Below are 144,179 nucleotides of genomic sequence, written 5' to 3' on the forward strand. Positions count from 1 at the left end.
AATCAGGGCATGCGCTGTGGTAGGAACATCAGAGCCCAGTAGGGCAGCAGAATGCATTCCTAGATGGCCACCTGGAAAGAACTGAATAGCAAGTGATGGAAGGTTGATCTGGGGTTAATGACTTACTATGGGCCCAGATCTGAGGAGCAGATGTGCTCAGACTGGGACCCGAGCTTTCTGTGCAGCTCTCAATTTACAGGAAGTGCATACTGGGCATAAATATAAATACTATTCTTAAGACCTGGAGTGATTGGACATGGGAGGAGGGGAAGGCAGGGATGTAGTCAGAATTAAGCTTGTGGAATCAGAAAATGGAAACTTTTCCAGTGCAGTAGAATTCTCTTCTTGCTTCAGCTGCCAAAAAATTTACAGCCAAGATTATTGCTGGATTGTTGTGTTCTATGCCAAGGACAGAGCTGGAAGTACCTGTCTACCCCCAGCCAGGTAGACCTTCTTTTACTCTTAATGAACCTATTATGCTTATGCCCTGAGTCACCTTGTGTTCTTTTGGAATTGGGTGGGACATGGTTCTTATATAAACAATGTCAGCAGTTCTGAGAAAACAAAAATCAAATTATTTAAGAGACCATTGAAGAAAAATTAAATGTTTATTATATGAAAAAAAGGAAAATAACATCATATGCAGAATATAATTGATTATTTTTAAAGCAATACTAACGATAACCAGTATAATTTCATAGAAGTGATTGAAAGATATCTAGGTCTAGTGGATATTGAATGCCTACTATGTGCCAGGATACTGTGTGGAGAGACTTAAAAATCACTTTTATTACCACAATGAATGGTTACTATTATCATCATTATCATTTTATTTTTACTCTGACATGTGAGAGGCAAAATGTCCAAATAACAAAACAACTATAATAATAAATAACAACTACTATTTAATGTTTCTTAAGCTTATAAATCTTGGCTTTGGAAGAAATGAAAACAAAATGCATTTATTATTATAATTTTCTTATGTGACCACTTATATATTTGACCAAAATCAGAAGGAAACTACTGATAATTCCTTCTCTTTCTTGTCTTATATCTAAATACTTATATAATATTAAGTACAGAAATAGTGGGCTGTGTCATGTAGCAATCAAAGTAGATTAAATGGCAAAAATTCTTTTTTAAACATTTTTATTTAAATCCAATTAATTAACATAAAGTGTATTATTAATTTCAGAGGTAGAGTTCAGTGATTCATCAATTGTATATAATCCTTTGTGCTCATTTTATCACATATGGCAAAAATTCTTATGCATTTACAGACTCATACATTTTATTTACTAAAATAATGTTCTACTGATTTTCCTGTTTTAGTCAGTAATAACTATACCCTCCTCAAATGCTCAGATTGGCTATTTTGATAGCAGTTATGAATGAATGAATTAGGTAGCAGTCACTCTATACAACAGTTGACAAGAACAATAGCAAGAACCTCATCATTAGGCATCATAGCAAAGCACTGAATGTTTACTTCAGTTGGTAGCTCAAAACTATGTGTTATTAGAAAAAGGATGAGGTCCAATGGCCCATGCTTTACGACACCATTTTACTAATGACAAAGTGAAATTTGCTAGCTGAATCAAGGAGTACAGAAAATTGGTGCTCAATACAAGATAGAAGTTAAGATTTGGCTGACTACATAGCAACTTCTTTTTTCTCCTAAGATACTGTAACTCTGGGTTCTTTCATGTAAACAACAGAAATTCAACTCATGGTTATTTAACTACAAAAGGGCTATAAAAATCTGAGTTGTTGAGGCACTTGGGTGGCTCAGCTGGTTAAGGGTTTGACTTGATTTTGGCTCAGGTCATGATCTCAGAGCTGTGATATTGAGCCCCGAGTCAGGCTCCTGTCTCTGCATGGAGTCTACTGGAGATTCCCTCCCTCACCCTCCCTCATCTCCCCCACTTGCTCACGTTCTCTGAAGTAAATAAATAAAATTTTAAAAAATCTGAATTGACTTTCATGGACCATTTCAGATATTTGGAAATGAAAAAAAACTTTGGTAAAGCTATTACATGTCTCATAATTATTAAAAGGGCAAGAGGAAAAATGTTAGCTGGGCTTTGAGAATTTTTCCCAAAATCTAAAGACTGTCCAAAATGAGTGAACCAACTACACACACTTTACAATCTTGAATAGCAGAAAACCACCAGTGAGATTGGTGATTTCAAAACATATCATTAGACTCCTGATGCCAATCAACATGGCATAAGCTAATCACAACCTATCTTTCCCATTGATTACAATTAAAATCCCTAGACAATAGGAGATTGGGAGATTTGAAAGGTAAATAAAGAATAAATTCAGCAGATCCTAGATGTGACCTAGGAGCTCAACATCTTCTGAAACTGATTTGAAACTGAAGTGAAATATGTAAAATACTGGAATATAGTGGAACACATTAGAAACAACATATGTAAACTCCCTCTTTCCTTTCTTTTAAAAATGTTAATAATGTTAACCTAGTGATTGTAAATTCCAACTTCTATTCTCTTCACACACACACACACAAAGCTTGCTCTAGATTCATCTAATCAGGTATCTGAGAAAGACTGCATCCCTTGATCAATCCACATGTAGATTTGATTTTCGTTCTTATTGTTGATGGTGGCTGTAGGATCTGTGTTTGTTTTGTTTCTTGCCCTACATTGAATTTAAGACATTTTCAGCAGAATAAAGAAGCCTTCATGGATAAAAAGACCTATGAGAACCAGAAAAGACTCAGAAGAAGGAAGTTTTATTTAAAAATAGTGTTAGGGCAGCCCGGGTGGCTCAGTGGTTTAGCACTGCCTTCAGCCCAGGGGGATCGGGATCGAGTCCTGCATCAGGCTCCCTGCATGGAGCCTGCTTCTCCCTCTGCCTGTCTCGGCCTCTCTCTCCCTGTGTCTCTCATGAATTAATAAATAAAATCTTAAAAAAATAAAAAATAAAAATAGGATTAGATGGAGTGCCTGGGTGGCTTAGTAGGTTGTGTCTGCTTTCGGCTCAGGTCATCAACCCAGGGTCGTGAGATCAAGTCCCACATGGGGCTCTCTGCTCAGTGGGGAGCCTGTTTTTCTCTCTCCCTCTGCCTGCTGCTCTGCCTGCTTTTGCTCACTCTCTCTCCCTTTGTAAAATACATACATACATACATACACACACATACATACATACATACATAAAATATTTAAGAAATAATTAAAAAAATAAAAATAGGCTTAGAAAAAGAGAGGAGTGCTATGATCAGAAACATTCGTAAGTTCAAAAGTTTCTGTTGAACAGGTCAACAAAAATGTACTGAGTGATAATTTCATACGATTTGTAAAAACTCTTTCATATATTTTTGAACAAGTAATTATACATAATATATATATACACTCTCTCTCTCTCTCCATATATATATATATATATATATGTCCATTATTTCTTTCTCTATTCTATCCATCTATCTGTCCATCCATCCTCACAGTGATGAGTACTTAGAAATTACAGATGAGAACAATTTGTGTGATAACATAGATATTAAGATTAATTGGAATAACTGATCAGCACCATTGGACAAGTTATCCAAGTTGGATCAAAGCAAGAACAGCAAATATTGCTCTTTACTCTCTTTGAACTTAACTACACCTTTTAAAGTGTTACGCATTGGGAGAGATGAGCTACTAAAAGGAGCCTATCTTATAAACAATAGAGATGGAATTACTACCACATAGCATATATTTAAGTAGGTTCGGTAAGTTAAAGGGGTTAAATATTAATTCATTTGTTAGTACTTGAGTTTTATTGTATAAAGTATGTCCATTTTGTTTCCATATAAATATTACTAAAAGTAAGGCTATCAATAAAATTCTGTTCTTAGAAAAGAAAAGCTTAACGTATTTCAATTAACAATCTCCTAGATAATTACCATTATACTAAAATAAATACTAATTAACATGCTAATTTTGGCAATTAATTGATATCCAATCAACTCACTATAGTTGTTTTATTAAACACCAGTTAATTGTTCAAATTCTTTGCGAGTTTAATGTATAAATTTGGGCAATAAAGCACATTTAATGTTTTCCTTGTTGAGACAATTATATGGCAACTAAATTAACTTACTCTTACTCATTTAAGTTTATTACAATATCATGTATTTAGTGTACAATAAATGTGTAAACTAATTTAAATACTGAGTAAGTGCTAAGGTTTATGTAGTTCTTGACTATTTAAGCACAGTTCCATAAACCTTTCCTAGGAAGAATGATATAAACTGTTTTTTGTGGGTCTTATTCATTCTTTGATTATTTAAATTATAGTTATGAATGTGTGTATATTTATATATAGATATTTACAATAAATAAATTTAATGCTCTGGCCTTTGAAATTACTCAGAACTGTCTTATTCATAAAAGTAAGAATATTTGTCCTTCTAATATATGGTAATAATTTTAGAAAACTATCATCTATTAAGTAGATACCTTCAAATTATTCATTACAGTCTTTTATTTATCAGAAATTATTCAGAAGCAAATCTGAGTAAGCAATATATCTTTCTGGGATTGTTAACCACGAAAAGCTTAATGCAGTTAAAAATTACTTAGGAATCAAATGGAAACACAAACATGCTAAAAGTATTTTTTTCTTTTAATTTCTAAACTTTCACAACCTAAATTTAAAATAACTAATAAAGCCTTTTGCTGTTAGGTTTTTTTCCCTGATTAGTCATGTAGACATCTGCCTCTTATTCATATTACAAATACTTTAGGAAAAATTAAGATTTATTATACAAAGTATACATATTAGCCATCTATTTTTTCTGAAATCAGTGAAAATAGTAATATTCACTTTGATAATACAAGTTATTGGCTTCCATCCAGCCCAGCCTCTGCCTCTAATTTGACCTACCTAAAGCCCTTCCCTTCTAGGATGTGTCAGATGAGTAGTCAGCAATCTTGGGGAGATTGAATATATTTGCCTTACAAACATTTGGGCTTTTTCATTTTTATTTTGGGTCAGTTGTGTAAAGCCTATTTCACAAGTTCTTTATGTGTGTGTGTGTGTGTGAATAAAACTGCCTTTTATTTATTTCATAATAATGTAGACCTGCACTGATGCCCTTTTCTGTTATATAGTATATGCCCTGTTGGCATTCCACTTAATATTGGTTTGAGCTTTGTAATAAAAATAAAGAACCGACTCTTCTCACTCAATTTTTTTCCTCACAATCTCAGAGTTTTCTCTATGGGCAGAGGGCGTCATTCCTCAGTGTCAAAGTATTCAGCCAGAAACATTTGTTGAATGTATCCACATGAATGAACTAAGCGCGGCTGATGCAGAATTCAGGGATGTAGGTACCACTCAATCCTCAGCTTCTGGTCAGTTCCTAGGAATAAGTAAGGTCCCAAACACATAATTAATAGTGTGATATGGCCCCTGTGTGTTGTCAGGAAGAATCTAAAATATTATCAGGAAAGAGCATAAGAAGCCCCCCCTCCCTGATATGCAAAGTTTAAGCAAAGTCAAAGAAAGGAATTATTTTTCCAAGTTTCATGGTGAGCTCAGGAATAATACTGATTTTGACAGGCAGACAATGAAAATTTCAATGAAAACAGAGTCATATTGAAGCATAGTGATTTTGATTCTTAGAATTACAACATAGAAACTGGTTTTGTGTGAAATACAATGACTTTTGTTTTATAATGCTATCACAATCATGGAGGATAACTTGGAATGATCCTAAAGGCAAGCTATTATAAACATTTTCCATTTGCAGAAATGTAACTGCAAGGAGAAAAAATATATATATTTAGAGTGGAATATGAAAAATGAAATTATGGTAAGTCTATAAGATGTTTACATAAAAGTAGATTTTTTTCTATTGCATGGTATCTTAGGGTTCTCTAGAAAAATAAAACCAGTAGGAGACAGAGAGAAAGGGGGAAGCAAAGAGAGAAGAAGAAAGAGAAAGATTTATTATGAGGAATTGGCTTACATGTTTATGGAGGCTGAGAAGTCCTACAATCTGTCATCTGGAAACGTAGGAAAGCCAGTGTTGTCCTTTCAGTCCAAGTCTAAAAGCCTGAGAACCGGAAGAGCCAATGATGTAAATCCCAGTCCCAGGGCAGGTGAAGACCTCTGTCTCAGCTCTAGCAAACAGGATGGAAGTCAAAGGAATGAATTCCTCCTTTCTTTATGTTTTTGTTCTATTTAAGCCCTAAACAGATTGGATAATTTACTCAGATTGGGGAGGAAAATCTGCTTTACCATGTCCGCTTCTTCAAATGTTAATCTCATCTGGCTACATCTTCACAGACATAACCACAAATATAAGGAACCCCTCAGCTCAATCAAGTTGACACAGAAAACAATCTTCACACAAGGTAGTTACAGACTATTAGTGACCAATAAAAGCAAATTATAAATAGTATATATCATATGGTCACAGGTTTATATTGTGTATAAATGTCTTTGTATTCAAAGCCATACCTGTATTTATTTATGTCTTGAAGACATATATAAATTTTTAATAGTTTTGTCTCTATATATTGGGATTATAAATAATGTATTTTTTCTTCTCAGAATTTGTACAATTAACAAATATACATTATTTTTGTAATTCTTTGTAGTTACCTGTTGCTTTTATGTGTTTATCTTTCTCTACTCAGAAAGAAAAATTAAGCACAAATGTATTTTTTTTTTTTTTTTTGTAAGTAGAACATAGAGCCCAATGCAGGGCTTGAACTCACAACTCTGAGATCAAGACCTGAGCTGACATCAAGAGTTGGATGCTTAATGGACAGAACAACCCAGGTACCCCACAAATGTACATTTTTAAATTACTTTTACAAAAGGCATCTCCAATTGAATCAAGAGTAAAAGAAATCTTGTCCATAGAAAAGAGGAGAGTGCCTTCTACATTGTGGATATTCAATGCATGTATATTTATATGAAATAAGATTTCTTATCACTCACTAAATTCCTTAGCCTGTTCTGGTGTATTTATTTACAGAGAAATTATTATTTCATAGTTAGCAACACTTTTGACAGTCCATAATTTACAAAAACATTTCACTTGACAATCTGTAAGTTATAGGAATCACAATACAGATTACTGAAAACAATAATAAATAAATAAATATTCAATAGATTGACATATATATTTCTCATGAATTGCTAATTTCATTCATCCTTAAACTCTGTTATACATCATTTGGAGGAAGTCTATGTATGAAGTTAAAGGGGCACATTTTCTTTTTCTTGATTAATCTTATTTTCCATCATTTATGTCAGGTGATGGCCATAACTCCCATGTAAAATTAAACTACTCCCAGGTTATAGTCATGCCTCTAACCAGAGGCTAAGAATTACACACAGAGACACACACATAGGTGCAGGTAGATATACACAGCTAATATTGTACCCAGATATACTTCATCAATTCTTTGTCAGGTTTAATTTCCATTTCTTTTTCCATAGTTCTTTCTACTTCTTCATAGTTTTTCTCACTTTGCTTATTAGTACTAAGAAATGTGACTGCAGACTGCCTCAAAGTGACACAGATAAGTAGCAGGTCTAAGCCAGTAGAGGATTCCAGATTCTATTCTGTACAATGACAGAGGTGAGAGTATAATTAGCTTTTAAAAAATTTTATTGATTATCCATGCTAAAACAAGATGAGTTATTTTCTGAATAACTTTGGCCTTTCATTTTATACTTTAAGCTTTATGCTGTAACAGTGGTTCTACACAACTGTATGTTTAAGTCATTCTGTTCCTACTATAAGACATATAGATACTTGAACAAAGGCATACAATATATGGTACATTAAAAATATATAAGTGAAAATAATGTTTCCAATTACCTTGTGGATGCACCTTTGGTGCAAAAGAGGTCATTCATCATATGCTTAACACTTGAGAGACAAGAAAAACAAAAATATGTCATTGACTAACCCTGATTTTCCTTGCCCAAACCCAAATCAATTAACATTATGTTATTTTTAATTGGAGTCTTTAAATATGCATTTAGATAAGGAAAAACTTATATCACTGTAAGAGAGAAATCCAATAAAATTGTTTTATATTGTAATATTTGAGCAAACCTATAGTGGCCACATCCGAGGCAACTTCCTCTCTAATACATAGAATGGTGCTATTTTAGAGCTGCAGAAGACTTGAAGATTTTTTTTTAATATCATCATTATAAAAGGAAAGAAAGGAAACAATTCTATGAGAATTACCTGTTTTATCCTAAAGTTTTAAATGTGTTGGCCTTAGAATTGGAACTAAAACTCAGACTTCCTGACTCAATGTACATTAGATAAATCTTTTATGTAGCACATAAATACTTGAACATAAAATTTCAGAATTATGTGTCATCTTAAACATAGACTTCCAAAATTACATATGTTGATACATTTAAAAACTAAATCACACTTTCCCAAAAGTTACAGCTATTTTTGACAGTGAGATAAAATCTGGGCAGTTATGAAACTATAATAAAGTATCACCTCTACTATGAGACAGTAAATAAATAAATGTGTTGTATAAAACAATAAATAAGAGAAACCAACTGTTAATCTAAACTGACCAGTTGTTTATCTGAACTAGTGATGTTTTTAGATTAATATTTTAAAATAATTCTAAAAGAATTTATAAAACCCCAAAGGAGGTAATGCAGTGGGGAAGCAATGAGAAAGGCATTTATTAACTTGTCATTCTAATAAATCTATGTAAACTGTGTAGTCAAACAATTTTTAATAAACTCTTATGTCTATAGACAACTTAAAATTATAAAGATAATATACTTTTATTTATCATTTTCTTTCTTGTTTGAAATATTGGTGCATTTAAACAATAAACCTCCTCCCCCCAAAAGAAAAGAAAATGAAACAAATAAAAAGAAAAAAAATAATGACATGTATCTTTTGGTCCATGGGAAACGATCTTATTTTACTTCTCTTGTATTTCTCAACACAAGGCAAGTAAATAGGATGGCAAATATCATTATATTCTGAAAATTACACCTGGAATACAAATATAAATCATGTCAATATGATGCCACACATACTTGGGCTCAATTTTGTCTTCTAAATATCATCCTTCTCTTCATACTTTAAATGATATGAAAAACATCAGGTTATATTAAAATTTTTTAATAGTTTCTGCTTGGAACTAGGACAAACAAATGAATATAGAGAAGGTGGGCAATGAGTTGAATGAATACTAAAAATCCTAAAAGTAAATTTATGAAGCATGATGCACACATTCATTTGTTGACATCCACTCTATGTCATGTAGCCCAAAAGATAGTGATAACAAAATAGCATGAACAAAATACACTCCCTTACCATAAGAAGATACACACTGATAAGGGAGGCAGGCAAATGAGCAAGATATTACATATTGATGATGACTACAATCATAGAGGTATGTATCAGGTGCTGTGTGAGGCTGGAATGAGGACACTAATCACAGAAGAGGACAAAAGTAACAGTTACAGTCAGCCACTTCAAGAAAGGTGGTGATTTAGCTGAATTTTCAATAATAGTCACAGACAAGAAGAGAGGATACATCCTTCAAAGGAAGCAAGGGGAAAAAAGAAGCAGGAATGTGCAAAGACTGAAAGAGATCTGGGACGATATTTTCAAGGTCACCTAGAGGTCAAAACTGAGGGCCCAAATTAAATGTGTAAATAATGGGACAGAACCTGTCAGTATAGAAAAGTGTACTGTCTAGGGCTTATAAGCTTAAATTTTTATGTCTTCTATACTTGCCTTCAAATTCCTTTCATCTAGGGATGCCTGGGTGGTTCAGCGGTTGAGCGTCTGCCTTTGGCTCAGGGATCGAGTCCCACATCCGGCTCCTTGCAGGGAGCCTGCTTCTCCCTCTGCCTCTCTCTGTGTGTGTCTCTCATTAGTAAATAAATTAAATCTTTTTAAAAAAGCAAATTCTTTTAATCTAAATACTAGCTTTTTACAATAAGCAAGTAACAACTTTTTTCAGTGTTCTCAACTGCAAAATGGAGTGAACACTATATATAACTTGCATGTTGTTGAAAACTTCCATGGTAATGTTTTTATTTTTTTTTCATGGTAATGTTTTTAAAGCCCCAACTCTCCAACTAACCAAATCTGTTCATTGTAACCATGATATATGCATTCCCAAATACAAAGGATAGCATTTATATTATCCTCAATCTCTCAATAGCATTGCAATATTTCACACTCCTTCTTTCTGGAAGGCAATGTAGAGAACTACAATTCCACTTTCTGTTCCTCAAACTTTTCTGACATCTTACACTTAACATGTCTTTTTGTTGGGTCATGTTAATTTTGAAATTTGTCTTTTTGCGTTCTCCTCATTTATAATTCTATATTTTTAGTTTTTTTTTATATTTTTAGTTTTATGAATTTCTTTTATTCCCACAATCTCAAAAGCCATATACGTCTTACAAATATATATTCAAGAGCTTAGTTACCTTATCTGAGCTCTAGTCTACATGTCTAAATGTTCACTGAGTATCCCCACTTGGTATCTTGCTAGTATCTCAATCATGGTAAAATAAAAATTATGATATTGACTGCAAAAATACATTAATTTCCTTTGTCCTTTATTCTAGTAAGGACAGTTACTATTCAACCAGTTAAATTCTCAATTCTGAACGCTGGAAGCCAATATTGACAGCTTCATCTTCTTTCTTTCTATTCATTGTCAAATCTTGCTCATCCTGAACACAGTATATGAATTAGATTCCTCAATTTGTAACCATCTCAGCTTTCATAACCCTGTATTAGACTATTATTCAAATAGTCTTTGAACTAATCTCTTTCCCAACTCTTCTCCAATCCTGGCCACCATGTCAAACCATTCCTTAAGTATCGAATAAAATACACAACATCAAGTTTTTCAAATGCTCAATTATTTAGTGACTTTTCTCCACCTGGATAAGATCCTAAATTTTTTTAGCCAAGATTATAAAGCCTTATAACTCTACCTGAAAATATGCCTCCTGACCATTTTTTCCTAGCTAATATCTACAGCTCTGTTAATTACTGTTTCTACAAAGAGGCATTAAGTAACCCAATCAAATTTGACCCTTCCCCCTTACTCTTCATAATGTCTATTGCAGTCTTGAATGTTACATGTATTTGTATACTTTATATTTATCCCCACCACTAGCTTATGAGCTTCAAGAGGTCACGGATTTTGTATGTGACAAAAGCACATAGTAGGTGCTCAAAACAGTCATTGAATATATGTGTGAATGAACAAATTAGTTATCTCTTGTAGGTATGAGTCAGCATGATCACAAGCATGAAATAGCTAGGATATATGAAAAGTTACTCTTTTTTCTTTTTTGCAACAAAGCAAATAAATTGTAAGCTAAATCCTGTGCCCAAGAGTTTTGGTTAGACTATGCTATATAAACAGTAAAATTTTTAAATGAGTTCCTTTTCTGTCCAGGAGAAAAACAAAACAAAACAAAACAAAACAAAACAAAACAGCAACAACTACATCATCAATTTGAGCATTGTTTCTTTATAGACAAAGTAATAGTATAAGAAGTAATTTTCCTCAGTTCTTCACCTTCAACCACTACTATGTAAAGTTAAAAACAATGTCATCCTATCTTTCAATTTTTGTAATCTAAGAAACCAATGTTGCTAGAAGTTTACTTTTCATCAGCAAGAGCTTGAGATATTGCTCATATAATATCAAATTGAAAGTGACAAGTTGCTGTTGTTAAGACTTCTGGTCTTTGTAGGTTTTCTAGTCTCAATGCAGATTTCTGACATCGGATCAAAAATAACCTGTTTTGTCAAGATAATAATAAAGAAAAGATGGTCGTGGAACTGGTTTATTAAGGTACTTAATCAGATTTTCTCCATAAAAACAAAATAGTTCTATTAAATCTCTTTGGCTTATTTTTAACAGAAAAAAATTAATGTAGTATATGATAGCTAAATAACTTGTTACAGTAAATATTTTTTATTTTTTCTCAGACAATAATAATTAGATACAAAATCTAATGTGATCTATGCTACATAAATGTCTCAAATTTACCTATGAGTACATAGTTTCTTAAATGTATGTTGAAGAACCAAAGATGCCTAAGAGAGAGATGGGAAGCTTTCTTGAACTTGCAGAAAAAGTACTGTCAGACAGATGTTTATGTCTGTGTCTATAACCATTTTTACACCTATATCTATATTTAGATCTATATGTTTTTTCCCCTTCAGACACTTCTCAAACCTGGAAAATGGAAGGACCTTTTAGGTGATGACAGCCACAGGGAAGTCTTAGTATTATGCATGAAGGGGTTTCAAAAGGAAGGCATGAATTTTTTATGAAGTGTGAATGAAGGCAACAGAAGATAGTGAATAGAGCCCAGGTCTTTTCTAGTCATAATTGTAGTGAGTCCAAAGAGGTACAGAAAACCAAGTAGAAGGGAAACAGGCAAAATTTGTCTCTATATTTTTGTGTATTATCATTGAACTAATTTGTCTTTTTTTTTCACCTGAGGAAATCAAAGAAAACAACAAAACAATGAAGGATTTGTGCTGATATCAGATTTTTTAAACTAATTCTTCTTTTATTTTTTACTTCAGTTTTTTCTGAATTCTTGCTTGTATAAATATTTTCAGTTGCTAATTAGAAAGTAACACATAATATTTGTTAAAATTGGCTTATCAAAATGAAATATACATTTAAAAGGATCACAATATAATACTATTTTCAAATAGATCTAGAAGTATATACCCTTAAGCATAATCGATTCACTTTTCATCATTTGTGTGTATATGTATGTTATCCCTAGTATGTACCAAAACCCTATCTTGTGGCTATAAAATGTACAAAAGTGAACACTACATAATCAAAATCAACTCACTGTATTGGCACTGCCACATCCCTGGAAGTATTCTGGAAATGTCACTGGTGAATATTTATTAGCTACATTCAATTGATTTTTAATTATAATACTTGAATCTTATCTGTCATTTGTGACTGTTTCTCCTCCTTAAAATTCTCTGTTTTGTCTCATTCCTCTTCTATATTTATGGCAGCTGATTCCCAAATTTCTGCTAGAAGTTGAAGAGAAATGGAAACTTTTATCTCAGGAATGTGAGAGTTTATGCTCCTATCCTAAAAGTAGTCTTAAATGCCTGCACCACAAAGAGTAAGGATTGGGGAGTGGCCAAAGAGTAGGTCCCGATGCTAGCACAGCGGCTAACACATATAGAAGTTCAATAAATTGGGATGCCTGGGTGGCTCAGTGGTTGAGCATCTGCCTTTGGCTCAGGGCATGATCCTGGAGACCTGGGATCAACTCCCACATCGGGGCTGCATGGAGCCTGCTTCTCCTCTCTCTGCCTGTGTCTCTGCCTTTCTCTCTGTGTCTCTCATGAATAAATAAATAAAATCTTAAAAAAAAAAAAGAAGTTCAATAAATTATAATCTCTCTCTCTCCCTCTCTGTTTTTTTCATACACGAATTATTTTATTGGGCTTTTTGCTTCAATTTTTTGTGTCTTCCTATTCTCCATAAGACAATGTTTCAAGATCTAAGTAAGTCATGAAAGATCCTACATTACTTCACTCATGAAGAGATTTCCTTCTTTATATCTGACTTCACCTACCTTTTCTGTTCTATGCAACAGTGGTGCTCTCTCTCTCTCTCTCTCTCTCTCTCTTTTTTGATACATTATCTTATTTTATTCAAATACCAGTCTGATCACATATGGTCCAAGAACACTCAAATAATAAGCCACATAGAAAGATATGTTAAAGATTGGTCTTCAAACATTATAGCCAATGATGCCAATTGGACAGCCCTGTCCAATATGAAGTTCTGAGATGATAGAAATGCTCCACATCTGCATGATCCAATATGGTAACCCCTCATATTTGTAATTATAGATCCTCTGAGTACTTGTGGCTAGTGCAACTGAGGAACTGAATCTTTAATTTACATTTTTAAAAAGTTGTATTTATTTAAATAATCTGAACACCCAACATGGGGCTCAAATTCACAACCCTGAGATCAAGACTCTCATGTCTTCTGAGTGAGCCAACAGGTGCCCCTGAATTTTTTATTTAAATTTAAATAGCTACACGTGGCTACTAACTATCATATTGAACTGCACAGATCTGGAACTTTTATTTACTAGAGGGTTGAGAATTGCAAATGCATTGGACAGGTGTGCTAAAGGATTCATGATTTGTATAGTAAGTATTTTTCCTTAGATTTTATGTTTATTTATGTCACAGAAGGCAGAGATGATTACAATTATAGGTAAATTAAAACTTTCCTCCATGCTGTTACTAAAACTCCCCCAATTTATATTCCAGGTATAAAATACTGCCTGCAGTTCCCTGAATTCACTATGCTGTTTCACACCTCAAAGACTTTGCTATTGCATATCCTCTAGAATGCCATTCCACCCTTGGCTGCCTGGTGAACACATATTTATCTATCAAAACACAGCTCATTGTCACTTTTTTTTTCATTGTCATTTTTTAAACATAGGTTTTCCAGAAACATCTAAAATATTTGAGATTCTCTCTAGAATTCCCTATTGCCCTTCATCCCACCATAACAACCTTATATTTCTTTCCTATTTCCATTCTATAGTTTCCTATAATTCTGTCAAGCAGATTTTCTTGGTGACTTAATGTTTTTAGGGAATATGATGACAGTCCAGATGTTACAAATGCTGATTTCTTAATGGCCACATGAAATGCATGCAATAGCTACTTCAATGAATGCAATAATAAAAAATAAGCAATACACAACTTCAGATAGAGTTCCATTAAAGTAGTTTTTTATTACACTATTTTCATTCAATTTGTTTTAATTTTTTGCATGACATTTCAGTCCTTTTTAAAACTTACCCAGAAAACTCGAAATGGTGGTAACGTTTTACATTTGCTATGTGTTCTATTACATAAGTTTTATAATAGAAGATATGAAATTTATTTCATCCAATATTTGTTGTTGTTGTTTTGTTTTGTAAGCATCGGTTGTCCTCTTTTCTTGTTTGAAAAGGGCTTACACTGAAGGAGGGCACTATATTACTTGGATTTATCTCTCTCCTTTTGCTAGCAAAACCTTTACTCTTTTATCTTCATCTTTTAAATCTGACAGTTTGAATTTAATTTTTATCAGTTTTGTCATTCCCATTTTTTAGCTACATGGGAGCTTGAATATCTCTCTACGGTGTATTGATTTTTGTCCTCATTTAAATATTGTAAAAATTACTATCGATTGTCTCAAGATGATCCTGATGCGCTTCCTCCCCACCCCAACAGTCTCCTTCATTACCAGTATCTTCATGCTAATGGTGTGAGGGTGACTTTGACTGGGAAAGAGCTAAATTAAACCAGGGTCGTGCTTACTGCTATGTCCTTGGAATACTTTCCTTTGGCAGCAGCACTTCCTTTCTTCCTCCCCCTGCTCTTCCTGCAGTTTTGTACAACAACTTGTTCAGATATGCAAGTATAGTACTGAGTCCAGCTTTGGTATCCATGGCAGCAATTTCTGCCCTAGTTTTATCTGACTTTTCATTTAATTCTTCTGAAAGGGCATTCATCCCTTTGTGGAGGAAGCTAATGAGGCGCTGGTACCAGAGCCCTGGTTCCTATGTGCCAAAAACAGCATCTTGCAAAGCTGCAAGACACATGACCTTGGGGAGTAAGTCTCGTTGAGTAAATTTTGCATTTCAAATATCTTCAAACATTGTCCTACAATATTAAACTTTTTCAAGTATCAGAAATAGAAGTGGATGAATAGATTTTTCACTGAAAATTTTTTTCACTATTAGGGGAAAAAAGCTCTTTTTCCCTCTCTACCCACATTTGTTGAGTTTTATCCACTTTTTGAGAAATACAGAATATTCCACTTCCACTGGATACAGTGCTCCAATGAAAATTTGATAGCTATGGTCAAGAAAACTTCTTGTGCTATTTTATAAATTACAATGGGATTTCATGGTTCATAGAACATTTAAACTCTATTGATACTTTGAAAGATCAACTCTGAAAAAGCCAATACTTGAGAAAAGTATAATACAAAATAGCAATTCATGTAGTAAAGTTATTAAACTTTACCAAATAATACATAAGCAGAAGTGATTAAAAAAATGGATCAATAGTAGTAATGTCTTTGCCATTGTCCATCTCCTTTTGTGCTAGTTAGCTCAGCTTTACATATTTGTGGCAGAAACAGTGGCTTTAGCTTCAGTTATACTCTTTTATTTATACTTTATGTAAATTAGTAAAGCTAAGCTAAATAAAGTAGCTTTTTGCCTCTGGATCAGAAATTCCAGGCAGTGTATTTTAAAAGTAATATTAATCTTATACTAATACAGAAAATCACCAAAATTGCTTACAGAAAAAATTACAAAATATTATGCACTTAGGATAAGCATAAATGTCAGTTTTTCATAAAAAAATAAAAAACAGTGACTATGTATCTAAAACGCAAATCTTATTGTCTTTGTTTTATTTATGGTATTTTTATTAGCATTTCTTACTATTTTCCGAAAATGCCACTATTTTTAACATACACTGATCTTATCATTCTAACATATAATTGTAAATAGTACATATGTTGTATGATATGCTTAGAGATACAAAAACTATTCAATAATATTTTCTTATTAGCACTTGGTATCCTGTATATTTAGAATTTTGAGAAATCCGGTATCATTGCCATAGCAATATAATTATATAGGGCCTTAATTTTCTTAAAATGTCTTCCTGAAAATTAAAAACATATGTATAAAATATACATATCTATTTTAAGAGCAGTTTTCACTTAGAATGCATAATACTATGCATAATAATGTTTGTTCTTTATTTAAGCAATAAAAACAACATTAAAACCAAGAACTCTTTTGTTGAATAGTAACCCAGGGTAATATGAGATAAGAAAGTGTCACTAAATTAATCTCTTAAAAAAAATTTAGATTTTAATGACAAGAGAACATACTTTGTTTCCTTTGAATAATATTTTAAGAATCATAATCTCATCTTTTGTATCAGAGACCATAAAGGAGGCAGGACTTGTGTGCTTAATAGTGAGATTTGTCTCCAATTTAATGGGTGGGTAATATTTTAGGTAGAATAAATTTAAAGGGTATTTTTAAACTAATTATTCATTGATGCAGTAATGCTAACTAGCAACCAGAAAAGGAAAAAAAATAGTAATGAGAAAAAAGTACATTCTGACTGAAAAAGTATAAAGGATTAGGTTTCAAGGAAAGGCAGTTGTCACAGTCTGAAAGAAAATATCTTAGAAAACTCTAGACAAGATAGGTAAAAATTACAGCTTTCAAGGTAAGTCATAAAAACTGCAATTGTTATATAAGATAATTTTTTGCAGAATGCATGTGACATGACAGAAGCCATCCTGCATGGTATGTGTCTCTATTCATACTGTCAGATGGTAAGCCCGTATAACTTGGTAAACATACTTCACTTAAGTTTTTACCCATTAAATTAATTTCCAACTGAAAATGCTTGCCTTTACCTCTCATTTTTCAATCATAGGTAACTCACTAAATTTCACTTGTCCTTCTCTCAGGTTTATCAAAGCCTTTCCAGAGATGCATCACTCGACACCACTAACCCGGTTAACTTGAGATTGTAACACATCTCTGACGTGAAATGGAGCCTCCCTGGTAATCCCCACACTGTCCTTGGGTTTGTGTTATCTCTGCTCCATCATCTTTCTTTCATCTTCTACGTACTAATGTGTTCTATTTGTGTACAAATTAGACTCTTTAAATCTTCTTAAATAACACAATTAAATGTTATTAGGTATTCTGATCACAGTGATCCTTTTTTAAAATAGCTGTTAGTTTAAAATCAACAAACATTTAAAGCACAGTATTTTATTCCCTCTAACTTTCTTCAGATGTTGAATAGAGAGCATGAAAATATGGTTTAGAAAAATAATGTGATTTTTCAACATAATCACCTCTTAATATGTGCACACCTACCAAGTTTTTCCAGACTGGAAATCCCAATTTATATTCAATGCAGTTATATCCCTCTTCATTTTGTTAAAATAATTGATACCTTGCATTAACTTCCTAATCACTCCCTAATATTCTCTATGCCTAATTAGCCCTGAATATTCTCAATGCATGCTTATACAATTTCTAACATCTAGCTAATTTTAAATACTTCCATTAGACATCAGTAGATAGCAACTTTTCTTCTGAAAATTATGTCTGCATTTTCACTGTTTACATTATCGTATATGTGAAAGATTATCTAGGCTGATATTTCTATTTCTGACTTGATAATGAATTGTCTTTGTTTTCGTAGCCCTGCTTCCCTGCTCTTTTTCTCAGAATCTTTGGTAAAATGAAATCATGAAAAATCATGAAAAATCCAGATAAAATATATCAAGTAGAATTCTTAAAAGGACATTTCAAAACTAAAACTCTACAGTGAGTTTACTCGAACAACCTAAGTAGTAGCTAACAAAACACAATGTAAAAGATCAGAAAATTAATAGAAAAATAATCTGAACCTGAAGAACCACATAAAAATATGTCTTGAAGCCCAGAGCAACGAATGTGTATGATGGCATATGATCTAGGATTTTGCTGATTTAAAAATGCTTCATAAATTCTATTTTCTTTGGTTTAATTAAAATAAGTGTTTTGGTAATTATGTGTAATGATCAAAGCATTTTTTCTTAATAAGTACTTTTTTTATTCATCATCATCTCTGTGTTCTCATCACTCTCATTCTGTTCTTTAAATTTTTCATAATAGGATTTATTTTATGACTTATTTTTCTCTTTGGGTGTTCCCTATATGTTTTCCAGACCATCAGTATGTTCTTTATAGAGAACAAGAGAACTGTGCCCCAGCTGTGGTTTAATCCTGCTTTATGATTTAAGTTCATGCCTGTGGTTGTATATCCAACTGTTGAATATTTTATCATTTTATGATAAAATTTGCCTTTTGTCCATAGTTCTTCTCTGGCAATTTTTCTGACATTGTTTTAGATCTGAATGCTTAGTGCCTCTTTTTGGCATTCGTATATGCATGCATCTTAAATAACAATGTGCATAATTACATAATTTAATTATATACATATTGAATGCTGTTCAGCTAGAACACATGATTGCAAATCTAACACAAAAAGGAGGCTGTTTAAAGTTCCAATTTAAAATGTTTGCTTCTCCCTTTACTAATGCATGTGCTAAAGCTGACTTCGTACCCTTTCGCCCATTCTTTTAATCTCTGCAGATTTTATTGAATCTTAAATCTTCAAGCATAGTATTTGCTTTTCCTCTCAATTTTGAATCATCTGCTTCTCAGCACTCTATCCAGATTGTTAATAAATATGTTAAATAGCTATGGGCCTGAAACTAATCCTAGAGGGTCTTACTAGATGCTATTTTTTGAAAGCCCAATATGGTTCTATTAATAATAATACCTATGCATTTTAATATGATTCTCCTTTTGATATCCACCATATTATGTTGTACTGGAATAAATTTTAATAAGATATATTTGATAATAGACTTCACAAATCCTCTATTTTGAAGTTATTATTAAGTTGAAATTGAAAGAATAGTATTCTTCATACCTATACCAAACACAACACGTGTATATAATCCTATTTAAATCCATTTTAAGCAAGTATAATAAATGAAAACATTAAGCCAATGCGGAATCACCCAGGAGGAAACCTCTAGGCAAGACACAGTCAATTACCTAATTTTCTGAACCTTCCTTGGGGTAACCCTGTAAAGCACAACAAGGGCCGTGAGCATTTGAATTGATTATCTTGAGATTTCCTCTTTGGTAACCTGAAAGTGTTGAACTCATATCGAAAGTGACTTCCTTCTTTAAAACCCACAGGGATTAATAAAATCAGCTCCAGAAAGGACACTTTTAGTAAAGACAGTCCCCTTGAAATTAAACCTGCATGTAGCTGAAAATGTTGGCAGTCTTAGAGACCTTAATTGTCAGAAGAAATTCTGTACATTTAAGGACCTGGAATTAAAGTTAACTGTAGCTGCAATAAGCTGCCTACAAAAATCTTATCTGGACCTTTACACAAATTACTCTTTCTTTTAGGGTCGTTTCATGTATATGTTTTTAATGTAAGCATACTTTATTTTTGTCTCATTAGCCTTTTCTTATACTTTGATGTCAAGTCAAATATATGGTTATTTCTTGATTATGCATTATTTGGGGGAAGAAACACAGATAAATAATCTGTGAAAACAGAAAACCCAAGACATTTATGTTGAACTTTAAGAGTGATTTCTTATTTGTATTTGCAATTATGTTTACACTAAATGTTCAGTACATGTACATCATGCCAAGCGATGCAGTCATAGCCAAGTCTAAACTTAAGAACAACCCCAGGATCTCTTTATCTTTATGTCTGAATACTTAACTCTTTGCTCTCCTCTATCATCCAGATAGAGAGAAGCAACATAGCTCAATCATAACGCAAAAGCAAAATAAAACACTACTTTCGCAATTCATATTTACTTTGAGAGAGGCAGGTTGAAGATATTTCGGCCAAAAATCCAGGCCCCTTCTCCCTTCCAAAGGGAAGAGATAACAGCAGGTAAAAGCAAAACTGGATAAATCAAGTTATAAAACTGAAACATGCTGGATGAGATTATACATGTAAAACAATCTCAGACATAAAATATTTCCAGAGCTGGAAAACAGGAAAGCAAGAGCCAGTTGTACCTGAAGGGAAACTGCTGTGAAAAGAAAATGTCTGTAAAATGGCAGATGGGTGCCATTGGTCTGTTCCTGAGCCAAGGAAAAGCATTGTTAATTCTGGTGGGTACATTTGTCACTAGAGAGTGCTTCCTCATTACAGGGCAGAGACTGCATTAGTCCAGAGGAAATACCTTTCAGAGATGCCTACTTTTCGCCTTTGCTCCGTGCAATGTTTGGAATGTTATTTTATCTTCCTTGTTAGTTCAATAGAAAGAGGGTGCCTATGTATGGGAGGTTGGATTAATATATTTCCTTTTCAATTGAGTAGAAAGGCAAATGAACATCCTGGACAATAATGCCCGAAAATTCTGAACTAGTGGACAAACATTACAAGGAATTGCATGATTAACTATGAAAGTTAAGTAGTTTGTGAGCAAATCTCAACAGTACTTACTGTATGATCATACTTGTGTTAAGTATTACAGAGGGCACAAAAAGAACATATGGTTCACTTTAGTTTTATAAGCAAAAATGTATAGGAATTTGTAAGAAAAGGCTGAAATACACAGATGTTTTATAGAGGACAGGGAATTTAAGTTGGACCTTGAAGGATGTTACCACTTGTGCATTTCCAGCATGAGAAATGTTAGAAAGCTCTATCATGAGCTAAGTGTAACCTAATATGGTGATGAAGTACTGCTGCTATTATTCACCATTATTTTCTTTTTAAAGATTTTATTTATTTATTGATGAGAAACATAGAAAGAGAGAGGCAGAGACATAAGCAGAGGGAGAAGCAGCTCCCTAAAAGGAGTCCGATGTGGGACTCGATCCCAGGAACCCAAGATCACACCCTGAGCTGAAGGCAGATGCTCAACCACTGAGCCACTCAGGCGTCCCTCATTCACCATTATAGATGGCATTCTTTCGTGTTTGCATTGTGGTTGGTTGTTACGTAATAAATTAGGATTCAGACTGAGTACTGGGTCTAAACGACTAATGTTGGAATTGAGTGAACTGACACGTCACTCAAGTAAATAATATGGCACTTTGTTATGCCAAACCTAATATCTTTCTAAAAGAAATCTACTAAAACAACCATAGACTTTCTTTGGGTGGGGAAAAAAAAGGAGACCTGGAAATAAATTAATTCATTTTAGTCTAAAAAGAAAATAAGCTAGTGTTGCAATGCCACCTTCCCAGGAAATCCATATTAACTATTTTGTTTAATCACATATACATTTTTTATATATTAGCAATTTTTGTTTCCTCCTAGAATTGATTGTTGAGAGTTAAAAGCATTTATGACTAATTCATTCAAATCTTTGAGAAAAGCTTATGAAGCACTACTGATTTTAAATAATTCATTTACATAGATAACTTCAATTGCTTTACCTTTCCAATATGTTTATATTTCTTTATGTTTGTGTGTGTGTATGATTTTGTTAAATAAATATTATATTTAGCATTCTAAAAGATGCTTAGCTACTCCTAACTACTTTATTAAGGAAAAGTTCATATTTTGCACATTCTCTAAACTTACACAAGTTGTTTGGTGGGCTTTACAACTGTCCGTGTAATATTGGCTTTAACTATATCCAATATATTAACATATATTAAAAATACTAATTTTGTAAATGTTATATTCAGATCATTTATCTTTATCTGTGAATTACTACTCCTCTCTTTATCTCCCATTCCTATTTTAGTTACGTTTTAGCAGAAGTAGCATATAATTATAAAACATAGTGAGGCAACCTAAGTTTGGATTTCTGCTCTAACATTTCACTCTATAGTTCCTAAGAAGTTACTTATTTTGCTCTATCTTTGCTTCTTCATCTGTAAAAATGGATACGAATTTCACCTCTTGGGGTGCCTAGGTGGCTTATTCTGTTAAGTGCTGGATTCTTGTTTTCAGCTCAGGTTGTGATCTCATGGGTTGTGGGATCTGATGGAGCCTCACATTGGGCTCCTTGCTTAGTGAGGAGTCTGCGTGAAAGATTCTCTCCCTCTGCCCCCCGCAATTAAATAAATAAATCTTGAAAAAAAATTTCAACTATCTTGTGGGGGTTTTGTAAAGTCTATTATTTTTTGGGGGGGTGGTTGTAAAGTTTAATAGGATCATTTATTAAAGAGCTTGGCAACTGAGGAGTACTCAATGAATATTACTAAGATTATGCTTCTTGTACTTAGAAATCTTTCCTTCTGTCCAGCATATTTGATTTCAGAACCTCATCATCAATCTGCTAGCATTTTTTTGTGGATTATAACCCATTAGATGGCTGTAGAATCAATTCACTGGATCTAATTGAATTATCTATTAAAATGAAAATAAAATCAAATGAAAAATATCAGATCACATCAAATATAGTAAGATTAATAATTTTTATTATGAGACTTATCTTAGTTATATGTGTGTGCATATAAAAATATTTTTATATTCTAAATCACATTAAAATTCTAAAAATCACTTTCAGTGATCCTGTATCTTTCTCTGAGTGTTTATGGAGTATTTAAAGTATCTCTATAACTTGGCGTATTTGAAGTATCCCTACCTATGGAGTATTTGAAGTATCCCTACCACTCCCAATTCCTATTTTTCTAAAGGCTGCCAGAGTTAATTCCCTGAAAGGTGAATCTTCATAACATAACAATCTATGTTTATTTAAAAATGAAGACAAAACATAAAAATCAGCCAAATTTGGAGCTCCAAATTTAGCATGCATACAGAATTCCTTCATAAATGAATTCCAACCTCTCTCTCCTAGGAATTCTATACTCTTGTCACACTGATTTTTGCTCATAACTTCCTAAATGCCATGCACTTTCACCACTCTGAAATACTTGCCTTTCCAATCGTTTGCTTTTATTCATCCTTAAGTCACAACTCAATTATTTTCTACTCAGGGAAGCCTTGGCTAACTTGAAAGACAAGTGCATGCCTCCCTGGCTATCTGTCAACAGTTTGCTCTTTGGTGTTAATACTGATATGTGATTTTGTCTATTTAAAACAAACAGTAAAGTTAATAGTAATGAAATAAATTTTAGCAGTGAATTTTTTCTATTAAAATATTAAATTTGCCTTATATTCAATAGTTATCAGTAATAACTTTATTACTTTGGAGCTAGAAAATGATGTTATATTTATGACAACATGTTGTATTTTTCTCTCTTGCAAGTCAAATAACTTACACAAATAGACCACTAGGAGAGCCAAATTACTAAATCCCATTATTATATTGATCATTTAATTTACATATCAATACAATATTACAGAAATATGGTCACTCTGACACATCTCTACCACTTGAGAATTTAATATTTTCAAAAGCCCACTTAACTCATTTGTTGTGGCAATCTTTCTATTTCTTTCTATATTTAAATGAGTAACGCGTATTTATTTTTCCATAGTACTTTATATTTTTTATAATTTGGGGATCAAGATTAACATCATTTGAGAACAAGACATGATCTTATTTGTGTTTAGCAGGCACGTCTTTATGTCTGTGCTTGTAAGTTTTGTTTTATTTTTTAAATTTTTTTTGTTTTTTGTTTCAGTTGAAGTTAAAATATGTTTTATGTCACTCCTTTAGTGGTTAAGAGAAAAATGGGAAAAATAACAGACATAGCAATATAAAAGTAGATTGTCATTCTTCCAAGAATAAGTAGAGTTGAATTAAAATAATTCTGAGCCTGAGGACAATACTACACTCATATCCAAGAGGAGGGAAGGATGTAGATAGGACTTGAAAAGAAGGGGTGCCTTCTTATGCTTGACATAAAACATTTAAAAGCCCATATTTTTGTAAGAGGATCTGAGAAATACCTTCCTCACTGAATTTCACAAAGCTTCCAAGTTATTCTGTATCTGGATCCTTGGGGCTACCCCAATTTATAAAAATCAACAACTCAGAATCATATAACCATAAAGGCATTTTTTTTGATTTGAATGAAAAACTACAACCAAGGGAAGATACACTTCTTAGCTTGTATAATATATGCAAGAAAGAAAACTTACGTTGCAACAATGAGGTGGGGAGTGATACTAGTGTATGAAATACAGTATTCATTATTACTAACAAAAAAGTAGTCATAGTATAATATGTTGTCTTTATCATTTTATATATTTGTAAGACTTGTGAATGCACTTCCAATCTCAGTATAGCAACTCTAATGTGTGAGAAAGATTTTTAATTTCTCAATTTTATCATACTATGGGGATTTTTCAGGAAAATAATCCTTGTACAAATTGCGAGGAAGAAGGATATGCAAGATACAACACATAGTATTTATACTCACAGAACTCATAATTATGTGGAAAATAATAACATTTATAATGATGCAACAATTAGATAAAGGTAGCTGCTAACCCAAATGTATGAATATATAATGGATGGTCATTCAGAGCAGTAGAAAAAGACAAGGTTTTCATGGTTGCTTTCAAGGTGATGAAGTTGAGAAATTTCCCTAAACTGATTAAGATTCAAATAAGCAGATATGAATATAAAGTACATATGTAATGTAAGTATTCAAATACCACTAATAAATTCAATATTTTAAAGTTTTGCACCATTAAAATGAAAAGCAATAGATTAACAGATGGCAATTTAATAAAATGCCTTGAGATATTGAATGTAATAATTTAACAACATAGATACAATGTTATAAGAAAATAAATGATTAAGACCAAATGTGTTTATTCATAAACTTTGTCCAGTTGAGAGAGGAATTATTTTGGGTAGAACATGGTAAAAAGTGTATCTTCATAGTTTTATAATTAATTCAGTTATGACTTACAAAGATATAGTGTGATTTGAGCTGTTCCATACAAAGAGAGTAACATAATTCAAATAATTTTAATAATGGTTTATTCAAAGGCATTGACCAGACTAGATTTGTTCATAAGGGTTTGGTTTAGTAGATAGAGGCAGATTGTCGTGGAATGCCAATGCCCATAAATCCAAACTTTGTGATTCACGATACCCATTGGGTTTATTATCATTACTAGTCCTCAAGTGTGTACAACTTTGCAATGTCAAAATGCACTTATCTATTTTATGTCAGTTTGTTGTTGGGGACTCAGTTGGTTAAAAGTCTGTCTTTAGCTCAGGTCATGATCTCAGGTCCTGGGATCGAGCCCTGCGTCTGACTGCCCACTTGGCAGGGAGTCTGCTTCTCCCTCTCCCTCTGCCCCCTCCCCTGCTTGTGCTTCTCTCACTCTCTCTCTCTCTCAATAAATCAATAAAATTTTTAAAAATTATTTCTGCAAACTAAGCCAGAGAAAGGTTAAATATTTGCAAGTTATACATCTAGTAAGTGGAGCCTGGTTTTCTTAAGGATTTGAAGGAATATTTTACAGAAGCACATTTTCCTGAACCTCCCTGGGAAACATGCATATTGTTGATAAAGTAACTAGAAGTGAAATGAAATTACTTTTAGACCAAGAAGACCCATCTCTTGAGTTGGTGGCAGAAAGTTCTCTCATGTCATATATCTCACGTCAGATATCTCATGAGGTAGATAATCTGAATGAAATTAGGTTTTTTTTCAGAAGGAAGAAGGAAGTATATGTGCTGTGTATGACTCAAATTGTCAGTCTTGTTCTGTGGTTTTTCTCTGCAACTATAAACATAATATGGTTACTAAATGATCACATACCAAGTGACTAAACTGATACAATGTGTGTGATCTTCATTTTTTTTTTTGTAGGCGCCATACCTGAATGGAGCCCAAACTCGGGCTTGAACTCATAACCCCGAGATTAAGACATGAGCTAAGATCAAGAGCCAGATACTCAACTGAGCCACCCAAGTGGCCTTGATCTTCTTTAAATTAATGGCATTTCATAATTGGAGGGCATTGGTTTCCTATAGATTCTGTAATAACCCATCACAAATATAGCATCTTAAAATAACACTATTATCCTACAGTTTCATCCTTTAAGTTTTGTAATTTACAAATTACACTAAAATACATACTTAAAATGGTCCGAGAGTTGTTTGACTACACTGGATATTTGATGTGTTATTATGAAAAACATTAAGGTGCCAGCCACAACTGCATTTACTGATGTAGTGCAAAAACATTTGTTTGATAATGGGGATACTTGGATTTTGACTCAAATTATGTCGGGGGAAACTTTTAAACATTCTGCAAGCCAATTCATTCCTGTAGCACTCAGTTGTCTCATGTGGTGATTAGACATTATCATTTATGGACGCTTTCAGCTATACCACCTCTAATTGTCAATCTAAAATTCTGGAAAAAAATCCAAGTCTATAGGTCACCATATTATAATGATCAAACTATATGAATTGACATATTTTTATTAGAAGAATATGAATTTAGAACTGCAGAGACTAATAGTTTCTTATAGTTCCAATTCGAGAGATGTTATTTGTTGCGAAATCATTGACTTACCTTAAGTTTGCTAACACAAATAATTCTGTCTTGAGAATCCATTTTCCAAAATACCTACTGTTGTTTAAGATCATCAAGGCCCTTTAGAAAACAACTTAGCAGGTACCATCACCCACACCTGCTTATTTTGTCTTAGATCAGATTTCAGTGTGAAGAAACAAGTTGAAAACAGGTGAGACACATTTCTTTTTAAGGCAAGAAAATTTATAATCTAAACTTACAAATGGGGGCAGCTGGGTGGCTCAGTGGTTGAGTGTCTGCCTTTGGCTCAGGGTGTGATCCCAGAGTCCTGGGATCGAGTCCCACATCAGGTGCCTTGCAGGGAGGCTGCTTCTCCCTCTACCTCTCTCATGAATAAATAAATAAAAATTTAAAAAAAATAAACAAACTTACAAGTGGGAATGGCAGAAGATGGACAGGGCAGATTTGAAAATGTAGAGAAGATTATTTACAAAGGCAGTTTTTCATGTAAATGCACCCAGACCCACACAGATATGCCTACATGCACTTTTCCAAATTTTTTCTCTGTCACACTAGTCCACAATTCAAAGTTTTAATTATTGCTATATCTTTCTAAATAGAATTTGTTTAATATTCAGTGTAGAATTATCTTTAATTGAAGAATTGTGTAGCCATATGATGAGTGGGTGTTCAGAATTACCAAATTCTATCAGTACCCTAATAATTCAGAAACATATAGGTAAAGGGATTGCTTTGCTTTGGGTCAAAATTGGTTGGAAGACTTAGTGTAGATACATTGGGATCTCTGGAATACAAAGATCAAAACAGAATGAAATTTGAGTATGTTGATTTCTAGGGTAGGGATACATACTATTTTAGATTTGACTACATTAAAAAATGCTCACATCACTAAGTCACCATTTATTTTCTTGCAGTGTGTAGGTACCCTTAGCTTTTATTTTTGAAGTAGCCAGTACACAATAAGCAAAACACAACACCATTAACAAATAAAACATTTCTAAATAGAGATGTTCTAGCTCTATTTCTTTTTCAAAGATTTTATTTTTTTAAATTTTAGACACAGAGTGAGAATGGTGGAGGGAGAAGCAGAGGGGGGGTAAGAGGAGGGGGAAAAAAATCTCAAGTTCACTGGGCTCTGAGCACCAAAGCTGAGGCAGGGCTTGATTCCCCTACCCTTAAATATTGACCTGAGCCATGACCGGAACCAAAACCAAGAGTTGGCAGCTTAAACAACTGAGCCACCCAGGAACTCCATGTTACTGTTCTAGTTTTAAATAACCTCCATGGAGGCAACTGAGTTGCCCAGTTAGTTAAATGTCTGCCTTTGGCTCAAGTCATGATTCCAGAGTCCTGGGATCAAGTCTTACATTGGGTTCCCTACTCAATGGGGAGTCTGCTTCCCCCCTCCTGTACCTTTCCCCCCAGTTCCTGCTCTCTCTCTCACTCTCTCACTTCTTTCTCTCAAATAAATAAAATTTTTAAAATAAATAAATAAATAGATAAATAAATAAATAAATAAATAAATAAATAATAAATAACTTCCATGGAGTTTCTTACTGTGTTGCTTTTTTATTCGGTACTGATTAAACAGTAATGTGAAAAGTTTTATTTCAAAACTGTCATGTGTCTATCAGGTAATCCATCCTAGGTGATATCTTATCTTTGATCAGTTACCTTTTTTTGTTGTTGTTTTGAAGCACAATGCCATAAAAATCTTTTCAAAGGAATAGTACTCTTTTAGATTAACTATTTTGATCCCTCATTATGGCTTTTATTAGCTGGACACATTTTTATTAGAGAAACTATCTTCCAAGAAAGGTAAAATTAAAAAAAAATTTAATGTGCAAGTGAAAATTTATTATTTATGATGAAAATTCAGCAGAAGAATTAGCAAGCAGTTTTCTATCTTTAGACTTTAGTTTTCAAAAGACTTTCCTAGTTTTATGGTCCTTTTACATTTCCTCTGATAGGAAAAAATCCTCCTATCCTTCTAGATCTGACTCTAATTAAAATGAGATTATTTAAACAAGAAATAGCTCTATGTGATGGGTTCTTCAGTTGCTACATTTTATTCACTTCAGATGTTTCCCTTCTCTGTGACAACATACTCAGAAGTTCATATAGAATATTCCTCTCCCTGTGAAAAGTCACAGCTATTAATCCCCACTACAACACCAGCCTGTATTTCAATTATTAGGTTGTATGTCATGTAAAAATCTTTAAAATCTAAATTGTTTCTATTGCATAGAAAATGCTAAATATTGATTAAATGAAGTTATCAGAATTAAAGCAAAAAATTTATGGCAGGTTGAGCACTAGTTAAAAATACTGTAAGATTTCCATTACAATAAAACACAAGTCTTCTAAGCTACTTTAATTGTTGTTCCAGATTTGAGCAGCAATTGCAAATACATACAAGTCATTCTGCATGTTTCTCTGTATGTGAACAATGTAACTTACCTTTTCTGGTATTGTTTTTGAATTGTTTAAATGGCCCTTTAAATTATTGAGAAATTATCTGTGTTAAGAGAAGATGTGAAGGGTTCTTTGATTTGGTTGCACCTTAGATTTAATGTCCAGATAGAAGGTTTAGACAGAAGCAATTTTCAATCACAGTTTACATTTTCTTTCACAAAAAAATTTGTGAAAATGTCTGACATTTATAAAAATAACAATTGACGGAGAGTGTGGTATAACTATTATGATCATTTTTGTGTATTTTATGCTGCCTAAGAAATTGCGTCCAAAATTACAATTCTGTCAGACATTATGCTTTAGGAGGAAATAGAGTTACCAGGATTTGAGGCTGCTTAAACATATTCTCTAAATACATACCATTGGAATAGAACTGAAACGATATATAGCAGAATAAATCCACTCATTGTTTTATATCTGGGCTTTGAATAACTTTAACAAACATTTGTCAGAGGAAAATGTCAGAACTTAAGATTTTTTATTGTGGTCAGCTGTGAGTATTCATTGAAATGATAACAGTCTTTGTTCAATCTAGACTTACCATTATTCGAGAAAGACATTTTAATATCTTTTTTGAAAACTTTTATGTATGTTATGCAGAATCTGTATATTGCTCCATTCATTTAAGTCTACTTCACTAAAAACTGAATTCTTGTTGTATGAAAAGATTTTAAAATGGATCAATTAAGTCTTCCACATTATGAGGATAGGATATCAGTAAAACACAGAGAATTGAACAATGATTTCTCTAAAAGTAAATCATTAAAATAACCATCTGCATTTACAAATAGGAAGCACTGACTGGTATATCAATTATTTGCTGTATCAAAAGAAACTATTATTTTTGAAAATCATCAATTATATTCAAATTATTTAATATTTATTAATCTTATAAGACTGCTGGGGAACAGTAGCTTCACAAGGTTCACATAATTACTGCAGTAGAGGGTAGAAAAGTTGTGAGTTTCCCAACTTAAATTCAAAATGCCATGTGGGCTTCTGGTTTAGTAGTCACTTAATTAGAATAATGTCATTGAAAAGAAGTCTGAACTGAAAGGACACCCTAATTTTAACCAATTTGATGAATAATACACAAATTTGTACAAAATTAAGTCACAGTATTTTAACATTTAAAAAAACTAATTACAAATCCCTTTCCTATAAAACTCTCTAAAACCAGCTTTTCCTTCTTAACTCCAATTTGTTGGTTTCATCCAGTGACCAAAGACAGAATCTTATAATCATTTTTAAGCTCCTTTTGCTTCTACTCTCCTATGTCCCTTTATTCCTTACATCTCAGTAGTAAGTGTAAGAAGGTTATGAAAACAGTAATGTAAAGCACAAGTAAGTCTGATGGAAAGACATCCTGTAAATATCCAGGAAGTGGATATTAAACACTGTGGGGATACTGGTACGATTCAGTTGCAAGACGTGAGAGGCACCCGGCCAGTCACACAGCATACAATGTTCAGTCACGGTGGTGCAGGATATATTTGACAGTCCAGATGGATTCCAGCAGGCAGCTTCAGAGCAGGGAGTACTGAGACCCAAACCAGAAGAGGATTTAGAGACAGTATGCATCAAAAGACATAAGGCAGCAGGTATCAGAGCCCAGATTTTGGGCAGAGAAACAAGGGCAGGAGTCCAGAATCTAATAGGGCTGACAACATTTATCACAGTACTGATGATGAGGTATCCAATACTGATCATGGGGCTCTGAGCAAAGTCTGATTTTTTTGCAGAATTACTCAAGTGTCTGTTCTCAGGATCTTAGTTTGTCTCTAAGGATGAGCTCTGAGTTGTTCCTTTTTGCATTCAAAAGTTATTCAGGATCTTTAAAACTCTTCTTCCTCTGTATCTTCTGTGGAGGAACTCTCTGTTTTACTCCTGTTGTAACAACAACAACAACAAAAACCAAAACACAGTAAAGATTCTGTTTATCCTATTACCTATATTAGTAACCTCTTCAGTGACTACTGTACTTTTACTTCCTTTCTTCTTTAATCCAAAGCAGATAATGTTGCTTGGTTAATCTGCCTGTTAAATTCAGTAACTTTCAATTGCTTGAATTTGTGTACCAAACTGAGTGCAAATTTCTCTTTAGGATATTCAAGATTCTTTACAATAGAAACTCAATTTCCTACTTAAATCTCCTATCTTATTATCTTTAGTGCCATGCTTTACTCAGCCTTTACATGCCAGTTTGCTTCACCTATTTTGAAGAATTAGTATTTACTGGTTAGACATAGATTTTCCAAATGTTTTTCATTCATTCTTTCTGCTGAAAATATAGCCATAAACTCTGTTAAAATTTTCTTTCAATAAAAGTTGAATCTTCCCATAAATTACCACCTACCAAACCAACCTCTCCTTGTGTTCTTTCTTCACCTCCTATTCCAATAAAGAAATATTGTTTTGAACAGTGGAGGTGTGGCAGTAGGGGTTGTGAATTACTTGCAGATCCTTTTCACATATGAAAAAGAAAAATATGAGCTAGCAGAGTGTGGGGAGCATAACAGAACGAATTCAGTCTACATGGCTTCTTCTTAACACTGATTTTTGAAGTTATTTTAATGATGTGGTGATCCAGATAAACCAATGTGACCACCAACAAAAATCTTTATTGATTGATTTTGCTATGGATGCTTTCATTTTTCATCATATATATGTATTTTTTCATAGGTATATACATACATCTCATACATACATTCATATATCCCCATACACATTAAGTTGGGGCTGTGTATTGCTGATTTCTACAGCTTTGGGCCGGATTTGTTTCTAGAATGACATCTGTAGTTAGATTTCTCAAGTTCAGTTGCTTGCCCAGAACTACTTGTTTATTTAATTTCAAATTTATACTCATACAGCTTTATACTTAGATTTCCATATGTTGTGCCATTCTGTCACTGAGTACAGTATGTTGAGTACAAGGTGTCATATATTTATCTCATTTCCATAACTTTTCTTATTCTTTATTAGTCCGGATGCCTAAAATTTAGGATTCTGTATAATTAAAACTCTGCAATAATTTTGGTAAATTAGGAAACATGATTAAGAACTATGAACAAGTGTTATCTACTCCTAATTTTTACAATAGTTAAATATTTCAAAGGAAAAGAATTGCATAAAGATCAGTCAATGGTATCCTAATAGGGCTGTTTTTATTAGTTAATATGTAATTCTCACCAAAAAAAAAAAAAAAGTGAAAATTGAGCATAATCATCTTTATGGAGATCCAAGACCTAAATTCTAATGCATTAGTATGTAGATTTTAGTCAGTATCAAAAAAGGATGGAGAAAAAGGAAAATAAATATTAAAATACACAAAAAATTAATTTTGTTAGTGTTAACTGTCATTAATACATTTTGATTACCTGATATTCTTTATTCCTACCATTGTGTCATTTCTGTGTGAATATTTTAAATATTAATGTATTTTAACATCATTCTTGACCTCCAGTTTAAATTTCAATACAAAGTTCTGTTGTGCAAATATCTCCAAGAACTTCCAAAACAGAAATTCAGAAATAAATTCCTTTTCATCTGAAGGTAAGCAAATCTTAGGGGAAAAAAATTGTTAATATACGTACGACTGTCCTCTTATAAAAACATATAAGGGATTTTATCACAAACAGAACAAAGTATATCAAAACAAAGAAAGTTAGCTAGATGTGGTCAACAAAGAAAGATACTTTAAAAAAAAAAGAAAAGAATCAGCATTTCTGTCAGTGAAATAAAACCTACCAAGAAGATTTTAACCAAGGAAGACATGTTAAAACTTTAAATGCCAATAGGAATATTTATCAAATTAAGTACTTCAAAAACTGTATTTATGTCAGCATTTTTAAATGGTTATTTCCCAACCGTAAATAATAATGTCTTTGAATCACTACAATTCATTTGAATTTGGTTTGCTTATATTTCACAAGAAAGTTTCACTAGTTTTTTCACCGAGCAACTCACCAGACGCCAAGAAAGTGATTTGAGATAACAAAAAATTGCTTTCACAATAAAAATACAGTCAGGACCTGGATTCCTGAATCTGAGGCTGTAAAATGATAAATGTATAACATGAAGAAGAAACATGGGACAACTGAGGTTACCAACAGAGCTTCCTGACCTCACTGGAGTGCTTTTTCATTTACAAAGTGATGCTCACTTAATTCTCCCTGTAACTGAATATCAGGACAAGTTTCCTCAATTGACAAAAGGGGGTAGTTTATACCAACAGCTTCGTGTTCCTTCTTTCTAAATTTATTTCAGAGGTTTAGAGATGCAAAGCACATTGACAAATTAAAAAAAGGACTGTGTAGAGATTCTACCTTTATTCCTTTGCATGAGGATATCCAGGGTCCTGGCATCATTTGATGAAAAAGCTATTATTTCCTCCATTGAATTGTCTTGGCACTTTTGTCAAAAATCAATTGACCATAAATGTGAGGGTTAATTTCTGGATTCTCAATTCTATTCCATTAATCTATATGTTTGTCCTTATGCCAGTACCATACTATCTGGATTTTTGAAGTTAGGAAGTGTGAGCCCTTCAGCTTTGTCCTTTCTTTTCAGGATTGAGTTGGCTGTTCATGGGTCCATATATACTTTCACATAAATTTTAGGATCAGCATCTCAGCTTTTGAAAAAAAAAAATCCAGTGAGGATTTTTATAGGAATTTTGTAGAACCTGTTTATCCGTTTGGGGAGTACTGACATTTTAACAATATTAAGCATTCTGATTCAGGAACTTGATGTGTCTCTCCATTTATTTAGGACTTTTTGAATTTTTTTTCAATAATGTATTGTATACTCTCAATAAATAAGCCTTGTTCTTGTTTTATTAAATTTATTCCTAAGTGTTTATTAATTTTGATGCTTTTATAAGTGAAATTATTTTTTTAAATCCATTTCTGTATGGTTAATTGCTAGTATGTACAAATAAAACTGGTTGCTACTAGCTGCAGCAAGCCTTTTTATGCTTATAAAAAATAAGTGTAATAATTAAGTGGGCATTTTATATACAACCCACTAGAAGTCGAATTCTGTTTGAAGAGAGGAAGAGAAAAAAAATCAATTCTTGATTTATCCAAGCTCTTCAAGTTCTCTTAAAATAGGTTTCTTTTAAAGCCCTATAGAAAATACATAGTCATATGCACATACTAAATTGTTAAAAGAACAAAAATGGTGCAATAAAAATTATTCCAAATAAATTCTTGGTTACTTACTACCTTTGAAAAAATCTGATATATATATTAATTGATAGATTACTTTTCAATATGGCTTTTGTTTCTAAATATATCTGTTCAATGCTAAGTTCAACTACTATAACAAAATCATCAACAATCACTTGCTTAGTTTTCTGTATGTTTAATTTCCTAGGCCTAATGGAATTATTAGACTTTGTTCTCTAAAACTGTTGAACTGTTTTTAATTCATAACAGAGACCAGACATGTTGAGGTTAATTTATAAAGATTTGCAGTTGTACTTGTGGGTGTGTGCCTATGCATGTGTGTGTAAGTTCTTATACATATATAAGAAAATACACACATATATATGCATCTTCATCTCGTTTTTTCAAATGGATACAGAATCCTTGTCCTCATTTGGTAGCTGTTTTTTTTTTTCCTTGGGATTTTTACTTTAAATCTATGTATAATTTTTAATTATAATTTTACCACTCAATGAACCTCACAATGGCAACATTTTAGCATCTATCCACCATGGCAGATGGCAAACTAATGAGGCCTGCTCTACTTGCATACTGATATCTTTTCTACATAACACTTCTCTGATCCATAGGGAGGTCAAAGAGCAATTCTTTTATAATCTTCTTTGTTTCATTTGGTCCTTAAAAATCATAAGGCTGATTATTAAAGAATGTATATTTCAGGCCTCTTAATTACACTCGTTGATGTTTATTTCATGCATTTGATGAATATGATTGAAGAAATCACTGTCAGTGCCGGAAATGTGTTTTCACAATTTGAAATTTTAAATGCAGTGTTGAGTTAACCTCAGTTACTTTCACATTAATTAAGTAGTCCTTCCGAATGCAGAAAATAAAATTATCTGCCAAATATGTGTGTGTGCATAAAAGACATGTACGTATTTGTATACATAGATTTTTAAAATACTAAGTATGTAATTTTTTGGTGGTGGTTTATTTAAAATGTATCTTATTAATAACTTGTAAATGACTAATCTTTTCTCAGGCTTTTTCAAGCTTTCACATTTAAAGACCAATCCATTAACAACCATTTTAGTCTGAAGATAGCCTAAAATTTATCTCCATAGTCAGTGAATACTCTCAGAAGCAAAATCATCATTAACTGAAATGACTTTCATGTGAGGAGGAGCCTTATCTAGCTTGTCCATCACTATCCTTTACACTCCTTGGCATAGGGTAGCTGTTCATTACAAAATGAAATAAAGTAATCTTAATATTCACTTATCTTGATACTTTTTCATCCTTTTCAAATGTTGGTCAAAGGAATAATTTTGTACAAGGAAGGGTCATCATGAAAAGAGTACAATATTAGCTTGAAGTTTCTTACAAGTATTGAAACAACTTACCTTAAGTCAGAATTACAGATTAAAGGTATTTCCAAACAATATGTAATAAAAACAGTAAAATATGCTGATTCATTTACTATTTCATGCCAATATTATACTTTCCCTCTGTTAATAATATATAATAAGTCAGGCAAAGAAAGTATTTCTATTTGTTTATTCACTTAACAAAATCTTTTTCACCCACTTCTTTTAGCATTTATTTGTTGTTCATGTCTGTCTTTTCTCTCCTCTTTACCTCTGAGCTTAGTGAAATAATTGTGTCTATTTTCTCACCTTTCTTTCCTTCTATGAGTCCAAGCACACATTACTTTCACAAGCTGTGCCCTCTAAAGTTACCAAGGGTCTTATTATTTGCCACTAAGTAGTAACATACACTAAACTTATCTTAAATGACCTCCATACTGGATATTATACCTGGCTCTCCAGTATTGTTTCCAATAATCCAGGTTTGTGTGGAGCACAGTCCCACATTCAGATCCTGAAAGGAAGTGTGGTTATGCTAAGCCAACAAAGCTAATGTTACCCACTCAGTACCCAGGCCTGGCCAATTATTGCAAGGCAATGAACTTGCACAATTGATTGTTTCAGAAAAATGACCCAAATCACAAAAATAAGACAGGAGGAGAGATTTGCTGAATGTTCCTGGTAAAGAAATCACCTCATTCCTCACGGAGAGTCAGACTATACATTGCTTCTGGATGTGGTCATGTGCAGATAAGCATTTTGGAACTGCTACAGTCATGAAGGCAGCCATCATTAGGGGAAAAAATTAAACACAGAGAAGAGGATAAACTGAGGGAATGGGCAGACAAACAGCAAGCCATAAGGAGAACAGTGTGCCATTATTTAGGTGAAAGATGAAGAAAGGATACATGGCCATATTTCAGTTGAAGGGTATTTCTTTCTTTTTTTAGAGAGGCAGAGAGAGGGAGGGAGGGGCAGAAGGAGAGAGAGAATCTTAGGCAGGCTCAGCCCACTCCCAGCATGGACCCCAACACTGGGCTTGATCTCACAACCCTGAGATGAATCTGAGCTGAAATCAAGAGTTCAATGTTTAACAGATTGAACCACCTAGGCGCCCTCAGTGAAGAGTATTTAAAACAGAATTAAAAAAATACATTATCCAAACAACATTCAATCCTTTATTATCTTGTCTTGACTCTCACTCAAAATATAACTGATCTTTTACTTCTCAGAGACAACTTTGTGTTACATACAAACCTATGTAATTGCACTAGCCTTTGATCTAGTTATTATATGTTTCTTTTTCCTATTAGAACCTGAACCTTTTAGGATAGAGGTCATGGCTTTTGCATCTGTGTACACCCACCTCATGGAACATAATTGACATTGAATCATTTTTACTGGTGACCCTAATGAATTAAAAAAAAGAAAACAGATCCATGAGAAATTGGTGCATGCTTTCACTAAAATAGCATTCATTCCTTAGGAAATTCAGTTCAATTCAGATTATTTATATATTTATTCATCCATGTATTTTCCAACTCATTTGAAAAAAGATGTGACATGGGTTCAGTCTGTAAATATTATAGATGACTGATATGGTTTCCTTGAGCCACGTTTTGAAAAAAAAAAGCCTCAAACAAAATTATGAATTTGATTTCATTAAAAGTATATTGATGTTTCTCTCCTTAGTAATTGCTAGTTATTTGGTAATGTCAATATTTTAAAAATAATATATTTTTCTCTATCTTAAGGCAAACAGAAGAGAAGGATAATGCTAAAAAAGGTAAAGAAAAATACATGCTATAAATTTAATATAGTGATTTTTCAGATTCTAAAGTCCTTGATATTCTTGCAAACTAAGAAGGTAATTATTTTCAGTGTTTTTTAAAAGCCTAGTGGAACTTTAATTAAATAGTAATGAATCTGTCCATAACACATCTTTTGCATTTTTTCTTTTTTGATGCAATTATATCAACTAGGTATGTTGATACAGAAAGAGAGAAAACAAATTGGTAGATTCATAAATAAGCAAATTCATAAATTATTGAATATTAGTAATAACAAATCCTGTTTCAAATGAAAGAATCAAATGAATAAAGTAGTTATTTGCTAGCAATTATGGAATTGTTACAAATTTTACTTTTTTAAAAGATTGTATTTATTTATTCATGAGAGACATAGAAAGCAAGGCAGAGACAGGCAGAGGGAGAAGCAGGCTCCATGCAGGGAACCTGATATGAGACTTGATCCAAGGACCCCGAGATCATGCCCTGAGCCAGAGAGAATATCAACCACTGAGCCACCCAGGCATCCTGGGAATTGCTACAAATTTTAAAAACATTTTTCAAATAATAGGATCTGTAATGCTTAATTATAGATTCAGGGGAAGTTTTTGGCTAATTTACTTATTAAAATTGTCAGTTCTGTAAAAAATTAGAAGTATGTAATCTGGCAACAGAGATAAAGCAAAAGTGTAAAACAGGTACAATAAAAGAAACATTCATACTTTGTCAGATGTCTTTGGAACTGAGTATTTATCATGTTCACTCCTGATTCTGAAGTAGTTATTTCTGGACATTCTCCACGTCAACAGGAGAAAAACTGACATAAGAATCTATTTCCTATTTCTCTCTGACTAGGTGATTGTGAAGGGAACTCAGGTGACCTAATGTAGTTCAAAGAAAGCTTACATTTGAAATGAAGGGGAACTTCACAGAGAATCCTGGCTGGTCTCCCAGAACACTGCATTACCTTGTTCTGTTCAACACAGTCTAAAATTGGCCCTTAGTTTAAAGGCTAAGAAACCTGCTTTGCCAGCAATTGGCCCTGGAGTACGAATCCGTCTGTGAGGGATGGATTCATGTTAGCTAACCTCACAGAAAGGGGGAATATCTCCTTCAGAGTGAGAAATGCTGCTGACATCAGGGCCAGAAGAATTGAATTTCTGTGACTAAGCTTGGTCATCTTTCCCTGTAGAAATTCTACACAAAAGTCAAATCATGCCTAATATGTAAGCACATTTGCATGTAAAGCACTGTCTTAAGTGCCTTGTCTGCATTACCTAATTTAACCCTCCCAATAATCATGAGGAATCTATTATTGGTAGCCTCATTTCACAGATGAGGAAACTAAAAGTCAGAGAGGTTAAGTGAATCCCAGGAAAATAGCTAGAAAATTGGAAGAGACAGAATTTGAATTCGAGTAGTAATCAGGTTCAAGAATCAGAGTTTTAGTGCAACATGCTATACTACCTTTTTGACAGGAAACATGATTTGACTGTTTTATTTTCACCTGCCTAATCCAGATTGATATTAACTTCTCCATGCGAGAGATACATCTGGAACCAGAAGAGCCCAATATTTGGATCAGAACCCTTTTATCCTTAGGCAATTATTCAGTAAGTACTACAAACTTGTGATGGTAATTCTCCATTTTCTAAATTTCCACCATAGATATGCTATTTTAAGATATTTAAATAAAGATATAGAGGGATATTAAATCAATATATATTCTAGTTTCAATTTTAAAGAGTTAAGATGCAGTATCTGGTGGCCTTGTATATCTTTTCTTTGATCCATTGCACATTGACTTTATAATTTAACTCTCAGAGAGTTCTATTAATTGTAAATTATTAAGAGAAAAAACCTTGTGGAATTCTCCTGATAACTACTAGGTCAAGATCTCTTTAACCGTTTGTATGTTGCAAGGAAAGACGGGGAAGTCATCTTTTATGCTTTATCTGCATTAGGGAGATAGGAAGATGCACAAGAGAATATTTCTTTCTTAGTCAGTTTTCCCCTTCTCCATATTCTATGGTGATAGTTAAACCAATATGATAAGCAACTAGAATTTCAGCCTTATTCATTATTATAACCCCTAAGGGATATTCTGCTTGAGGTCTTTTAATTTTGCAATTAACAAAGAAAAATTTGACCTTGTCTGATATTGTGTCTAATTGCCCAAACTTCTAATTTAAAAGACGTTCTCTAAGGATTTACACAGCTGACCCCCCCACACACGTACACACAATCTCTTACTGCTACTGTGACCTCAGAATTTTATTGTATGTTGTGAGAGATTCGAGGTGAAATCGTAGATCTATATTGGCTCTCCCTTTTACAGATAGTATCTCATTGTTCTTTTTCTTTTCTATAAATAGAAGGCGTTATTCTCAAATTAAGTGCTGAACAACTAAAGAATAGAGCAATGAAAGGATTTAAATAACAAATATACAGTTTTGGGTCTTAAAAATATTAAGTATGTTCTATTCTAATATTTAATTTGGTCTTCTAATTTGACACTAGAGATTTAAATAGGCCAGATGTTATATTCAACTTACAAATGCAAAAACTGAGTTTCAGATATATTGTGATTGATTCAAAGCTATCAATTTCAAAAGTGAGGAATCAGGAATTTTAAACAATATCTTCCTTATTCCCTTCTTTCCCGATTTCCTCTTTCCATTACCTCAAGATCACACATCTGTTCAATGACATAGATAGCATAGTAGTCTTTTCAGAAACAAACAAAAAAAGCCCTGAAATTTCCAACTTGGATACCTAGATCATCTCTTTATTCAAATTTCTCACAAGTCTCAATTATTTTGTGATTATGAAAAAATTTCTTAAACTAATTGTAAAAATGTTGCAGTAATATGCTCCAAAGCTGCAAAATACAAAACTTTAACTGTGTAATATTCAGATGTGAGAGTAAAAGTGCAGATAAAATTCACATGTGTTTCTGGGGATTAAAGGAGCATGCCTTACTATTCACATGATCTACATATTAGGAAAGAATCTACAAACAAGAAAGGTAAAATTCACTTCTGGAAAGCAAAGTGACTCTGGGGCGGGAGAAGGCTTAACAGAATTTGCTTAAAATACTGGATTAGATTTGAAAAGTCTTAAAGTGATAGCACACTGACAGTTAAAAAAAGGTCAGTAATTTATTCTCGACTTAAAAATATATGTATTTTGGTCTGTGTTTACACTAAAACGCCCAGGTTAAAAGTAAGAGCATGTTGGAGGTGACAAAAACTTGATGGAGGATCAAATTCGAAACATACATCTTACTTAAGGCAGTTGTGACTTAAGTTGCTTCCTTACTTTTGATTTTAGTTTTTAAATTAATGACAGGCAGTAAGTAATGTGGGATGCTCTCAACAGCCTTTTCCTTATCTGAATGGTTTTTTTCTCTCTGTTTTTGTCAACTATCATGCAGTCTCATGAGTCATGCCCACTAATCTGACTCCTAGTTTTCTGCACGCAGAAAAGGAAGGCATCCGTGCTCTGCTTCATTTCCCTCAGCAGTATTTGAATTATACCAATATTTTTCCTATGTTAAGCATCATACTAAATATTTTACATAGATTTCTATACACCTATTAAAAAAAGCTGATTTAGGTATAATTGCTATCCTCATTTTATAGATGAGTGAAGTATGCTTTAGGAAGCTGTAGCAACTTCCCTATATTTATTTTGTTGATGGTAAGCATAAGCTTTGGTCTGATAATATAACTTCATATGTGTGTGATGAATTTCTTAGAGTGAGCTTATTTTTATACATTCAGAAGGAATCCGATCTTACTCCAGGAGAGACAGAACTGGAAATAGAAAGGTAACTTGCTTTGAAGCCAGGTACACCTGGGTTCGAATTACATGTTTGTTATTTCAATAATTTCATTTTTATATTTATGAAAGAGAAACATATCCTACCTTGTAGATACTTTTGGTAGGGCACTGAAGGGGAATTGATATATAAAACTTCATGGACAGTAACCGAGACAAAATACACTACAAACTTGGGGCCAAAGGGAGTCAGTTCACCCCGTGCCTATGTTCTTAAAAGCACCTCATTGGTACCTTAACAATTTCATGGAACACAGATACTTTCTCAAGAAACAAGGAAATTAAAATGTCAAAATTAAGTATTATTTTGCTTGGACTACCACAATCTGTTGCATTATACATTCTATTTTAAAATAATAATATTAATTATTTCTAATTATCTGTTCAATTGAGAAAATAAGCCCGACCCCTTCACTATCATAACTCAGTAGAACAATAGCTATATTTCTGATTCATTGTGGAGTAAGATGTTCATATAATAGGGAAATTAGACTAAACTCCTTAAACTGATTGCAGCTTTTTCATCAGCTGCCACAAACTGAGAGACAGAATTGCTATTTACATTCATAAACCTAGAATATACTTCTGGTTTTACACAGAAAAAAAAGAAATATATATATATATATTGGTGATAATGAATAAATTCGTTTGAGCTTTAGGGAAGAAATTCTTCATGCCAATTTTGATTGCTCTATATTTTTATGTTTATATGCATGGTATTTAGGAGATTTTTTAAAATATATCTACTCAACATAAGAGGTTTTTATGAATATGATTAAATACACAGTAATCTATTCATTATCTTAATTATTTGCATGGAATGCAAATTATAGTCTGAAGCTGTTCAATCAATGTATTTTTGGAAAAGTCATGCAGAGAATCAACATTAAACAAGTATTTGCTTTCAATTAGGAATGTGTGACTTTCTTAGAGCCAATCATTTGGAAATATAATTTGCACACTAATTGTAAATTGCAAAGTCATCTTCTAGTTACATTGCTTCTTGGTCCTTATATTTTTATGTGAATTTTAACTTTCATCTCTAGATGGTGCTCTAAGTACCTGCTTTGCGGCCAAGCAGGTTAACAACACTATAAAAGGCAAAAGAAACAAAAGTTTAAAAATAAAAAGTGATCGAAAACCAAATAAATTGACTTAGAAAATTTCTGGAACTTTTGCTTTAGGCCAGAAAAGCATATGTTATCAGGTGATTAAGCCCATGACAAAGATGTCTGAGTACTGGCCTTATAAGAATGACGAAAACAGTGACTGTAGGGAAGTTTTTTACATCTAGTTAGCAAACTCAGAATTGGTATTTCCCCAACTAAATTATATTTCTTTTCTAACATCCACGAATTGTGGTGTTAACCATGTGGTAGAAGAAACTATACCCACATAAATTAACCATAAATCAACTTGTTCAAGTCCTTTAAGATATTTTGGGAGCAAAGCCACAGATTAAATGCATAGATGAAAACAGTTAATCAAAGCTTTATTTAACCACCCACTGGCAAACTAGGGTCTGAAAGCCAAATCCAACCTGCTGCCTGTTCCTGTGGGTCTCATGAGCTAAGAATAGTTTTTACCTGCCTAATATTGTTTTTAAATCAGAAGAGTATGATATTTTGAGACACATAGAAATTGGACCAAGTGTGAGTTTCAGTGCCTATAAGGTTTTATCAGAACAGTGCCATGCCCATTTATTTAAGGGTTGTTTTTACGCTAACAACAGAGTCTAGTACTGGGACAGACACCGTATGGTCGGCAAAGCCTAAAATATTTACTATCTGGCTTTTACAGAAAAAGTCTGCTCAGTTCTGTACTAAATGAAAGCCAGACTGTTGCATGATTTAGTTAGCTGCTGATATTTTTATTGGGAAGATAGCCAAAATAAGCAGATCAACTGAGCTTTAACCTGGCATCTTATATTAACATGACATAGTCAAGCCAATAGGAAATTTTTCATAATTTTAAAATTTGGTGTTTTAGAGGATTTCTCACTAAAGGAAATTCTGAATCTTATATCCTCCCAGGAACAAAATACTATGTTCAGAGATTAAAAGTCCATGTATAGTTATCATTTGGTATTGAAAATTGTCATTTGGTGTCATGTAGCTAAGACAATTCCAATGCAAACCACATAGAATTTTAGTGAATTTAAATAGGCTATGAATCTGCTATCTGGACTGTATATTCTCCTATAATTGTCCCCAGTGTGACACTTGCATATTAATGAGAATTTTGGTCTTCCTAAGTATGTTAGTTTTTATCAATTGTTCCAGCAATGTATATCTCTGGAAAGAATTACAGAAATAATGATTTTTGCTGCTACACTTCAGAGCCTTATCATTCCCCTCTCTTATAACCTCTATGGTCTTCATTCTTATAATTGTGTTATCATTACTTTTGGTTTCAAGTGAGTGAAACACAACTCAAAACTACTTTAAGAGAGGAAAAAAATAATTTGTTAGAAGGACACTCAGTCACTTTACGTAATAGAAATGGAAATGAGTGGAGAGATCAGCCTTATTCCCTGAGTGCCATGTCTCTCTTTGGCATTGCTGCGCTCCCTTTTTGCACTAAGGAATGAAATTTAGGAATGGTTAAAACATTAGAAACTAAGCAGAAAGAGCAACTTTGAAAGAAAAGATACTTTATCCCCAACCTATCTTTTGCAAAATGAGGTCTATGTAGAACAATGAATGGCAAAGCAATTATAGGAATAACTGAGACATTATATTTGCTGTTGTCTCAATTCTCCACTCCATTTTGTTACGACAAATTATTTTACTGGGGTTGGAATTGTCTAAATTATGGAAGCACAAGCTGGAAAATATCACATTAGACATTAAACTACTGAGGAGCCTTTAAATTGTGCATCTCTTCAACATAGAGCACTATCTTTGAGACAGATTTTGGAAGCTGCATCTACTGCATTTAATTTGTAGTAAGATTCTACTAGGGACAGAAATTCTAAGCTTCTTACTAGGAAGTTTTATATTAGAGTAATACATAGAAATTTATTGTAATAAATAGAAATTATTGACTCAGCCCATTTCTAGATAATATAAATAAACAGAACACAAGACTTCTGTTCCAGATATTTCCTTTGGCTAAATGGCCAATTCAGGTTGCCACACAGTCAATGTGATCGACTGGGTAGTAATTAATTGGCAATTAACATGGCCCCTAACATAAACAACCATGAACTAATTTGATGAGTGAGTACAGAAATGACCACAAATCTGAACAACATGTTATTGAGTAGAAATGTATGATTACCCTTTCGTAAGCATTCTATTAATCTATACTCATAAAAAATGTATCCTGTAATATGTCAACACAGTTTTTTCTTGTGCCTTTTACTAAGTAGTTTGGATCCAACCCATCGACATTATGAAAAAAAAGTCCAATTCTTTTTCCTTAAAACAACATTTCTAGTAGTTGAACCAAAGATATTACATTTTCCTGATTTTTCTTTTTCCCAGAGTAAAAACTTCAATTTCTAGGTCAATTTCTATTGTGACGTGATTTTGTTTACTATTGTCTGCTATACAAATTCTAGTTTGTCTATGTCTCTTTTAATATGTAGTGCCTGGTAATTAAAATACAGACAGGTTATCAGCATCTCATTTTAGATACCATAATTCTATTAGTACTATACTTTTGGCAGTTACATTACACCTTGTTCACACAGTAACATAGTAGACTAAATTGCCAAAATATATTTCACACTTGCTTCAATTAAATCCTGACTTCCCCATCCTCATTTCTGCATTATTTTCACTATAAAATTAATTATGTTAAGAAAAGAAAGTGACGTCTCATCAATAGGTTACAGACATTTTGTGTACTCCTTGAACCTACTTCTGTTTGCTTTAATTGTGTAATGCATTGAGCAAAAGCCTTCCTGAAAACATTGTGTGCTTTAACTACAATAACTCCAAACTTTTGTGTTCATCTGAGGTGCAAAACATTGCTAAAAATCCACATGCAGAGAGTGAAATTAGACCCTTATCTGCACCATACATAGAAATCAATTCAAATAGATGAAAGACATAAATGTAACGCCTGAAACTACAAAATCCCTAGAAGAAAACGTAGGGAGGAAGTTTCCTAACATTGGTTTTGTTAATGATTTTTCTTGGATATTATACCAAAGCACAGGCAACAAAACCAAAAATAGACAGGTGGGACTCATTAAACAAAAACTACTGTGCAGCAAAGGAAACAACCAACAGAGTGAAAAGGTAACCTACAGAATGGGAGAAAATATTTTCAAACCATGTATCTATAAGAGGATAATAAGCAAAATATATAAAGGCTTACCTTGGCAATATTGTGGGTTTGGTTCCAGATCACCACAATAAAGCAAAATCACAATAAAGCAAGTCAAATACATATCTTAGCTTCCTAGTGTGTATAAAAATTATGTTTTCATATATCATTATTTATTTATTCAGTTAGTTTTTGTATATTGTAATTTATTAAGGGTACAACAGCATTATGTTTTTAAAAAACAATATACTTGGGGATCCCTGGGTGGCTCAGCGGTGTAGCACCTGCCTTTGGCCCAGGGTGTGATCTTAGAGTCCTGGGATTGAGTCCCACATGAGGCTCCCTGCATGGAGCCTGCTTCTCCCTCTGCCTGTGTCTCTGCTTCTCTCTCTCTCTCTCTCTCTGTATCTTTCATGAATAAATAAATAAACTCTTAAAAAAAAAAACAACAATGTACTTTAACATGAATTAAAAATACATTTTTTGCTTAAAAATCCAAGCCATCATCTGAGCGTTCAATGTGTGTGTCTCAGGAAATAGGGAGGCTCAAGGAGAGGACAAGAGATGGAGGAGTAGCCACTCAGCGAAGCCGTCAGACATACAACATTTATCAAGTTCCTTGTCTTAACATGGGTATGGTTTGTGATACCCAAGAATAATTATAAATGTGACACTAAAGATCATTGATTACAGATCACCAGAACAATCAAAGTTTGAAATACTGAATTACCATAATGTGACACAATCATGATGTGAGCAAATGCTGTTAGAAAAATGGTACCAATAGACTTGCTCAATGCAGGGTTGTTGCAAATCCTCGATTTGTAAAAAACATGACACCTGTGAAGCCCAACAAAATGAAGCACAATAAAATGACATATGCCTATAAAGAACTCTTGTAACTCGATTGCAAAACAAGAAAAAAACACAACAAAAAACAAATAGCCTGATTAAAAAATCTTCAAAGTACTTGAAAAGACATTTCTCCAAAGAAAATACATAAAATGGATGCTGTCACTAATCATCAGGGAAATGCAAATCAAAACTACAATAAGATATTACCTCACACCTTTTAGGATGAACTTTATAAAAACAAAAACATAAAGTAATAAGTGTTGGTGAGAATGTGAAGAAACCGGGACTGTCTTTCACTGTTGGTGAGAACATAAAAAGGTGCAGCTTTTGAGTTTCCTCAAAAAAGTAAAAGTAGAACTATCATATTATGTAGCGATCCCATTTTTGGGTGTTTATCCAAAAGAATTTTTTAAAAGATCTCAAAGATATACTTGCACTCCCATGTTCATTGCAGCATTATTTACAAAAACCAAGAGGTTGAAACAACCTAAATGGTCACAAAAAGACAAATGGAAATGGAAAATAAAGTACATACATACAGTAGAATGTTACTCAGCTTTTAAAAAGAAGGGAGTCTTGTCTTCCACTACAATATGGATAAACCCTAAGGACATCAGACTAAGTGAAATAAGCCAATCACAAAAAGACAAATCATGAGGTTTGAAGTAAATTGAGATGTCTAAAATAGTCAAAATCATAGAAACAGAGAGTAGAATGGTAGTTGCCAGGGACTATGAGAGAGATTAGGGGACTGATGTGTCATAGGAATAAAGTTCCAGAAATGCGATAAAACTTTCTAGTGATCTGCTATGCAACAATGTGCATTTAAGTCAGCAGTCCTGTACACTAACAAATTTAAGAGAGTAGATTTCAGGTTATGTGTTTTTTATTACCTAAATAAATAAATACCAGATAAACAACAACAAACTCAGTTGGAGGAACTAAAGAAAGAAAATATTTCACTTTGAAAATTTTGAAAAATAATCTTAATTAAAATGATCAATGAAACTATGCCTAGTAACTTTCCCTAAAGGTGTACACAAATGATATGATGCACTCTTTCAGCAGTAGAGCATTTTGAGGTACAAAACGGTTCAGACAGGACAGATGAACTATTAGGGGAAAAAGCTCCAGATTTAACTGGTCAGCTTATTATCCAGGAAACCACTGGACAAATTCTTTAACCTTTAGCTTTCTCTTGTCAGATAAGTGAGAATAACACACTACCTGAGGTATTCTTAGATATTAGGTATTAGGTATTCTGTGTTTTTCTTAGATAGCAATGTCCTTCTAAAATTCCCTAAAATTTCTCACACAGCTGCTTCTGCCTGAACGGCCCTCATTCTCAAGTCTGCATGAAATATTTCATTGTATCCTTCAAGTCCCCGCCGCCCAAAACCATTAGTAATTTTCCCATATGCCTTTTGTGACATATGCAGGGACAATATTTCTATCATTGTGCTTTCAAAGACAAGTGAACTTCGAGCAGAGGATGGAAGAAAACATGACATCCCCACTAGGTGATAGATGTTGGTATAGTCATCTTCTGTACATCATAGAGGAGCCTGGTTAAGCCTTGCATTGGAAGACCAATGGGCAGTGGGAGGTGTCACCAGGAAAACCCTTTTGGGGATTATTCTTTGGAATGAAAAGTAAGTCACTGTAACTATTTTCAATAATATCATTTCAAATAAGTGTCACTTTTAATAATCATTTTTAGGCAATTGATTTACCTAAATGTGATGTTTCCAAGAGATCTTTCAGGTATCTGTAAAGTACTTCTGTTTTCACAGAAGTTAACTGTGGCTGCAGACTTCACAGTTCCAGCTCTCTGGGCAAACTTTTGTAGAATACTATCCTACTATTCTACACAAGAGTTTCCTAGTAGTTATCATTTGCACAAAGTTTATATCTTAAGAATGCTTAGCCCCACGTAAACCACATATGTAGAATTTTTAGATACGTAGCTAAATTCATTAGTCTTGCCTGGCTTTTAAATGTGTCTTTAATATCCCATTTTAGTATCATTTCACACCCTGTAAACATAAATACATATAAGGTATGACTTGCAGGGTTATTAATTCAGGTCTATTAAATACATGACAGTCTTGTTTTCTTTTGATTTGATTTTCTTTTGACTTTCAAAGTATTTTATGGCTTTGTGTGTGTCGGCCGCGAAGTATTGGCTGAGAGAAGAAACACTATACTCATTGGCATCAGACGGAGCTCTGGACTTAGATCAGCTGATCATTAGCTGAATGATCTTACTAAAAATCCCTCTGATAGTTTTATCCTGAATGAAGCACCTAGTTCCCTTCCTTGAGAATTCTATAGCTTAGTTTCCTTATCTGCAAAATGACTTGGTTGAATTAGGCTATTTCTCAAGTACAATATGAGTTTACCTGGGAGAGATTATGTACTTTATTCAGTACTCCCCAAAAGATAGTTTTGATTTAGTACCTTTAGTTAACATTAAATATAAAAATGTAAACAGAATAAGTACAAACTTGAAAACCATTCAAATACTGACAATTGAAGGCCTGAAGCAGAAGCCTCTCCTGTACCAGAAAGGAAAGAGCTGTTTGTTTTTCATTTAATAAAGGTAATGGAATACCTTGTAAATCCTACGCTTGTAAATTCAAAATTAAAACTCTATGTCTCTAACGGGTATGATAAGTTATTTAATGTAAAAGTTTAGATTGAATGAAGTTTCTTTAATTTGTATAGTACCTAACAGTGTAAAACACTTTTGGCCTGAATATAATTCCATTAGGTCTGCACAGTTACACTGGGGGAATGGAGAGAGGTGGAAGGGAGCCAAGGTGCTGAGGTTAGCTGAGGAATGCATGCTGGTTTTGTTTCTGACACTTTAGCAATGTGTGTGATTTTAGTGCATGCCGCCCCAAAGAAAACCACAGCTGTGGGAGTCAAAAGACTTGCCCAAGGGCATAATCAAATAATTGGAAGAGTTTGCTTTGATTAGAGTTAGGTATTCAGATCCTATTCTGTTTCTTCCCCTAAAAGATAATGGATCTCAGATACACATGTAATTCTAATTCCATTCCTGTAGCTCAGAGAATGGCAAATCAGGTTTGAAACAAGGAGGAAAAAATGCATTCTTCATCAATGACTAACCTACCAACATCTTATTTTAAACAATTTACAATATAGAAATAAACAGCAAAAATCTCCTTCCATTTAAAATATGAGAAAGCTGTTTTAAATGAGATAGTAGCGATACATCACATGTAAAACAATCACTTAATATAGTTCTTAAAATGTAATTCCTGATGCATTTCAGAATACAGCCTGAATTCCTTGGCTAAAAACACTGGTTCCACCAATTGTTATTCTAAAGAGAAATATAAATGCATCAGTGAGGTGCATGACCAAAAATTTGAAATACTGTCAGGGACCATCATTTTTGCCCCAAATAGGAGCAGTTTCTCCAGTGATTTTGATTGGCATTTTGAAATGTGCTTGTGAATGAAACAGAAAGAAAATGGCATACCTCACATTCCAATGCCCACACAGAGATAATAATGGAAGCAATGTTTTATGGGTCATTGGGGAAGGCAATCCCATCTGAATGTTTGCTTCTGAGGATGATAAGAGCAGAGTGAATATTCTTCTGCATCACATAACCTGGACTAGAGGAAGAACTGATGGATGATGATTGATTTAATACAAAAAGGCTGGGCAACAGAGGGTGGAAGACAAGGGAAACAAACAAACAAACTGAACAGGAGTTATTCTAGATTCTTTGGTGTGATAAATTCAAAGCTCTGAATTTACTCAGCCCTAAGAGTACATCTATAACTTTGCCCCCATCTGTGCCCTTAGGTGTAAAAGGATAATGGAATTATAGAGTCAAGGCAGACAAAATGTTAAGAGAGACGAGTTTGTTTATTTGTTTGTTTCCATGACTAGAATAAGTGCTTCCTCCCCAACTTTCTGAAACAGATGGTTGTCTGTTCTAGGATAAAAGATTAGTAGTAAAGGAAATTCTTCAGCCCTGCCCAGAAGCACACAGTCTGTGCTGGCAGGCAGTAATCAGAGACAAACTGCCCCTTTTGAAGCAATGTTTTTAAGAAAGCTTGAATTTGAGAGGTAGAGCAGTAAATAGGATTATTCCATTTCTTACTGTTCTCTCTCCCATCCCCTGAAAACCGCCTTGCAGCCCCTTCCCTTATCAGTAGTACACTGAATTCACTTAAAATCCTTCTATGTCTTAAAGATCACCTGGAAAAATAAAATTTCTTTCTGTTTTCATACATAGAGTGTAAAACAGGATAAGCCGATCTTATGCATAATAATTGTTTATAAAAGTCATCTGATTGTTTACTATTTTTTAACTAAGAAGTGGAGAAGGAATTATGCATGGTCATAGTCTGAGCTACCTACATTGCTAGGAAGAAAAGAGTCATGTATTAAACACAATAATTACTTAGAACATAGAAAGGAATTTGCCAGATAATGCTTTCTCACAAATAAACACACTGGCACACACTTGAACACACATACATGATTTCATGTGATTTTAGGAGGCAATTTGGTGGGATTTTAAAGTTTGTGTTCATGCCACTTATGAGTTAAGGCCCCCTGACTATATTATACTTCTCATTCAACTTTTGTTATCGGTGACTTCCACATGAACAATGGACTTGTTAATTATCGGTCACTTTTAGGTATATATCTAGTGCATTTGATAATCAAACGTTGGCAAGTCAAATTTTATGACTTTGAGCGGAACTTCTGGGAACAGAGAAGATGTCAAAATAAAACAACAATGTGAGTGATATATGGGCTTAAAAAACAAGGAGTTTTGCTAGGTTTTATGGTATAGAGAAAGATGGACCAAGACATAAGTACTTGATCAGATAAGAAAGCAAACCAAAATGATTTCCTGATATTCTTTTTATTTTTTAAGATTTTATTTATTTATTTATGAGAGACACAGAGGGAGAGGCAGAGATATAGGCAAAGGGAGAAGCAGGCTCCCTGAGGGGAGTCTGATGCGGGACTCAACCCCAGCATCCTGGGATCACGAGCTGAGCTGAAGGCAGACACTCAACCACTGAGCCACACAGGCATCTGATTTCATGATACTCTTATGCTTTATGTCTAATAAAGAAGTTGTGTCAACATGAGTTTGGCTTAAGTTCATCAGACATGGAAACTTAGTGTGGGCTGACCAGAAACCAGAAAAATGGGCTTTCTAAAAAGATAGCATAAAATCCAGGATTGTATCTTTCTCTTGGTTGGAGAAGTGCTTCTCACTGTCACACCAGGGGTGAGGCTGAATATCGTTTTGACAATATTGAGACATCTGTGCCATTCTGCTTTATCTCTCTTGTTTTTTTTTCCCCCTTTTCTTGCATTCAGAAAATTAGACTAATCACTCTGAGAGAATCAGCATTATGACAGTAATATTAGCGTGACCTGTCCAAACATTTCACCATGGTTTTTAAATGCTATTATTTTACTTTCTTTTTTCTGATGTAGCATTAACATACATTCAGTTAAGTTGAAGTAAGTAAACTCAAAGTAAGTTTATAAGTATTTTTTAAATACTAAGTGGTAATTTTATTAATTTTTATCCTGGTCTTCTCCACTGTAGATTAAACAAGTGGAAGCTGTGTTATTCTTGGCCGACATTACATTTTCTGGTTTATAATTTATTTCTAGTACTTATACAACTTCTCCACAACCACATTAAGGAAATTAAAAAATCTTTGTTCAAAGACATGTTATACATGATTATAAAGCCTATGCTTTATTTTACTGAGACTTTAGACAAGAGGGAAAATTTGACCAGACTAGGGATTTTTTTTTTTGCATTTATTAAAAAAAACTGTTCCAGCAATGTCCACAATGGCCAAACTATGGAAAAAGCTAAATATCCATTGTGGGGTGAAAGGATAAAGAAGATGTGGTCTATACACACAATGGAATATTAATCAGCCATCAGAAAGGGTGATATCTTACCATTCACATCAATATGGATGGAACTGGAGGGTATTATGCTGAGCAAAATAGGTCAATCAGAGAAAGACAAATATGGTTTCACTCATATGAGAAATAACAGAAATAGTGCAGAGGAATGGGAAGAAGTCAGACAGACAAACTATGAGAGATTCTTAATTATGGGAAAGAAACAGGGTTGCTGGAGGAAAGGAGGTGGAGGGATGGGATAACTGGGTGATGGGCACTAAGGACGGCACATGATGTGATGAGCACTGGGTGATATGTGCAGCTGTTGACTTACTGAGCTCTACATTTGAAACTAATGATGTTTTATATGTTGGCTCATTGAATTTAAATAAAAAATAAAATAACTGTTCCAATAAATATTTTTCAACTTAAGGACAAAATATTATCTCCTTTTTTATTTGTTAAGTCACTTAGAAACAGGTGCAAGTTCTTTTTTTTTTTTTTTTTAAGATATTTATTTGAGGAGAGAGAGGGGCAGGAGAAGGAGAAAGAATCTTAAGCAGACTCCTTGGTGAGTGTTGAGCTGGATGCGGGGCTCAATCTCACAACTCAGAGGTCACGACCCTGACAGCTGAGCTTAAACCAAGAGTCAAATGCTTAACTGACTGTGCCACCCAAGAGGCCCAACAAGTGCAACTTCTTGACACACCTAGCTATGTGCTTCCCTTTGGCATAGCTTTAGGGACAAAGTAAAAATAATTACTTGGGAGTTAGGTTTTCCCAAAAGGTCATGATTAAGTTGAGAAAGACAAATAAAACCAAAACCAAAATTCCAGAGATATTAAGATTGAGAGATCCTGAAGGACAATGGAATTAAGAGACGGCACAAGACATAAAGGTGAGGCAAATGACCATGCATTATTATTATTATCATCATTGAATATAAGGGAAGGGAGAAGAAATGTGTGGGAAATATCAGAAAGGGAGACAGAACATAAAGACTTCTAACTCTGGGAAACGAACTAGGGGTGGTGGAAGGGGAGGAGGGTGGGGGTTGGGGGTGAATGGGTGACGGGCACTGAGGGGGGCACTTGACGGGATGAGCACTGGGTGTTATTCTGTAGGTTGACAAATTGAACACCAATAAAAAATAAATGTATTATTAAAAAAAAAGAAAAAAATAAAAAGAAAATCTCCAAATCTTGAAAATTTGATGGCTAGGATTTTATCTTTTTTCTTCAGTTATTTCAGACATTCATTTAAAACTGTCATACGACATGAAAGATGCAAATTTGTGATAGCTTTACCCTGCACCTGCTCAGTTGGAAATTACTGACTGATTCTTTTTTATGTTTAAGTGGCTTTGTGTAAGATATGGAAACAATGCTAACTCTCATTCTCCTCTAATAAGACAAATGTAAAATATTTCACTTACTTTGTATAATATTTGACCAAGAACAATTAATTAAAAAAAAAAAAGAATCCTTATGTTTTAAAGTTTCATAGCCCAGGGAAGAGTAAGAGATGAAGAAGAACAATAATTTAAGGAACAATAATAATGATATATGATACAATAATAGAAAACCTATGGAGATATTATTTTGTCATCGAACCTACAGGAAGACCAAAGAGTTCAGAGATTTTCCCTGAGTTTTGTCTATCTCAAAAAGTGGGCTCTCGCTTTCCAAAAAAAAAAAGAGACCAAAAGAAAACAAAATGCTTACCTGTTGGACACACTGTGAGTACATTTTATAGGGGAAAAAAAAGGGAGAATAAGAGTTCACTTGAAAGAAAACTTATGGCATGATTTAGAGAGGAGAATTTATAGACCATTAAGGGAAAAAGTTTGTAATAAATAGCCAGGTACTTGTAAGCGACTCAGATTTGTTTGTTTAATTATTTCTGTTTCTAAGCAGCAGGGAAATATTTCTGGATTCCTGCTGCTAGTGAATATTTTTTAACATAAATATTTTCCTTCCTTCCTTATTACATGTATTTTCAAGATTGTTCATATAAATTAAAACTTTCCATTCTACTTGCTCTTCTAAACTTGGCTTTGACACAGCCCCCTTGTGCAGGTGAGTTTTCATGGTAGGAGAGAGTATTCTAGGTTCCTCTTCTTGAATCTGGACATGTCTGTGATTCACTTGCATCTAATTGAATGTAGTACAAGTGATGCTGTATGACCTGTAAGGTGAGACTATTCAAAGTGGTGCACTTTGTGTCTGGTTTCTTTGACATCTTGGGCATACAAGGAGCTCTGAGCAAAGGAGCTAGTGTCCTGAAGCCTCAATTCAAGGAAGCTGACACAAGCCCATGCTGAGAGGCTCCAGACTAGGGAGAAAGAGAGAGATGCCTTACCCACTCACTAACTGCTCAAGCCCCCTTCTCTTCCCGCGCTTACCACAGCCTATCAGCAACCTCATAGACAGAGAGGCGGTACCCTTGAGTTGAGTCTTTCTGAATTCCTGAACCAAGAATTCTTGCTATTTTGAGATGATTTGTAAAATTTGAGATGATTTGTAATACAGAAATAAATACCAGTAAAAGATTTAGTCTTTCTAATGGGCCTATGATTGGAGAGATACAATGGATAGAGATAAAATGGGTTTGCATTTTCAATTTCTTACCATTTTAACTTTTTAAAATGTTTTCAATGTGTTTAGTTTCTTTCTTTTTCAACAGTTGTAGTTGTTTCTGTGATGAAAACTAAACCATGCAACAATTAGATTTAATTTGATTTTAAAGAATGACTTCAAAGATATGTCATTAATTGAATTTATAGTTCTTTATATTTATAAATCATTACAGTGGCGGGGCTAAAGATGCATTAAGTAGGTATGATACTCCAATAGTATAATGCCTAACATGCTAGAATATTACATTAATTTATCAAAAAGGAAAATAAACATATTTACTGAAAGCCTTCATAACAGATTTTATTCTGGGTATAAGAAGATAATGATAGTATGGACCTCAAGGATTTCTTAGTAAGTTCCAAGAAAAAAATACATTATGTATATATATGGATTATATATCTTATATATGCACAATATGCTACTACATGCCATACTCTATATTACATATAATATATAATATACATTACATGTCTATATAAGTATATGTACTATGCTTGTGCATGTAAATGTATGACACAATAGTATTATATTATATAATGCTTATATATGCAATATATGATGTATTATTAAATATACAACATATAGTTATATACAGCTATATACATTATATATTTATACTATATAATGTTATTTATTATTGTGTACTGTATATTATTTATTGCATATATGTTAGTATTATCTATAAATATAATACTTACATATATGTATTTAACAAATTCAAATAAGTTTTAACCTAGAAAAGAAGTGCTGAGAATCCCCAGAGCTGGGGAGATTTGTGGGGAAAGTTGTCAGTGCTCAGAACCTTGTAGAGCCACAGGGACAGAGGGCATGACTGCTTTAGAAACCAGTGCCAGGCTAAAACAAGATTAAAAGAACTCAGATTTGGCAGGGCTTTGAGAACAAACTTCATCTACTTTATAAATTGTTCTAGAGCTGGTTCCTCACTTCCTGATGGTCTTGATTTTACCTGTTATTGAAGTTAATAGTAACATACAGTGGCTGATTTTCATGAATTTGCATGAATTTATTCACTTTAACTTTACCATTTTAAGCCAAGCACATTTAGCTTGACATCTCATGTTCAGCCAGACCCCAGTGAGCTTCCAAATTGAATGTAAAACAGGTGAACTTCAGCCAGCTCTTTTGGGTTCACCAGGTTTTGACAAGTATTGTCATATTTTAAAAAGAAACCTGGTGATGAACTCAAAAGGAATCACAAAACCTTATGAATTCTCAAGAATTTGCTACAAAAACTGAATGACTAAACTAAATTGAAATAGTGAACCCAGGTTTCAGCTAATCCAGAAACAATGAAATACTTCATTTAGAAACCTAAGCAGGGTCTAGACAAACTTGACTTTTTTCTAAAATTGAACTCCAAGTAGCTGAGTTTGCATGCTATTGGATTTGAAATGAAATCTCTCCTTGACGTTTGCTGAGACTAAAAGTATGAATTTTTAAAAGCCCTAGGAAGAGAGAAAGAGGTATTGCTTAATTCCCTGATTAAACATTAAAGGGAACTTCAAGATCATTTGTCTAAAGAATTATAACTCGGTTCGTTTTTGGAGTAAAGATAGCCAAATAGTTTTCAATACTCTTCAACAGCTGGGTTTTATTTCTCTTCCAAATAAAAATGGGCCGGCCAGTAACCTCTGGTGAGTTCCATGAATGTAATTCTATCCCAGTTTCCGCAGGTATAGCCTTCACAACAACTAGCAGGTTCTACGTCCACTATTTTGGAAAATTTATTTTTAGAGCACTGAACTTCATGAAAGTAGTATATTACTGAGGAGACCACTAGGAAAGTCCTAAAACAGGGTTCTAATTTAAGCGAGTCTTCCAGATGACCCTGTGAAGGCACTTGGCATGTAAACAAAATGTTCTCATATCTCTAGACTGGCCCAGAAAGCAAGCGAACAGCTTGAGTCATCATAGACATTCAACTCCACCACGTGAAGAAGTATTGACTTCCAAAGTGCTGCTGAAATTCCTGACCACACTTCATTAGGTGGCAAAATTTTGGGGTGCTCCCTTATGCAGCTTAGCTACAATGGATTATATTATTAAATTAACCTCATTATTACTCATTAGAAGGTAAATGAAATACCTTGATTTTAATAACAGCTGTCTTCAATGACATATTCTCCCAAAATTTGACCAGTTTTACAGTTTGCACTGAAAGTGTGAATTTCCTTCAAGGAAGCAATGATGCTAACCAAGAAATGTTTTCAATCTAAGTCACCTCTCAAAGGCAGTTCTCCCATGTGACATCCAAAATACCAGCCCAGAATTCAAAATCAACTTACATCAAAAACAAACAAAATTATATGAAACAATAATAAAAAATAGAGTGATAATATAATGTACGTGAATCATTGTCTAGGATTTCTTCCTGAGGTTATGAAAACAAGTCATCTTAATCTAATATGTGATTTCTCACAAAACTAACAGTCATAGTCAGCTGTTTTTCAATTGATTCTGATTTTTGCAATATAAATGACCAATTTCTGCACCATTGATTCAACTAGTCATGCAGTCAATAGCACAACAGAAAATGCCATGAAGAACAGACTATTTTGGAATCTTTTATTGTAAAAGCTTGGCGATAGTTTGTAAGACCATAAACTAAACTGATGTTTATTCCTTTGTAAAAGTATCGTCCAAGTCTTTGAGAATAATGTCCTAAGAATAACTTTAATATCCCAATAGAGAAATTAATTTAAAACATTTTCAGTTACTTCTAAGTAAAATTATCTGATAAACTGTAAAAAAAATTGTATTAATACAAGTGATATATTATAAAGAAGTCAAGAGAACATATAGGAAACAAATTTCACTGAAATAAAGAATAAACTATTATTCCTTTATAATATTCACTTACAGAGTTGGAAGGATGATAACAAAAGTTCTGAATCATTCTGTTTAATATTATGTTGTAATTTATCTCAATGATGATGATCATCATAATAATATATATTTTGATATTCTACAAGCTCAAATCACAAAACTTTGAAATCAACCTTTTTCCTTGTCACTGGGTCTAAAGATTTTACCTCTAGGTTCTACTTCTTCGATATTTTAAATTTATTTTTCATAAAATTTTCTGTGTATTGCAATCTAATGTCTTTGTATTTTCTAGTTTAATCTCTAATCCTTTCTTCAATCACTTTTATAACACCCCTGGGAAGAAGTGATGCAAATAATGCTTAAAACGCCACCCTAATTCCTGATGCACCTCTTTCTTCTTGTGGACAGCTCTGAATGTTGGAATGTTCTTTATTATATTGAGCAGAAATTCAATTATTTATTTTACTTCCATTTGTTATACAACCCTTAGAGACATATAGAACATTTTATACATCTTTGCGGATATTTGAGGATATCTATTATATACTTAGTATTGGATCCTTTCCCCATTAAAGATAATAAAATCCTCCAGTTCTTCTTCACTTGACAAAAGGCACTTCACCATCCATATGGCTATTCTGAATCTGATTTTCTCAAAACACAAAACTCAGAATTTATAACATACTAATTCTGACCTAAATAGCATTGGGTAGAATAGATCTATACCATTTTATTTTAGTACTCTAATTAATTAATTCATACAATAAACATTTTTAAGGAGTTATTCTTACCTTGCATTGTCCTGAAACTAGGAATCTAGCAATCTAAAGTGAAGGAGAAAACATCAAAAGTTCTGCTCTTATGAAGCATATTTAGTGTATGTATGTGTGGCGGGTGCTATGGAGGCAACACAATAAAGTGAAACTGAATGAATTATGTACTGTGCTAGAGAATGAAAAGTGCTACAGAAAAAAAAAAAAGAGAAAATCAAAGGGATAGAGAACAACAGACACGGTGGCTGCAAATGCCATTATAGGAACCACAGTGATAAGAAGATAGTTGAGCAATGGCCTCAAGAGAATGACAAAGAAACATATAGAGGTTTGGGTTATCATATTCCGGGCAAGGAAACTAGTCCAAAAGTTATGAAGAGGGAGCAAGTTTGGCATGTTAGAAAAATGATAGGATGTCATTAAGTGCAAGATGACTGGAGAATGAAATTCTACTCTATTATTTTTAATACTCTCTCGTCTTGTGCCTCATTTTCTTTTCCCTTATTAGATTTGATCCTTCATTGCAAATATCGTCCCATATATTTGATATTCCTCTTGGAATTTTGTCACCAGTGAATGTGGTATTTTCTATGATGTGACTCACATCATTGATTATATTATCAAACATAATGCTGGCCAGGTCAGACTCCTGAATTATGGCATTAGAAAATGCTTTCTGCTTCTTAAGAGTTATCATCACACATTGATCATGGAAACAATTGTGTTTTTGAGAGCTTTCCCATTTTTTTTATTTAAAGAAATATTTAAATTTTTACTTATATGTATAATAATATCTCCCTATATAAAATTGAATGTTAAAAATAATCAGTAAAATCTTTGTGTAAAACTGTATGTATAATATTCACAGTATTTATATCTGCATATATATAAAAGATATATATTTCAAAGTAGGGTGAAATCACTTCTATTTTGAATAGTTAAGTAGAAAGTTCATGAGGTGGTTGATTATGAACAGGAACTGAAATATGAAGAGGATAACAATGACTATAAATGGAGGGCAGAACAAGAATCAAAGACACATAGATGGGAAAAAAAAAAACGTACATTCAGTGGTTGTAAAGTAGAGCAGTTTGATGTCAAAATGTCACATAGGTAGCTCTGAGGCTAGAAGATATTTTAAGGCTACACTATCCTTAAAAACAACTATAAGGCATTACAACCTGAAAGAGTAATAAGAAGGTTTTGAGTTAAAACGAACAAAGGGAAAAAGAGAGAGAGAAACCAAAAATCAGACTCAACTACAGAGAACAAGTAGATGGTTACTAGAGGGAAGGTGGGTGGAGAGATGGGTGAAACAGTTGAAGGTGGTTAAGAGAGCACAGAGCAATATATAGGATTGTTGAATCACTATATTGTACATTTGAAATTAATATAACGCCGTATGTTAACTATACTGGAATTTAAAAAAATAAAGAAAGAAGATTTGAGTTGGATTCTAAGAACATTACTTAGTTTTTCTATAGTTAAGAATATGCAGGAGAATTTAGAAGGTGTAGTTACCAAGATTACAATAATGCGAAAGGTCTACTGTCAATTGCAATCAGAGGAAAAGATAAAAGTCACAAATTTGGAAGGGTGAAAAAGTTATAATCCCCAAAGACCAGTGTCTATAGTTCTCCTTAGGTTTTAGTAGATGGTTATGAAAAATAATGAATAAATTAATTAAGCTGACTGAATTAATTAGTCTTTGTTAAAATGAACATCAAGATGAAATGGAATGAGGATAAAATTAAATTTCCATGTAAATAAATCAAAACTACAAAAATATATAATGATAAAAATAATCAAGTTTTAAAATAAGAAATACCCAAGAATCTTCATGTCCTCTGTGCTCTGTGTCAGCCAAGTATGTGACATGCCAGCCTAGACACCTAATGCTATTTTAGACTTCAATATTATATAAATAGTACACAGATCAAAAAGGTTACAATCTCTCTGGGTATTGGTCATAGAGCATCTGGTAAACCAGGTATAGTATTTCCTCATATCTCTATTTCTTGTAGGATAAAAGCTAGAGGCATGTTTAAGACTTTGTTGAATTTAACTCCAACCATTACTTGGAGCCACATCTTTAGTAGCCACCTGTCCTCCACTAATTTATCTGCAAACCTCCTCAGAGCCTTCTCCCTCAAGGCCTTAAAGGGGTCAAGAAGTTAAAGTAAAAAGGAGAGATTAGTGATGAATAATAGAATGAAAAATCCATCTGAAAACAGTCACTTTTTTGGGTAAGCTGTAGGCTGCCTGCTAGCCATCTGTGGCTATTAACTTTGCAAAGAACCTACTTGGCAGTATTCGCCATTCCAGAAATTGTCTTGTTTTCATTTCTTCTCTGATTACATTTATAGTTTTCTCTTACATAGATTTTAATTATTCTCTCAACATTCATGTTCCAAGAAAAATTGAAGCTATCCTATGAAGATTTCTTCTGGTGTACCAATCAGGAAACATCCCTCCTGTTATGTTGCTACAGCAGTTCATAGATAGGTTTGCTTGAAGGATCATAATATTATATTGTATTATTTTTACTTTAAAAAATCTGTTAAATTTTTTCATTACAATTTCATATACACACACCCCAAATCAAAACTTAAATTCAATTAAAAATTAAAATAAAAGCATCTAATTGTTAATAACCTACAAAGATTTATATTCTTCATGGCTTCTTGTTTAGGAGTAAAAACAAAACAGCTTATTTTATTTTTTTAAGATTTATTTATTTATTAGAGAGAGAGAGAGCACGTGAACCTGAGTGGGGAAGGGAGGGACAGAGAGAGAAGAGAGAGAGAATCTCAAGCCAACTCCCTACTGAGCATGGCCTGATTCAGGGCTGGATCCCAGGACCATGAGATCATGACCTGAGCCAAAATCAAGGGTTGAATGCTTAACTGATTGCCACCCAGGTGCCCCAATAGTTTATTTTAATTTTGGGAAGAAAATCAATCTTCCTTAAAAATAAACCATACATCATTGTTTAGGGCTTGGGAGAATTGTAGATAATTCTGGGGCCTGTTTACTAGTGATTTTTTTTTTTTAATACTGTGGATAACACATATAGGATTGGGTTCAAAGAGATGAGAACAGATCCATCTCAGGGTCCTTGCTGAGTTAATAAAGAGAGAGACAGAGACAGAGAGACAGAGACAGGGAGAGAGAATAAAATCAGAGTTATTTGTGTCTTGTGGACTTTAAATAAATGGAAGGACTTTAGTAACATAAGTGTTAAACAGATGTAGTGAAAGTGAAATAAGGACCAGCTAGAAAATGAAGAGTGTATGATTAGAAAGAGAAATGCTAGAGGTAAACCAAGTTTTAATTAACACAGAGCATTTGCAGATTGTGGCAATATCTAAGGTGGCGCCTTTGGATATAGAAAGCTACCAAGAAATATAGAGAAAGACATATGGGGTAGAAGATAATCAGAAATTCTTAGATTCTGGTGCTGTATTGGTCATTGACATGAGCAATACATCAACAAAGAGAATAGTATAACTTTAAGTAAAACAGAAATAATGAGCTGGGTGCCAAGTATTTCAATTAATTCTGGGAGTATTGTTAAAATGTCAGTAGATTACAGCAATAACTAGCATAGTGGATACTTGAGCCGCCTATCATGAGCCTCAAATGAGGGAGTTATTTTACACAGGTGTTAAAGAGTTTAAACATTTTAATGAGGAGCTAGGTGAATGCTAGCCACCTATCCATGAGACTTGGGAAAGTAAGTGAACTTATTAGATAGGATTTAAGTGAAAACAGTATCTAGGAACTGAACAAGATTTTTTTTTAGCAGAGGCAAGAGTCAGAAGAGTCAGAATTTTAAAAAACTTTAAGTTGCAAGTAGAATTGTTTAGTATGAAATGGATATTCTAAAATGCACTGTGGTACCATTTGGCAAGAAAGAAGCTGTGCAATTATAATTTTGGTAATAAAAGCTACAAAACATTTTGCAGACAAAAATAATAAAAATGAAAGAGGAATAGAGTCTTTCATTCACAGAAGTATGAATGGCATGAATATTCACATGTTGACCTTAAACCGGCCTCATATTCCAAAAGAAGTGTGGTCAAATTATGATGTACTCTAGATTTCCTAATATCTAGGTAAGAAATTTAGGATGCTGTGGTTTTTAATAGGCTGTCAGTAGAAATAGTTTACTATTCTAAATGTTCTCCATACTGGATGAGCCACTTTAAGTAATGATTTCACACTTGCAATTTTTTTATACTTTTTGAATTCATGAATATAGCAAGATGTTGTCTTTAAACATTTGTCTTCTCCAAAAGGCCTTATAAGAGACAATTTCCCTATTGATTCAGAGACATGATTATGGCCTTGAGATAAAATAAGTTCTTTATAACATGAATACAGGAAAAAGAAACAGTGTCTAGTTTTGTACCTGCAAATTAGGTTCTAGAAGCTCATGTCAAATCCAACAAAGAGAGATCTCACAACATCTTTAATTTACCAATTTGAACATATGGAAGGGAAACAAAGACACAGAAACCATTGTGGTCATACTTAGCATATGATGCAAAGCCACATTAGCTGTTTTGGGGATTTTTTTCTCCCTATTTTTATATAATTCCCATTAACTATTGAGTGGCACTGAGCTCTGATCCAAGATCATCAACGCCTAAGAGGGGACTCTGGCTTATAGAAACATACTCCTTTTCAATGGTTTGGGGTGCTTATAATTAGGATATTCATTCCTTACATTTATAATCTCAATTTCCACCAGTTTTCTTTCTTTCTTTCTTTTTCTTTCTTTCTTTCTTTCTTTCTTTCTTTCTTTCTTTCTTTCTTTCTTTCTTTCTTTCTTTCTTCTTTCTTTTTCTTTCTTTTCTTTTCTTTCTTTTCTTTCTTTCGTTCTTCTTTCTTTCTTTCTTCCTTTCTTTCTTCCTTTTTTCTTATCTTGCACTTTCAAATGGGACCTGTTGCAGATAATTATCTGATCAGCCTATTCATGAAACGTCCCATCCTCAGTCCCTCTTCTTTCAAAGGAAAGAATTGGATTAAAAAGAATATATCTGACATAATAGTAGTATTAGAAAAAATGGCAATGTATTTATAAAATAATCTTTATAATTTATAAAATAATGTCTTTCTTAGTGTGACTGAAAACTCTGAAGCACTTAAAAGTACTGATAAAGTAAACAAAAATGTTTAAAAATAAAATCAAAGATTACCAACAGATCGTCCTCTATAAAGAGTTTATGAAAATGAAATATCCTAAAACTCACCAGATAACTGAGAAAAAGACATGACTAGAAATATACAAGGACTATAACAAAAATGAATAATTTTAAGTAAATCTTAACCATATGGAAAGATAGTCAATTTCACTCATGGAAAGGTAACTTAAAACTAAAATCAAAACCACTTTTCTCTATCAAATTGGCAAAAAGCAAAATGTTTGACTACTTCATCTGAAAAGACTCAGGGAAATTAGTGGGAGTGTACAAACTATGCTCCATATAAAAAAATATCAGTACAAATGTGAAGATATATTTTCTTCAAGAATTTGAGTAGTTTTACCACAGATATACTTAGCTTTCCGAAATAGCATGTGGTCAATACTTTTCACTGCGACTTTCTGCAATAACTAAACAAAACAGGCCTATCACCACTACATCATCCTGGTATAGTTCTTTCCTGATCACTACCCTTCTGAGTGTCAAGAATTTGATTCCTCTGTCCCATCATTTAAGGCTATTGCTGCCATGCTTGTTTATTCAAGTGCATACCAGCCTTAACCACAGTCCTCTTTCTACCTTTCATTTTTAGTATCAACTAAAATTGTATAAAAAAGGGAAAAATCACATAATTTGATTTTCCTTTGAAGGGAGAGGCACAGAGAGAGAGGCAGAAACGTAGACAGAGAGAGAAGCAGGCTCCTTGCAGGGAGTCCAATGTGGGACTTGCTATGGGAATTGTTGTGGGACTCTATCTGGGACTTAATTCCCAGACACGGGATCACACCCTGAGCCAAAGGCAGATGCTCAACCACTGAGCCACCCAGGTGTCCCTTAGACACCATTTTTATGAGCTCCTTTACACTTTGCATATTGCAACGTTTTCAAGAGTGCTAGGTCCTGTTGCTTCACTAATTATGTTACCGGTATACTGACCAGCAGGCTCCCCAACAAGCAGCACCATCACTTGAGAACTTATAGAAGTGTAAATACAGTGGCCTCAACCCAAAGTGATGCAAGTAAAGTTTGAGAACCACAGTTCTACATCATTAAATTGAATTAATTGACAGTTACCTAAGGAAAGGAATCTGTTTAGAGAGGAAAGGTACATGTAGTTCAAGGAGAAAGACTGTTACAAGTTGTAACCAAGTACCTAAAATGTTTTACCTGCTTCGCAATTTTGCTTAGGGCTACCACGTTTACATCAATGTTTTGACAAGGAAGGATTTTTCAGTATGATGGAAAATGATCACAAGGATTGTATAGGAGTTGCAAGATGAACTAGCTCTAACTATCTTTCCAGCAGGGTGGATAGCCAGATATAAATGAGCCTCAGCATTAGCTATTAATCTTAGCTAACTTAATTGGGATTATATATTACTTGTTTCTTATTTACACATCTAAATTTGTTCTTGGATTATACCTACCTTTTTTTCCCTGCTTGATTCTTTCTCTCCTTAAATGTTCAGAGCTTTACATTTTACATTTTATTTGTTGAAACTCAAGCATTTATGTAGTTTAAAATCCATCCACTCTAGTAGTGAAAGCTTGATTATATTAAATAAACAATAAAGCAATTTCAATTCAATTTCAAACAATACAAATTGATATCATCTTCTTTTACACTTTATTACTGTGGTACAGTGACCTTTAAATTGCAGCTTTGGAGTTAACGATAATATAGATGGTGTTGTCAGTGAAATAATTTTTACATTGTTTAATGCCAATTAACAATTTACTCCTCAATGAGTAAACTCTATATGGGGAAATTATTAGAAGGTTAGAAGCAGAGATCAAAGCAAGTACACTGACTCAGTCATACTAATAAACCTATATCAGTCGGCTGGTAGGTAATAGGCAAAAATAGGTGAAACTGGGGAAATTCAGATTTTCAGTTACTGGGCTGAATAACTCCCCAGATTCCTAGCCTGATTGCTGCCTGAAAACCTGCATTTCTGTTGATGAAAAATCAATAAATATATGCTTCTTGTTCTTGTACAAGTCAACATCAGGAATATGCTAATATTTATAAATCTGACCATTTCAAAGACTTTATTGTATTAAAAGTATTATTTGTTTCATCTTCAAATAAAAATGAGTTATTGGGTTTAAGAACTTAATGGAAAATATATGAAAAAAAAACCCACTTCATCGATTTAGATATATCTGTATTCTAGCATGTAGAATATTATTTCTAATTTAGCAGACACTAAATAAATAATATGTAATCCATCAATAGTTTTCTATGATTTTCATTTATCTCTACAAGTTTAATTGATGCTAAACAATGAATGGTAGTAAGAGGATTGTGGTTAGGGTTGATGTACACTTGAATAAATAACCATGGCAGTAGTAACAATGATAAATGATACAGAGGACCAGAAACAGAGGAAGGATTTATTTTTCTTTTTTTTTTTTAAGATTTTATTTATTTATTCATGAGAGACACAGAGAGAAAGAGAGAGGCAGAGACACAGGCAGAGGGAGAAGCAGGCTCCCTGCAGGGAGCCCGACGTGGGACTCGATCCCGTGTCTCCAGGATCACACCCTGGGCTGAAGGCGGAGCTAAACCTGAGCCACCAGGGCTGCCCAGGATTTATTTTTCTGACGAGTTCTACATCATCTTGCAACTTAAAAACTATCTTTAGCTTTGGAATACTTGTACTGAGGCAAAACTGACTTGGAAAGACAAGTTTATGGATATTGTCAACAATAACAAATTAAAGTAGAAACTGATCATAGCAGCAGAAATTATCAAGTTAAAATAAGATGATCTGAGCTAGGATTAAAAAAATAATGCATTTAATTTTGAGGATACATGACCAGGAGTTTCAAGTCCAAAATTAATGTCATGACTTCATTGGGAAAACTTCCTAGGAGATAGTGTCAGCTGCTGAGAGAGAGAAAATAGTGAAGTTGGTCATCAGTCAGGAAACACAAAATTTTTATACAAACTGAACTGTAGTTTGAGAACAGACTCATTGGTCAATTTCAAGTTTAAAAAATTCTTCCAAAAAGATTGGATTTATCAATAATGTTTTGTCTTTTTTTTTCAAATGGATAGGGCTCTGTTTTGGGAGCCTAGCTAGAGGTAATTGATAGATCATGTCCTATTGACTAGAGAACAGTAATAGAAACTTCTTATGAAATTAAAGAAGATATGATCTTTATCAACCTCTTGCATCAAGCACAACATAAGATATAAGAGGTTTTTATTCTTAAATAGTATTCGCCCCTCAAATAAGGAGTGATTTATACAAATAATTTAATGTGTCTGAGTGCTTGACTCTTAGAAAGAGTGCCAATAAAATCCATTACTTACATTTTCATTAGTCTTTGACGATAGAACTGAAATTAATTTGCTCCAAGAGTACAAGATAGAGTCTTTCTTTACATTTTGCTCCATGTAATTTTGTCTTAGCATTTAATTAATCTTTTCAAATACATAGCAGTTAGATGAAAAATGTCTTGTTGATTCTTTTTACTGTAAAATTCAGAGAAACTTGTGCTTGATGTGTAATTGAATCCTATTAAACTAAACAAGAATTTTGTTTGATTCTTAAAGCCAAGAAAATGAAGTTTTAAATAAACGCCTAACAAAATAGAAAGATGTCACCGTCTTTTTTGGTCTCTTTTGTTTCTTTCATCATATTTTGGTTACATAAGAATATAAATAACTGATTTAGCATCAACTTCACTTGAGACAAACTTTTCCATATTATGAAAATAAAACTAAAACAGACCAAAAGACCCCCAAATCCTTGTAATATTTATTAATCATTTAAAATTTTAAAATTCAGAGTTTAGGTCTAAATGGAAAAGGAACATTTGTCTGATTTTTGATCATGTAACCAATACACTTATTCCTATGACATGCTTTTTAATGGAAATTAGCAATTATTATGGATTAAATGACTAGATTTGTTTTTTTGGGAAAAAATACAGTTACAATAATTTTCACTAATTTAGATTAGGAAGAAATGTATTGCCAAATGTATTTTTTTTTCCTGCTTATTTTTTGTCATTTGTTTTAGTTTGTTTTTCCATTTTAGCTGCTGTGGTCACAAAAAATTCCACTTCTGTAATATTGTCATTCACTGATCACTCATACATTTTACATGAAAAAAAAAAAAACCCACATAACCTCATGTAGGATATATATTCCTTCTTTTTACATTCTCCTTAGTTTTTCTATTAAATTTATATGGAAAAAAATTTGATCAGGTACTATTTCTTTATCATAGTGGACTTTCTAGCCCATCAATTAAAAACAGCTCTTTTTTTTTAATATGTTTAAAATCATTCTTTTTGTCTCAAACAAAGATCTTTTTGCATAAAAAGATCTCTTAATTGTATGTCTGTCATAGAAATGAAAAGTCTGGTGGTTGCAATGAGGCATTGACAATTTCCTTAGCAACAGCCTGAGTCAGCACCTGCAATAGACACTAGATTGGTTTTACTACATGTAATAGTAGTCAAGCGTGAGTGTGTTCATTCACTATGAGATCTTGCTAATTTTTGTAGTAGTTGTTGTTGAATTTGGAAAAAGTTATCCCAAACTAGTACTCGGCAGAAGGATGGAAGGTATTCTGGACTGAGGATTAAGTGACACAGTCATTGTCCCCTCGGACACTGCTTTGGTAACATCACTGCTGCTTTCAAGATTATACTAAGTGCGTCTATAGCAGCAAACACTTCCTGCACACAGAGTTCAGTCACTTACACTGTACATTAAAAAAAAAAAACCCCAAGATATACCAAATATCCACTCATTCTTGATGTTTCTGCTGCCTTAATACAGAACTATGATATACAGAATATTGTGAAAAAGTCAAAAAAGGCTTATGAGAGGATATACTGTTTGAGCCATAAGGAAAAACAGGTATGAGCCAGATAAAGTCAGATAGATGTTGTGAGGAAATAGCCTTAACAAAGACTTATAGATTAAAAAGATGGCATAGAAATTGTCATAGGAGTTGATTAGGGTTCAAGACCATGAGCAGGGAGGTGAGACTGACAATGTGGGCACTTGTCAGAAGGCAAAACTTGAAGGACAGTCTCTGTCAGCTTAAGGAGGTGAAATTTGATACGAGATAAGGAATAATTGCAGAATTTTACCTGGAATGTGTTGGGATCATATTTGTTTTTGAGGTAGCTAACTCAGTAATTATGAAGAAAATCTATGATAAGAACCATAATGCAGGCAACAAAGAAAATTGAGACTTTTTAGTTATGCAATTAAGAAAAGTAAGTATTCTGATATAGGACATGGAAAGAGCTATATATGTGCTATGAATTTTGAAAATTTTTGAGTTTGATTGAACACTGTGAATATAATAGTGGGAAGAGTTTAACATAAATGTCAGTTTTCTCTTGAGTAACTGGATTGATGGAGGCATCTCCAATCAAGATGTAGAGTAGGGACAAGTTAAGAATAAAATGTGAAAATTAAGTTAATAAATGTCGATTATAAGATGCACATGGAAAATTCAGATATAGATATCTAGAAGCCAATCAAATCCATGGTTTGTGGTTCAGGAAATAGTAATGGCCTTGAGTACTGAATTGAGAAATCAGTAGAGTGTAGGCGGTGGTTGAAACAAAATGAGAATGGGTGAGATCACCTGAGAAAATATATTGCTAAGAACAGTGAGCTAAAAATAAAATTCTGAGTAATAACATTATTTAATGGGTCATGAGAGAAAAAAGAATCTCATCAAGATAAAATGAGGGATTAACCAAAGACATCTGAGGAGAACGAAGATAGTGTGGCAAAAAAAAAAAAAAGCCAGAGGAGTAGAGATTTATTAAGTGAGCAAGAAAAAAATCCTGACAAATAGCATGTGATTTACAATATTAGGATATTACCGTCAAACATATTAAATTGATGAAAACTCAATTTAGTTGGCAGATGAGTTCCTGGGAAGTAAAGAAGGGAAAGAGCATGTGTGTACTACTCTTTCAAGAAATTTGGATAAAAGGAAACAGAAGTAGATTGGATCTATAACTTAATGCAACGTCCAAGCAGAGAAACTAATCAATAATGGATGAATGAAGAGTGAGACAGAATGGGAAAAAGGATGGGCATCTCTGGATGTTGCAAGTCCCACAGGGAGCCACATATTCAGAATCATTTCATGAGATTTCTGAAAACAAAACCAAAGGCATATGTTCTATTCAGCATATTTAAACTTTCATATCATTTGCTTATTTATGATGTCATATATCCATATAGCAGTTTTTATAGGCAAACTCGTCTATTGTATATTCAGAGTTACAGTTTTGACCAATAAATCTTTTTTTTATTTTATTTATTCATGATAGGCACACAGTGAGAGAGAGAGAGAGAGAGAGAGAGAGGCAGAGACACAGGCAGAGGGAGAAGCAGGCTTCATGCACCGGGAGCCCGACGTGGGACTCGATCCTGGGTCTCTGGGATCGCGCCCTGGGCCAAAGGCAGGCGCTAAACTGCTGCGCCACCCAGGGATCCCTTGACCAATAAATCTAATCTTAATCAGAAATATAATGAAATAGAAAATTTATATTTAATTTTATTTTTTTTCTAAGCAATTTGAAATGTGGAAAGAAAAGAGGAGAGCCATAAAAACATGTTGACAGAAAATGGAACTTAGCTTCCTTTATGGAATTCAAAAGTTGGTGAGATATTTTGCATCAAAAAATAGTAAACTATTACATGAGTTAATATAAATATTTAATAGACTGGCTGATATATTCTATTCAAGTTCGACTAGCAGCTTCACATCCCTTCAGTCTTTCCACTCCTGGCTGCCCTAACACCTGTTCTACTCAATTCTGAAATAAAATGTACATCAGATTTTCTTAGTGGATTGTAAACATGTTCAAAGGCAGTCCAGGGTGAGGATGTGTGCCTGGTGCAAATTGCTTTTTAATATTTCTAGATATATAAACCTCCCCTTAGCCATCCTCCTCACACAACTTCATATTAACCTAATGATCTGTCTATAACAAATTGTCGAACTACATTTTGCTGCCAAACTGTTTTACAGTTAAGCTGTTGCTTTGTGCTTGCCCCTTTTTGTTCAGCCAAATAATTTGCTACTCAGATCCATGGCATAGTAAAAAGTGATACACAGGGATTTGGAATGGATATTATCATGTACACAGCAAGACAAATACCACCAATTTATTTCCAATGTATTCCACTATGCATATTTTGTATTTAGGAGTAGGATTACAGCTTTACTGAGGAAACAAAATATAAAGAGACTTATTTTATTATTGTTTAACATTCATAAATAATATTCATAAGTATATCATGATAATTCACAATATTAAATATTGAATAGTATCTCCCTGTTCAAGAAATGTTTTGTAACTCTTAATTCCACTGTTAGATGAATACCTTATAATTATGTAATAATAATATTCATCATCTATGTACCTCAGATTTAATTTTCAACTTTGATTCAAATGACATTTGACCTCCAAAAGAATATAGTATTCCTCCCCTAGGAAGAAATACTATAAGCCACAAACACAACACTACAGCTGCATAATACAATAAAGGTAATGAAAGTTACCTGAATAATTTTCCAGCAGCCTTTGTTTTATGAGTTTCTGATTCTTAAGATCACCCACCATTCAATTATTGTATATTTCCTTCACAATTATGTTAACTTTCTCTAGCTTTTGACCAACTAAGAGTTCATATTAAATTATGCTTAACTATTCTTACTTATGTGTAATTTCTTTTAACCCATATTTAGATAAAGGCACAGTTTTCAACTTATTAAGGCTTTTAAAAAATATATTATCCTGAAATTTTCCCACTAATTATGACAAGATTGAATTGGCTGGTTATAATTCATGATTTGGGTGATTTCTGAAAAGACTTGTATCAGAAAATATAGTATCAATTTTCAGGGGGCTGGTTTCACTTATTTATTTTTTAGGTTGATAAATTTTTAATGAGGGGTTAATTTGTTCTTGGCTCTGTGTTAAAACACATTTGCTATTCTCAAGGACCTAATTCATTAAAATGTTCTTGCCCAAGGCTGAAACTAAAAACAATTGCTTTAAAAATAAATGCTCAAAATGAGATGCTCATATGGACATTTATTTATATAAATTATATACATGATACATAGGTAGAATATTTAATGATAGATAAGTCTTAATGAGAATAGAATTTTAGGTATAACAGATTTCTCATTTTCTTATCAATTAGCTCATCAGTTGCATTTTCTTAGTCTTATAAATTAAAATTCTGCCACTGTCTACAAGCAGAAAGTGTTTTCAAGAGCTCTTTGTTTTATAAGACCAGACTAATATTGCAATGAATTTCCCCCTCATCAGTTGATTTTTTCTGATTAACAAGTTCATTAATTTGCTAATCAGAAAATTCTACATTTTTTCACTTCTTTCCATTTTACTCTCTGCAACACTAACACTGTCCATAAACCTTCACTCAACAAACTTTCTACTCTTCACATCTATAACCCTCAACTAACCTTTATTTGATTTCTTTTCTTTCTGTTCTTATTCATCCCCTCACCAATTGGTCGGTTATTCTGTCAATAATGAGAAATAATTAGAAATAAACTTTAGCCTCAAGGAATTCAAAGAAACATAATGCGATATTCCAAACCTCCTTCTTTCTATTAATTTAACAAAGATGTTCAGCCATTTCCACACCTCAAATTCTTTTTTTTTAAGATTTTATTTATTTATTATTGAGAGACAGAGGGGGGAGAGAGAGAGAGAGAGAGAGAGAGAGAGAGAGTCAGAGACACAAGCAGAGGAAGGAGCAGGCTCCCTGCATGGAGCCTGACATAGGACTTGATCCCCGATCTCCAGGATCACACCCTGGGCTGAAGGCAGACACTAAACCACTGAGCCATCCGGGCTGCCCCAGACCTCAAATTCTTAAAGACTCTCAAATATTTGTCTGTGGTTTCAAATTCCACCTGAAGTTCTAATTGCACCCAACTCTTGACTCTTGACAAAAACACTGAGAGCTTGAGAAATGAGTCAAGTGCTAACTTGCTGAAGCTTTAGTCAAGTCCCATAACATTTTAGTCCTCTTTTTCTCCACCAAATAAAAATGAAATTAAACTAGATTACCATTGAAACCCTTTATAAACCTAATATTATATAATGCCACAAGTGGCTTCTGCTTGGGTGTCCCAAACATGCCATCTCTTTCGCCATAAATTAGTCTCCCCTCATAAAGTCTCTGTCAGCTACAACTGCCATGATCTTCATTACTTCATATCTTCAGATAACTTCATATACAAGTTATCTCTTTTTTTGTCCTTTCCTAATCATGAAATCTAATTAGTTGCCCAAATGAAAGAATCGGGGATTTTATTACCTCTATCATTTTGGGCAAAATTCAAGATATCATTCAAGATATAAGACAAAAAATATATTTATTGAGTGATATATATGGGAACTTCCTGATTAGAGTTGTATTTATCATGTTACAGTGTTCAAGAAATGCAAATTGGCATATAGTTTCAGTTATCTTAGAAAAAAATAAACTTTTGGTGTTCAAGTTTTCTAGGGTTCTTTTCAAGCATATGACCCTATAGCTTAGTATATATAAAGTGAGTTTGGAGCACCTGGGTGGCTCATTTGATTAGGCATCCAACTCTTGATTTTGGCTCAGGTCAGGATCTCAGGGTATTGGGATTGAACTCCACATGGGACTCTGCACTCATCAGGGAGCCTACTCAAGGATTCTCTTTCTCTCTCTCTCTGTACTGCCTCCCACTCTCCCACTCTCTCAAATAAATAAAATCTTTAAAAAAGCTTCAAAGCTCTATATTATTAAAAAATAACAAACTAAACTAAACTAAAATGAAATAAAATTAGTTTAAGTCTGGAAAGAAAAGTGTGACATAAAATGAGGATAAAAAACAATGTAGAAGCAAATACTGAAGGACTTTATGTATCATATTAAGGGATTTGATTTTTATTTTAAAGGCAAGGTGTTCCCATTGAACTAATTTGTATTGAATTGTGATATGATCATCTTCATTTTAAAAGATAAAATTTTACATCAAGTTACAAAATGAATTGGAGAAAAATGATTGTAAGTAGAAAGACCACTTATGAAGTTTTTGCTGAAACTCAGATATAAGATGATAAAGGCCTATCCAGGGTCTTGTTAGGAGAAATAAGCAAAAAGATATTATTGGAGAAATTTAAAGATCTATAATTAACAGGGCATTTTTATACCAAATTTTATGCGGGAAATAAGACAGGCAGGAGTCAAGGAAGACAACAATGTTATGGTGTAAGCCATATTGTAGTGGATGATTATGCTTCTCACCAAAGTAGGGGATTGATGAAGGTGAGACATCATTGAGGAAATAACTTGCTTGTAGATTTTGAGCTGGGTATGGGATGTGTAAGTAGAGGACTGGAATATGTAGCTGCATGTTTGTTCTCTGTGTCTGCTCAAGAGTTACAAAAGGGTAAATGGGAAGCCAAGTGGTCTGAATTGAGGTTCCCACTTCTACTTCAATAAGAAAAGCTCCATTTTTATATGTTAGATTTCCATGAAGTGTTTCCTATGTACAAATATTTCCAAAGCTTTAATAAAGTCAAATGAGATGACAAGTTGACAAGTTGTGACTTTCCTGCAAACACACATTTTCTGACTTGTGGTCCAGTAATCTCAAACTTATTCATATATATTTATAATTTTTAGAGAACTATACCTGAGTACTATAATGTGACAATAGATATATATCACTGGCAGAAAATCTGTGTGAGAGATTGAGAAACTATTTCTATAAAAAGTCAGATAGGTACCCAGGGCAATTTACACATTCAATGCAATCCCTATCAAAATACCATGGACTTTTTTTCAGAGAGTTGGAACAAATAATCTTAAGATTTGTGTGGAATCAGAAAAGTCCCCAAATAGCCATCACAATGCCGTATTTTAAGTTGTACTACAAAGCTGTGATCATCAAGACAGTGTGGTACTGGCACAAAAACAGACACATAGATCAATGGAACAGAATAGAGAATCCAGAAATGCACCCTCAACTCTATGGTTAACTAATATTCGACAAAGCAGGAAAGAACATCCACTGGAAAAAGGACAGTCTCTTCAATAAATGGTGCTGGGAAAATTGGACAGCCACGTGCAGAAGAATGAAACTAGACCATTCTCTTACACCAGACACAAAGATAAACTCACAATGGATGCAAGATCTAAATGTGAGATAAGAATCCATCAAAATCCTAGAGGAGAACACAGGCAACACCCTTTTTGAACTTGGCCACAGCAACTTCTTGCAAGATACATCTATGAAGGCGAGGGAAACAAAAGCAAAAATTATTGGGACTTAATCAAGATAAAAAGTCAACAAAAACTAAAAGACAACCTACAGAATGGGAGAAGACATTTTCAAATGACATATCAGATGAAGGGCTAGTATCCAAGATCTATAAATAACTTATTAAACTCAACAGCAAAGAAACAAACAATCCAATCATGAAATGGGCAAAACATGAACAGAAATTTCACAGAGGAAGACATAGATATGGCCAACAAACACATGAAAAGTGCTCTGCATTACTTGCCATCAGGGCAATACAAATTAAACCCACAATGAGATACTACTTCACACCAGTGAGAATGGTGAAAATTAACAAGACAGGAACAACACATGTTGGAGAGGATGTGGAGAAAGGGGAACTTTCTTGCGCTGTTGGTGGGAATGTGAACTGGTGCAGCCACTCTGGAAAACTGTGTGGAGGGTCCTCAAAGAGTTAAAAATAGAGCTGCCCTATGACCCAGCAATTGCACTGCTGGGGATTTACCCCAAAGATACAGATGCATCCCAATCCTAGAAAATAGACTACCAGGTTCCATGAGAGGTATTAAAACCTTGGTTCACAATTCTTTAGATGGATAAAGACAAAATAATTGTCTATAAGCAACCAGTTTGAGAAAAAGAAAATAAAGTATCCTTAATAGACAACTCAGAATCACATTTAATTCTTACATATGAGTGGGATGAGAGAAATCATCTGTACTTGTACATTTCAGAAGAAATTTATCTTGAATTCATGAAAATTAAAAAAAAAAAATTTGACACTAGAATGAGGGTGCTGTGTGTTCTTTGCCATTGTGTTGAAAGATTTAAGTATATTTAGCCACGTAGTTCTTTTAAAATTCAGCACTGGGTACTTAGCATTCTCTTCTACTACAACAGAGCTGTTATACAATGAAAAGAAATATGAGGAGGCTGAGGTATCTCTACTACACACTTTTTAATGTTTTTGCTTGCCAGAGAAGTGATTCTTTGGCCCTTCACTATTTGGCTTGCTTGCTCTTTTCTGTTTCCTTTTCAGGGCAATGAATAATGTGTCAAAGTGTGAGGTGCATATGAATTGAACCCAGAAAGGAGAGTTATTATTAACACTCAATTGTTAACATTTTGCATTGTATTTATTGGATTGGAAGGGGAAGGGGATATTTAGAATTTGGCATATATATATATATATATATATATATATATATATATATATATATAAATATTCTAACATTCTAGAATTGTTTCAGGAATAAAAATGTGCCTTTTCTTAAAAAAAACAGCCTTCTAAATTTTCCCATTAAAAATAAGACAAAATGTCCTTAATACCAAAGATAAACTTAAAATGAAAATTGTGTATATGTAATCACTTAATTTAGGGAAATATATATTTTTGGAAGTGTGAAAAAATAATTCTGCCTTAACTAATAATGCTGTTTTGAAGATTAAAAAGGTAGTAACTTCAGATTTTCTTTTTCTTTTTTAGCAAGGTAAGACAAAAATCACCACAGAAAAAGGAAAATGCTAAAATGTCCTCATTTATCACTTGTGAGGGTAAGGTGTATCCTACTGTTATTAAATGTTTAATGTAGCTGTTGGCAGGTGTGTATAATGAGCTATGTTTCAAGTCTGGGACACTGTTAATATAACTATTTCTCATTCACCTGCTGCAAAGTGTGGATATTGTCCCTACTCTTTTGAAAATTCATTACAGTATTATTTCCTTATAGTTTAAACGGTTTGTGGCATACAATTGTTTTGGGATCTGTTCAATTTTATTTGCTTTAAATAAAATGGACATTTTTCTTTGTTGAGGAATATAAAACAGCCGCTAGTTTTACTGAATTTAAGACGACTTTGGTTATTAAAGGTCAAGTGCATTGAAGGGTACTTCTTATTTGATAAAACTTTACAGGACCTATTTAAGTCTAAAATTCCTCCAATGAGGGATCCCTGGGTGGCGCAGCGGTTTGGTGCCTGCCTTTGGCCCAGGGCGTGATCCTGGAGACCCGGATTCGAATCCCACATCGGGCTCCCAGTGCATGGAGCCTGCTTCTCCCTCTGCCTGTGTCTCTGCCTCTCTCTCTCTCTCTGTGACTATCATAAATAATAAATAAAAATTTTTTTTAAAAAGGGTAAAAAAAAATAAAAATAATAAAAAAAATAAAATTCCTCCAATGAAGTTATATGCTGTGTTGTGTCTTATTAAATTCATTTATTTTGGCGGCTCAGTGGTTAAGCATCTGTCTTCAGTCCAGGGCATGATCCTGGAGTCCCAGGATCAATACCCACATCAGGCTTCTGCATGGAGCCCGCTTCTCCCTCTGCCTGTGCCTCTGCCTCTCTCTGTGTCTCTCCTGAATAAATAAACAAAATATTTAAAAATTAAAAAATTCATTTATTTTAGTTTGACCATCTTTAGAACATCTTGATTTAATTCCTTCAAATGAATGCTATTCCATCAATTCAACTTGTACTCAGATGAAATTAATAAATATATAATAGGAATTATAATTGGGAAATATTAATATGTCAACTTTTAAAGTAGTAAAATATTTTGTAGTTATATACTTCACATTAAAGATTCCCAAACTGTAACATGTGTAAGTATAAACTATATAGGTTATTTTTTTTTTAAATCCAAGGTATCAAATCCAAAAGGTTTTTTATTCATGAGACTCAACAAAACATGCATTCCTATAAAGAAGTCCAAGTGATTCTGATGCAAAGTGTAAGCCAACTGAACAGAGAAGCACACCTAAATAAATAGTTATAAGGAACCCATTCTGAATATTAAAGACACAACTATAAAACCTCTGCAGAAAAACAGGGAGCAAGGTATTTGCACAAAATCTGTGCTGAACATAAAGGTAGTTTTGAAGAAAACACAAATATCTCCTTTCTCAGAAATATATTTCAATTTTGATGGTATTATAACACTGATGTTATTAATTTCTATAACACTTATTACTAGAAAAAAATAAAAAATAGTGATCTGTTCTTTTAAAGAAATAAAAGAAAAAATGGATATTTGAAGTGAACATCCTAAATTAGATTTTAACATAAAGTCTATATATTTACTCTTTATTTAAAATATGTACTGTATAGTATATCTATATATTCCACACTATATAATAATCACCTGTAGTACTCATTATAAGTGCAGTCTTGATCCCACATTCAAGGCTTCTGATCTGGCAAGTATGGTCAGACAAAAGACTTGCATTTTGTAATCCTCCCTATAACATGGCCCTGATCCAACTGATTTGTCCACCACATTCTGAGAACACTGATCAGGGTAAAAAGACTGCAAATGAAAAAAATTATTCATAAAATACAATTGGTCTGAACTTTACCAGAATAACAAGAGGACTGTGTCTAAATCAAGAAGTAATTCAGGGATCCCTGGGTGGCGCAGCGGGCGCCTGCCTTTGGCCCGGGGCACGATCCTGGAGACCCGGGATCGAATCCCACGTCGGGCTCCCTGCATGGAGCCTGCTTCTCCCTCTGCCTGTGTCTCTGCCTCTCTCTCTCTCTCTGTGACTATCATGAATAAATAAATAAAATCTTTAAAAAAAAAAAAAAGAAGTAATTCAGTTGTTTCCACTTTAAGACACTCAAAGTTGCCTAGCTTAACCTATTAGGAAGAATTTCCTACCTACTTCTCAGATATAGTTAAAGAGTCCTCAATAATTATTATAATATTTCTTGAAATAAGAGTATAAAATTAAAATTCATATTGCTTTTGCTTAAAAGCCCTACTCAAGGCCTAGGGGAAATGTGAATGAAATGCAAACAAAAGTAAGTCAAGCCTAGTTAGAAAGAAAGAACACACCATATATGGTCTAAGTTAATGCCCTTTTAGTTTCAAGTAATATAAAGTCAATCAATATATTTGAGCAAAAAAGAGTTTTACTATAAGCCAACAAAGTGTCTTACAGACCCAAGGGACAAACAGCCAGACCTCATCAGAAAATCAGGAGTTATGTTCTGAATTTCTCATTCTTTCCCTCTAGAACCACATAGTCTCACATACTCATATCAATTTTCATATTTACTTCTTACTTTTCTTCAAAATAAGCTTTCCCTGACCACCCACAAGAGTGAGTTTAAAAATAACCATTTGTAGCTCCTATCTTGTCAATTCTCTTCATCCTTAGTTTTTATACTCTTAAGAATGATTTTTATCACAAATGTAATTTTTAAGACATATTTTAGGTCATATTTTGACAATATTTAAGTCAAATGTTTCCACAATCCTTCAGCCAAGACATTCAACATTTATTTATTTAAGAGACAGTATTTAGAATCAACAATGTTCTTGACATTTGTCATAAATTTGTAAGAAAAAAATACATAACAATTTGCAGTCTAAAAAAATTGCAGTCTAAAAGATAAAATAGAGTAGGAAGAGAAGCAAACAACTCAATTACATATAAGTTACACAGTAGGAGACTCTCAGAGAGTGTTCCTAAGTCTTTTTACAGAATGAAATGAGACATCACAAAGGCCATGTTTGAAAAGACATTTGAAGGATAAGTATAGGCTTTTTAGATGGACAAAGCAAAAGAATATCTGAGGCAGAGGGGAGAGAAGATATAAAGTCAAGTGGATATGAAACATCACAGTTTGTGAAGGGAAAGATAAATCTTATACTATGAAAGAGGCATGAGATGTAAATAAGAGAATAGCAAGGATTTTGGTGAGATAAGAAGCCAAAAATTATAGATCAGAATCTATGCAATAGATCAGTAAATCATGAGAATCATACATATCAATCAACATCTTTCATTTTCACACCTAGTATTCATATTATCCTTTTCTGATGTACAATTTTCTTCAGGATACCTCACCTCTATAAGCTTAGTCAAAGATTTGGTGAATATTCTTGGTATCCAGGCTCAGATATGTGAATCAATGTCGGTCAATTAGAACAAATACTTGCCAAACCACAATGACTGGTTAAGAGATGATATCATTACATACAAATTATAGAGATTTTTTTTTCTCTTGTGACTGCTGTGAAAGATATTGGCAATCCACTCAACCACCTGTATTGTTACATATATGAAATGCTTAATTCCTAGGAAATGACGGTGATTTTCATAAAAGAAGATTTTAGCCCTCCTTCCAAATTTCTACAAATAATTTTGTAAATGAAACATCTGGCACACAGTTAGAAATAACCATGCATATAAGGCGACAACAAAATATGAGTGAAAAGCGGAGGTAATAAAAAGAAAGAGCTATATAAAAGAAGACCCACAATGAAACAAATTAAGCAAACAATCACAAATTTCAAATTATATATCCAATGATCAAAGAAGTTAAAAAAAATGAGAATTTTGGTAGAGAACTGGAGATCATGGCAAAAAAAAAAAAAAATACATGGAAACTATAGAATCCAAAAAATAAAATAAGTAGAAAAGTTCTGCTTCCAAACAAAATGATGTCATACAGAATACATTTTTCCTGGAAAAACCAAAGAGAAAAAAGAGAGGAGAAGAGAAAGGGAGGGAAGAGAAGAGGAGAGGAGAGGAGAAGAGAGGAGGGGAGAGGAGAAAGAAAAATATTAAAATTATTTTCATCAGACAGGACAAGATGAAATCAACAATGGCCTTAAATTACAGCCTCGCTAGAGTTCTGGGCTGATGGAAGTGACAGGATAGTGAAACCAAGGAAGCTGGATTTTGCAGAACAAGGTCAGAGAGAGAACTCCAAAGTGCCACAGAAAGCCTACCACTTGTGAACACTAACACTTGTATATAAGGAAAGTACACAAAGCCAAGGAAGAAATCATCTACAAAATTGAGAGGGGAAAAAAGCCTGTAGTTCACACAGAGCTGGGAGAAGTGCCCATTCCCAACTAGAATATATTATTCATGGAGCACTGGTTAGAGTAAACAGAAGATCCTTCTACAAGTGGTAGGGAATAACTATCCCTACACTAAGCACTCTTTTTGGCTCCATTTAATGAATCTTAAAAGCAAAACCAAAGAGAATTGAACTGTTTCCATGTAAGTAAACCATGTACAAAAGATAAAGCAATAATATTTACAGGAATTAAAAATATTCAGCTCCAAGGGCACCTGGGTGGTTCTGTTGGTTAAGCCACCACTCTTGATTTCAGCTCAGGTCATGATCTCAGGGTCATGATCTCAGCCCTGACTCAGGGCTCCATGCTCCGCACAGATTCTGCCAGAGAGTCTTCCTCTCTCTCCCTCTGCCCCTCCCCCCAGCTCTCTCTCTCTCTAAAAATAAAATAAATAAATCTTTGAAAAAAATATCCAGGCCCTAATAGGGTAAAATCACAATGCCTGGTATCCAGTTAAAAACTAATAGGCATATAGGAGCCAGGCAAATGCTCCACATAATGAAGAGAAGAATCAATCCACTGAAACTGACCCAGATATGATACATATATTAAAATCAGCAGATAAGTTATTTAGAATAGTTAATATAACTGAATTACCTATGATCAAATATATAAGTGAAAGCTGAAAAAAGACAAAAATATAATTTCTAGAAATAACACTACACTATGTGAAATAAAAAACCACGCTGAAACATATCACAAGTAGAAGAGACACTGAAGAAAAAATCTTGATAAATTTTAGTCTTGAAGACACGGCAATATAAACAACCCAAAGTGAAACAGAGAAAAGAGAGAAAAAAAATTGGAATATCAGTGAGCGATGAGATAAATTGAAGAAGCCCAATATATGTATATTTTGAGTCACCAAAGGAAAGAAGAGGAGTTACAGAAAAATATTTTAAAAATTAATTGCTAAAAGTTTCCAAACATAATTTAAAAATTCACAAAAATAAGAAAATCAGTGAAACTCAAGATCCACAGACATGAAGAAAACTTCAAGACATCACAATCACATTTCTCAAAATTGGTAGTAAAAAGAATATCTTAAAAGCAGTCAGAAGAAGATGCCAGATTTTGTACAATGGAATAAAATAAGTAATTAGAACATCTGATTTCTTATTCAAAACAATAAGCAAACAAAACAAAACAAAACAATAAGCAAAATATTGTAAAACAACACTTTTAAAGTACTAAAAGCAAAAGACTGGCAACCTTGGGGTTCTATAGCCAGAAAAAATATCTTTTATAAACACAAGTGAAATAAGAACTCTTAAGACCCACAGAAGCAGAAATACTTTATAAACAGCATACCTACATTCTAAAAAATATTGTAAGAACTACTTCAAGCATGAAAAAAAAAAGAGTACATGGTAGTACTCTTGTTATATAGGAGTAAGAAACAGAAAATAGTAACTACTTAATAAAGACATAATGTATTTTTCTTATTAATTAAACCCCCTTATAAGAATTGGACTATATAAATAAAAGTAAGAATATAGCATAAAGATTATGATGACTCTAAAAGTAAATTATATGACTACAAAAACACAAAAGCTAGAATGGGAGAAATAAACATATACTCCTGTATGATCTTTTTATGCATAATGTGTTATAATATCTCTTTAAAGGAGACTGTCGTAGGTTAAGGGTGTAACATATACACTGAAGCAACTATCCACGCTTATTATCCAATAACCCAACTGAAGGGATCAAATGGAGTCATAAAAAAATAAATATGCAATCCAAAGGAAAGCACAAAAAGAGGAAAAAGGGAACAAAGAACAGATGGACAAATAAAACTATATAGCAAGCTGATAGATTAAAATCTAACCACATCACTAATCACATTAAATTTAAATAGTCTAAATACCCCAACTAAAAGAAAGATATTATCATATTGGGTAAAATCAAGCCCAAATCAAATGCTTCCCATAAGAAACAAACTTTAAATAAAAAGGCTCAAATGAAGTAAAGTAAAAAGAATTGGAAAATATATTTTATGCTTGCACTAAAAAGCTGGGATAGCTGTATTAATATTAGGAAAATTAGATTTCAGAGGAAAGAATATCACTGAAGATAAAAAAGTTTATAGTCAAAGGGAGTCAATTCATCAAGAATCATAATACATCAAAATTATTTATGTATATAATAAAGATCATAAAGTGAAATGCATAGATTCAAGGAGAAATGGACAAATCTACCATTATAACTAATTCAATATCCTTTCTCAATAATTAATAGAGGTAAACAGAAAATCAGTAAATATGGATTTCAAAAGCACTATCAACCAACTTGTCTTAATTTACATTTAATAGTTTTCCCAACAAACAACAGCAGAATATAGCAAGATAATCCACATTCTGGCCACAATACAATTCTCAATGTACTAGATTTAAGTATTATGAGATATGCTTTCTTGCCACAATGGAATTTTATAAATACCTTTTATGATATAATAAAAATGTCAAATACTTAGAAATAAAAATTTTATTCTTCTGCATATAGAATATTATGGAACATTGAGAAAATAAAAGAATCAAAACAAAGGAAGAAATATGACATGCTGATAAATTCAAAGACTAAATATTATAAGCTGGATCAATATATCAATAGATTCTTTGTGGAACACTACAAGATGTAAAAATATAGAAAAATGAAAATAATAAAGATAAGGTAATACTGAAAAAATAGCTAGGAGGACTTATTCTAGTAGATATTGAGCCTTACTATAAAGTTAAAATAATAAACTGATCAGTTTATCAGTATATTGTAGGTATAAGAATAAGAAAATAAATCTGTGAAAAAGGAGTTCAGAAATATCATCCCTCATATGTAGAAACCTGATTCATAAAAAACAAACCCTGCAAATTAGTAGGGAAAGTATAAACTTCTCATTAAGTGGTACCAAGTCAACTGGTAATCCATATTGAAATAAAAAAAAAAATCAACCCTACATCATTTTATATTGAAGAAGAATAAGCTAAGTTTGAGTGGATTTTAGATGTATATCAGAAAGCTGTAATATAAAAGCTTTTAGATAATCATATAGGAGAAAATTTTAGTGAAGTTATAGTATGGAAAGAGTTTAAAATAGTATCTAATCTGTGATAATCAAATAATAATACATAAAATGATAATAAATTTGGTGATACTCTACTTTGGCAGTTTTGATTATTCAAAAATAATCAAGGGAAGGGGTGCCTGGGTGGCTCAATGGGTTGAGTGGCTGACTCTTGTTTTTGGCTCAGGTCATGATCTCAGGGTGGAGAGATGGAACCCCAGAGCCCCAAGTTGGGTTCCTTGCTCAGCAGGGAAACTGCTTGAGATTCTTTCCTTCCTATTTTCCCTCCATCTCTCCCCCTGCTCCTTCCTCTCTCTCAAATAAATAAATAAAATCTTAAAAAGAGATCAAGTGAAAATTCAAGCCACAATGTCAGAGTAGATATTTTAACACTGATTAAAATATTGCTGATGAAAGCTGGCATCCGGACAACATAACAAACTTGTACAAAATCAAGAAGTAAAAAAAAAACAACTGACTAAAAAAAAATGAGCAAAAATTCTAAAAAGGTGCTTTACAAAACAACAACAACAACAACAACAACAAAAGAGATATCTGTATAGTATGATCTGTCTATTTACAAAATTCATTCAATCTCACTAGCAGGAAAATGTAAAGTAGAACAAATAGATTCCTCTTTCATCAAAATAGCTCAGATGGAAAACACTGACTATCTCAACTGCTATCAGGGATGAGGAGCAACTGGACCTCTTTGTATTGCTGCTAACAATAATCACTCAGCAGAGTGCTTTAGCATTATCTGGCAAAATTGAATATATGCACACTATGAACAATTAATTCCATTCCTAGGCATATCTTCTACACAAATACATTATATGCGCATTGGCGAACATTTATAGGAATATTCATGATGGTATATTTTACAATAACCTCAAAGGCAAACAATATACACCTGTACCAACAGTTGAAAAGATACATAAATAATGGTATAGCCATACAACTACATTCTACTGAAAATGAAAATGTATGAAGTACAAATATATATCAAAATGTGGATGAACCGCACATATGTAATATTAAGCAAAGAAAACAACACAAAGGAATACAAAATGTACCATTTTATTAATATCAAATTAAGATTGAAAAAATCATAATATTATAGAACATTCAGATTCATTTTCAAGTGGTGAAAGTACAAAGAAAAATAGCAAAGTTGGGCAGCCTGGGTGGCTCAGCGGTTTAGCGCCGCCTTCAGCCCAGGGCATGATCCTGGAGACCTGGGATCGAGTCCCAGATCAGGCTCTCTGCATGGAGCCTGCTTCTCCCTCAGCCTGTGTCTCGGCCTCTCTCTCTCTCTCTGTCGCTCATGAATAAATAAATAAAACATAAAAAAAAAACAGCAAAGTTTTTACCATAAACAGCAAGATAGTGGCTTCCTGGGAAGGGAGGGAGGTAAAGTGTAAGAAGGGATAATGATTAGGATAGGCTGCAAAGTAGAAGAGTGTTGTCCTATTTCTCAAACTGTGTTGCTTACAATGGTATTAATTTTGTGTGAAATCACTGAGTGGTCCTTTGTTTCGCTTTCTAAGAGGCGGAGGGAAGAAATAAATATTTCTGTATGTGTATTATTTTCATTAGTAAATGTTTAAAAATATATTATTTAATAATCTTAAAGTACACTTGTAAATCAGGAAAAAAATGCATTGTCAAACCATGTGATTGATTCCTAGTTTCTTTAATTCCAGTGTAATGAACTTGGACTTGATATTTATAACTTAGTTTGAAATGCTACACTTATGACCTATATATATATTTCTCCTAGTTACATTTCTCTCTCAGTCTCAGTTTTATCTTTAAGATGAAAGTTAAAACATTTTTTACAAGATAAAGATATATCAGGATGCCTGAGTTGTATCTGTATCAGAATCAAGTCAATTAAGGGATTGCTCTTGGTTTCAGCTCAGGTCATGATCTCAGAGTCACAGGATTCAGCTCTGCATAGGGCTCCACACTCAGTGGGGAGTCTGCTGGAGATTCTTTCCCTCTCCCTCTGCCCATGCCCCTCCTTGTTTGTTCTCTCTTTCTCTTAAATAAATAAATAAATCTTAAACACACACACACACACACACACACACACACACACACACACACACGACATATCTTAGAAGTCATATGGATTGAATGGAGTAATGTTGATTTTAACTCAGAAATATATAGGTCAAAGCCTGACTCTTTTTTCCAGTTTTACTGCTAAAACCTTCCGTCAAGGCACCATGGCCTTTTACCAGAATTCCAACGTCTGCATTCCTATGTTTCAGGTGCATTTTCAAACTTAGTTCTCCTTTAAAAACATATTCATAACATCTTTTCCTTCATGTAGCACTTTACTTGAAAACCTTTCACTATAGGATGAAGTTCCATTTCCTTATTATGACAGAGAGGGTTCTTTCCCAATTCTATACATGACTCTCTCTCTATTCACGTTTTTTCACAAACCTGCCTCAAATCTATCCTTCCACCACAAGAACTTTTCACAGTCCCCTATGCTCTTGTTACTCCGTATCTTTGAACAAAGTGATACCTGGCTGAAATGTGTCCTTTCGTTGTCTCTGTCTGACAAATGCTTATTCTTCCTTCAAGATAAAGCTAAAATTATCCTCTTATATAAAATCTTATGGGTTTCCCTTGACATATTCAACATGAACTTCTCTCAGGACATCATCAGTATCTCTGCACAACTCCACTGGGAATTTGGCATGATCTCTTAGTCTCTATCTAGATTAGTAGTTGGCCAAATTTTAGTACTTTGCTGGCATTTCCCTAGAAGTATTTTTTCCCTTTCTCAAACAGGTCCAAGAATAAATAAAAAGGAAGAGATAAGGGCTGGCAAGCAGCAATGACGGCGGGGGTGGGGGAAACTATGTCAGTGCTATGGATGGGATGCTTGGGTGGCTCAGTGGTTGAATGTCTGCCTTTGGCTCAGGTTGTGATCCGAGATCTGGGACAGATTCCCTGCATTGGGCTCCCCGCAGGGAACCTGCTTCTCCCTCTGCCTGTGTCTGCCTCTCTCCGTGTGTCTCTCATGAGTTAATAAATAAAATAGTTTTTAAAAAATGCTATGGAGATAAGTCTAAAAGGTGTTTTGTTGTTGTTTTTGTTTTTGTTTTAGCTTTTGTTTTTGCTTTACCTAGCTCTACCCCCCAAATTTTGTGCTGTGTCAGGGTGTTCTCAACAGAAGCAAGTGAAAAAGGGATGATGGACAGCTGTGGTTTTACCACTGAACTTGAAGGAATTTAAATGCCACAACCCTTGAAAGAATAGAAATGAAAGTACTGCCAATGCAGGCTAGAGGCTTTCATACACTTAGACGTCAGGACGAGTCAATTTTGATGTTCAACACCCATATCTAATCTTTTTTTAACCATGTTGCATTCCACTGCTGCTTAACTGAAGATATCACTTCCTTTTAGAATACCAGCCATTTTCACTCTTTTTAAAATATCTGCCCACTGAGTAATGCTCAGGGGAATTGGAAAGCATTCTCCCATGAATAAATCTTGTTCCTACGCAGATAGGCCATACACGAGTTTTGTCCTTGTAAAAAAGAGCTCCATCACCAACCTGTAATTTGGAGTGTGAAATTTGGAAACCTTTTAATAGATTTATCTTTTTGAAGCCAATTCTTTTCACAATTCCAGAATTCTCACAATTAGCATTTACATAGGCCTTTTAGGGAAGCTCAGTTTCAGCTAATTTGGAAGATAATTGCTTATCTCACCTAAATACTCACCTGGGGCATGCAAAGTAAATTTTGGACACCCTATGTTATCCCAAATGATCAGACACAGTTCACCATGGGAATTTCATGTTTTTGTACATCTTGCAAGAGAGGCACTCAACCGCCCTTTTTCCTGGATTATCTTTCAGGATAGTTGTATTATCCTCATTTTTTTACTTTTTTTTTTTTTTAAATAATAGACTTCATTTTTTTAGAGCCATTTTAGGTTTATAGAAAGTTGAGAAGATACTACATATCTTCTACATACCTCCACTTCCTCATCTGAGTTTCCTCTGCTAGTAACATTTTGGACTAGTGTGGTAATTTGTTAAAATAATGAACCAATATTGGTGCATTATTATTAGCTAAAGTCCATGATTTATGTTAGAGTTCATCCTTTGTGTTGTGCAATTCGATGGGTTTTGGCAAATGCATAATGTCATGTATCCACCATTAGAGTATCATGCAGAATAGTTTCAGTGCCTTAAAAATCTCTGTGCTCTACCTTTTCATTCCTCTCCCACTTCCCAAAGCCCCTGGGAACCACTGATCTTTTTCTTTCTCTGTAGTTTTTGCCTTTTTCTGACTGTCATGTGGATCATACAGTATATAGCAATGATAATAAGAAATATACATTTAGTCTTTGTGCTCTTTTCCTGATACAGAGCTTTAAAAACTCCTGGAATTTCCTGTGTGATAGGGATTATGGGATCATCTTTTGTTATTCCTAACAAGTTCCTTTCAACCCTACCTGAGTTAATAAGGTGACTTTGGGTGGACCCCTTAGATAGCTTCAGGATTGGTGCTGATTGCTTGAGGAAAGAACTATGTGATTAAAGAGTTGAAACTTCATCACCCTGGATCTCCAGGAAGGAGAGTGGGACTGGAGCTTGAGTTCAATGACCAAGGACCAATGATTTAATCAATAATGCTTATGTAAGGGAACCTCCAGATAAACTCCTGAAGGATGGGAGCTTATGGGGTGGTAAACATTATTGAGGTATTGGGAGAGTAACACTCCCAGAGAGGGTATGGGAAGTTTTGTGTCCTTTTCACTATGCCTGCACTATGCAGATCAATTTGGCTATTCCTTTATAGCAAACCAGTAATAGTATATAAAGTGTTTTCTTGAGTTTTGTGAGGCGTTCTAGCAAATTATCAAATACACACAGGGATTTGTGGAAACTTCCTGAATTTATCACCAGTTGCTTAGAAGTACAGGTGGCAACCTGAAACTTCAACTGGTTTCTTTCTTTTTTTTTTTTTTTTTAACATTTGTTTTTATTTAAGTTTGATTTGCCAACATATAGTTCAACTGGCTTCTAAAGTGGGAACGGTCTTGTGCTAACTCCAGGCAATTAGAGTCAGAATTGAACTGAATTACAGAATACCCACTTGGTGTCTGCAGAATTAGAGAATCGGTTGAGATCAGAAAAACCCACAGATTTTGTATCAGAAGTGTTGTGAGAAAAAACAGCCCAAAGTAACCTTTTCAGACTTGCTTCTTTCACCTAGTAATATGCACTTACTGTTTTTCCATGTTTTTTTTTTTTATTTATTTTTATTGTGGCTTGATAGCTCACTTACTTTTATAGCTGAGTAAAATTCCATTGTATGGAAATATTTGTTTATCTGGTCACTTTCTGAAGGATAATTATGAATAAAGCTGCTCTGAATATTTGTATGCAATATTTTTGTGTGTGGACATAAATTTTCACTTTGCTTGGGTAAATTCCAAGGTAAATCATTGCTGGATCACATGGTGAGAGTATGATTAACTATGTTGGAAACTTCCAAAATGTCTTCCAAAGTGACAGTACTGCTGCATTCCTACCAGCATTGAATGAGTGCTCTTACTGTTCTTCATTCTTGATAGCATTAGTTATTGTCAGTTTTTTATTTAATTTTAGTGATTCCAATAGTTGTATAATAGAATCTCATTTTTGTTTTAATTTAAAATCGCCTAATAACATATGAATTTGGGTGTCTTTAAATGCTTATTTGCCATCTGTATATCTTCTCTGGGGAGTTATCTATTCAGATCTTTTCCCCATTTTTAAATTAGATTGTTGATATTCTTATGGCTGAGTTTTAAGTGTTATTTAGTATATTTTAAATATAAGTGTTTTACCGATTATGTGTTTTGCACATACTCCCTCCAGGGCATAGCTTTTTTTCCCTCACTTTCGTAACAATGTCATTTGCACAGGAGAAGTTATCAATTTTAATGAAGTGCAACTTAACTTTTTCTTTCATGGATCATGCTTTTAGTAGGAACAAGTTCACATAGATTTTCTACTATATTATCTTCCAGAAATAATATAATTTTCTTTTTTATATTTAAGTCTATGATACATTTTGAGATAAATTTTGTGCAAATATAAGGTCTATGTTTAAATTCTGGTTTTTTTTTTTTTTTTTTGCATATAGATGTCCAATTAGTTTATCACAGTTCATTAAAAATACCGTTTTGTTTTTGTTTTTGTTTTTGTTTTTTTCTCCATTGTAGTACCTTTCTCCTTTGTCAAAGTTCAGTTAACTATATTTGTGACTCTATTTCTGGGCCCCTTATTTTGTTTCATTGACCAATTGATCTATTTATCTGTTCAACAGTGCCATGCTGTTTTGGTTACTAGAGCTATAAAATATGTCTTGAAATTGTAGGTTAATCCTCCAATGTTCTTCATTTAAGTATTATGGTGTTTGGTTTTGTTTGTTCATTTCTGATGAGCAACTGAATGTCATTTATATTCTGTCCTATAGGTAAGGTATGTCTTCCTTCTGGTTTCCTTTTAGATTTTTTCTTTATTGTTTTCCTGCAATTTTGATATGATATACCTATGGGTAGTAGATTTTTAAAAATTTTTATTTATTCATTAGGGATGCAGAGAAAGAGGCAGAGACATAGGCAGGAACAGAAACTGAGATAAATAAACCTTTCTCATGAGGGTTTATATTTATTGGGATATTAGTGACACTGTGTTTAGTCTTTGATGTAATTGTAGATGTCTGGAGCTTTAAACTTCTCCAGTGTTCCTATTTTTGTCTCTCTTGTTTTGGGGATTCTCTAGAAACTTTTGTTTTAAAGATTTTATTTATTTTATGAGAGAGGGGGGGGGGAGAGAGAGAGAGAGAGAGAGAGAGAGAGAGAGAGGCAAAGACACAGGCAGAGGGAGAAGCAGACTTCATGCAGGGAGCCCAACCTGGGATTCCATCCCGGGACTCCAGGATCAGGCCCTGGGTGGAAGGTGGCGCTAAACAGCTGAGCCACCCAGGCTGCCCTAGAAACTCTTTCTTAAATAGAGTCTCAACCTTGTGATTCTATCAGCTGTATCCTCTGCTATTATACAGAAGCCTTGTCAATGCGGTGGTGAAATGTAGGGGAGAAGCACTCTACCATTCTATGATTAATTCTCAGTGTTGTAGGGGGTGTATTCCCAGAGATGTGAATTTAACAAGTGCTCCTTAGCTTTTATTTTTCTTTTTAGGTGAGGAAGACTTGGGCAGACTAAAGTTCTTCTATTTTAGGCAGATAGTTTCTCTTGAGGGCTGATGGACAAAAGTATCTGGTTATATTTCAGAATGTTACCTTTCCTCCTGCTGCTGCATAAGGAGATTTCTCTTTGGTTTTCAACGTAAGAATATGTTAGAGCTTCAGGGGATAAAGCTATGAAAGTGTGTGGCCCACCTAAGACTGGGCCTCCAGAAATCTTTAATTCCCAAACTACTCCCCATTTAGCCTCCAGTAGTTTATCAATTACAATTTGGATTTTTCTACCAGTTCCTGGCTCCTGCTAGTGGTTTTGTTTCCGCTAAGCTACAATTTTCTTTTTTTTTTTTTTTTTTTAAATTTTTATTTATCTATGACAGTCACACAGAGAGAGAGAGAGAGAGAGAGAGGCAGAGACATAGGCAGAGGGAGAAGCAGGCTCCATGCACCGGGAGCCCGACGTGGGATTCGATCCCGGGTCTCCAGGATCGCGCCCTGGGCCAAAGGCAGGCGCTAAACCGCTGCGCCACCCAGGGATCCCCTAAGCTACAATTTTCTGTATTCTAGTTTATGGGGGGTAAGTTTGCCCTGTGACATCAATTCTTTGATGAACCTCCAAAAAGCATTGTTGAATTTTCAGTTTACTATTTTCTTGCTATGATAATGGAAGTGATCATTCCCAAGCTATTTACATGTCAAAGCGAAAAACAGAACTGAACTACCTTTTTAAGGATGTTTCTGTAACAAACAGCCTTGTAAAAAGGAGATAATGTTTCCTCCCAGGAAAAAAGGGCAGGTTTGTATAGCATTTGTGGAATAGTGCTTCCCTCCATATCAAATAGGAGGCATGCATGCAATCTAGAATTGAAAAGATAATATCTCCCTCCAGAGCAAAGGGTAGGCATGTTAACTACCCATTATAAGAGACTGAGATTCCCTATGCTCAGGGGTTTTCTGTAATGCTATCCACTGTGTCTCCAGTGTTATCTGAACCTCTTTCTGTCATTCTGTGAGAATTAGATCTCACAAAAATCATGCAAATATGCTTATACTTTCACTACTATTTTGTTTACAAATAGAGAAAAATCTCAGACACTTCACAGTTCCTCACACAAAACATACCTTCAAAAATTAGAGAAAGATTTTCCAGATATTTTCAGATGATGGCATAATAAGAATACAGACAATTAATAGTATTTACATTGAAAAATTCCAATACCTAGCATAATACAAGATGCAAAATAAATAAATGCCATTTAAATTTTGTGCTGATTAATTTTACTGTCAATTTGGAGGGATTTGGGGATAAGATTAATATTTAAATCAGTGAACTTTGAGTAAACAGATTACTTTGCATAATGTGGGTGGGCCTCTCCAATCAATTGAAGGCCTGAATAGAACAAAAAGAGCAGCCTCCTAGAGCAAGAATGAATAATAGACTACCTTCAGACTTTATCTGGCCTACCTTAGGACAGGAACTGCACCATTAGCTCACTCTGTGTCTCAAGCCTGCCAACCCACATTGCAGATTTTGGACTTCCTAGCCTCTATAATCTCATGAGCTAACTCTTTATGATAAATTTTTTTTCCATCGATATCCACATGCTATCGGTTCTGGTTTTCTGGAAAACCTTGACTGATACAAATGTCTTGAAAATATATGGGACTGTGAGATATAATAGATAATTCAGAGAAATAGGTAGGAAGATGGCAAGTCCATTTGCTTCAGTTCTTTAGCAAAAGAACAGTAAGACAACATATTGAAAGCCCAAAAACTGTGTAAGTATGATTGACTTTTGAAGAGTTTATGAACCTATATACTAAAAAGAACTCACTTCATTTGGAACCTAAAATAAATCTGGTAACTCGCTTTTATTACCCCATTGTTTTTATCCATTTATGTATTAAATAAGAAGATACTAAAGGGATGAGTATACATATTCACAACTCCTCTAAGTGACTACAGTAAACTTGAAAAACCAAAAAGATGAAAAAGGTTCTTTTTTTAATTTAAAATTTATCAACTGGGGATCCCTGGGTGGCTCAGCGGTTTAGTGGCTGCCTTTGGCCCAGGGCGTGACCTGGAGTCCCTGGATCAAGTCCCACGTTGGGGCTCCCGGCATGGAGCCTGCTTCTCCCTCCTCCTGTGTCTCTGCCTCGCTCTCTATGTCTATCATGAATAAATAAATAAATAAATAAATCTTAAAAAAAATTTAAAAAAATAAAATTTATCAACTTAGTGAGTTACTTATGACCTGATTTCTTTCTCCATGAGACTTCAAAGAACAAATACCTGCATAATTTGCATTTTTAATTGATAATCTGCTTATGCTGGACATAGGAATGGAATTAGGTATCAGGATGAGACAGTGTTGAGCCACAGAGCATCAGACGCGACCAAGAGAACCAGTTGGATGGCTATGAAATTGTGAAGCAAAGTAATTAGAATTTTACAAAACCATCAAACAAAATTCAGACATTTCCTGGAGAAAGAAGATTTTAGAAAATAAATTGTCATAAGTACATCAGTACACATAGAATTGAAATATTTATATGAATATGAAATATATCCCATTGAAATTTTGCTTATCATAGGCCAACTGTGATTTTAATAGATTCTTAATGGACTTATTTTCCTAGCAATGTTTAGCCTCCGAAATTCTTTGCATCATTGCTCAACTATTCAGATCCCAATATATGGCTTTATGGTCATATCAAATCTCAAAAAGTTATGTTTTTATATTAATAAAAGCTTAATGTTTACTTAATGTTAATTCAATCTTAAAATCTGTACTTTAGGTGCTTAAGCATGTACAATTAATACAGAAAGCTAATGTTTCTGTTTTGAACAATCAGCAAAGAAAAAGCATGTCAGTGCATTCAGTCACTTTCTAAGAGTTTTCCAATTGCAATTTTTTGTTTTGATAACTTATAGTCCATTGATAATATGAAGCTGCCTTTATAGAATAATATAATCACGGTTTCTATAATGACTTCACTAGGTTACATGAGTCATCTCATTGAATCTGATGGTCCTCATCAAAATTTAAATTTGAAATATCATCATTGATATATTTTTCCATATTTCCTGATTAGATTGGTCAATGTACCAGTTTGTGGGAAGACTTCTGTTGCTCCTAACTTTAAGTAATTACCCACATGGGTTGCTGACACTTTTTACTTGAAAAACATAAAGGAGTTGGATGATATTTCTGGCAATCACTTCTAACAAATGTTTTCATTCTATTGTCAACCTCCTCCTCCTCCTCCTTCTTCTTCTTTCTTCTTTTTTTAAGGAGTTATTTTAGAGAGAAAGAGAGAGTATGAGAGGGGCAATGGGCAGATGAAGAGGAAGAGACAGACTCTTAAGCAGACTCTGCTGAGTGTGGAGCCCAATGCAGGGATTAATCTCACCTCTCTGAGATAGTGACCCGAGCTGAGTCAGCTGTTAAAGTGACTGAGCCACTCAGGTGCCCCTTATTCTATTACGATTCTTACAAAGTAATATGGCACCCACTGAAGTCTTGTGGAGAAAAATTAAGGCCATCCCACCTAAAGTTTAGCATTAGCACAAGTACAGCCATCTTAGGTCCTTGTGAATAAGAACTGAACTTTACGGGGAAAACTGCAGAATGTCCTCAATGTCCTCGGCAGGTAATCCCATATCAGAAAGACAACAGAGCCCACACCCGTGGTAGAAAGTCCCATCTTAGAGTGAGAACAGAGCTCAATGCCCTTGAAAGCCCCATATCAGAATGTAAACAGAACTTGAGAAATTCTTCCATCCCTTCTGAAAGGATGGGATGAAGACCAGCCTAGACCTAGACCTAGACCAGCCTATAAAAAACCCAGCTGTAACCCACTTCGGGGTCCAAGTCCCTGCTCCGCTGTGTCGGGTATACTTGGACCCAAGCTCGAGCTTGCTAATAAACCCTCATGCGCTTGCATCGGTGTCGGCTCCTTGGTGGTTTCTCAGATTCGCAATCTTCGGCACAACAGTCTAACTTGAAAAAAAAAATTGTAATAATTCCTAAAATAACCAGTTTATAGTTAAAACTCAAAGTTATTAAGGTGAGACTTTGGACTTAGACTTTAAAGTTGATGCTGGAACTTTGGGGATAGTTGGATGGAATAAACTTATCTTGCATGTGAGAAGGATATGAATTGTGGGGCAGAAGCAGAAAGCTATAGACTGAATATGTCTCCCTCAAGTTCTTATGTTCCAATCTAATCCCCAGTATGATAGTATTTGGGGGTGGGGCCTTTGGGGTGGTTGGGTCATGAGTGTGGACACCCCATGAATGGAACTAATGTCCTTATAAAAGAGACCCCGGAGAGCTCCCTTGCCCCTTTTGCCCTGTGGGGACACATCAAGAAGACAGCTGTCTATGAACTCACCAAACACTGATTCTGCCTAGGCTTTGATCTTGGGCTTCCCAGTTTCCAGACTGTGAGAAATAAATGTGTGTTGTTTATAAGCCACTGAATCTATGTTACTCTTTTACCACAGCCTAAACTAAGACAGACTTAATATTGCATTGTTGGGGGGCACCTGGGTGGCTCAGTGGTTGAGCTCAGGGTGTGATCCAGGGGTCCTGGGATCTAGTCCTGCTTCTCTGTCTGCCTTTGTCTCCACCTCTCTCTGTGTGTCTCATGAATAAATAAATAAAATCTTAAAAAAATATATAGCATTTTTTAAAGAGTTAAAATGAAGTAGAATACTATTACAACTTGGAATTGTTTAGACCCACAATGCCTTATTGTAAAAGGCATGCAAACTCTGTATGAACCTTCATGCAAAGCAACTATTTAACAACCATGTTTATAGATGATTGGAAAATTATTTAAGTACACCCTTACATGAAAGCATGTTAGTTATACATAGTCGCTTTACCCAATTCAATTATCTTATGGGGAACTGGATGGGGAATTTATAGCTAAGAAATAAGACATTTCGTTTTTTTCCTTTTGAAGAAAATAAACTACCATTGGTGTGATGTTGGGCATAAGTGTCATCTATCCTAAATATATATTATTTTTCCTCTATTTGGATCTTTTAGATTTGCTACTTATCTAATTATTTGCACTGTACCAAAGTTTCTAAATGCTTATAGTATTTTCAGAAATTAAAGATTCCTATCAAAAAATAAAGTGGGGGCAGCCCGGGTGACTCAGCGGTTTAGCGCCACCTTCAGCCTAGGACGTGATCTTGAGACCCGGGATGGAGTCCCACGTCAGGCTCCCTGCATGGAGCCTGCTTCTCCCTCTGCCTGTGTCTGTTCCTCTCTCTCTCTCTCTCTCTCTCTCTCTGTGTGTGTGTGTCTCTCATGAATAAATAAAATCTTTTTTTAAAAAGTGGGCTTTGCACATAAAGAAATACAGTACTGCTTGTTTCCCATTTCTCTATTTCTTTCCAGTTAATTTTAATCAATATTTTATACAATGATATGCAATGATTTGATAGTACTAGGAAAGACAGCTTTAAATGTCCCTTCAGCTTGACTAAACCTTAGGTTTCTTCCCAATTGTAAGCATTTGATCTCCCTTTTCTTAGAAAACTTGCAATTGCAAATCCTCTCTTCCCCTTTGAGATGTAAATCTTCTACAAGCCTAGAGTGTCTTTCTCAAGGATCTGGGAGCCATCCTTTTGAAATGTAATCGTCAGGGAAAGAACCATGCCTATTTGCCAGCCTCTGTGGGAGGGTGGGAGCCTAACTTCAATGAGCACCAATTAGCCAGCACTGATGGCTTAATCACATTCACCAACCTACCCAGTAATGTTCTCCAGTACTTTTCCACTAACTAATTCTAGGGATGCAAGACACTTGCCTTTGTTTTAGAGATGAGTTCAATCTTCTCCCCCTTGTAATAGTCTTAAATAAATTCTTATTCATTATTTTAACAAGTGTCCGTTATAAATTTTTCATTGGTAATATGGTGCAAAGTCAGCCCATTTACTCACCCTTTAAAATTTTAATAATCTGAAATATTAATTTTAAGAGTAAAGGTATATTAGACAAAAACCAACACTGAAAAAACAATTTTTGTGTTTAAACTTTGAGAAATATATTTTTGTCTTGTTTTTGTCTTCCTTATTCTAAACTCAATTACATCTTTGCCAGTGTGTGGATCTTGTTGATAACAGCTACCAATTTGTGATAATTTAATTTGTAAAATTAAATGTTAAACCATGAAATTTTCAAAAAGAGGCTCAAAAAATTATTTTCTGGAAAATCCAGTGAGTATTAAGTAAAGTGACTACTTTTGGTGAAATAAAAAGGATGCTCTTTACATTACTAATTAAAATCTTTTGATTCATCTCTCAAAATGCCCAGTAGAATAGTCACCTTGTGAATTGTCATACAGACACGTGAGAATTCCCTCCACTGGGGCCATGGCATGTTCTTGCCATTTCCAGTTGTTCCCCTCTGCCCCTCCTAATTAAACCCAAATTATCCAAACAATGGCTGGCAATCAGCAAGAACCATTTCTTCCATTCTGTGAAATTTGTATGACATCTTCCTTCTGTTAAAGCCCTATAAACCATTCCCCCCCTTCTTCGGAGTCTTCTCATGTGGGTCTTTGTTGAATAAAGACTTAAACTGATAATACGTTACTTGATTTTTATTCCCCACTAAAAATATTTCCATGCAATATGTTGTTCTTGTAAAATTCAATTTGTGTGTGTGTGTGTATATATATATATATATATAATTATATATTATCGTATGTATATTATATAATGCAATGTTATTCTGTTGTGAGGTTAAAAAATATTACATTGAGTTATAAATATGCTTACCTTTCCACACATTAGAGAAATGCAAAAGAAATTATCCTCAGCTACTATTTCCAAAGTGTTTTTGGCAGACTAATCTCAAGAGGAATTTTGATCAGATAACTCTGAGATCTACTAGAGATTGAAGGCCAGGAACACCAGTGTTGCCACATCACAGCACATGCCAAGTATGATGCTACTTGTGTGTCACAGAGGCTTCAGCTGAAGGCAGTGGGAAGCTTATGCTAGGAACTAGATAGAACCAGCCCAGGGTTGAAAAGGCCCCAGGACTCAACCCACCCCATCATAAGGCACAATTTACATTAGTCTTTTAAAAGCTCTAATAAATTCCGTCTTTTAGAGGAACTCTTTAACTCTTCCTATTGTTGTTTGCTTGCTTGTTTATTTTTTTAATTCCAGCCTAGGTTTAAAGTTTTCTTTTTCTATTTTTAAAATAAAACCTATTCTGGGAAAATATTTTGGAAAATACTGTTCTAATATTTTTATGGGAAATGATCTTTTTATATAAGTTATGACCTTTACTCATAAAAAATGAGAGAGAAAGAAATATAAACAACATTTTATGAAATGTCTTCAAATATTCCTTGGCTGCAAATTCTGGCAATTATTCAAATCTACAAAGGACATTGGGTCAACTGTAACAAATCTAATCACATCTATCCAACAGTTTTAGGAAATGGTCCTTTGCTTTGCAACACTCTACTAATTTCTTCTGTGTTTTTTTTTTAATATTGCATTTTCGTAATGCAATCTTCATATATCTCCTCATAATTCCTCATGCATTCCAGATATTATGTAGTTGATAGAAGGTATATTTGTGAGTCGATTAATGATTTTCCATTTTCTAAAGGAAAGCGTTTAGTGTTTATAGTGTTTTGGTATAAAATTTGCATATTTAAAAATGAATATATGATCACTATATATAATTTTCATTATTTAAGTATATAACATTTCATCATAAATGCTATTAGCACAATTATATTTAACTTACCACTTGTGGTACGAGAAATAATAAAATTTACAAATGTTATCTGTATTACAAGCTTTCTTACAATTCAGCCAAATAAACCCTTTTGATTGAACTTAAATTGAGAATATTTTTCAATGCCATAAATAATGCTTAAATGTTCCCAATTCCGCTAAGATTGCTGTAGAAATAATACATAAAATAGAGTGATTTGCTTTAACAGAGCACTTTTTAGTGAAATAAGACTTTAAAGCACAGTATAGCGAGAGTAGTTATTAAAAAGACATCGAAGCAAAACCAAATAGGAAGAATTTATGCTCTTGAGTGCTTTGCCGAAATCCTTTCAGTCGTGTTGAAGCAAGATTGAGTCTATGCTTTCCCAGTTTTGTGTGTCAGGTAAAACATAGCAGGGGGTGAAATGAATTCATCTTTCTGTCTTCAAGTAAACTAAAAGCAATTTTTGTCTTCCCATGTGGTCACTTGAGGTGCTTGTCATGTTCAAGCTAATGATATCAGGCACCCTCAGGTTGTTTAAGTATTCATGAAGTAATTAAATTCTCATTAACATATAAATAAAAGAAAACTGAAAACAAGTTTAGCAGGCACCTAACATCTGTTCTAATGCTTTTAAGTATTAAAATGTGCCACACACAGAAGGAAAAGTGCATTCTGTTCTGGGAAGTATTTTGCATAGATTATTTATAGAAACTGTAATTAAACTGATTTGGCATATTAAAAAAAGTTAACAGCCGAGCATTATTTAGATCGTTTGTTAGTCTCTGTCACCTCAATAAGGAATTAAAAATAGATATGGGAAAAGTAAAATTGGGTTTTGTTTGTTTTACATTTCAGATAAAATTATCAGAATAGTTGAAGTTTATTTCCATCCTGAAACAAGATGGTTAAATTTCGCTCTATACAGGCGTACATCCCATTTTGCAGCTGCAACCAAAAGCCCTTTTCACTGTAAATTATAAAATGGCTTGGGTGCTTGTCCAAACATGTCACATAAATCTATAAATTTACCTTATTCACATATACAGATGATTTCCTCTTTAGTGCCTTTTATATATGGATTTGTCAAATGGTAAAGTGAAATGTATTAAAGAAAATCTTACCTTTCATTATTAACTGTTTGATTTCATGTTATTTGCCACTTATACTAGATTTTTTTTCATGCCATGTACTGTATTTTAAAATTGCACATTTCCCAAACCTTTTGCTGTTTCTTAATTTTTCCAAACAAATCTGCCATTCAAATAAAATAAGTTAACTTGTCTGACCTGGAATTATAAAATCTGTATGTTCACTAAAATAAGAAGGCCATGAGATCAAAATACTGTGCCCCAAGTATGAGTGGGAATTGTAGGAGAGGGAAAGAAATTTTCCCTCTACCCTTCTAAATTTTTGCTTGGGACCCCTGCATCCAATACAGATTAACAAGAGAAAACCATTGGATGCAGGGGACCAGTAAAGGTACTATAGAAACAGACCACGTGGAAATGATGGCTTGACTATGATGATAGTGGGGAACAGATAAGTTGCCAAATTTTGGTTATGTTTTGAAGATGAAGGCAATGTTACCTGGGGCAGAAGAGGAGTAAAGGGAAAATCCAAGGTTTTTTTTTTTTTTTTTTTTTTTTTTTTTCTGAGAAATTTGAAGAACAGTCATCATTTAATGAGATTAAGACTGGGTAGAGTAGCATTAAGGATCAGTTTTGAATGTGTCACATTTTATTTATTTATTTTTTTTTTTATTTTTTTTTAAATTTTTATTTATTTATGACAGTCAGAGAGAGAGAGAGGCAGAGACACAGGCAGAGGGAAAAGCAGGCTCCATGCACCGGGAGCCTGACGTGGGATTCGATCCCGGGTCTCCAGGATCGCGCCCTGGGCCAAAGGCAGGCGCCAAACCGCTGCGCCACCCAGGGATCCCGAATGTGTCACATTTTAAATGTCTCTTATCCAACCAAGCACATTAATCAAATAGGCAATTGAATGTATGGGACTGTTTCAGAGGCAAGATGCAGACCAGTGATATAAACCTTGGTAGGTAGGAGAAAAGTAATGGCATTTAAAATCATTAGACTAGAGGAGATCACAAATAAGATGGATGTAAATAGAGGAGAAAAGAGGCTTGAGGGCTGAGCTATTGAGCACGCCAAAATTTTAAGGTCAACGAGATTAAAAGAAATGGTCCAGGAGGTCAGAAAAAATACCAGAAAAATGTGGTTTCTCAGAAGCCCTGTGAAAAAAAGGGTTTCAAGAGGAGGAAATAATTAACACTGCCAAAGGTCAAGTAAGGTGAAGACTGAAAATTTATTATTGAATTTTGCAACATTGAGCTCACTGGTGATTTTGATTAGAAAAGCTTTGTTGAAAGGGTCCAGGTTAATGAGTGATTGAATGGGATAAGAGAAAATGTCAAGAGAAGAATCTGAAACAGGGAATGAATATAGACAACTGAGGATTAGTTTTTAAAAAGTAATATATTAACACATCTGTTTTGTGTAAATCACGTAATCTGCTTAGATAGGTACTTGGGGCACAACCACATGTCTTAGTGGAGCCTCCTGGTGGTCCTAGGACCGCCACCAGCAGCTGTGCCTTCAACAGAAAATTGAAAACCTGTTTCTGGACTAAAGACCATCAGTGGAAAGTTTCTTTATTTTGTACTTGCAATCCATTTCTCCTTTTTACCCCTGAGCCACCACTTTCCCCTGCCCCCCTGCCCTTCCTCTTTTGCTCTCTTCAGTGTATTAGTACACAATTCCCTGTTTTAAATTCCCTGGGTTAAATCCTTCCAGTTGGAATATCTAGCATTTCTTTCGTTCCTGACTAGACCTGAATGTTAAAATGGCTAATTGTGGTCTTCATTTTCATACCTTGCTTATGTTTTCCTTTTTCTAGGAAAGTCTTATAGTTTTTCCCCCTATGAATTTAAAATTTAGAGTACTTTAAGTATTCTGTTATTCTTTTGTGTAGATGTAGAGCTTTCCCCAGTAACTCCAGGTAGGTCACATGGACATTTCCTTCTCCAAACTTGAATGGCAGTCATTAGTTGAAATGTATAACATTGCAGTCACACTGTACATGGATAAACAAAAATATACACCTTTTTAATATTAATTAGATGAATTATTTGTGGAAAATAAAATGTTGTCCTGTAAGTTCTGTATGGTACAGTAATTTAAAAAGTTCTTTAGGTAAAGTTACTGGATTTCTCTGTATCCTCCCCTCCTCACTCTCACTCAAAACTGTTGCTTGGTCTTAAAAGGTCTTGTAGGGATTAAAGAGAAATAAATGCCCAGATCCATACAATGTCCTCTGTACCCTGGTCTCTCTGTCCTAACATCTGAACTGATTCTCGGATGGGTGGCAGATTCCATGCACATAATTTTTTTTAAAAACACTTTATTTATTTATTGATGATAGAGAGAGGCAGAGACATAGGCAGAAGGAGAAATAGGCTCCTGACGGGGACTAATGCAGGACTCGATCCCAGGACCCCAGGATCACGACCTGAGCCGAAAGCAGAATCTCAACCACTAAGCCATTCAGGTGCCTCTCATGTGCATAAATTTTGTTTGTCCCTTATAGCTTAAGTCTAAGGATGATATGTTTCAGGTCCACATCTCCCTTTCCCCAGAAATTTCCTAATTCCCTATCTATGTGACTTGACCCTTTCTTTCTTCACTCTCACTGACAGGCCACATGTTTCTTTGCTTGCCTGTCATTTGGCATGAGAAGTGAAACCAATATAATTTCCCTTTTCTTATTTTAAACAATACTCAGAATAATGAAAGGAACTTAGCTACGTTCTCTAGGAGATTATTGCTATTGGACAATAAGATTGTGTATCATCTAAAATAGCTTATGTAAGATGACTTAACAGTTGGTGTATCACAATTTTAAGACCTTCATCTCTAGGTTTTTTTTAGCAATTCAAAGATATTATGTAATGATATCTGGCCAATCCCAAACAAAATATTCTGACAGATAACTTCTTCTGAAATATTAGTAAGATTCCATTAAGATAGTATTTTCCCTTACTACCAGGAGTCTAATGAACTTAACTATGCTTGATCAAAAATTATTATTTTTTTATCCTAGAGGTCTTTTAGGAAATCAATTGACTGATAATTAGTCCTTTCTGTTTTAGACAGTCTTCATGATATACCCACTGGGTTCTTGTATAGCTACTCTCTACATGGGAAATGTAGGAAATTCAATGTTTTATAGACAACAAACAAGAATGGTGACTTGAAATAGCTAAATTCTGACCTTACTGCCTATCCACTCTACACCAGCAAGTTTAATTTGATGTGGCCAAGTACAGATTAGTATGAACAGTTTGTAAGGTGGTCTTTTTCCAAAATCTCAAACATTTTGGTGGGGAAAACCTTCTGTCTGTAGAAATGCTCCAACCCATCTAGCAAGTCTGTTTCCTTTGGAACAAAACTCAGAGAGAAGTCAGGCTGGGATTTAGCTCATTATTTCTATTTTTTAAAAAATATTTTAATTATTTATTGATGGGAAACACCGAGAGAGAAAGGCAGAGACATAGGCAGAGGGAGAAGCAGGCTCCATGCAGGAAGCCCAATGTGGAACTCGGTCCTGGGATTCTGGGATCATGCCCTGAGCCAAAGGCAGAGTGCCCAGTCAATGAACCCTCACTACTTCTAAATTCTCCTCCTGATAATCTCTGTGATCAGAAATAAAGATAAGTCTCCATTTCCTTTCTTTTTTACTTCCTTTAGACAAAAATCCACTGTTAAATCCAGTCATTTAATAAACTCAAGAGAAATTTTTGTAGTCAAAAAGCTCAACTTTGAGAGTGATGATAATATATTATGATTCTTTTCCCCCTCCCAAAACAAGAAGTTTTCTACCACAGATAATTTTGGCCTCTGAGGATATTTGGCAACATCTGGAAACATTTGATTGCCACAATTTGGGGGATGTTATGGGTATTTACTGATAAATATTCTTAAATTCACAGAACATCCCCCAACAATAAGGAATTATCTAACACAAAAATGTTGAGGTTGAAAAACACTTTCTAGACAATACCACCCTTTCTTAAAATAGACCATTAATAAATACATTTAGGTAGGGATGCCTGGGTGACTCAGTCAGTTGAGCAATGGACTCTCAGTTTGGGATCAGGTCATTTATCTCATGGATTGTGAAAGTGAGCCGCATGTTTCAGGCTCTGCACTCAGCAGGGAGTCTACTTGAAGATTCTCTGCCCCTGCCGCTCCCCCCCACACTCATGTACACACTCTTTTTCTCAAATAAATAAATAAATAAATCATTAAAATAAATAAATATATTTACATATAGTGATAACTTTTTTTTTTTTTTTACTTTATGGACAATGAGGACATTATTTGTTTTTTCTTCATTTATGTATTATTTTTGTCTAGTGTAGCTGAAATATTGATGTATCAAAGTGATTATAATGTATTATTCTTTTCATAAGACTTTCCAGACAAGCAGTATCTTAATTTGCAACACAATTCAGTAAGTATTTACTACACATTTATTATGCATAACTATTCCTGGAGGAACCAAATATGTCTAAATGAAAGTTTCCTTCAATCTAGGGGCTTAAAATCAGTGAGACCTAATCCAATAAGAACTATAATTAAAGTTTAAAAAAATATATTTGAAAGGAGAGGGGAGCAAAAGATTAATTCTTGCTGGGAAGTTATGGGAAGGTCTTATTCAAGCAATAAGATTTAAGCATGCTGGGAAATAATGTCAAAGTATTCAAGAAAAAGAACATGGTGACAAATGCAGCAATCTAAATTCCACAGTAAAGATGAGTTAATTCTAATCATCTTAACTCATTTAATATGCTTCATATGAGAAGTGAGGATTAAAAGAGATTTAAAGGATATTTTAAAAAGGTAAATTGTCATCTGGGTATTGGAGATTGTCTTTAAGCATATGGTTGCACATGAAAATATGCACGGAAAATGGAAGCAAACTTGGACATGCATAGAAATGGAATATTTGAATTTCAGATTGGTTGTTTTACATGTTGTACACTAATAAGTATTCATTTTGCATTTTCTTTGGAAGAGCAAATTGAAAGCATTTGCCTAATCAACAATATAGGTGTATCTTCAAACTTGTATTTTCTTGTAGACCAAGATTTGATTTAATCACAGGTTAATAAGATATGTTTGGCCTATTCATATGTAAGTTTGATTTTATAGGGTTTTGGAGGCTGTTTGTTAAGATTTTGCTTACATTATGTGGTAAATTAACAAAGATACAGCTAAATTAATTCATTTATACAAATTATTTTTTCCATATTATAAACTTTGAGAAGTGTAAAAGGAAAATGTTTTCTTTTCATGCTATTATAGGCCAGTAGAATCTCATCAAAAATTTTCTCAAAGGTCAGTAAGTTGTATTCATAAAAGCAAATTTCAATCATCTTGGACATACTCAGCAATTGCCATGCTTATGTATTATGCTTGACTATTCAAGTTCAAAAAAAAAAAAAGCATTTTGAGGTCCATTAGATTGTTTTTAGATGGGACAACCTATAAGCTAATTTCACCTCTGAGGAAACTTTTGAGGAATATTTGCTTATTTTACATTACATAATTTGAAACAAAAAATTGCTTATTAACTTCAATTTGCAATCTAAAAATCTTAACATTGCTATTGAAACTATTGTATTTATTGTTTCAAAATTCTATTTTCAAAATTGTTAAATCAATTTTGGAATACTGAGATTTGTAATATTAAAAGTGATAGTAAATAAAAATTTAATAATGTTCACACAAAAATATGTTATTGTAGTCAAATGCTACATGAATTACAACCTGTATCCCTTAAGCAACATTACTGAATAAAACATTATTTTAATAATAACCACTAGTTTGCACATGCTTACCACAAATTTCATATTGATTTAAATTATTTTAACAGAAAATATTTGACAAGTTTAGAAAGCAGCTATTCCTGAATGTTCATATAACTCCTCTAGGTCCATAGAAAGATATTTATCATTTTGAAATATCGGTTTCTGGGAGAAGCAGAATATTTTCTGAAATATGTGTGATCTGTGACACCCAAGACATTTCTATATATGGCTAGCAGAGTGGGCTCATTCCTAGTCAATCCATTTATTCTTGATATTCAGTGCTAAACACTGAACACAATGATTGAATTACTCAAGTATATATGTTACCTGTTCATGACAGAAATTATCAGATGTGTCTACGTCACAGACATTTGTTCTACACATATGCTGGGCCTGATGTTTCCATTAGAGACACGTTAGCTTTTCAGGTCACTGGGTGAACACTTCATATTTATATAATAGAATCAGAGTTTCTGAAAATATGAATTATGCCATGAAAAAAATCAACATCTTTGGAAGCATACTAATTCTTTTATGAGAGTAGAATATTTTTAAGCAATTTTTTTGCAACTGCAAAGGTGAGGCAGCAAATAGTGTAAAAATTAACCTTAGTAGTTTAAAATAATTAACTTAGAACCAAATGGTAACTCGATCTCTGTGAGTGGCTCAGTAGTAATTATGTACCATTTTAGAACTAGACTTAAGAAAGCCATTTTAAATGAAATTGATCATAATCATAAAGTGAGTAAATAGGAAAAAAGGGATTTGAACTTTTAGCCTTAGTGACTTTCCATTAGAATCAGAAGAGCTCTTACAATAAAGGCTTTCTTATTTGCCACTTATAGAGGGTCAAATACCCTCTTTCTATTGTCTTATTATCCGGCCTTGTTATTAGAATAATGGTTTTCATGAGAGGTCTGCAGGTTTCCCATTATCAAGCATGGATACAAGATATGTGAATAAGACAACTTGAGTTTTCAGCATCAGAGTTCATGAGGTCACTTAGTTTTGAGGAGGGGGAGCTTCATTTCGGACTAGAACTTCTCAGTTGACAGAATAACTGAATACTTATAGACTGGGCAGCAGTATGAAAGGAGGTTATTATTTTCCATTCTTATTATGTATAAGTATGCAAATCAGGAAAAGATATTTTCTCCTTCTGGGTAGTTCTATAGTTCCTAAAACAGTATTTTGTCTATGGTTACCTATAACGTATGTATGCACACATACAGAAACATATACAAATGTGTATATGTACACACACATACATACACACATATATATGGAAGATGCTAGGGATAATTGTACTAGATAGATGTTTCGATTTTGTTCTCATTCAAATGCCTTTATTTCAGTAAGATGGATCTATTGAATTTCCACCACATGTTCTCTTCTTACCCAAAAAGTTTTAAGAGAAACCATCTCTGTGTACAGTTATTGCTGTGTTATGGTCAAGCATCATGCATTGTAGCAGACAGGAAACAGATAAATTGCACATAACTCATATGTGTCATCTAAGCCAGAGCACTGTTATTCTTTTTTCCAAATGAAATATAATTTGGACCCATATCTAAATAAGTGACTTACAATGAATAAAATGGCACATACAAACATGATTAAAATATATCAACAAAATATATTTAAATTATTTTATTATTTTGCTCATTAAACAAAGCCTGTAAGCACAATTTAAAATATCATTTACGTAAATGATATTTCTTTAGAATATTTTTTTTCAGAGATGTATAGAAATAGTATGAGAATACCATTGCCTCTGGTTTATGTTTTCTTACAACAACTTCAGGGTTCAGTGAATTTTAATGAACACAAATAATAATACCCATATAATAAAATAAATTAAAAGATATAGGCCCAAAGCAGTTATCTGTAACTTAAGTGCATTTTCTTAGAATACTAGGAAAACAAGACTCAGAATAGGCTGCAAATAATTTAATTTGTCTGTAGTTCATGAAAGGCAAATTGTATTTTCCTTTATGTTTTTCCATTTCCTGAATGTCTACTTTTAAAATATAAGAATGTATTTTAAATATATTAAAAATACATTTTTAAAATGGGTGGCATATATTACTATGCTTTTAAAAGTAGGTCTTTCATAGTTGAAATAATCTGCATGTCTATTGGGCTTTCACTGTCTTAAAGTTCTACTGGAAACCAGAATATTCACTGACTAAATTCATGAAATTATATATAGGCTTGACTCTTACTGGCTTCTCTGTGACTCTGTAAGTAACATGTTTTACGTGTAAATGTCTGCTATATTATTTACCTATATAAACTAGCATAATTCAGTAGTTATTTGCACAACTCTAGAGTAAGTTAACTGAGTTCCAAAAGCTTGTCCTACTACACACTAGCTCTTTACAAGCAGTTACCTGTAAAATACAGAAAATAATTATACTAGGATTATTATAAAGGTTAAATAAGGTAATAAATGTAAAACATTTAGAATAACATGTAGCATATGGCAATCTGAATATAAATATTAGCGGTACTTCATTTTCATTTTTAAAACTGAATTTAGTGTTGAACATTGTTTGGGGTGGTGAACCCAAATGGGGCATCCTGGTAAGAAGTCAGTGATACTTTGCCAAATATTGAGGTGCCCTCCCAATAGCAGCTACATTGTAGTTATATATCCTATTTTTATATGCTATTGAACATCTTTACGCATCCTTAGACCTATTGCTTTGAATTTTAGCTCTAAAATGGCACACGCCATAGAGCATCTATCCAGATAGTTAACAAATTGTTCTTTGTCCTTAATAAATATCATTGTAGAATCCAAAAAGATCAAAACTAAGACCTATACTATGAGAAGTGGCATAAACTCTGCATGTAGTATAGGGAGTCAGGACAATAATCCAGAAGAAATAACGTTAAAAATAGTTACCAACAGAGAATTATCTACACAGGAAACCTGGTATGGAGGAACAAAAAGATAATGGTCCTGAATAAGGGGTTAAGGACTTGAGGAGTCTCAGGGGTAAGAGAAATCCAGAACCTGTGGAAAAACATCTAACAGTTAATTGTGGGGACACCTGGGTGGCTCTGTGGTTGAGCCTCTGCCTTCTGCTCAGGACGAGATCCTGGGGTCCTACGATGGAGTCCTATATCAGGCTCCCTGCAGGGAGCCTGCTTTTCAGTCTGCCTATGTCTCTGCCTCTCTCTCACTGTGTCTCTCATAAATAAATAAATAAAACCTTTTAAAAAAAGTTCATTTTGGAGTGCAGAGTGTGAGAAGATGGAAACAGATAAAGCTATGTCAAACTATTTAAAATGCACCACTAGAAAGAGAAGATGTTGCTGAAAGAAGTTATACATAAAGGGAAATGGTTAAATTTACCTTTAAGAAAGAGCACTCTAGGAACTTTGTGGCAATAGGCTATGAAAGATAGGCAAATCACTTGGACAAAGGATCAATATTAGTCCTTTTACTGCAATCAGGACTGATTGCTCTCCAGGTCTTCAGCAGAGAAATCAGGTTTGTGATATCCCTTCATCACTGCATTGGGAATCTCCTCAGCCTTTATAATGTAGATCGCTGGTTTTCAGGATCTCAGGACTTTCTCTGTTGCTTTATTTGCAGCTTCTTGAGAACATTCTTATGTGTTTATGTGTTGAAATATCTGAGACTTGCTTGTTTTAAAGTGTCGCCATTTATTCTAATGGTGATTCTATTTTAAGTAGGTATAAAATGCATAGTATAATAATTGGCTCTGATTTAGGAACAGTATCAACATTCAGAAAGTGAAATTTCATTCTCTGTATTGAACCTTTGTTTGGACTAATTTTGGTTCTTGTTATTTTTTTTTCTTTCCCTAGAAGATTTGAAAATGTTATAAAATTATAAAATTTTATAAATCTTTGAAACTTGAATTCTGAAATTTCAATTGATGGTCTTTAATGTAGATATTTTCTATCCATTTTACTGAGCACACTTTTAGTCCTATCAGTGTTGAAAAATATCTATTATTTTAATTAGTTTAAGAGAAAAAACACAGAAGTGATATACTTGGGGGAAAATTGGCAAGGAGCTATCCACAACAGGATGGGCTCAGTCATGATAAAAATCAATATATTTCAAGCCTTACACAACAAATTATTCTCTGGGGATTTAAACTTCTTTGGTTTACAGAAAAGGATGGATGGTGTCCCAATTCTTTTTAAGAAGTTATCATATTGATATCGAAAAGCTTGCATCAAAAATAAAAGGAACTTAAACATATTTAGAAGTAGAAGTGCTAAAACACTAATATTAATGATTTATCTACAAGATACTGTAAAAACTATAAGACATTAAGTATTAGTAGGTTAATTAGCATAACGCAAATAAGAGTATTAATATATACTCTTTTAATGGATGTAGAGTAGATCATTTGATAGATTTCACCACTAAGATTAAAACTCATAAAAAAAAAAAAAACTCATAATAAGGTGATCACCTTGGCAATCAAACCTTCTCTAGAAGTCTGAGAAACTCCAAGAATTTTACCTTGTTTGATCTCTTTAATATAATAAAAATACATATTCATTCAAAATCAACATATACTGTCATATTTAGGTTTGAAACATTGAAGAGATTTTCATTAAAATCTCAAGTAGGCCTTTCTAAACACGATCACAGTTAGAAACTTTTAATTAAATTGAGTGACAGTGTTGACTGCTACAGTAGACATTGTCAGTTGCTTGCTCAAAGCTGTTTTCTCCCACTACTTCAAATTGCATTATCACTGATTCCTCTGAATGCCCATCTGGGTTACAGAGACTGGAGAAGCAATCTTTTGCTGAGCTTCTGGAAAGCTTATAATTCTTAAAAAAAAAAAAAAAAAAAAAAAAAGACCCAGAATTGAAATCATACCCAGGATTAATATAATTTTGTGAAATCTAGAACGGCTGCAAGAATTTTTGCAGGAAACCATGTGAGAAGACAATGCTGAACATTTTTATGTTTACAGAAGTATGCTATATCAAAGATGGACGAATCTTGTCAGAATGCTTCTGCTACCACCACTAAACTCACCAATTTTGCTGGAAAATATAATAATCGCCAATGTTTGCTATTACTGTTAGAAACAAAGGCCAACATTGTTGTTGAAGAATGGGGATGTGAAATATTCTAAGCATTTAAATTGTTGTTTGAATCATTTTAATAAATAGAATAGAAAGTCCAAGTCTATTAGCAAAGTTAGGAGTTACATATAAGTGGACCCACACAGGTTATTTTGTGTGACTTTGTGTGTACATCCTTTGGTATCTGGCTTCTAGCACTCAGCACATTTAATGTTCGATAATGCTGTTGTATGTTTGAGGAGCTTGTCAGTTTTTTACAGCTGATTATTTCTAATTGAATGTACATATCACAGTTTATGCAACTCCTTATGTTGTTAACCATTTTTTTGGCTATTATCTGGAATGCTGCTATGTTGTACTGTTTTCATGTTTTTGGGTAAGCACCTAAAAGTGGAATACCTGAGTTACAAGGTAGATACATGTTAAAGTTTTTAAGAGACCAATTCTCCAAAGTAGTTGTACCATTTTATACTTCCACCACCAATGTATGAGGGTCATGGACTTTTCTAATATTTGGAGTTATCATTTTTTAAATTGATTTAGTACGTGGGTGTATTTCATTGCCTCATTATGATTTAAGCGTTTTTATTTCCCTGATGACTTAATGGTGTTGAACAATTTCTCAAATTCTTCACCATTTTCATATATTTTGTGAAATGTTTTGCTCATTTTTATTGACTTGTCTTTTATAATTGAGTTTCAATAGTTCTTAGTATGTTTTGGCTATAAGTACTTTTTGAGTCTTTAGAATATCTATGGATTTTTTTTAAAGATTTTATTTATTTATTCATAGAGATGCAGAGAGAGAGAGAGAGAGAGAGAGAGAGACAGGCAGAGGGAGAAGCAGGCTCCATGCAGAGAGCCTGACATGGGACTCGATCCTGGGTCTCCAGATCACACCCTGGGCTGCAGGCGGCGCTAAACCGCTGCGCCACCGGGGCTGCCCTATCTATGGATTTTGTTAGCGATTTTTTTTTTAATGAGGAAAAATTTTGTAATTTTTGATTAAGTCTAATCCATCCTTTTTTTTTTCTTTAATAGTTATCTCTTTCTTTGATTGGTTTGAGAAGTATTTAGCTATGCCAAAGTCATAGAGATACTTTCTCCTTCTCTTCTAAAACATTACATTTTTGGTTTTTACATTTATGACTCTGATTCATCTAAAGAGGATTTTTTATTTTTGTGCATGGTGTGAAGTAGAAGGCTTTTTTCCTCCCCATATTGATATTCCAGCACCATTTGGTGAACAGATTTTCTATTCCCCAGTGAGTTGCTTGGCATTCTTGAAGATTACTTGACCATCTATATGTACATTTATTTCTGTACTCTCTATAGTGCTCCACTGATCAATTTGTTTATCTTTCTGGGAGACCACACCGTATGGATTACTGTAGCCTTATATTAAACCTTGGATTCCTAGGGTACCTTGTGGCTCAGTCAGCTGGGTCTGCCTTTGAATGAAGTCATGACTCTGGGGTCCTGGGACAGAGACGCGAATCAGGCTTCCTGCTCAATGAGTAGCCTGCTTCTCCCTCTCCCTCTGCTGCTCCTCCTGCTTGTGCTCTCTCTTTCTCCAATAAAGAAATAAAAATCTTTTAAAAAAGTCTTGGATTCCTTCAACATGTTGTGTACATTTCTCTAAATTGCTTTAGCTATTCTTGATCCTTTATCCATTCAAAAAAATTTCAAAATCATCTTCTCAATTTCTAGAAAACAATCCAGCTTGGATTGTGACTGAGATCAGATTTATGCTATAACTCTATTTCAGAAGAACTGATATCTTAATGCTGAGTCTTCTAATCCATGTTATAGAATATGTTAGTTCAAGCCAGAATATTATTAAATTTTTAAAAAGTAGAATAAACTTAATTCTAAAAAGTAATAAACTGCACAAAGCTATTTGTGCAAGATATATATTGAACATTGTTCCTAATATTTGTAAGCTGGCACCAATTAAAATCAATAGTAGAATGTTTAACTTTCAGACATTGATATGGAATAATGCCATATCATTAAAATGATGGTAAAGAATAATTGAGTGTGAAAATAGGGTTATGATATGTTCATATGGAAAAAATAGGAAGTAAAACAATATGTATATTATGTATACTTTTTTTTAAAAGGTTTTGTTTATTTATTCATGAGAGACACAGAGAGGCAGAGATATAGGCAGAGGGAGAAGCAGGCTTTATGTGGGGAGCCCAATGTGGGACTTGATCTCAGATCCCTGAGCCGAAGGCAGACACTCAACTGCTGAGCCACCCAGGTGTCCCAATGTACACTATTTTTGTAAACACACATGACTACTGACTACCTAAAATATGATTCTCTTTGATGTTTAGCTTCCAGTTTTTTCAACTAGAAATGCCTTTTGTATATTATAAATGCTTTCAAATTAGAAGTATTTTTACTTTGCATAAAGCCATATCAGTGCAAATTTTGCTGTTTACAATTTTTTTACCTATAATTTCTAATAGAATATAAACTCCCTAGAATGATACACACACCTCCACACATATTTCAGTTCTGCTGAATGAAACCTACATATTTCAGGTACAACAGGTGATATGTAGTTTTCTAAATTAGCTACATATTTACATACCAGCACATTTTTCTATTTTTAAAATAATTTTATCTGAAAAACCATTATATTCATATATATTCAGATAATCTGAAAAACCATTATATCAATATATATTCAGATAAACCTGCTTCCTTTGAGATAGTTTATTCTCTCATCTGGCAGAATTAATGGCTTCGATTGCCTTTCAAGATATGAAAGAGCCATGTGATATCGGTTATGCATAAGAATTGCAGACAGCATTTCGGGCCCAACTGAGTTTTTTAGATTATGAATTAGTAGCAGCAAAGCTGACAGAGTGAAGTACTTTAGTTTTTGGACCACCAAGTGTTCTGAAGATAGGAGGGATCAAACCATTTTACTGATTCAAGGTTGGGTTGTTTTTTTATTTTTAGGAGATAGCACAAAAGGATAAGGAGAAGAACAGAAGTAACGGTATCAATATGAGAATAGTTTTAATACTCGGTTATAAGGATGAGTACAGGAAAAAGTAGAAGAGAAGGTTTAAGGAGACATATGAGAACGGTCAAAAGTATGGAGTGTTTATGTTTAGTGTGATACAGAAGAGGGGTTCTGGTCAGAGTGAGAAATCTTCAATTTAAAATTTCAGAGATGAACCCTTATAGAGGCTGCTGAAAATCAGTTTGCATAGTTGGGAGTAAGTGGTTGAAATTAAGTGAGCATGAACATTTGTATGTAATGAGAATTTAAGAATCTCAGTAATAGTCATCTGTGTGAATATTGTAGTCATTCGAATTATTTAAACGTTGGAGGCCAATCAGGGGCAGACAGAAGGAATCATAAGAAAGCAGAAATCAGAATGCATGTTGTGGGAATAGTCAAATTGCATGATCTTAAAGGACAGAAGATGTTTTTACATATGGCTAGATGCATCACTGTGCAGAAGGAGCCATGAGGTAGGAGGAGAGTGTTCCTCTAATCTCGGATTATCTCAGATGCCAAAAGATGAGGGATGAAGGAAAATAAAAAATAGTTCCTTAGGAAAGCTGCAAAAAAGATGAGACTTGTTTCCATCTGAATTTCAGTAAGACAACAATAAGGGATTATTTGGAAAGAATTATGATAATGTATGGGAGTTTTATTTATTTCTTTTTATCTATGGAATAAGATTCTAAAAAACAGTGAGTTTGGAAAGAGAAAATATCAGTTATGGATTGTCTTCAGCTGCACAAAGTAGATAACAGGTAAAAGTGGCTTGAGAAATGTTTTTGTTTTTAATATAGAAAGAATATCAGAGTTAGGAAGTCCTTCATTAGCTTCAGGAGGTTACCGTTTTCACAGACTTCTTCAATCTCCATGCTCCACCATTCATAGTGACTGCTATAATTCTCATAGTCACCTGTCTCAAGTTGACCTTCAGCCTTGTATTACAGGCTGTAATAAGACACTAACAAGCAAACAACAAGGAAAAAAAGGATGATGAGTATATGAGAACGTAAAACACATCCAAATGTTTCAGTGGACTTCCGCTGATACCTTAGAAAATGTTGCAGTGGCAAGGGAGGCTGGAAAATATAGTTTTATTTTGTTTTATCTTGTTTTAATTTTATTTTTAAATTTTTCTAACAAGGCCCATTGTCTTGTTAATTAAATCAGGAATGTTTACATCTAACTCCACCTTACCTATATGTTTTAACATTTTCATTTTAGGATTTTTTTCCCCACTAAATTTAAATATTTAATTACTGAGACTGATGATTCTTTGTTTCCTACTACCATCCACAAGAACAGAAAAAAGGAAACGATGGGCAGGAAGGTACAGAGAGGACAGAAGAGAGGGGAGAGGGAAAGATGTGATCCTTCATTTCAGCCAGTGCTCCAGTATGTGAAAAATATAGTCTGGTGGTAATGATTACAAGTGTTTTCTCAAAAAGAGTCACAGTGTTCCTAATTTGAATTGATTATACTCTCAACAGATTTGAAGTGTAAGAATTCTAATGAATGCTGTTGAGGATAGGGATGGGAGACAAAAAATTTCCAATCTCAGTAATGAAATATTTAAATTTGATGGGAAAGACCCTAAGATAAAAATGTAGATCTCTAGGTAAGATGAGGTTGATTCTAAGCATCTTGTTTCCCCTTTTACACAACCCCATACTTTTCCATAACCTCATACTATTATAGATTACTTCCTCAAAACCATAGCATAATTATGAGAAATTAGCAGAGGATTACATAATGCTTAAGTAAGAAATAAAATTTAATGATACGGAAAAAGTGTTATAGTATGTTGTTAATGGTAAAAGACTATTACAAAAAAAAAAAAAAAGCTTACAAGACTGTGTGTACCTTCTAATTCTTTCTAATTCTTCTCCCCTCTGTACACATAATTGGAGGGATATTTACCCAACTATCAAAGTTTTTTTTAAACTTTTTATTTAAAAATCAATTTAAATAACATATTGTATTATTAGCTTTAGAGGTAGAGTTCAGTGATTCATCAGTTGCATACAACGAGCACCCAGTGCTCATTACATAACGTGCCCTCTTTAATGCCCATCACTCAGTTACCCCATACCCCTATTTCTCTTCCCTCTAGCAACCCTCAGTTTGTTTCCTATAGTTGAGTCTCTTATGGTTTGCCTCCCTGTTTTCCTCTTATTTTCTTTTTCCTTCTCTTCCCCTATTTTCATCTGTTTTATTTCTTAAATTCCGCATATGAGTGAAATCATATGGTATTTGTCTTTCCAACTATCAAGAATAGTTACACTTGAGTGGAAATAAATTTTATTGTCTCCGTATCTTTTTGTTCTTGCCATATTCAATATGAGTTATTATTTTAATAAAAAATTTCAGCATATATACTTTTAATAAGGGTAAATATTTAAGCTTTTGCTAATTGACACTTTCTGAAAGGTATTTTCCCCTTTAATGACCCATGTCATACATATTCTTTCCTACATTTCTGAGACCAGATCTGATTGCTACTCCTTAAATTGCACTATTTTCAATCATAATCTAATGAAACACTTTATTTGGGGTTAGAGATTAGGACACATTGCTAAACCTTGGGACAGTTTCAGGAAAACTGGTAAATCTAGCTACTTAGTATTAGGAGCCAGAGACAGCTCCATTCTTGCTCATTAGGAAGTTGGAGTGATTACTTGCATTCTAAAGAAACCAAATGTCTTTGAATATTTTATAAATAAGACAAGCCACATAATATGCTATTTTGAATGTTCTAGTGTTGTTGATACTGCATAATGTGATGCAGCCTGACATTACAGAGATCAGCTTCTTTTTTGTTTGATGCTGTTCTTAAAATGTTTTATAGCAAATCATTATGCAACATGTGCATTTATCTTCATATTACAGTGACAATATATTTGTAAATCACAGAATCACTGCATTATATTTGCATTTATTTCCTTTGGTAAAACAATAGTTATATATTTTATTCTTATAATTTATACAACCTTATTCATGCACACACTAACTAAAACAGCAACAAAGAACCCTAAACTTCTTGTAATCACACAGCTATAAACACACTAAGAAAAGGATGTGATAATTAAATGCTTTTGGGTATACAATGAAGATGCTACTGGGAGAGACTCAATAGTTCATTTTAGAATTTCCATTAATTTTTAGGCTTGCTGAAATCTAAGCGGAAGCCAGGGGAAAAATACTTATTTAGTCACTGGGTTGTTCATTCCACAAATAGCTACTGAATGCCTACTATGTGTTATGGTTCTCTATAAGCTCCAGGAATAAGTACAACACTAAAGTAAAAGTAATTGTCCTCAGGGGCATTGCAATTTTTGGCCTCTTTTTACATTTTTTTTCTTAAATAGTGTTTATATTTTAGAGCACATTTAAGGTATCATCAAAATAGAGTGGAAGGTACAAAGACATCACATATATAGGTACACACAACTTTCCCCATTATTGACACTTCTACCAGAGTGGAACATTGTTACAATTGATAAACCTACACCATATCATCTAAAGTTCACGTTTACATTAAGGTTTACTTTTGGTGTTGTACATTCTGTTGGTCTGAACAAATTATATTGGTTTATCATGATATGTACCCATCATTGTAGTGTATGTACAGAGTAGTTTTTCTACTCTGAAAGTACTTTATGCTTCTGTTTCTCCCTTCCTTCCTCCAAACCCTATCACAGTTTTAGCTAAGAATTCCAGTAAGATGTTGAAAAGAAGTGTTGAAAGGGAACATGATTAGCTTATACCTGATCTCAGTGGGAAAGCTTCTGATTTACAATTAAAAAGTGAGCTATATAGGTTTTTGTATATGTTCTTTATCAAGTTAAGAAAATTCTCCTTTATTCCTAGTTGTTCAGAATTTTTACAATAAATGGATATTATGTTTCATCAAATGCTTTCTTTGCATCCTTTTTTTGTTTTACTTGTTTTGTGGTTGTAATGTCTATTTACAATGTGTGCAATATACATGGCTATAAACATTAGCAACTAATCCAAATTTGATAATTAACTTTGTGTTAATTTGATGAGCCAAGGGATGCTCATTAAGCTGGTAAAATATTATTTTGGGGTGTGTCTGTGACAGTGTTTCTGGAGGAGATTAGCACTTTATCATTAGACTGAGTAAAGAAGATCCACACTTACCAATGTGCATGGGTATCAACCTATTGGTTGAGGGCCTGAATAAAACAAAAAAAAAGTAAAGGAAGGGTACATTCTTGCTCTCTCTACTTAAGTCTGATGCTTATCTTCTCCTACCCTCTGGCTTTGGAGCTTCTTGCTCTTGGGCCTTGAGATTTGGAATTTACATCAGCAGCCCCCCTTTTCTGAGGCTTTCAGCCTTGGACTGGGAGTTACACCAGTATGAACCCTCTGGTTCTCAGGTCTTCAAACTTGGAGTAAATTAAACCTCTGGCTCCAGGTTTTCCAGGTTTCAGACAACAGATTGTGGAACTTCTCAGCCTCCATAGATGAGTGAGCTAGCTAGCTAACCTAGCTAGCTATCTACCTACCTATCACTTAACCTATATTATCTATCTTCTTTGTATACACTTTTGGTTCTGTTTCTGGAAAACCCCGACTAATACACAAGTCCACTTTCAAATAACACTATACCACTGCACAAATGAGTACTTTATAATACAAAAGAATCCTAATTCCTCTCTTTCATTCCTTGTTATCATTGCTGTCATTTATTTCACTTAATACATAAGCATACATGTGTATATTCTAAAAATATATAATAAATGAGCACATACATTGTTGCTATTATTTTGAACAAACCATTACCTGTTAGACCAATTAAAAATAAAAGTTTTTATTTTATTTTCACTGATTCCTTCTTCAATGTTCTTCCTTTGTGAATAAGGATAATTTTTCAATGTACACAAGTCTATGTCGTTCTCTCAACACTTTAAATATTTTACTTATCTCTCATCTTGCTCACACCAATCATGCAGGAAAGTGATATGTAATTCTTATCTTTGTTCCTCTATAGGTAAAGTGTTTTTCTTCTACTGGCTTCCTTCAAGGTTCTTTTTATCTTCGATTTTTGTTTTTTTTTGAAAATGGTATGCCTAGGTGTGTGTGTGTGTGTATGTGTGTGTGTGTTTCTTTGCACTTAACTTGCTTGGCATTTTTTGAGCTTCCTGGATCTATGGAGTGTTGTCTGAATGACTGGGAAAATTCTCAGCCAGTATTGTTTCAAATATTTTGTCTGTTTCTTTCTTCTTCTTATTTTATTCCCATATGTGTATGCCATACAGTGTACAGTTGTCCCATGGTTCTTGGCTATTCTATTTATTTATTTTTTAGTCTTTTTTTTAAATCTGCTTTTCAGTTTTGGAAATTTCTATTGTGAACCTCAATGCCACCTCAAGTTCACCAATTCTTCCCTCAGCCAGTCTCCTAGTAAGCCTATCAAAAGCATTCTTCATGTCTGTTACAATGATTTTGACCTCTAGCATTTTCTTTTGTTACTTTCTTGGTAGTTTCTATCTTTCTGCTCACATTGCCCATCTGTTCTTACCTGCCCTCTGCTTCATGCATTACAGCTATTAGCATATTTATATAATTACAGTTGTTATAAATTTCTGACTTGACAATTCCATCATCCTTGCCATACCTGTATTTGCTTCTGATGCTTTCTCTGTCTCCTCAAACTATGTTGTTTTGCCTTTTAGCAGGTCTTGTGCTTCTTTCTTGACTCAGGCATGATATACTAGGTCAAAGGAATGCGCCCCCTCTTGCCACCCCCCCCCCCCTCCCAGCCAAGCCACATAATGCAGCCTCAGGCTCCAGCTGCACCTTGTTTGCCCTTCTGTGAGCACCCTTCCTCCACTCCTCCTCACCAGACTAGGCCCCAGCCCCAGCCTGTGAGCCTCCCTTACGGAAAGAGAACATTTTCTGATGTAGGTAGGGGTGTGGGAGAAGGGGCCAGCTACACTACAGCAGGGTGCTGACGGTCAGGCTTGGTCAGAAAGAGTCAGCAATGCCGTAAGGTTGTTCTTCCAGTGGCAAGATGTGAGGAAGAGGCAGAGATAGTCTCCCGGGTTGAATTCTCGACAACCTGGAGCTGCTGCGGCGGCGGTGGGAACAACTGGCCCGAGAATGTGCAACGGAATGTTGTGTTTAGATCGTCGAGGCTTTGGACCTGGGAGGATGGGGGAAGGGGCCCCGAGTTTCTGATTCAAAACCCTGTGTCCGGGACCCCTGGGTGGCGCAGCGGTTTGGCGCCTGCCTTTGGCCCAGGGCGCGATCCTGGAGACCCGGGATCGAATCCCACATCGGGCTCCCGGTGCATGGAGCCTGCTTCTCCCTCTGCCTGTGTCTCTGCGCCTCTCTCTCTCTCTGTGACTATCATAAATAAATAAAAATTAAAAAAAACCAAAAAACCTGTGTCCTTTCACTGGGCCCTCAGTTCTCCAGGAAGGCCAGACTTGGGCCTGTGCCTGTTCACGCCTCCCATTCTGGCCTCAGGCAATAGCTCCCGGCCCCGGCCTTTGCCTTTGCGCCACCGTCTTGGCAGCAAGCACCCTGGGGCTACGTGCCGCTACAGTGTGACACTGAAGGCGACAGGGCGAGGCATCTACAAGGATTAGGGTGTGCCTGACAGACGCTGTGAGGCAGATACCTCACTACTGACCTGGAGAGGACGGTTTTCCCGGCAGCCACTGCACACACAGGTACTGCTCACTCACTGTTCCTTGCGGGGCCCCGCAGATCTCTCAGCATCTCGCGAGATCGGGTTTCCACGGTAGTAGAACAGGGACTGCACAGGGTTTCCGGCGGGAAACTGCAGGGTTTCCGGGTCTCCGGCCTCTGAGGCGCCTGTGGTTCCGCGCGTTCCAGCCGGTCCTCTCCCGGCTGCCCGGTACCCAGAGGTGAGGAGCGGAGGCAGGAGGGGCTTTCTGTTGTCCAGTGATTACGTCTGAGTTGGTTTTGTTGTTGTTGTTGTTGTTAAGATTTTTATGTATTTATTCATGAGAGACAGAGAGAGAGAGAGAGGGGCAGAGACACAGGCAGAGGGAGAAGCAGGCTCCGCGCAAGGAGCCGGATGTGGGACTCGATCCCGGCTCTCTGGGATCCCGTCCTGAGCCAAAGGCAGGTGCTAAACTGCTGAGCCCCCCGGGGATCCCCACGCCTCAGACTTTCAGCCCGAATCTCTGAATTATTAACTTCGTTAGGTGCTTTTCTGTTTTTAAGACTCTTAAGTGGGGACAGAGGCCGCAGTGGGCTGCAGATGAGGACTTCTTCCCTGTGGAGTGATGGAAGGGCCTGGAATTGCGTATGTCCGTTTCCGCAGGGTATTAGAGCTGTGGTAAAACCTCACAAGATCAGGCTCTGGTTAAACAGCTTCTCTCAGGGCAGTCCTTGTTAACAAGAACAAAATGCTCTGGCATCTATCGATCTCTGGCTTCTTTCTTTCTTTCTTTCTTTCTTTCTTTTCTTTCTTTCTTTTCTTTCTTTTCGATTGATTGATAAGAGCTCATTTTTCTCAAGAGGGTGGGCAGAGGGAGAATATCTTCAAGGCCACTGGCTGCTTAGCAGGGAGCCATCTGGGGGCTGCGATCCTGGGACCCGTGAGAGAAACCTAGACTCTCACGGTTGGTTGGACTGCCAACCAACGGAGACACCCAGTAAAGGATAATTTCTGGGAATTTCAACACTGCTTTGCAATGCAGTTTCTTATTCTATCTGTATTCTCGAGGACAGACTATCAAACAGCTACTAGGAAATTCTAGGCAGCAGAATAAAAGGGAAAACATACCCATAGCAGCTTTAATCAGAAGAAAGAAAAAATAAAGGCCTAGTATTACATAGCTGAAATTATAAAAACCAGAGACTTAGCTGACCCGCAAAATATCCACTATCATCAGGCCTGTGTTTGAATGCTTTTCTATGAGAAGTGGTACACTTGGAGGAGTCAGAAGGATGCATATAACTATTAAACGTTTATCACTTCAAATTTTTCTTTCCTTTTACTTTTTTTAAAAGATTTTATTTATTTATTCATGAGAGACACACACAGAGAGAGGCAGAGACACAGGCAGAGGGAGAAGCAGGTTCCATGCGGGGAGCCCGACGTGCGACTCGATCCCGGGTCTCCAGGATCACGACCTGGGCTGAAGGCGGCGCTAAACCGGTGAGCCACCCGTGCTGCCCAAATTTTTCTTAGCTTTGAGGTCAGGAGCATTTGTTGTAATTTAATAAAGTTGGTAAGAGAAGATTGGAGAAGAAAAAGCTACAGTCATTATTCTGTAGCATTTTACACATGTAAATATGTATTTGTAAGGTGTTTATCATTTATGCATAAGCATCTATAAGTGAATTTATTAGATAACAATTCTGTATGTTGTCTTGTCAGTGAATATTTATTTGAATTCTTACACATATAATTGCATTATGTAGCACTTATATTTGTTTATTTTATTCTCCTTGTTTTAGCATACTGGCTCTTGGTCTGACTTGTATTGGCTAATAGGGAGCTGGATAACAACCATCCTGTCTGTCCTTTTAAAAATTAAATATTGTTAAAATTTAATGAAGTTTTAAAAATTAAAATTTAAATAGGAGATTAAGAATGTATTTTTAAAAGAGGAGTATATATGATAGTCTATAATCAATAAGAAAAAATATTTTCATCGAATCAACTAAATAACAGGCAGTTGAGAATACTTGCTCAAAACATTTAATGTGATTTATTCTATTAATTAAAGTATAATTTAGTTTTTGTTACTTGTTTTACAGAATAATTTCTGCATGTTTTTGTTAGTAAATTGATAGACAGTAATTGTATATGGTATCTGTAATCAGTTATTCTGTTTTTATATAAAAATTTATGAGTGAGGGGCACCTGGGTGGCTCAGTGGTTGAGCATCTGCCTTTGGTTCAGGTCGTGATCCCAGGGTCCTGGGATCAAGTCTCTCATCAGGCTCTCTATAGGGAGCTTACCTCTCCCTCTGCCTATGTCTCTGTCTTTGTGTGTCTCTTATGAATAAATAAATAGCATCTTTTAAAAAATTATGAGTGATTTTAATCTAAAGTATTAGGGATAAAAGTTAGGTTTTGAAATAGACTAAAAATGAAATACAGTCATCACACAACTTTTCACTCATGCATTACATGTTAGAGGTCAAGTACTTATTTTTATTTATAATATAGTGATGCTTGATCATTGTTCATAAAATTGCCACTGTATTTATGATTTGGTACTGTTGAGACTGGTGAGGTATGTTCTTTTAGCTATAACTTAAATCAGTTTCACAAATTCTCTAAGCCTCATTTAACTCATCCATAGACCAGCACTACATCTTGAAGTTCTCTAACCTTCTTTTATCTTTTTCCAAGATTTTCAACTATATTAATGAAGAAATTTTAGGTAACAATGATTAGAAATATATACATAAATTATATATGTATATATTTAAAAAATGGCTTTGATAAAAAAATATAAATACATAGTATTACATAACAGACATTCATAAGATAGGGCAAGTACCTACAAATTTATTTAAGTCCACATCCCAATTTACTTCATTAAGGATCTAAATTCTTTCCTTCCTATAAATATATTATTCTCAGGGTATCAATTTTGTTATTGGCTGTTTTTCCCTAATAGTTACAAAATGGCTGTCACAGTTTGTGGCGATAAAAGAAAACAATGTCCAATGTGTCCAAATACACATTTATATGTTTGTATTTATTCTGTGTGTGTGTGTATGTGTGTGCGTGTGTGTGTTGGGAAGTGTCTTTTATTATGTTTCTTCCCCCCCCCCCCGCAGTCTTGAGGTATACTTGCACATATTTAATGTGTACATTTTGATGAGTTTGGCATAAGCATATACCTGTGACATCATCACCACAGTCAAAGTAAAAACATTCATCACCTCCAAAAGATACTTCTTGTGTTGTTTATTCTTTGTTTCTTCTTCTTTGTTTCTTCTTTTTTTCCTTCTTCTTGTGGTGGTGGTGGTGGTAAGAACATTTAGCATGGAAACTACTCTCTTAAAAGGTTAAGTGACAATACCATATTGTTAACTATGTTGTACAGCAGATCTCTAGAATGTATAGCTATAACTTTATACCAATGAAATAAATCAGTCACAAAAGGACCATTCATGATTCCATTTTTAGGAGGTACCTAAAATAGTCAAATTCATAGAAGCAGAGTATAGAATGGTGGTTGCAGGGGATAGGGGCATGAAAATAGGGAACTTGTTAAGTGGTCATTATGTATTTTTAAATTTTCATCACTAAAGATTTCTAAGAGGTCACTCAACAAATTTCCCTTCACAGATTACTTGCCAAACAGCTGTTGATTCAAGCCCAACCAGTACTTCTAGAACCCTATTCTCAGCAGCTTCTGATAGGCAGTTCTTCAGACCTCCAGCCATCAGCCCCTTGTGGCAAGGGGCTTCCAAATTTCCACTCCTATGTTGAAGTAGCCCTCCACTCTGCCTGTGGATGCCTTTGTAATACCAGTTGCTACATATTTTAGAGGTGTACTAGGGAGGAATAGAGTCACTATGCTTCTTGTGAGGAACCCATAGATTTAGGAAGCCAGTGGGTTCCCTGATCAAATCAGAGTTCTGTTGTAAAAGTAGAAAGGAAATGGATGGCAACTAAGCCATCCACAGTATATGCTATAGCACTAGGTGATATAGAAGTCCTTACTATATGTGATAGCACTACGAATGATCTTTTGTGTGTGACCTTCCCCAAGGAATTCCTACATGTTTTATAAATCCTGAGTGTTTTTCACTTATAAGTTTAGCTAACAGCAACAATAGGAAGCTGTGCTGTCCCTTGCAAGTCACTGCTTATTATTCAGTAACTGTTCTGGCTATTGTTCTCAAAATATAGATATATTCCTTATCCATATACTCTTCAATCCTTATACTGGATAAGACCAGTATAAGACAGATAAGACCGGTCTTTTTGTTGTTGTTGTTGTTAAAGATTTTATTTATTTATTCATGAGAGACAGAGAGAGAGAGAGGCAGAGACACAGGCAGAGGGAGAAGCAGGCTCCATGCAGGGAGCCCAACATGGGACTCGATCCTGGGTCTCCAGGATCATGCCCTGGGCTGAAGGCGGCGCTAAATTGCTGAGCCACCCGGGCTGCCCAGATAAGACCAGTCTTAAAGTCCAGCTGTACTTTACTGAGAAGTTAAAGAGTGCAAAATAGAATGCAATACAGGAGTTTTTTTTAAGAACAACGAAAATATAAAACAATATGTTTCTTAGAATCCATGAACTGCACAAGATTTTCTATTGCCTTTCTTTTCCTTAGACTTTTGACTGCTGTTTAGTTATAGAAGTCAGTGTCTTTGAACCTTAATGAGATTCCTTAATCATTTCCTCCCTAGTTGGAGCCCAGCCTCTCAACTCTACTGTAAGGTGAGGGGGGTGGGGAAGAATCTTCTACCCCTTGTGTAATTTTGTAAAATAGACTTCAACATCATAATCATCTTCCTGGCAGAGGAAATTTTTCCCAGAGGAAAACAATTCTAGACATTAATATACAGAGCAATTTGATATTGTTTCAGATCCTTATTTTCATTAAAAGAATCTTATTTCTCATTTATATCATCAAAGGCCCATTTAAGCGATTCCCACACTCCCACTTCTCCTAAAAGATGACCTTTTCCTCAAGAACTTTACCTCTAACTAGTAAAACTTAAGAATTACATTTCTCTTAATTCTAGCCATCCGTTATCAGATATTGGGGACAGGTCTCGGAAGACCCTCTGTAACAAGTTCCTTATAAAATGCATCTAGAATTAGTCTCTTCAGTAGAATATAGCATATATTTAGCCTTAAAGATAGCTAAACTGAGGAAGCCTTAAAGCAATATTGAGTATGATTAAATATATCACCAGATTTGCTTACCCTAGACAATAGATAGGAATATCTTTCTATTTCCAAAATCTTTTCAGAAATATGCCAGAAGTGTCCTTTCTTTGGCCAAGACATACACAGGACTGAATAAAGACAACAAAGGAGATTGTTGAGAATGACTCTATACACATAAACATGTGGGTGTTGAGTATATAAGTTTAAAATATTAATAAACTTTCTGATGTCTTCTGATCTCTTTTGTTCTTCATCCATTTCAATGGAACATAAAGTGTTCAATGCTCACTGTTCCAGGAAAGAATATGTTAGCCTGAAGCAGTTTCTTCTAACTTTTGAATTTTATGTAACTAGTCCTGAGCAGAGTAGGAAGAACCCAGGACATGAACAATAGGCTTTTGGAGAGCTACAGGGAGAAATAGAGAGTGTACAATGCTCTTTCAGACTGGGGAAGAAAGTGCCCAAATTATAGTGAGAAGGAGAGGATCAAGTAAGCGGTAATGGGTAGATGGAAGCAATTTTCTTTGAAAAGCCTTTGTTTTCCTCTCCCATAATTCACGTCCAAGAGAGATAAAAATATACCAGAATGTTTGCACAGTCTAATAGCAAGAAAACATATACTTTGTTTTTCAGGTAGATCTAGGGGAAGAAGGAAAAGTTAGGGACCCAAGAAAAAAATGGATAACTTTATGAAGAACCTTAGTAGATGATCTTACACAATGCTATAGAGTTTTCTGTGTAGACACATAAGAATGATTTCCTTCAGTGGGACTTTGAGGATTGAAATGAGGGATGATTCAGTGTCAGCCCATATGCACTGACAACTAAGAACATGACAGGATGATGAATGTATTGGTAAATACCATCATGGACAGATGATGATGAGAACCAGATGGCATTCTTTCAGCAGCCAGTAACAAACAACCCAACTGACAAGGACTTAAACAATAAGGACATTATTTACCGTTAGCAAGAACCCCTGAGGTCTGGTCAGTTTAACAGGACAATGATGTCATCAAAACCCTGGGTTTTTATATTCTTCCCAGTCACCCTCAGGTGTTGGCTTTAGTTCTGTTTTTGCCTCAAGGACCATTGGACAGCTACCATAGATCTTGGCATCATATTTACTAAACTGCCTCCAAAGAAAATAAGGTTACTGTCTTGAAAATTTACCTTTATTGGTGAGAGAGAAGCTTGCTTAGGATACCTAATGAAGTTTATCCATTTGTACTTTAGAGGACATGGTATACCTAGCTGAAGTGCAGGCAAAAATTAGTGAATTCTGTTGGCAAGAAAGCAAGGTAAAGGGAGTTTGGGGGAAGAGGAGAGAATGTATCTGGCAGGTAAAAATGTGTCAGCCATATTCATCATTGTGTACTTGTGTACCACAACTATGGAATACACACAACCATGACCCTGAGAAAAAGCGAATAATTTATTCATTGACATTTATTCTTTAATATTGGCAGAATCATTTAAGTAAAAACAGAAGCAAGCCAAAAAAATACAGTAAGTTATATGAAAATATAGCTGTATTTCTTACACAATTATATGGAAAGGGAATCAAGATAAATATAATTGAGAAGGTAGAAACATGAAACCCTATGTATCATGTATTTTTGAGAGGGACAAGTATGCTGACATATTAGCTTATTACTTCCTATGGTGAAGGAAGAAAAACTGTCCATAAGTGACCCAAGATTTTTTTTTTCTGCTTTGTCTAGATAATGAAGTAGCAGGGATTGAGATTCTTCTTTCTCTTAGCAGCAGTGAGGCTACACCTATGCCCCAGTGTCTTTCTCTGTATTATGGTTATAGTATGGTTGCCAGGTAAAGCACAGGAAGTTCAGTTAAATTTTAATTTCATAAAAAGCAACAAATACTATTTTAGTATAGGTATACCACTAATATTGCACAATGCATATTTAACTAAAATATTTGTCATTGATCTGAAGTTCAAATTTAACTGGGCTTTTTTTGCTTTTATTTGCTAAATCTTACAACCCTACCTTAACCAGAGAAATTGGAATCATCACAAGCTACCCAAGTCTCCAAGGGCTCCTAGGTATCCAGTTTTCCCAAAGATTACTTTTCAGCAACAATCACCTTAAATTCACACAATTTGGCCTAGAGGTAGCTGCAATGCAGGTTGTAACTATACCATTTTTTGTACTTGCCCTAAAAAAGGCAAAACTGTAGGGTGAAGGCTCCTTTCAATGAACTGTGTCCAGCGGAGTACCCTAGTGTTTATATCCTACTTTCTAAGATACTGGGAGATAGAAGCACCATGCCTTCTCTTGTCTCACTGACAAAGCCTCATATACTTTCCTTGCCTCCCTGATTCCAATCCCCCAAGAAGATCTCTCTTACTTTTATGAAACTATATTCCACTCTTGAGCCAAGAGACAGGTATGATGTATGTCTGCTCTTCCCACATAGACACAGACTCATACTTTATTTCTTTATAACACATACAAAAAGACTAATTCTTAGGACAGTGCTTGACATATATGAAGCACTTAATAATTTTTTATTGAGTGAATGAATCAATTCATTTTACTTTAGGACTGGGCGTAACTCAAAGGAAATACATTTTAGAAAAATAAGGCTTTTGATATTTCTTAACTGCTTTTAGAAATGATAGGCTGAAGAAGCTCATATATAACTCCTACTAGACACTGATTTACTCTGATGAAGCATAACTTTATGGAGCTGAAACCTAAGTCTACTTGAATCCACTGATCAGAATTAATGCCACCTTTGATGGAAAAAATGGACAGTAGGTGAAACTTAGTAGATTTCAATAAGAACACTGCATTATTTCTGTGATATTCCTGCTAAAAATGCATAAAATGAATCTAAACTGTAATCCTGGGCAGCCCTCGTGGCTCGGTGGTTTAGCGCTGCCTTCAGCCTAGGGCCTGATCCTGGAGACCCAGGATCGAATCCCACGTTGGGTTCCCTCCATGGAGCCTGCTTCTGCCTCTGCCTGTGTCTCTGCCTCTCTCCGTGTGTCTCTCATGAATAAATAAATAAAATCTTTAAAAAAAATAAACTGTAATCCTGAGGAAATATCAGACAAACTCAAATTAAGGGACATTCTCCTAGTCCTGTCATTTTCAAAATTCTGAGTAACTGTTATGAACTAAATGACACTAATGAAAACCCTAACAAAAGCAAAGCTTGATCTTGAATTGGCTTATTTCATTATTGGAGCATTTAATGGAACTTAAATCCAAGTGTTAGATGGTAGCACTAACTTAGTACTAACTTCCTGATATTGATGGTTGTGCATTAGATAAATAGGAGAGTAGGTAGGAGACCCTAGTTTTGTCTGGTCCCAGGAATTCAGCTGGATAGCTATTAAGTCACCCTGAATACTGTGAACTCAACCAGATATCTAAGATAAGAACTGCTGCAGTTCTGCAAATAGAAAAGTGTCCACTTCTGTAAGAATGACAAGACAGAAAAACTCACCCCAATAAAAGAAAACAGGAGGTAGTACTGACTGCTAGGCACCTAATCAGTATGGATATAAGAAAGATGTCAGAAGTAGAGTTCAGAATAACAATTATAAAGATACTAGCTGAGCTTGAATAAAGCATAGACGACCCTAGAGAATCCCTTTCTGGAGAAATAAAGGAACTAAAATCTAATCAAGTTGAAATAAAAAAAAAAGGCTATTAATGAGATACAACAAAAAAAATGGAGATTCTAACTACTAAAATAAATGAGACAGAAGAGAGAAATAGTGATATAGAAGACAAAATTATGGTAAATAAAGGAGCTGAGAAAAAGAGAAATAACTACTGAATCATAAGGGGAAAAATTTGAGAGATAAGTGATACCATAAACAAACAATATAAGAATAATTGGGATCCCAAAAGAAGAGGAAAGAGAAATAGGAGCAGAAGGTATATTGAAACAGATTATAGCTGAAAACTTCCCTAGTCCAAGGAAGGAAAGTGGCATTCAAGTCCAAGAGGCACAGAGAAAGCCCCTCAAAATCAATAAAAATAGATCAATATCTTAACATTTAACAGTGAAGCTTGCAAATGTCAGAGACAAAGAGAAAAGCAGATCGGACAAGTGGTCCATAGCCTATAAGAGTAGAAACATTAGAATGGCAGCAGACCTAGCCGCAGAGACCTGGCAGGCCAGAAAGAATGGGCATGATATATTCAGCACGCTAAATTTGAAAAATATTCATCCAAGAATACTTTATCCAGCAAGGCTATCATTCAAAATGGAGGGATAAAAAGGTTCCAGGACAAACAGAAACTAAAAGAATTTGTGATCATTAAACCATCCCTGCAAGAAATATTAAAGAGGATCCTTTAAGCAAAGAGAGAGCCCAAAAGTCACATAGACCAGGACAGAGACAATAACAGAAACAGTGATTTTACAGGCAATACCTTGGCATTAAATTTGTATCTTTCAGTAGTTATTCTGAATGTAAGTGGGTTAAATGCTCCAACCAAAGACATAGCATATCAGATTGGATAAAAAAGACCCATCCATATGCTCTCTCCAGGAGACTCATTTTAGATCCTAAGACACCTCCATATTGAAAGTGAGGGGTTGGAAAATGTCCATGCTAATGGACATCAAAAAAGTAGCCATCCATATATCAGATAAATTAGATTTTAAACCAAAGACTATAATGAGATGAGGAAGGACATATCATAATTAAAAGGTATATCCAACAAGAGGATCTAACAATTATAAATATTTATGCCCCTAACATGGGAGCAGCCAGTTATATAAACCAATTTATAACAAAGAAATACATTGATGATAATACAATGACATTAGGGGACTTTAACATCCACTCATAGCAATTGGACAGGTCATCTAAACAGAAGATCAACAAGGAAACAAGGGCTTTGAATGACACGCTGGACCCCATGGACTGCACAGATATATTCAAAGCATTGCATCCTAAAGCAACAGAATACATATTTTTCTCAAGTGCAAATGGGACATTCTCTAGAATAGATCACATACTGTGTCACAAATCAGGGCTCAGCTGGTCCCAAATGATGGGGATCATCCCCTGCATATTTTCAGACTCCAATGCTTTGAAACTTGAACTCAATCACAAGAGAAAATTTGGAAAGAACTCAAATACATAGAGGTTAAAGAGCATCCTACTGAAGAATGAATGAGTCAAGCAGGAAATTAAAGAAGAATTAAAATTAAATTAAAGAAAAAAAATTCATGGAAGCCAATGAAAGTGAAAACATGACAATTCAGAACCTTTGGAATGCAGCAAATGTGGTCCTGAGAGGGAAGTATATGGCAATACAGGCCTTCCTCAAGCAACAAGAAAAGTCTTAAATACACAACCTAATCTTACACCTAAAGGAGCTAGCAAAAGAACAGTAAATAAAGCCTAAATCCAGCAGGAGATGAGAAATAATAAAGATTAGAGCAGAAATCAGTGATACAGAAATGAAAAAAAAAATAACAGTAGACAAAGATCAACGAAGCTAGGAACTGCTTCTTTGAAAGAACTAATAAGATCAATAAACCTCTGGCCCAACTTATCAAAAAGAAAAGAGAAAGGACCCAAGTAAATAAAATCATGAATGAAAGAGGAGAGATCACAAAAACACCAAAGAAACACAATTATAAGAACATATTACGAGCAATTGTATGCCAGCAAATTAGGTACTCTGGAAGAAATGAATGCATTCTTAGAAACATATAAACTATCAAAACAAAACTGAAGAATTAGAAAACCTGGACAGACCCATAGCCAGCAAGGAAATTGAATCAATTATCAAAACTCTCCCAACAAATAAGAGTGCAGGGCCGAGTGGCTTCCCAAGGGCATTCTACCAATCATTTAAAGAATTAATACCTATTCTTCTGAAACTGTCTTGGAAATAGAAGGAAAACTTCCAAACTCGTTCTATGAGGCCAGTGTTACCTTAATTCCAAAAGCAGACAAAGTTCCCCCCAAAAGGAGAATTATAGACCAATATCCCTGATGAATGTGAATGCAAATATTTTCACCAAGATACCAGTAGGATCCAACTGTACATTAAAAGGGCTATTTACCATGACCAAGTGGAATTTATTCCTGGGCTGCAAGGGTGATTGAACATCTGCAAATCAGTCATTGTGATACATCACATTGCTAAAAGAAATAACAAGAACCATATGATCCTCTCCATAGGTGCAGAAGTATTTGACAAAGTACAGCATCCTTTCTTGATTAAAACTCTTCTCAGTGTATGGATAGCGGGAACATACCTCAATATCATAAAAGCCATGTACAAAAAGCCTATTGTAAGTATCATTCTCAATGGGGAAAAACTTGAGAGCTTTTCCTGGAAGGTCAGGAACATGCAGGAATGTCCACTCTCGCCATCTCTGTTCAGCATAGTACTCTAGAAGTCCCAGCTTCAGCAATGAGACAAGAAAAAGTAATAAAAGGCATCCAAATTGGCAAAGAAGAAGTCAAACTCTCGCTCTTCACAGACATGATATTCTATGTGCAAAAGCCAAAAGAGTACACTCTATAATTGCTAGAACTCACAGGAATTCAGCAAAGTGCAGAATGTAAAATCATACACAGAAATCAGTTGCATTTCTATACACTAACAATGAGACAGAAGAGAAATTAAGAAATTAATCCCATTTACAATTGTACCAAAAAACTTTAAATTACCTAGGAATAAACCTAACCAAAAAGGCAAGCGATATGTATTCAGAAAACTATAGAACACTCATGAAATAAATTGAGGAAGACACACACACAAAAAAAATGGAAAAACATTCTATGCTCATGGATTGGAAGAACAAATATTGTTAAAATGTTTATGCTACCTAGAGTAATCTATACATTCAATGTAATCCCTATAAAATACCATCAAGTTTTTCTTTTTTCTTTTGCAGGGTAACTCAGAAGCCAGGTTTGAAGGTGACTTCCTTCCATTAGCCACAGTTTGAAGGTCTCCTGAAAAGTGTTGTCCTCATTGTTTGTGAAAAAGGGATGTAAAAATTAGTAAAGATTACTGATTATATTTCTTATAAAAATAACATTTAAGTGTTTTATTATGCAAAGATACTGTTTGTAATGTAGCTGCTTCTGCTGAGGGGAATCGACCGGTTAAGGTCTGGGAAAGGGGGATTTTTACTGTGTGTATGAATTGTGTACTGTGTGCATGCATTTCCCATTCACAAAAATAAATAATAGTTATATAACAATAGTCATTTTTAGTAGATATATGTCTAAATAGAGAATCACTGTCTCTTTTTGTGGTTCCAAGAGAAAATGGATTCTAAATATGGGAATATGTGGTGAGAAAAGAAACAAATGGACCACATTTCTTGTCTCCAGACAAGTTTAGCGTTTTGAGGTTGTGGATACTTTAAATCTTGGTATGCTTTCTTCAATATTTACTATTAGCCTTAGGACTAGTGTATATTATGCCTAAATTCCGATACTCTGCTGCCTTTCAGTTTTAGCTTTGTGTGTTGTTTTCTATTTTAGGAAGTAACTATGAGTATTTTGTTATTTATTTATTTTTTATAACTGAGTATTTTAGATACATCCTGATTATGCATCATAGGCTTTTAGCCAAATGCTATTATATGTCAAAATTCATAGACAAATTATTAGAATTGCAGAACAAATGGAATTGACTTTAAATTTTGAGGTTGGAATGAAAAAAAATCTTTAATGATTTCATAAAGAACAACTCCAAAAGTGTAGCATGTAATTATAGAATGTTAGTAAACATACATAGATTGAACACTTTCGATAAAATCATGTGTAATGAAATGCTTTTAAATCATGTTCCAAATTCATTATAAAGTTATTAAATACCTGAAAACTGCTCTATGAGTAGTGAATATTCTATATATTGATTCAGATATATAAAAATCAGTTGACAGTCCACTGGTTTTTTTAGGCACACTCAGATTCTCTTTAAATATGAGAAATATAGCAATATGCTTCCTGTTATTCTAGGAATCAGATTCATAAAATGTAGTCCCAACACTGTCACTTAATATCTATGTTAGCAACAGGATATTAATAACAGGGCAGCCTAACTTACAGAGTGTAGTGAGCATAAAAATACATTTCACATATAATTTTGCAGCTGTGTTTTGAAAATCTTCTCATTCTATGAATATATATGATGATAGGAAATATAACACTGTATGGAGGAGTTTGTAGAAATTATAAACTGAAAAATTATCTGAATAAAATCAACTTCAATTCTCAGAATATTTTCTCATATATTAGCATGTGTGTATTCATGTGTTAAGCATGTCTCACTTGTTTTCTTTTCATTTAAATTCTCAGTTCTGATAAATCATACTAAATATCTTAATATGACTTTTTTATTGTGAAAATTGTTAATTTATTAATTGCTATAATTTTTTTCACTCCTTTCTATGTCATGCTAAAAAACACATAACATAAAGTACATCATTTTAACCATTTTTAAGTGTACAACTTAGTGGTGTTATGTATGCATATTGTGAAGTGGATCTCCAGAACTTTTTTTCCTGCAGAACTGGAACTCTCTACCCTTTAAGCAACAACTCTCATTTCCGCCATCATCCAGTTTCTGGTAACTACCATTTACTTTTTGTTTCTTTGAATTTCACTACTTTAGAGATATCATAAAGAATTCCAACTTGTAGTTTCATTGATGTTTTGCTGCTGTTTTTTTAATTCCTATTTATCTCTGCTCTAATATTTATTATTTGAGTTTTGATAGATTTTGGTTTGGTTGCTTTTTCCCCCTGCCTTTTCTAACTTTTTTCAAGTAAATTTAATTGTTGGTTTGAGATCTGTAATCTTTATTAAATTTGCACTTACAACTCAAAGCTTCCCTCTTCACACTGCTTGTGTGCTGCATGCAGTTCATAAGTTTTGTGATATTGTGCTTTTTGTTTTCATGTGTCTTAAGGTACTTACTACTTTTTCTTGTGACTACTTTAACTCATCTAAGAATGTGTTGTTTAAAAATGTATTGTTAGGTTTCCATGTATTTGTGGATTTTCCTGTTTTCTTTCTATTGATTTCTAGTATCTAGAAGTGATAATTTGCAGTATTACAATCTTCTAAAATTTGTTGAGACTTGTTTTGTGGCTTAACATAAGGTGTTTACTGGAAAATATTACATGTGTCCTTGAGAAGAATGTGTATTTTGCTGCGGTTGAGTGGAGTATTCTGTGTATATATTTGTTAGATTCTTTGGTCTATATTGTTGAAGCCCTCTATTTCTTTTTCTCTAGTTGTTGTATTCATTGCTGAAAGTGAGGTACTGAAGTCTCCTGCTATTCTGTTGTTTTCTATTATGTCAAAGTTATTTCATATACTAAGGGTTCTGATATTTGGCACATAAATATTTATACTTGTTACCTTATTTTATTTAATCATGTTATTTTCTTTTCTGTCTTTTTTAAGGTTTTGACTTAAAATCTAGTGTATCTGATATTCATGTGGTGACTACTGCCCTCTTTGGTTTACCTTTTGTATGGAATATCTTTTCCATCATTTCACTTTCAGCCTTTATGTGTTTTCATTTCTAATGGGTTTCTTATTAATGGCATTTGGTTGGGCTTTTTAAAATCCACTTAGCCAGTGTATGTGTTTTATGTTGGGGAGTTTAATCCATTTACACTTAAACTAATTGTTGATAGAAGACTTATTATTGCTGAGTTTGTTGTTTTCTGTTTTGTAGCTTCTTTGTCTTCCATTTCCTCTTACTGCCTTACTTTAGTTTTTAATAGTTTTTGTAGTGACATGCTTTGATTCTCTTTTCATTTCTTTTTATATATATTGTATAAGTATTTTGTTTGTGGTTACCATTGAATTTATATAAAATATCTTAAGGTTATTGCATTCTATTTTAAACTGTTAACAGTTTAACTGTAGTCACCTACAAAACCCTACTCTTTTACAGCATCATCCCCCCACATTTTGTTATTGATATCACAAATTTCATCTTTAAAGATTGTAAAATCAAGAGCTCAAATTTATATTTTTTAATGTTTTTGTAACTTAAGCTATATTTAAAAGTTAAAAGTGACCAATATTAAAATAAGAGGTTTCTAATTTTTGTCTATGTGTTTATCTTTAATGGAGAAATTTATGTTTTTGTATGGCTTCATGTTCTTACTAGTGTCTTCTCATTTCAACCTGAAGGACTCCTGTTAGCGTTTCTTGTAGAGTAGGTCTGATGGTAATGAACTTTCTCAGTTTTTGTTAATCTAGGAATCTTAATTTCTCCTTTTGCATTTAGTATTTTTTTGCTTGACAGTTTTTTTGTTTGTTTCTTTTGTTTTCTCTCAATACTTTGAATATATCACTCTCCCTTTTGGCCTAAAAGATTTCTGCTGAGAAATCTACTAATTATGAAATTTCCCTTATATATAATAAGTTGCTTTTCTCTTGCTACTTTCAAGACTCTTTCTTTGACTTTTGGCAGATTGGTTATAATGCATCTTTATGTGGATCTCCTTGAGTTAAATCTAGTTGGATTACATTGACCTTTTTAAATTTTTATATTCACTTATTTGTACAGATTTGTGAACTTTTTCAGCATTATTTCTCTAAATAAGATCTCTGCCCCCTTTATTTTCTTCTCCTTTGGTGATCCTATAATACATATTATAATACTTAATATAATAATGAAATTATGAATGTCATAATGAAATTATGAATAAAGCTGTTGTAAAGATCTATGGGGGAGCATCTGAATGAAAATATATTTTTTTAAAAGATTGTATTTATCCATTCATGAGAGACATACAGAAAGAGGCAGAGATGTAGGCAGAGGGAGAAACAGGCTTCCTGCAAGAAGCTTGATGTGGGGCTCGACCCTGGAATTCTGGGATCACGCCCTGAGCTAAAGGCAGTCACTCACTCAACCACTGAGCCACCCAGGCATTCCGTGGAAATAATTTTTTAAGTTTATTTGGGTAAATACCAAGGAGTGTGATTGGTGAATTCTATTGTAAGAATATACTTAGTTTTATAAGAAACTTCCAGATTGTCTTCCAGAGTGGCTCCACTATTTTCCCAAGACCAAAAAATTTGATTCCCTTTGATCTGCATCATTGCCAGTATTTGATGTTGTCAGTGTTCTGGATTGGCCACTCATAGCTATATAGTGATATCTCATTGTTTTAATTTCCATTTCCCTGATAACCTATGTTTTGGAGCAACTTTTCATATGCATTTTTGCCATATTTTTATCTTTGATGAAGTAAATGTCTGTTAAGGTCGTTGGCCCATTTCTGAATTGTGTTGCTCATGTTCTATTACTGAGTTACAAGAATTCTGAGTATATTTTGAGTGATAGTCTTTTATCATATATGTTGTTTTGCATATATTTTCTTTCAGTCTGTGGCTTTTAAAAAAACACCTCTTAAAAAACAAAAGAAACCTATTGACTGTCTTTTGCAGAGCTGAAGTTTTTCATTTTAATTTTAATAAAGTGCCTCTTATCAGTTCTTTCTGTCATGAATTATTCCTTTGGAGTTGTATCTAAAAAATCATCACCAAATCCATGATTATATTGATTTTTCCTGTGTTATCTCCTAAGAGTTTTACAGTTTTGCGTTTTTCTGCATGTGTATATACAGTTTTTAAAAAGACTACTCATTTGTTGAAAATGCATCTTTTTCCCCATTGTTTTGCCTCTGTTTCTTTACCAGAGATCAGTTAACTATTGTTTATGGAAGTCTATTTCTGTGCTACTTTGTTCCATTGATCTGTTTGTCTATTCTTTCACCAATACTGCTACTGTCTTGATTACTGTATTAATAGTAAGTGTTGAAGTTGGGTAGTGTCAGTTCTTTAAGTTTGCTCTTCTCCTTTAATATTGTGTTGACTATTCTGGATCTTATGCCTCTGCATATAAACTTTAGAATCAGTTTGTTGATATCTACAAAATAACTTGCTTAGGTTTTGATTGCATTGTATTCATAGAATAACTTGGAAGAACTGATATCTTGGGGGAGGGGCAAGGTGGCAGAAGAGTAGGATCCCCAAGTCACCTGTCGCCATCAAATTGCCTAGATAACTTTCAAATCATCCTGAAAACCTACAAATTCGACTTGAGATTTAAAGAGAGAACAGCTGGAATGCTACAGTGAGAAGAGTTCACGCTTCTGTCAAGGTAGGAAGATGGGGGGGAAGAAACAAAAGGCATCCAAGGGGGTGGGGCCCCGCGAGGAGCCTGGCTAAGGCCGTGGGGAGTGCCCCGATACAGGAAAGCCCCGTCCTGGAGAAGCAGGAGTTTCACCAATCTTCCCGCTCGCAGGGAGTTGGAGCAGGATCCCAGGAGGGGCGGGGATGCCCTCAGGCTCCCAGGGGCACTAACAGAGCACCTGCGCCACAGGGAAAAAGGGCTGTAGCGCACAGAGCAGGATCCGGGAGCAGCTCGGGGGCAGCTCGGGCAGAGGCTCTGCGCAGACAGAACTGCGAGGCTGGGCGCGCGATTCCAACAGCGCAGACCCGGGAGCTGCAGGGACACAGCCCAAGATCCGGCGCTCCCCCCCCTCCCCCCCCAAGCAGAGGCTGGGAGGGCCCAGGACAGCAAGGACTCTCCAGCCTCTGGGGCGGCCGGAGCGGAGCAGATCAGTGGCCCCGCCCCCAGAGCATCCAGGCCCCTGCAGACTGAGAGCTCCATAGTTACTGCAGGAGCTGAATCCAGGCCTGGAGAGCTGGCCGCTGCTACTGTTGTTCCTCCTGGGGCCTCTCAGGATAAATAACCCCCACTGAACTTCACAGTGGCCTCACGGGATAAACAGGTTAAACTACTATCACCGAGCCCTAAACCAGGCTGAGGGCTGAGCAGGCCCCTCCCCCAGAAGACCAGCTAGAACGACAGGGGAAAAACAAATTATTGACCAAGCAGCACTGGAAAGTTCCAGGGGAGGTCGAGGGATTTACAGTATACAGAATCAGAGGATACTCCCCCTTGTTTTTTGTTTTTTGATTTGTTTGCTTCCCTCCCCCTTTTTTTTCTTCTCTTCTTTTTTTCCTTCTTTTTTTTTTCTTTTTCTTTTCTTTTTTCTCTTCTCTCTCTTTCTCCTTTTCCCAATACAACTTGCTTTTGGCCACTCTGCACTGAGCAAAATGACTAGAAGGAAAACCTCACTCAAAAGAAAAAATCAGAAACAGTCCTCTTGCCCACAGAGTTATAAAATTTGGATTACAATTCAGTGTCAGAAAGCCAATACAGAAGCACAATTATAAAGCTACTGGTGGCTCTAGAAAAAAGCATAAAGGACTCAAGAGACTTCATGACTGCAGAATTTAGATCCAATCAGGCAGAAATTATAAGTCAGTTAAATGAGATGCAATCCAAATTAAAGGTCCTAATGATGAGGGTTAATGAGGTAGAAGAACGAGTGAGTGACATAGAAGACAAGTTGATGGCAAAGAGGAAAACTGAGGAAAAAAGAGACAACAAAAGATCATGAGGATAGGTTAAGGGAAATAAGTGACAGCCTGAGGAAGAAAAATCTACGTTTAATTGGGGTTCCCGAGGGCGCCGAAAGGGACAGAGGGCCAGAATATGTATTTGAACAAATCATAGCTGAAAACTTTCCTAATCTGGGAAGGGAAACAGGCATTCAGATCCAGGAAATAGAGGGATCCCCCCCACCCATAAAAAAAAAAAAAAAAACGTTCAACACCTCTACATTTAATAGTGAAGCTTGCAAATTCCAAAGATACAGAGAAGATCCTTAGAGCAGCAAGGGACAAGAGATCCCTAACTTATATGGGGAGAAATATCAGATTAACAGCAGACCTCTCCACACAGACCTGGCAGGCCAGAAAGGGCTGGCAGGATATATTCAGGGTCCTAGATGAGAAGAACATGCAGCCAAGAATACTTTATCCATCAAGGCTCTCATTCAGAATGGAAGGAGAGATACAGAGCTTCCAAGACAGGCAGGAACTGAAAGAATTAGGGATCACGAAACCAGCTCTGCAAGAAATTTTAAGGGGGACTCTTAAAATTCCCCTTTAAGAAGAAGTCCAGTGGAACAATCCACAAAAACAGGGACTGAATAGGTATCATGACAACACTAAACTCATATCTTTCAATAGTAACTCTGAAAGTGAATGCGCTTAATGACCCCATCAAAAGGCGCAGGGTTTCAGACTGGATAAAAAAGCAGGACCCATCTATTTGCTGTCTACAAGAGACTCATTTTAGACAGAAGGATACCTCCAGCCTGAAAACAAAAGGTTGGAGAACCATTTACCATTCAAATGGTCCTCAAAAAAAAAGCAGAGGTACCATCCTTATATCAGATAACTAAAGTTTATCCTGAAGACTAGTGAGAGATGAAGAGGGACACTATATCATACTTAAAGGATCTATCCAAGAAGAGGACTTAACAATCATCAATATATATGTCCCGAATTGTGGGAGCTGCCAAATATATCAATCAGTTAATAACCAAAGTTAAGACATACTTAGATAATAATACACTTATACTTGGTGACTTCAATAGCTTGAAGAATAGATAGAAACAAGAGCTTTAAATGATACACTGGACCAGATGGATTTCACAGATATCTACAGAACTTTACATCCAAACGCAACTGAATACACATTCTTCTCAAGTGCACATGGAACTTTCTCCGGAATAGACTACATACTGGGTCATAAATCAGGTCTTAACTGATACCAAAAGATTGGGATTGTCCCCTGCATATTCTCAGACCATAATGCCTTGAAATTATAACTAAAACACAAGAAGTTTGGAACGGTTTCAAACACATGGAGGTTAAGGACCATCCTGCTAAAAGATGAAAGGGGCAACAAGGAAATTAAGGAAGAATTAAAAAGATTCATGGAAACTAATGATAATGAAGATACAACCATTCAGAGTCTTTGGGATACAGCAAAAGCAGTCCTGAGGGGGCAATACATCGCAATACAAGCATCCTTCCAAAAACTGGAAAGAACTCAAATACAAAAGCTAACCTTGCACCCTAAAGGAGCTCGAGAGGAAACAGCAAATAGATCCTACACCCAGCAGAAGAAGAGAGTTAATAAAGATTCGAGCAGAACTCAATGAAATAGAGACCAGAAGAACTGTGGAACAGATCAACAAAACCAGGAGTTGGTTCTTTGAATGAATTAACTTAGATAACCATTAGCCAGCCTTTTAAAAAGAAGAGAGAGAAGACTCAAATTAATAAAATCATGAATGAGAAAGGAGAGATCACTACCAACACCAAGGAAATACAAACTATTTTATAAACATATTATGAACAGCTATATGCCAATAAATTAGGCAATCTAGAAGAAATGGACACATTTCTGGGAAAACCACAAACTACCAAAACTGGAACTGGAAGAAATAGAAAACCTGAACAGGCCAATAACCAGGGAGGAAATTGAAGCAGTCATCAAAAACCTCCCAAGACACAAATTTCCAGGGCCAGATGGCTTCCCAGGGGAATTCTATCAAACCTTTAAAGAAGAAACCATACCTATTCTACTAAAGCTATTTGGAAAGATAGAAAAAGATGGAATACTTCCAAACTCGTTCTATGAGGCCAGTATCACCTTAATTCCAAAACCAGACAAAGACCCCACCAAAAAGGAGAATTATAGACCAATATCCCTGATGAACATGGATGCAAAAATTCTCAACAAGATACTGGCCAATAGGATCCAAAAGTACATTAAGAAAATTATTCACCATGACCAAGTAGGATTTATCCCCGTGACACAAGGCTGGTTCAACACTCATAAAACAATCGATGTGATTCATCATATCAGCCAGAGAAAAACCAAGAACCATATGATCCTCTCATTAGATGCAGAGAAAGCATTTGACAAAATACAGCATCCATTTCTGATCAAAACTCTTCAGAGTGTAGGGATAGAGGGAACATTCCTCAACATCTTAAAAGCCATCTACGAAAAGCCCACAGGAAATATTCTCAATGGGGAAGCACTGGGAGCCTTTCCCCTAAGATCAGGAACAAGACAGGGATGTCCACTCTCACCACTGCTATTCAACATAGTACTGGAAGTCCTAGCCTCAGCAATCAGACAACAAAAAGACATTAAAGGCATTCGAATTGGCAAAGAAGTCAAACTCTCCCTCTTCGCCGATGACATGATACTCTACGTAGAAAACCCAAAAGCTTCCACCTCAAGATTGTTAAAACTCATATAGCAGTTTGGTAGCGTGGCAGGATACAAAATCAATGCCCAGAAATCAGTGGCATTTCTATACACTAACAATGAGACTGAAGAAAGAGAAATTAAGGAGTCAATCCCATTTACAATTGCACCCAAAAGCATAAGATACCTAGGAATAAACCTAACCAAAGAGGTAAAGGATCCTACCCTAAAAACTATAGAACCCTTCTGAAAGAAATTGAGGAAGACACAAAGAAATGGAAAAATATAATATTCCATGCTCATGGATTGGAATAATTTATATTGTGAAAATGTCAGTGTTACCCAGGGCAATTTACACGTTTAATGCAATCCCTATCAAAATACCATGGACTTTCTTCAGAGAGTTAGAACAAATTATTTTAAGATTTGTGTGGAATCAGAAAAGACCCCGAATAGCCAGGGGAATTTTAAAAAAGAAAACCATAACTGGGGGCATCACAATGCCAGATTTCAGGTTGTACTACAAAGCTGTGGTCATCAAGACTGTGGTACTGGCACAAAAACAGACACATCGATCAATGGAACAGAATAGAGAACCCAGAAGTGGACCCTGAACTTTATGGTCAACTAATATTCGATAAAGGAGGAAAGACTATCCATTGGAAGAAAGACAGTCTCTTCAATAAATGGTGCTGGGATAATTGGACATCCACATGCAGAAGAATGAAACTAGATCACTCTTTCACCATACACAAAGATAAGCTCAAAATGGATGAAAGATCTAAATGTGAGACAAGTTTCCATCAAAATTCTAGAGGAGAACACAGGCAACAGCCTTTTTGAACTCAGCCACAGTAACTTCTTGCAAGATACATCCACGAAGGTAAAAGAAACAAAAGCAAAAATGAACTATTGGGACTTCATCAAGATAAGAAGCTTTTGCACAGCAAAGGATACAGTCAACAAAACTCAAAGGCAACCTACAGAATGGGAGAAGATATTTGCAAATGACGTATCAGATAAAGGGCTAGTTTCCAAGATCTATAAAGAACTTCTTAAACTCAACACCAAAGAAACCAACAATCCAATCATGAAATGGGCAAAAGACATGAAGAGAAATCGCACAGAGGAAGACATAGACATGGCCAACATGCACATGAGAAAATGCTCTGCATCACTTGCCATCAGGGAAATACAAATCAAAGCCACAAGGAGATACCACCTCACACCAGTGAGAATGGGGAAAATTAACAAGGCAGGAAACCACAAATGTTGGAGAGGATGTGGAGAAAAGGGAACCCTCCTGCACTGTTGGTGGGAATGTGAACTGGTGCAGCCACTCTGGAAAACTGTGTGGAGGCTCCTCAAAGAATTAAAAATAGACCTGCCCTACGACTCAGCAATTGCACTTTTGGGCATTTACCCCAAAGATACAGATGCAATGAAACGCCGGGACCCCTGCATCCCGATGTTTCTAGCAGCAATGGCCACAATAGCCAAACTGTGGAAGGAGCCTCGGTGTCCATCGAAAGATGAATGGATAAAGAAGATGTGGTTTATGTATACAATGGAATATTTCTCAGCCATTAGAAATGACAAATCCCCACCATTTGCTTCAACGTGGACGGAAC

The 144,179-nt window shown here is 34.4% G+C and overlaps 1 long non-coding RNA gene across 4 annotated transcripts; it reads right to left on the reverse strand.

The window, feature by feature from the left end:
* Nucleotides 1-691: 691 nt before the first annotated feature.
* Nucleotides 692-121,314, reverse strand: LOC112678776 (uncharacterized). 4 transcript variants are annotated; one of them, XR_003147832.3, is made up of 5 exons: nucleotides 121,197-121,300; nucleotides 118,697-118,731; nucleotides 7,850-7,900; nucleotides 5,981-6,134; nucleotides 692-5,371 (listed from the first exon to the last, which is right to left on the reverse strand). It is a non-coding gene; the product is annotated as an uncharacterized LOC112678776 (long non-coding RNA). The 4 variants fall into 4 exon arrangements; XR_003147834.2 differs by lacking the exon at nucleotides 121,197-121,300 and adding an exon at nucleotides 120,177-121,190; XR_003147833.2 differs by lacking the exon at nucleotides 118,697-118,731 and having other exon boundaries at nucleotides 5,981-6,067; nucleotides 121,197-121,314.
* Between the last annotated feature and the right edge of the window lie 22,865 nt (nucleotides 121,315-144,179).

The sequence above is a fragment of the Canis lupus genome, chromosome 22, assembly GCF_003254725.2.
Source record: "Canis lupus dingo isolate Sandy chromosome 22, ASM325472v2, whole genome shotgun sequence".
NCBI classification, from domain to species: domain Eukaryota; kingdom Metazoa; phylum Chordata; class Mammalia; order Carnivora; family Canidae; genus Canis; species Canis lupus.